Source organism: Amia ocellicauda, chromosome 10 (assembly GCF_036373705.1).
Source record: "Amia ocellicauda isolate fAmiCal2 chromosome 10, fAmiCal2.hap1, whole genome shotgun sequence".
Lineage (NCBI taxonomy): Eukaryota > Metazoa > Chordata > Actinopteri > Amiiformes > Amiidae > Amia > Amia ocellicauda.
Window position 1 is genome coordinate 10,501,199 of NC_089859.1, and position 131,414 is coordinate 10,632,612.

At 37.4% G+C, this 131,414-nt stretch overlaps 6 protein-coding genes across 11 annotated transcripts in view; 3 read left to right on the plus strand and 3 right to left on the minus strand.

Annotated features, from left to right (window-relative positions):
- Nucleotides 1-10,119, plus strand: part of fgf16 (fibroblast growth factor 16) — a 12,409-nt gene extending 2,290 nt beyond the window's left edge. Inside the window, exons 2-3 of the mRNA XM_066714958.1 lie at nucleotides 5,019-5,122; nucleotides 9,790-10,119. Coding sequence (XP_066571055.1) covers nucleotides 5,019-5,122; nucleotides 9,790-10,035 — 350 coding nt within the window. The 3' untranslated portion in view covers nucleotides 10,036-10,119. The remainder of the gene's footprint in view (nucleotides 1-5,018; nucleotides 5,123-9,789) is intronic.
- Nucleotides 10,120-13,896: 3,777 nt separating this feature from the next.
- On the minus strand, nucleotides 13,897-67,365 carry atrx (ATRX chromatin remodeler). Of its 2 annotated transcripts, none has more exons than XM_066714960.1 (35): nucleotides 67,188-67,365; nucleotides 61,516-61,622; nucleotides 61,211-61,263; nucleotides 60,381-60,433; nucleotides 60,146-60,276; nucleotides 59,770-59,886; nucleotides 59,358-59,467; nucleotides 58,979-59,046; nucleotides 56,694-58,855; nucleotides 54,278-54,344; nucleotides 46,393-46,532; nucleotides 44,450-44,620; nucleotides 43,898-43,994; nucleotides 43,209-43,311; nucleotides 42,843-43,067; nucleotides 42,431-42,572; nucleotides 39,827-39,936; nucleotides 39,555-39,701; nucleotides 39,183-39,360; nucleotides 38,764-38,901; nucleotides 37,006-37,181; nucleotides 36,500-36,617; nucleotides 34,952-35,082; nucleotides 34,299-34,393; nucleotides 33,714-33,868; nucleotides 33,078-33,234; nucleotides 32,730-32,830; nucleotides 30,333-30,441; nucleotides 30,026-30,203; nucleotides 29,591-29,785; nucleotides 23,489-23,638; nucleotides 20,454-20,579; nucleotides 16,948-17,043; nucleotides 15,935-16,063; nucleotides 13,897-15,507 (listed from the first exon to the last, which is right to left on the minus strand). In XM_066714960.1, exons 1-35 carry the CDS (start codon nucleotides 67,205-67,207, stop codon nucleotides 15,250-15,252), a joined length of 6,513 nt encoding a protein of 2,170 aa, XP_066571057.1. In that variant the 5' UTR covers nucleotides 67,208-67,365; the 3' UTR covers nucleotides 13,897-15,249. The 2 variants fall into 2 exon arrangements, with proteins under 2 accessions (XP_066571057.1, XP_066571056.1); XM_066714959.1 differs by having other exon boundaries at nucleotides 33,078-33,237.
- Nucleotides 67,366-68,822: 1,457 nt separating this feature from the next.
- On the plus strand, nucleotides 68,823-77,840 carry magt1 (magnesium transporter 1). Its single transcript, XM_066714965.1, has 10 exons — nucleotides 68,823-68,972; nucleotides 69,878-70,047; nucleotides 70,970-71,087; nucleotides 71,589-71,729; nucleotides 72,007-72,147; nucleotides 72,435-72,524; nucleotides 73,200-73,263; nucleotides 73,522-73,596; nucleotides 73,835-73,925; nucleotides 76,409-77,840. Exons 1-10 carry the CDS (start codon nucleotides 68,889-68,891, stop codon nucleotides 76,422-76,424), a joined length of 990 nt encoding a protein of 329 aa, XP_066571062.1. The 5' UTR covers nucleotides 68,823-68,888; the 3' UTR covers nucleotides 76,425-77,840.
- Nucleotides 77,841-79,416: 1,576 nt separating this feature from the next.
- On the minus strand, nucleotides 79,417-112,721 carry LOC136759864 (CRACD-like protein). Of its 4 annotated transcripts, none has more exons than XM_066714961.1 (12): nucleotides 112,543-112,721; nucleotides 94,619-94,698; nucleotides 91,672-91,840; nucleotides 91,054-91,180; nucleotides 89,750-89,908; nucleotides 89,093-89,158; nucleotides 85,894-86,085; nucleotides 85,290-85,401; nucleotides 83,450-85,063; nucleotides 82,269-82,402; nucleotides 81,772-81,859; nucleotides 79,417-81,307 (listed from the first exon to the last, which is right to left on the minus strand). In XM_066714961.1, exons 1-12 carry the CDS (start codon nucleotides 112,704-112,706, stop codon nucleotides 81,138-81,140), a joined length of 3,075 nt encoding a protein of 1,024 aa, XP_066571058.1. In that variant the 5' UTR covers nucleotides 112,707-112,721; the 3' UTR covers nucleotides 79,417-81,137. The 4 variants fall into 4 exon arrangements, with proteins under 4 accessions (XP_066571058.1, XP_066571061.1, XP_066571060.1 ...); XM_066714964.1 differs by lacking the exon at nucleotides 112,543-112,721 and adding an exon at nucleotides 107,785-108,015; XM_066714963.1 differs by lacking the exon at nucleotides 112,543-112,721 and adding an exon at nucleotides 106,493-106,705.
- A 769-nt stretch (nucleotides 112,722-113,490) lies between these two features.
- lygl1 (lysozyme g-like 1) lies at nucleotides 113,491-118,836 on the minus strand. Of its 2 annotated transcripts, XM_066714967.1 has the most exons (6): nucleotides 118,729-118,836; nucleotides 117,556-117,629; nucleotides 116,997-117,080; nucleotides 116,520-116,716; nucleotides 115,915-116,053; nucleotides 113,491-113,914 (listed from the first exon to the last, which is right to left on the minus strand). In XM_066714967.1, exons 2-6 carry the CDS (start codon nucleotides 117,557-117,559, stop codon nucleotides 113,781-113,783), a joined length of 558 nt encoding a protein of 185 aa, XP_066571064.1. In that variant the 5' UTR covers nucleotides 117,560-117,629; nucleotides 118,729-118,836; the 3' UTR covers nucleotides 113,491-113,780. The 2 variants fall into 2 exon arrangements, with proteins under 2 accessions (XP_066571064.1, XP_066571063.1); XM_066714966.1 differs by lacking the exons at nucleotides 117,556-117,629; nucleotides 118,729-118,836 and having other exon boundaries at nucleotides 116,997-117,123.
- A 5,704-nt stretch (nucleotides 118,837-124,540) lies between these two features.
- ids (iduronate 2-sulfatase) overlaps nucleotides 124,541-131,414 on the plus strand; it is a 7,810-nt gene continuing 936 nt past the window's right edge. Inside the window, exons 1-9 of the mRNA XM_066714968.1 lie at nucleotides 124,541-124,839; nucleotides 124,992-125,128; nucleotides 125,373-125,550; nucleotides 126,595-126,683; nucleotides 126,962-127,162; nucleotides 127,674-127,844; nucleotides 128,362-128,488; nucleotides 129,547-129,720; nucleotides 130,593-131,414. The exon at nucleotides 130,593-131,414 is cut by the window's right edge and continues 936 nt beyond it. Coding sequence (XP_066571065.1) covers nucleotides 124,725-124,839; nucleotides 124,992-125,128; nucleotides 125,373-125,550; nucleotides 126,595-126,683; nucleotides 126,962-127,162; nucleotides 127,674-127,844; nucleotides 128,362-128,488; nucleotides 129,547-129,720; nucleotides 130,593-131,062 — 1,662 coding nt within the window. The 5' untranslated portion in view covers nucleotides 124,541-124,724 and the 3' untranslated portion in view covers nucleotides 131,063-131,414. The remainder of the gene's footprint in view (nucleotides 124,840-124,991; nucleotides 125,129-125,372; nucleotides 125,551-126,594; nucleotides 126,684-126,961; nucleotides 127,163-127,673; nucleotides 127,845-128,361; nucleotides 128,489-129,546; nucleotides 129,721-130,592) is intronic.

Below are 131,414 nucleotides of genomic sequence, written 5' to 3' on the forward strand. Positions count from 1 at the left end.
AGGGGGGTAACCCCTGGCACACCCCTCAGTTGTGCCCTTTGACACACCACCCAAAAGAATGATTAAAGCATAAAAACTTGCCTAGCTTTTCTGATTTCTGTGACATGATGTGTCCTTATTCACTTTTTTTGGAAGTTCAGGGTTGTAAGCAATAATAATAAACTATGGAACATGTATTTTTCCCCATAATTGTTCTTCTGGAAGGGTTTAAAGTGCACAGTAAAGGACATGTGAAAATATATTTTTGAAATGTAATGAGATATTATTTATGTTTTTACTGAAAAAACGTCAGCTTGAAGATAAGTATGTTTTATTTTATATTTTTAACAGCTGTGGCAACATGTTAGGTACATTTTTAATAACAAGAAAGTTACATCAGTTTTTTTTTTCTTTTCTACATTAAGGACCAAACAAAATTCTAGATACACAAAACCTTTCCTAAATATGACGAGACTGCTGTCAGCTCAAACTAAGTTGTGCAGTTCATTGTGCATTCCTCATACTTAACTTTAATATATTTTTCTGTGCAGGGCTTCTATAAACTGTGGTAGTGGGTCCTCTGCACACTTTCCTTGTACAGTTATGTTTGATTTGCAGTTTTTATGTCACACATTTTAAAACAGTTCACCACGTTTCCAACTCGGGAAAGCTTCACCAATAGCAAATGTAAAATAAAACAAATACAGTATCAGATGTGAGATTTAAATTGAGGTATCAAATCCCATCTGGTATAATCAGCATAGCACCCTCAACAATATACTGTATACACGATATTAGTCATTTCATCACATAGTTAAGAGTAAGGTTATGTGCTGAAGAAGGGCATGGATTCTCAGTGTAATCTCATTTTATCCCTTGAACCAGTTGGTCCTCTCCATGCGGGGCGAAGGGGCATTGGCTGTGTAGTGCTGCAGCTGTCCACGCTGCGATTGCTAAGTAGATGCATACTGGAGGTATAGTAGTAAGTGTCCAATACCTTTCATGTACAATAAAAAATAGACTCCTTGTAGGTGGAAAAGGATATTGTCCTCCTTTGTTGACTCACTGCATCCAATGTCATCGACAACTTTCTCGTGTGCAGAAGACCATACCAGTTGTCCTCTACATACTTTTTTTTTTGGTTCGGAAATAAGGTATTTTAGAAAATAATCATACAGACCATAAAATATATGTGTAGGACTAGTATTAACATGTCTATGAACAATGCAAAAAACGGATTTATACATGTTGTATGTACATGTAGAACATGAAGCTGATTAAACATCTTGAACTGTAGGGTCGCACAATTATATTATAAGTATGTATATATGTATACTGTATATTGGAAAAAAAACTAAACCCTTGAGAGGGTGTTATTGGGAAAAGACCTGTCCATGGTCCTGTTTTTATCTTGTTCCATGTCATTTGTATTGAGGAGACATACACACCCATTGCACTAATTACAACTTTTTTGTAAATAAACAATTATAGCCATTGATCTCTATATTACCATTGTCTTTGTACTCTAGTACCAATTGGAAATGGTCTTGATTTCAATCAATCGATTAATAATTCTATATCTTGACTTGAATTGACTTTCATGTTAGCAAGTGGACAGGCTGAGGTTAGGGACTATGGATAGGCTTAATTAACCTGATGTTTTATAGTCAGCATTTCAATGGATTGTAACTCAGCAATTCTGAAATGTGGTAATGTTTCCATAAGACATTGTACCTTTAAACTCATCCAAAACTATTTGTTTGTTGTGGTGTCTGCCACAAGACATATATACTTTCCGTCAGGATGTTATAGACTGGATGTTCAAATGTGTCTGTTATTTGAAGAACAAATACCATTGAAATAATGAACTTTCAGGGAGATTTCATTAGTTAAAATGAAAGCATGGCAACACTAATAAACTTTCTGTATTGACTGTTATTCTGTTTTAATCTTTTTGTTTAAGGCAACAGATGAATACCACCAAAAATACCAAAAAGCTAGTTCTGTAATAAAATGGTAATAGAGAGGACTGGCCAAAAATATAACAGTTGTCACTATATTTTAAGTACTAGGTTATACATTTGAGAATATCTTAATAACTCTACTTACTACTATGTAACTGAAAGTGTTGTTAAATTGACCAAGTCAACATTTTTACTCTTGATAACCTGTTATAAATCTGTGTTTTTCCTAACATAGGATTGATCAGATGCATGTACAGAATATGAAAGGTGATATGAACAGCTACTTTAAAATGACTCTGTGTATAGCACCTCTCTTAGACTCTACTTATTCTACACAGTGGACGGCAGGAGGGGTGGTCTTGTTTTAATATCTGCCTACAACTGCACTCAAAGAAATCTATTTACAGATGTATGTGATTACTACACATACCAATGCAAATCTTTACATTTATATCTTATATTTTGTCTCAGCTTAGCTGTATATCAGCACTGGCCTGAGCTACAGACAGGCTTTTAAGGTCTTTCCACACTGAATATTGTTTGATAAATTAAGTTATTAAATTAAAATTCCATATTGATGACATTCAAAGTGAATGGCCCTCAACTTTGCCCTCTCACTGTGAGTCTCGAAATTCCTCACCTTCAAAAAACATTGAAAATATCAGAGCAACTTGAACCTAACTAAACAATAACTCGTTTTCAGAGACACCACTGAATTCATCACTGAACATGATAAAGGCTTAGCTATCTCGTGTGTATATGTACAAATGCTAAATAATACGACCGTTTTCACCATGTTGGGCTGACTGAAATTATTTTTCTAGACTAAGAAGGGGTCATATTTGGATTACAATTTAATATACTTACATTATTAATAGCAGCCCAGCATGCATCATTTTCTGGTAAGTTACAATGGGGTGATTTTCCGCTCTGATGCAGTAATCAGGAAATTCATCTGGCTTCTCTTCACCTAGTAAATTAAATCCAGCAATTAAACTGATATACACAGGATATGAATGATCCTACTTTAAAGCTGTTAACTTTAACTACTCCTATTCTGCAAGAATTTTGGACAAAACCCTTTCACACACTCACTGAAACAAGAACGAATCGATGCAATTGCTGCACTCTGACTTTGGCTGTTATCCCTTCAGCTGTGCCACTGCTTAAATCTTTCCAATGGCTAGTTACAAAAAAGTTCCATTTGCAAGGCATGCCAAAGACATAACTGTGTTGACAGAGTTTCAGGTAGTTATATCAGTTATTATATTGAACTCCACAACCATCAGGGACATAACAGACATGGAGAGACATCCAATTTTCTCATAATGAAGCAGTTTCGGAAGATCCAGTTAGAAGGACAGCGATTTGTGAGCACGTTTTCACGCAGGAAATGTTAATGTGAATTACAACTGTAACAGCCATATACAACAACACTATAAAGAAGGTTTAGGAATAACATTGTTATCGTAGTTATTTCATTGTGTTGCCCTTTTTTGAGAATCTGCAGAAACCCTTTGAAATGGACCCAGGTTATCACATTGCCAGGGTTAGCTTCAGTCTCAAAGCTGATGCTCATGTACAGCAGTATAAAGTTTAATGTCGAGATTGGAAGCCTTGAGGAAAATCAGGGAGATTGGATGATTACCTAATCAGATTCGTGCACGCAACTGTAACAACATCCCAGTATCACTGGCCAGAGAATGATACATGCTGGGTTCCTTCTAATAATTTTTGTCTGTGAGATTCAAATACGCCATATGATCTCACCCTCTCCAAGGAAAGATTATATCAGTCAAGCCACCCTGTAGACTTCAGTGAGATTATTCCACATGCATAAAGCACCTTTTTAATTTTCTTCTAAATAAATCAAGAAAACGTTGTCCCTGTGACCCGTTATTCTTCACATAATAACATCAGCTTTAATTTTGAGATACTCAACTGAAACAATCTGGACTTGAAACCCGATATGGAAATATCTCTTAAATTGTTACATTGAGGTGATTATGCATGTTCCTGCATGAAAACTCAAACTCTGTTAACTTCTGACCTACTGATCAGGGTCCAATTTAAAATTTGGAGCTTCCTCATTATAAACAAAATACCAAATGTGCTACAATTTATTACTTTTTGAGATGGTGCTGTGTTAAAACTAAACTGAAATACACCAGTTTTGATACAGAATTAACCCACTTTGAAGTACAAATTTCAACTATATGAATACATGTGTTTCCCATTTCTCTTAAATCCTTTCATCAGCAAGGTTCCTTACACATTACAACAATGCCTAGCCAAACTCAGGAACTAGCTTTAATGTTAACTCCTTGCCTTGTAATAATGAGAGGGCAGTGGGTTTGCTTAGATCGATTAGCATGTACTTGTTATCATTCATTATAGAGAGCTATGTATTTCTGACAGGGCATGGCTTTACTGGGATGTAATATCCATGTTTCTCACTTTATTACTCTGTAATATGGTATTTTATTGTTTCTCGCCAGGGGAAAATTACATTTACCTGGCTTGTCTCTGCTCTACCGTTGAGCTTTCATGTCAACTCAACAAGATATATCTTAGAACGCATTAAATAATGGTCCTATCGAGTAATTCTCAAATGAATGCCACTTAAGCAAAATAATTGGAAAATGGAAACAGCTACACAGGAGTACTTTCCAATCTGTCAGTCTGGTTCTTCGGGAATGTAGACTGACTTACTGACAGACAGCTTGAAGGAAAGTAAAGTCAAACCGCTATATGTCTCTCAGGCAGGGGATGATTGACACAAGAAAATCAACAAAGTTTGCAAAGGTTCATTAAATATTTTCTGTTGGAAATAACAACCTCAGCAGCCCAGAATAGGGAGAGATTCAAGTAGCTTATCTTAGCCTTCGTAGCGTATATAAACATCTGAATCCAGTCATCAAAAATTGAAGCTGATATAATTTTATAAATAATAAAATCGAAACGTTTTAGATAGGCTGTGAGCTGTAAAATGTTAAGGGACTTAACACTTTATTTCCAGGAACAATTTAAAGTCTTTATGAGCTGAATGTGAATATTGCTCTTGTTTTCTCTTAGGGATTCTGGAGTTCATCAGCCTGGCTGTGGGACTGGTCAGTATCCGTGGTGTTGATGCTGGACTCTACCTGGGAATGAATGAAAGGGGCGAGCTCTATGGGTCGGTAAGTTTCACATGTAGCATGAACTATACCTAGATGTGGAATATAGGTTACGCCTGACAGCACGATCTACTGATTGTGAGGTTTAATTGCTTTAATTGCAAGGCTGCCTCTCTAATGCAGTCCTCTCTATACAGACCTAAACATCTTGTTTTTGTATAAATCTGTCCTTCTATTGGCAAAAATGTGTACTGGTTCAAATTAAAAGTGCAACCTTGTTATATTTGTAAAATGAAAGGAAACTTCAGCACATATGGTACTTAAAAGGCAACAGTCTTTTCAGTCTGCTAACACTATTACATTTCCTAACCTGATTAGGCATCTTTGGGCTCAGTATCTTCTGACACAGAAACTACAATGGTAGAATATTTTCCCATGGTATTTGTATTACAGACATCCCCCTTCAATCTAACTCAACATCTCACCTGCTGAACCTGGCGGTGATTGCATATATTGTCCCCAAAAATCCAGAGGGTTCAGAGTTGCACAAAGCTTTCAGAGCTCATTTTGATGGTCTCTGAGTTGCCATTGACTGCGTCACAGGGGAAACCACATCATAATGCAGATGGAGAGGTTAATATGGTGAGGAGTGATTTCATGTATCAATTGAAAGGCTGCGGTAATTACTTTTCCTTTTTATCATGATGTTCTCATGAAAGCTGCCAGACAGCGCACAAATTCTTTCCATTTATTCTTTCCAGTGATAGTGCAACAGCTATCAGGGAAAGTGTAATTCCCTGTATTTCACGGGTAGGCGATCACTTTGAAACTCTGGAGGGCTGGTGGACATACAATAAGAGAGGAACACACTTTGAATGTGCCAGGAACTGGATGGATGTAGTTGAGATGCAAGTAGACCTGGACTTTGGCAATGATTTGATAGACCTTGAATTACTCATGGAAATGCTTAATTCTCAAAGTCTACATTTCCTAGATTTACACCTTCATATTTGCTGAAGTTTGCTGAAGCTAATGCAGTTACTTGTGTAAGGAATGGATTTCAATATCATACATAGTTATTTTCATACGTAATTAAACAGGTTTGTTCTTATTGTAAATATGTAAAAGCAGTTACTGTACATGGTAGTTAGTACATAGCAGTGAACACAGGGGCACTATATTAAGGACTATGGTTTTGTAGTATTGAATTATCATAGCCATGAAAAAATAGTTTGGTATCATATAAATATCGTAGTCCATGGTTACTTTTTAAGACATGATCATGAATCTATAAAAATAATAATAATAATAATAATAATAGTTAATAGTTATAAGGGGTCCTCTTTCCAGCTACCTCTTTAATAAAAGTATACTGTTAGTACTATGCACTTTTTGAGCTTTGTATGATTAGTATCCTTAGCACCTGAGTTTGTTTTGTGAGGCTGGGACCTGAGTCTTTCCTGTTAATAGCTTAAAGCCAAGCTGAAAGCCAAAGTTTTCAAATTTGTTTAATATGATGAGGAAATTTCTCCATCTGTAATGCATCATAATCAAATCAACACATTCAATCCGCAGTTTGCAAAAATACAAAGTAAAGTAACTCATTCTTTCACTTATATTAAGTGAAACAATATTTTATTTTTCTGTTGTTTTAATCATCTTCAGTGGTGTTATGGCCTGGATTAAATCAAAACTTTGACCCAGCAGCCAATTATTAACAGCAAATGCGTCACTTGACAGCAGCTTTCTGTTGGCTGTAGACTTCTAGTGTCTACCCACTGGTAACCTGCCAACAAATATTGGATTGGGAGGTTGCGATTGACGGGTGCGTCAAAGTTTTAATTTATTCCAGGCGTGTCAGGAACCAGGGATCAAAAAGGGACTTTATCTTGAATAGAAATACATAACTAACCCAAGATAATTTTCAAAATGCATTCATTAGGGATGTAATTGTTTCATCCAAACACATACACACACATGTGTTGTCTGCTTACACACCAGAATACAAACAGGTGATTGCAGGATTGTAAACCCTGTGCCGTTTTAAGATTTAACATATTGTGGAATCTATGGAGCACATTTGGTTAGTAATGTATTCAGTTCACTGATTCAGAATTGACTTAAGGCAAAATTTACATTTTAACACCTTAATACAGAGATAACAAACTTTCTAAGGAAATATCTGGAATTTCCTGAGCCTTAAAGTAGTTACCAAGACAAGTTTACTGTTCATGGAGGGCCGAGTGAACCAGAGAATAATATGACAGCATAAGAAGGGTTTGGTTGCTAGTAGCTAAGCAGACACAGACTGGCCACCTGGCATTGCCGGCAAAAATCAGAGCAGCCGGCATCCCCGGGGTTTGATGGGTGGGTGCCGGTTCACTGTATTAGTTCTAAGCGTGACATTCTTTACCACCTAACATTATTAAGATGCATTAGGATAAAAAAAGGTTCCCCTAGTATTCAGTTAAAAAAAGAAAAGAAAAAAAGAATTGTATATGTAACAGGACTCATTGTGTATATGAGCCTGTTCTACTGACATCACTCCCCTGGGTTCTCAGTATTGGCCTCCGTTTTAACTCCTTTCAAATTGGGGTTTGTTTTCCTCAGATTTTTTTTTCTTTTCCCTTTGAAATTGGTTTGAGAAGTTCCATGAGTCAGCAGTCAGAACTAGTTAACTTCTTAAATTGCATTTGTACTTGTTTCTTGCGAACCTGAATGTCTTTTATGAATACTGTTCCCAGGGTGGTAGTACACACTATGCAAACTTGTTTTTGTTGTTCTTGTTCTGAAAATGTGATCTGTAAAATCCTTACACTTAATTTACATTTATTTGTATTTAAGTTTTCTGATTTTCAAGTCACTCGATAATATTTTTAACTGGTCCATATGGAAAACAACTCATTCAATGCTAAATCAAGTACCTTGTTTTAGATACACAGGAAAATAAACACATATGTGGAGAGAGCATGCTAAAAGCTGATATTCTTTTTAGATGGCTAAAAAATAACTGGTCTGCCTGAACAGAGCGCTTAACCACTAGTGATGAAAGTAACTGGAAACAAAAGAGTCTTCCCTGCAATGAACACGGTAAATCATGACTTCCATCTCTGGAACTGAAATATAGCACTGATTGAAAAGTACAAAAAACTGATTCATAAACCTTTTCCTTCCGGAACAAGATCTGGAAATTAAGGTTCCCACTGAAATGACTGAGTCTGACTGTGAAAATCCTTTCACACCTAATAAAAAAAACAAAATTTCCTACCTTCTGTGTGCTGTATTTGGACCTTGCAAAATACTAAAGTTAAGGTTAAAATAGAGCTGTGCACAGTATGCTATTTTTGGATTACTTTATTATTTACAGCTTGGTTTTAGACTATTCAGTTTTACAGATGGTTTTGTTTTTAAATGCCTGATCATGAACACTTAATCCAGGGATTGTGTAAGGAAGGTACTGTATATTCAATTCTAACAAATACTTGTATAAACAAATGGTGTACTGCTTTCTGTTGTTTATTAGTGGAAAGGTAACTATGCTAGAAGTATATAGTGTTCTATCGAGTTTTGAACTTGTATATGAATTGTAGCAATGAGAGTATATATAGCAGTATCTCTACTAAATATTGAAATGTTTGTTTTAATCCAAGTTCTGTCTTAAATACTGAATATTAGTATGTGTGTTTTAAAATGTTAGACCAATCCCAAGGATTTCATAATTACTCATAGGACTCTCATCTGTACTGTTTGACAGTATGAGAGAGAATCAATCAAGTCAAGTGGCTATGTATGCTTCAGACCTGACATGCTCATTTGAAAAATAATTGTCTTTTAGAAATCAATTGAAAAACCATAGCAAGGTTTTTGACTGCATGCACACACAAGTGGAGATATTTGGTAGATTGTTGGCTTCTCTGATGAGGGTAGTTATCCGTTTTATATATAAACACTATGGAGAGTTTGTCCCGTGTCTACCATGAAGTCATGAATGACTTGTGGACGGCAGAAAAATCCACATACAAGGCTGAAACTGGGAAAGTCTTTACCATAATCATAGATACTAATAGTTTCTCAGATCAACTGTATGATAACCCCATGCTTGTATGTGTTTATAGAGTCATTCTTTGCTTTGTATTGCCTCAACTTGGGAAAATAAATGAATGCACCCTACTATCAGGGCAGTCGTAGTTTTGTACTCTTTTATAGACGTCCTGCCTCAATGAGAAGTTGAAAATGCAGAGTAGCATACTGAACATAGTACAGATGTTTCTCTCACTTTGTTGCTTGCAAATACGGAAAATCCTTTTGAAACTGGTTGTAAAAGCAACATTTACTCTTCTTTGACAGCGCCATTTCACTTGTTATTACCGGCCCGGCTTTTCTTGGCAGATATGTGCAACCTCGTTTGTAGTTACCACACTCATACAGGCATGAGTATTATGGAAAAAATGATGTTTGCATGAAGGTTAAACGTTAAAATATTATATAAACAAATGTCTTTGGTCTTATAAATATTTAAAATGCAATATATATTTTCTTTTAAAGAGTTTATTCATGGAAACGCATAAAGGTAAAGTAAAGGGTGTTACAAAGTACAGCTGATTAGACAGATAACGCCCCATAAAATGGAGTAGTCCAATTTTTCTTGTAGTGAATTGTTTTTGAAGTCATTAATACCCACTGGATGTCTGACACTTTCTAATGCTCTTATGCTCTTATGTCTCTTACAGAAGAAGCTGACGGCAGAATGTGTGTTCAGGGAGCAGTTTGAAGAGAACTGGTACAACACCTATGCATCAACTCTCTATAAGCATTCAGATACAGATAGGTATTACTACGTTGCCCTTAACAAAGATGGCTCCCCAAGGGAGGGAGGCAGGACTAAAAAGCACCAGAAGCTGACTCATTTTTTACCGAGGCCAGTGGAAATTGAGAAGATCCCACTAGCATACAGGGACCTATTTCAGCACAGGTGACAGGATGTGTCTCTAAACTGTGTGGAAAGGCATATTGTGGGACAACCACAGCAAAGAAAGATGTTAAAGTCTGTTTTGGTCTTCTTCCAGTTGTGTGTTTGTATCTGTGTCTCCATTTCATAACACATTGTCATTAGTTTGCACTACAGTGTTTATGCATATTAACATAAGAGTGTTTCTGGATTTATGCATTTCATTTTCCTGTTACAATCTACACTTCAAAGTTGCGTTTTATTTATTTCATGCCAGTAGTTGTCATAGGTTCATATGCCAGTTCATGTTATTATTTTTTTTATTGTTGCTGGACTATCAGATGTAATTTGGTTTCTCTTAAATATATTTCCAGAACAGCTGCTCAAAAGAAAATGGAAACTATCAGCCACATTAAATCAAAACTTCGATCCACCTGCCAGTCCCTAAGTGCAAACACAATTATTTTATATATCAAGGGCTGCTGCCTGGCATCCCCCCAAAAATCTTCCACCAAACTCTGGGTTTGTAATTTCCAGGTGGTTCATGGTTTTCATTTAGTCTAGGGCTAAAATATTTTGGGGCAATTTATCAGATGACCCAGCTCTCAGTTACCAAACAAATCTGCTCAAATGGCTTAGTAGGATATTGTACCACAGGAACTAGATTCATTTACTCACTTTTCAAGCCTGGGCTTAAATCCACCTGAATTAGTTTACCTCTGTAGCACCAAGGAGCATCATTACCATTTTCTTTCAAAGGACCATGTTTGTTCCATCGTTCCCAAGCGCCTCGTCTGTCAGCTAACAAAAGACGGCAACCGAGTCAACAGGGCAGTGCAGTAGGATAAATTGCTACCAAGAAGAAATGTAACACCCCTCCAAAGAAATAACAATGCAGATTTGCACTGAAAAGTCATAGCTGGCAAGTGTTTAGTGTTCTCAGCCTAGTCCCCCTGTGAATATTTTTCTTGTACACACAAACAATTCTGCTGCTTTTCAGGCAGAACTGAAACAACAGGCCTTGGTCTACTAGGAATGGAAAGTGCTTCTATCATTCCTTAAGGCCAAGGATGGGCACTAGTGGATTTTAAAACCCTTCTAATATAGGATTTTATTGTTAATTAAGACGATAACTGTCTGCAAATCAGAACCAGTTCAGTAGTGAAGACAATACCAGTACGAAGTGCTGACAATTAAGTACATGGACAAGAGCCAGTGAAGTGAATCGGAAAAAAACAGTGAGCTTGCTATATATACAATCATTGATAATCAGTACCTAAGCCATATTTCTAGAAATTGATAATTTAGGACCAAAAGAACCTAAATGCAAAACAGAAGTAAAAGTAATCCCTAAAATCCATGACAGGTTTCCATAAAAGTGGCTCTCCTAATTTGTATATTAGAGGACAACTTAATTAACTGGTAAATACACTTATTTTACATTTATCTAAGTTCCCTTAGATACACTGAGAACAGCAATCATGACAAAAAAAGCTGCTGCAAATAAGCTTTCAGCTATGTTACTTCCTGTTTTGAAGAGAAAGAGTTTGTGTTTTCACTGCTCAGAGCAGTAAATTAGGATGTTACATTTGCTCTTGAACTGAGAATGACTTGTAATGTTCCAGGTGTGGGGAACATTATTAAATTGTAAGCAATGGTGGTGTATATATGGATGAACCTATTTATGAGATGTACTTTATATTTATTTTATATTTATATATATATAAACATATATATTTATATTTATATAAACATATATCTTTATATATATATATAAACATATATATATTTATTTATTGAAAAGAATTTATTTTGTAATGAACTTGAAAATTCAAAAGAAACTGTAGATTCTACTGAAATGACAAGATCTAATATATATATATATATATATATATATATATATATATATATAAAGAATGAATATGACAATAAAATTGTCCTGTCATATAAACTCTGTTGTGTGATTTTTTTTTCTTTTTTTTTTTTTCTTTTAGAGTCATCTGTAACAATTACTTTATTTTGGAAAGAAAGAAGCAAAAACAAAAATGTGTTGGACAGTTATACAAAACACTCAGAACATTGTGCTAACCTGCTTATCATCACACTTTTGCATGATATACACCTTTGAAGAATAAGGTTTAATCCAAGTCAAAAGAGAAACAGGATATGGGATGCTTCCAAAACATTAATTATAAATCATGGTAGCGAGATTAAATATGTTTCAGAACAAAATCATAAATCTGATGAACAATTTTCCATGGAATTCCAGTTTTGCACCGAGAAACATTTCCCTGGATTCCATTCACAGGCTGTAATCTTGAAAACAGGGGTAATTTATGTAGAGGCACAAAATGTACAAGAGACAGGATTTTGACTGGTTCACCTAAAATGGCTAATTATTGCTTCATTGCCACTAAAGATTATGTTTTCTGTTAATGTTTTGTTATAGCCTACATTGGCTAATCAAAATGATTAAACATTTTAGTTTAAAGCACCCAAACAGCACTTGAGTCGTTAACATCGGTGGAACTTCATTTTATTTTGATCTTGAGAAGAGACATTGTTGAAACCAAAGTTCATCAGCTTCTTGGCATGCTGAGGCACTGTCCCTGATCTTGTTTTCTAATCCGAGATGTTTTTCTACTTTTGGAAGTTTGTTTTTTCAAGCTCAACCTTTATAAATTTTAATTGTACCTTTGAGAACTACAACAAAAAATGTTGTATATTCATAAAGCATGCATATCCCAGCAGCATCACTGGAGGCCATGGCAGTTATTGGCATGGTAACACATTGTGAATTTGGCCTACCAGTGGTAATCTCAGGACTGTGAAGGGATGGGATCAACATTTCAACATCTGCAATAGTTGTAATGTTTCTTTTCTGGCACATTTGTGTGAGCTGCAAAGGCAAACTCCCCTGGGAGGGAAATGGAAAAGCAAAAGAAGAAAAAAAAGCAAACTGGCAGTCTGAGAAATGAAAACAGTTCTGAAAAGAGAAAAAAAATGCAGATGAAAGATGGAGAGGAGGGGGGATTGAGATAGAAACAAATGGTGTGAAAATTGAAGCGGTTCCAGGAGGAATACATCTGGTCATTGCACACTTCTGGTTGTTCAGAGAAAAGGAACCCATTTCAGTTTTACTCACACACCCCTGACCCAGTAGAACTGAACAAATTGTAGACTATATTTGTGCATTCACTAACATTTAATACAACATAGGAAGCACATGAAGTCCATTGGGAATGCTACTTTAAGGGCCAAGGGAAGCATTTAAAGACCATGTCATTTAATACCACGTGTGTGGCACAAAATCATAACCCAGCTCTACTGATCTTAGTTACTGCTGCAACTAAGCTATATGAAACAGACTCAAAGTATTAACAGCTGCCACAATGCTTATCACCCCATTAACTCAATCACCCTGGCATCGCCGACTACTGGACATCAGTGATGACATCAGACTGTCCTTGTCTGATTTAAAACTGTAAAAGCGACCCATGATAACGGATTGTGAAGGGCGCTATATCAAACAAAAATGGACCAACTGACTAACCAGTCACATTCAGATACTTCTGGTAGTATGGTTTCAGATCAGGAGTCACTACACATCATGAGCTGGACACCAGAGTGGTTTGATTTCTACTTTAAATAATGAATGGATCATGGATACTGATAGAATGACTGAGAACAGTATTTTTGTCAGGTCTATTTTTTGTATGTAGATAGGTATGCGTAAATCTCCTGAAGTGTGCACATCACATGTTTTGTCCCAGTGATTATCTGGGTGCTCCTGATGTGATGGCGTAGAGCTGACCCTGCAGTTAAGTCTGTGTTCTCTTCAAGTTAACAAAAATATGATTCAGACATGATTAATAATGATCTCGGTTCATTCAATTTCATTTTTAGTTTTTATTTTAAGGTGTTTCTGTCTCCATTCAAACTGAGCATGCTTAACAAGTTATTGCTGCCAACACAAGGTTAAACAGGTAACCCTGTCCAGAAAAATAAAATAAAAATAAAGGAAAACAAAGAAAAAATTATTTTACCACCTTGCGGCAACAAAGTTGAAGTCTGGCAAGTGCAATAACCACAGTATAAATACAAGAAAAACACCCTTTTGGTCACTTTATTAATTGTGATATTAAATACTTATCTAGTAAATAGCAGATTAATGGCAAACACAATGAGGTGTATTTCTAGCATGAAAACATTCTTGGGAAAGAAAAAAAGTCCCTGTACATTTCTAAAATACACCTTGTGCAATTGAAGGAGCTTATGTCTCCATTAAGAATGACATTTCCAAGAAATCTTATTGTCATCACAGCTACGCAGTTTCAGCATTTGAAGCTAGATGTGTCAAAATATAACTACACAAGTGGGACGAAAACATGACCAGTACCACAGTACTATGCTAAATAACACTTTACAACAACTCAGAGGTTACAAAAGTTCAGAGATTTAGCAAGCAGTTGAAACACAACACAGACAGTTATTTGTTTTGATTAGCAACAACTAGTATAACCACCTCTACGCAATTTACAAAAAAAATCTCAGTCAACAATTATTCATAATTTTGTATTATTTTATGTATACGAACTAGATATAAGGCCGTAACTTTTTCTGGTATATATTTCTTCTCCTTTTTTGGTGTTGATACAATTGCCTCCTGGAGACTTTGTTTTTAAAAATGCATCAGTCACCGTAAAACACAAATTAAAAATTGGGAATAAGGAATCTATTCGGGAAAGAAGACTTTTGCCAGCCACAACTTTTCAAGGCAGCAGGTGCTTTATTCCATAAAAAATTGTAACAAGCAAAACTATGGTCCCAGTAATATGTTCCGCAGTAAGATACGAGTTATACTTACACTTTTCAAAACATACTTTTTGGTGGGGAAATTTAAACATAGAATTAAATTAACCAAATTGGGACCAGGGGAACAAAAATAAAAAATCTATCAAACCATATACTCTTTAAAAGCACTTTTCCCCCCCATAATGTATTGAAAAGAACTGAAAATGGGATAACTTGAATGACATTATTAAGGCTATATATACAGTTGCGAACAGAATTGCAAGATCCCTTCAGTCATTGCATACATCTCTCAGGGGAGCCGTTCTTTAGATGGAGTGGTGCATCAATCTGATGAAGAAAGCAGCCTATTGGTGATCCACTAAGCACTGTGGACTTCCATGTAACCGATGATTTGTAGTTCTGCCAACTCTGCAAATGCCTGCATTCTCTAATTTCCTTGTGATGGTCCTGGGTTTTTGTTCCTCATCTGGGATGTTGGGGAAGGGACCCTCTGCAGAGTTTGAGGCTGCAGGGCGCTGTTAAGCTGCTGGTATAAGTTGAGCAGGTCCAGCTGGCTGAAGGCATGGGTGTTCAAGACTCCTTTCTGCATGGCCATTTGGTTTAAAAGGTTGGCCCTGTTTGCCAATGCCATTTGCTGCTCGTGAGCTTTTCGGTTGGTCAGCACCTTCTGGACATACATGATCAGCTGTGGAAAAAGCAGAGCGATGTCACTGGCATGGACATTGGTAGAAATCCAAAGTAGCACATGCTGTTGGAATAATGGGATAACCTAGAATTATCACTGAAATCCAACTGAGAAAGGACAACTACTTATTAAACAATGGCTTATGTAAAAATGTACTTTGTAAAAATTTAAATGAAAAAGGGATTGTCTCTTAGATGCATCCCAATACAATTGTCCATGTGGCTCCATCATTTTGGACACCACTGAACATAACATGATGGGGTAATTTTTTTTTTAATGCAACAAACCTAGAAAGAATTGCTTAAAACTATAGCGAATCAACACATGAGAAAGTAGAAGAATGTAACTTTCTGCTGCTTTGAAAAGTCAGACGCAACTTGCAATTCAACAGATTCAATGTACAACTCCACTCCCCATGAACCCTTACCGTCTGCTGCTTGGTCAGCACATCCCGATACATCGCCTCCCTGCGCTTCAGCTCCAGTTCCAAGCTGGCCTGTCTGCCCAAAGCCATGGACTGGACCTGTGCCTCGTTCAGGTTGGGGTTCTCCTTCCACTGAAACATAAAATGCAGACACTTTCCAGCAAAGCACAGTAACAACCCATTATTAAGTTTTTCCATTTACCATTGACAATTTCCCCACTTTTTATGTCCACGATTTAGAAAAGCCAATTATCATTCAACCTAACTTACTGCTTTAAGCTTGTGCCATGAATGTGAACAGGAGAGCTATTGTCTCATACAAAAGATGCCAACACAGCTCCTGCGCTCAGTTGTTTTATACCCTGCATCAAAGCAATTGATTCAAACAGAATTATGTGCAATTCCCTCATGGTTACCATTAGCAGAAACGTGGAAGCAACATAAGTCACTAATGCGCAGTAATCTGAAGATCCACTGGCTTACTGCACCCTCCCACAAATAGGCAGCACCCAACCTTGATGCTCAAAAAATGGGAAATCCCTGGCACAGGCAAACTGAACTTGGTCCTTCAGACAATACATCTCATACAAAGAAATATATAATGCAGGGGTGTAATTAAAATGTGACCAGTTCATCTTGGAATATGGGAATTGATCCAGGATGTTTATCAACTTTTTCAACTGAAATATATTGCTTAATGCCAAGTAAGAGTAATTTTGGAACCATTTCTTGCATTGTTGGGATGGTAAGCAGACTTATGAAGTATTTTGTTTGATACACTGCAAAATCTAACAAATTACGTGTAGCTGCAATTCAAGTATAGCAGAAGCAAACAAGTGAAAGCCTTGTATACGATTAAAAAAGTTAATGGACATCTTCCATTATCAGCACTTATCTTGATCAATAACAGTCTAGTGCAGTAAATAATGCACTCATCTTGGCCTCAAAGAGAGCAGGCATTATTTCCTTGCATCTATAGCATATAGGATAGGGCACTGATTCTCAGAGTTACTCACCACTATCCCTATGATATCTTCCAGAGTCTCCTTTGGCATTGCTTTGATTGCATTGCTGGCCTCAACCACTTTCTCTCGTCCTTGGTTTATAAGGTCCTTTAAAAATAAATTGAACATTGGTAAATCAGAAATGACTGAAAACAGTGACGTTAGCATTCTGGAAATACACTCTTTAACAAAACACAATAAAAGTTGCACAGCAAATATACAGAAGCACAGAGAAAAAAAATCCCACCCTGAGAAGCCAAGAAGAAAAATAAATCTCATTCAATATCAATACATATACATATATACACACACACACACACACACACACATACATACATACATTATATATATATATATATATATATATATATATATATATATATATATATATATATATATATAAATTGAGAGATCACTGCAAATTTTTCTTAAATCTGCATCTCTACATGTATGGCAGCCATTCCATTCCAGTGTCTGTTGAATTCCAACACAGGCACGCCTCATTCTACTGAATGAGCTACTGATTAGGTGATCACCTGAACCAAATCTTATTTAATGAGGAAAAGTATAAAAACCACTGCTGTGGTCATCACTATCCTCTTGCAATAGGACCAGCTGGATGGCAAAAACAGTGCTAGTAGTACCTCAAAAGTAATTGGAATAAAAAAAATAACTATTGACCATGCCAAAAGAGCTGAAAAGGAAAGTTTTGAGTGAGGAAAAGAAGGGTTAAATTCTGGCTTTACTGGTAGAGGGATACAGTGAGTGTCGGCTTCCATCCTTAAAATTTCAAAGATGGTGGTTTATAAGAACGGGGTCAAGCAGCAGACATTAGGGACAACAGAGCTACAGACCGGCAGAGGGTGAAAACGACTCTCCACTGACCGGGATGACCGCCAACTCATTCGAATGTCACTCAACAACCATAGGATGACATCAATTGACCTACAAAAAGAATGGCAAACGGCAGCTGGGGCGAAGTGCACGGCGAGGACGGTTCGAAACAGGCTTCTAGGGGCAGGGCTGAAGTTGTGCAAAGCTAGAAAAAAGCCCTTCATCAATGAGAAGCAAAGAAGAGCCAGGCTGAGGTTTGCAAAAGACCATAAGGATTGGACCGTAGAGGACTGGAGTAAAGTCATCTTCTCTGATGAGTCCAATTTTCAGCTGTGCCCAACACCTGGTCGTCTAATAGTTAGATGGAGACCTGGAGAGGCCTACAAGCCACAGTGTCTCACACCTACTGTGAAATTTGGTGGAGGATCGGTGATGATCTAGGGTGCTTCAGCAAGGCTGGAATCAGGCAGATTTTAATTTGTGAAGGATGCATGAATCAAGCCACGTACAAGGTTGTCCTGGAAGATAACTTGCTTCCTTCTGCTCTAGCAATGTTCCCCCAACTCTGAGGATTGGTTTTTCCAGCAGGACAATGCTCCATGCCACACAGCCAGGTCAATCAAGGTGTAGATGGAGGACCACCAGATCAAGACCCTGTCATGGCCAGCCAATCTCCAGACCTGAACCCCATTGAAAACCTCTGGAATGTGATCAAGAGGAAGACGGATGGTCACAAGCCATCAAACAAAGCTGAGCTGCTTGAATTTTTGCACCAGGAGTGGCATAATGTCACCCAACATCAATCTGAAAGACTGGTGGAGAGCATGCCAAGACACATGAAAGCTGTGATTGAACATCAGGGTAATTCCACCAAATACTGATTTCTGAACTATTCCTAAGTTAAAACATTAGTATCATGTTGTTTAAGAATGAATATGAACTTATTTTCTTTGCATTATTCGAGGTCTGACAACACTGCATCTTTTTTGTAATTCTGACCAGTTGTCATTTTCTGTAAATAAATGCTCTAAATGACAATATTTGTATTTGGAATTTGGGAGAAATTTGGTCAGTAGTTTATAGAATAAAATAAAAATGTTCATTTTACCCAAACAAATACCTATAAATAGTAAAACCAGAGAAACTGATAATTTTGCAGTGGTCTCTTAATTTTTTCCAGAGCTGTATATACACATAATCGGGTCTATTAATCAGCTCAAATGAATTGATTGACGATCAATATTTTCTCAATTTAATCAAGCAGATTTTTATTTTCCTTCATTATAATGACTGGCGATGATAAGTTAACACTAGAATATACACTCACCTAAAGGATTATTAGGAACACCATACTAATACTGTGTTTGACCCCCTTTCGCCTTCAGAACTGCCTTAATTCTACGTGGCATTGATTCAACAAGGTGCTGAAAGCATTCTTTAGAAATGTTTGCCCATATTGATAGGATAGCATCTTGCAGTTGATGGAGATTTGTGGGATGCACATCCAGGGCACGAAGCTCCCGTTCCACCACATCCCAAAGATGCTCTATTGGGTTGAGATCTGGTGACTGTGGGGGCCAGTTTAGTACAGTGAACTCATTGTCATGTTCAAGAAACCAATTTGAAATTATTCGACCTTTGTGACATGGTGCATTATCCTGCTGGAAGTAGCCATCAGAGGATGGGTACATGGTGGTCATAAAGGGATGGACATGGTCAGAAACAATGCTCAGGTAGGCCGTGGCATTTAAACGATGCCCAATTGGCACTAAGGGGCCTAAAGTGTGCCAAGAAAACATCCCCCACACCATTACACCACCACCACCAGCCTGCACAGTGGTAACAAGGCATGATGGATCCATGTTCTCATTCTGTTTACGCCAAATTCTGGCTCTACCATCTGAATGTGTCAACAGAAATCGAGACTCATCAGACCAGGCAACATTTTTCCAGTCTTCAACTGTCCAATTTTGGTGAGCTTGTGCAAATTGTAGCCTCTTTTTCCTATTTGTAGTGGAGATGAGTGGTACCCGGTGGGGTCTTCTGCTGTTGTAGCCCATCCGCCTCAAGGTTGTACGTGTTGTGGCTTCACAAATGCTTTGCTGCATACCTCGGTTGTAACGAGTTGTTATTTCAGTCAAAGTTGCTCTTCTATCACCTTGAATCAGTCGGCCCATTCTCCTCTGACCTCTAGCATCAACAAGGCATTTTCGCCCACAGGACTGCCGCATACTGGATGTTTTTCCCTTTTCACACCATTCTTTGTAAACCCTAGAAATGGTTGTGCGTGAAAATCCCAGTAACTGAGCAGATTGTGAAATACTCAGACCGGCCCGTCTGGCACCAACAACCATGCCACGCTCAAAATTGCTTAAATCACCTTTCTTTCCCATTCAGACATTCAGTTTGGAGTTCAGGAGATTGTCTTGACCAGGACCACACCCCTAAATTCATTGAAGCAACTGCCATGTGATTGGTTGGTTAGATAATTGCATTAATGAGAAATTGAACAGGTGTTCCTAATAATCCTTTAGGTGAGTGTATATATATATATATATATATATATATATATATATATATATATAAAATGTACACACACACAGTTCAAACCAATTTCTACACGTGAATACATGTCACAATTAGCTCACAAAAAATGCAGAGTCCATTTGGATCTCATTACTTACCTCCAGCTGTTGGTTACTCATTGAGGCCAGTGCAGCTACATTGAAGGGGAAATATGCATTTGGAGCGCCCATGTTAAGATGTGAATAATGGGACCCAGATGGCATATTGACGCGCATGGACAGACCCTAGAAAAGGAAGTAGTAAGAAAGAAAAGAAAAAGAAAATACATTTAGATTTAACCCTTTATTTCTGGAATGCTTCAGAGTGACACGGTATTGCGAGATGCATGACAAAGTATTCAATTTCCTTGGGACAGAAGGTGGGCTAAAATAAAGAAACAAATACTCTGTTTTGCAGTTATCGTATCAATGTCAATAGGACCGTTAGAAACAAACCACACAGAGACCACACTGGGCACATTTTGAGATGCACTGCAGAGAAAATGTAAATGTAGCACAGCTCTCAATTACAAACTCTCTGCAGCAAACACGTTTGGATGGCTCGCCCAGCCTTCGGGTGCTGCTTCTCTGGGGCCCTTAGACCCTTTTAAGATTCAAATTGTATGCAATTTATAAAAACTTACACTATTTAGAAATATGGTCTTGATGGAAGCGTCTCAGAAATACATTTTGATGTTACCAAAAAAGTATTACAGAAGAGAGAAGCATTAATACTTTAAACAAGAGACTTTTTAAAATAAATATTATTCTACATCCTTCAGGTCACAGATTATAGCCAAGACAACCAAGAATAGCAACAGCTGCAAAAAAAGGTGAGTTATAAGGAATGGTTTGTGCAAAACATAACAGAGGCATAGATATTGTGGATCACTCGATTCTATTGGAAAAGCTACATAGCATTGGCTTCGATGGCTACTCTTCTGCCTGGATTCAGAAATACCTATTCAACAGAATCCAATGTGTAAAATGAAATAGTTTTACATCACAACCTCACCAGGTTTCTAAGGGTGTGCCACAAGGTTCGATACAACCCTACTATCTCTTCAGTACAATCTGATTTGCAAAAAAAGTAGAGATATACAAGTATCTCGGTATATGGTTAGACAGCGCATTAACATTTAAACCCCATATCCCCAAACTACAGTCGAAAGCTCGGGCTAGGTTTGGCTGTCTTTACCGTAATAAATCTTGCTTTACACACTCAGCTAAGTATTTACTGGTCAAGATGTCTGTACTACCCATTTTTGATTATGGGGATTTTATTTAGAAAACTGCTTCTGATGGATGTTGTATATCACTCTGCTATACAATGTGACACTGGTGCTACTTACCGCACTCATCACAGTGATCTTTACACACTGGCTAAATGGCCCTCACTTCAAACACGTTGACTATGTCATCTCATCTATAAAACATTAAATCGGAAAATCACCACACTACCTACGGAAACTATTAACAATATCTGTCTCCTCTTACAATCTTCATTCAAGCAACCTGATTACTTCAACTTTCCCTCTGGTGTCTACTGTTGTTGGGCACAACTCTTTCCAATATGCAACTGCACTTGAGTGGAATGAGTTAAAAAATAATATATATATTATTTTATTTATTTACTTTTGTGATGTACTTAATTGTCTCTGTGTTGTTTGCTGCATCTATGCTGCCTCTTGGGCAAGTAGGCATTTTAAATGAGAACTTGTTCTCAATGCCCTCACCTGGTTAAATAAAGGTTTGAAATGAACTGAATTAAAATATAAGGACAAAAAAGCGTGGCCTCTAAAACAAGACTGTATTCAAGATTTGGGTTGAGTTTCATCTTACATTAGAGTAGTAGTGTTTTTATATCCCCTTAGGTTGGCAATAATAAAAATATACACATTGAATATAATAAATAATAGAGAAAAGGTCACCGGCAGATGGACCATAAAATGTCTTCTATTCTCACAAGGCTAATCTGAAAATCCAGATTTGTTTAAATCGCTCTACAGAGCATTAAGCACCAAGAATGATGGTAGAGCAGGTCCTGGAATATACCAAGGGAATTTATGGCTAGTTGCTACAACAAAAGAAAGATCTAGGTTTCTGGTTATGCTATGTTTAGCATAATTGATTTTGCTTTGGTAAAACGCTGCCCATCAAGCTAAAATGTCTTAAGATGTCTTACTCATCACTTGTACAGAGCATTTAACAAAATGAAAATGAATGATCATTGTGGGCTTTGTGAAAACATGTTCTGAATATATCAAATGTGGTAAGTGTGGAAAATAGTCAGTAATTATTTGCAGGATTTATATTTTCTGTAGAAGGTAATGAAATTGAACTGAGCTCCAGAAACAGGATCAGATGGAGCTCAAGAATCACTTAAACATATTATAAACATAAAGCTCTGTATAGAATGGCTTACCCTGCCACTCAAGAACGGCAAACGTCCCATGCTGAAAAGAGTTATTCCTTTCAAAATAAACTCTATTAACCAGCTGATGAAATGTTCTAAAAGAGCTGGCCTGTAGACCACTCTCATGCTAGTCTTAAGATAATAAGAGACATTTTAGTGGGGTTCACAAAGGTTACGCAACACATCACTGTGGCGGTGAAACTTAACCAGGGTGAATACCGACTGCCGAAAAAAAAATGGCATTTTCAAAACATTTATAAACCAGATGCTGACAGAAAGATCACATTTTTATAACTATTAAAATTCCACTGGGATGTGATTTCATGAGCTGAAAAGTACAGTTTTTACACTTCGTTCCATAAAGAGTAGTGTTTTAAGAAGCTTTTGACAAAGAGTTGGCTCAGAAAGGAAAAAAAAAAGAAAAAAGAAAGAAGCAGAATGTCAAAGTCACACTGGGGGGGGAAAGGAGGGTAGTCCAAATTATCTCTCCTGATCACTCTTACTCAAATTAATTTTATAGGCAGATTGTAGACAGTCATCCTTTATTAATATTAGGGTCCCTCCCTGTACAGATTTTCCTGGTTTAGGTCTGGCTGCTGTGGGTCAAATGCAAACTCATTCAAGACAGCTGCGCACACTTGGCCAATGGGAGGACATGGTGGTGGACAGCCTAAGGCCACTACACTGCTTTGGAACACAGGATTACTATTTTGCCAGAAGAAGTCAGGTAATCTCTTACTTTCTTTTCCGCTTCGTACTCGGCCCACGCAGCTTTGCGGTCCTCCTCGCTCAGAGCCTCTTCCTCTTTGTGGTCCAGCAGGGAGTCGTGCTCATGGTACCCAACAATCTGATCCTTGTTGTTATGGAGCATTTCTGCCAGGAATAGATCCTGAAGTGATTACAAAAACAATACTTTTATATATTACATGGTACCTTATTTATTTTTCTATATTAATTTCCAACATTAAGATGGTTGTTTTTAAAGATTAAGAGATTCGTTTTACAATGCAGTGACTATAATATCGAACTTGATCTAAAAATATTGTAGTGTTGAAAACAATCTGGAGGAAAGCAAAAAAAAATGACTATGAACAAAATGGAAACCCAAATGAGACTAATCCAGTGACAGTAATCATTTGGTTGAGTTTATTGGAGATGCTACATGGACTCAACACGGAATAATTTCTGCTACAGATTTCCACAGTTCTGAATATTAACTGCTAATTGATAATTACATCTGTTAAGAAATTGTTCTGCTTAAATTTAAAAAAAATCTGCCAGTAACTTCTCGTATAACGTTATATGAAGAACATCTCAATTTAATTAAAAAAATATTATAGCATAAGAACTGGATTGTCATTTCAGTTTTTAATTAACAAAATGTATCATGGTATATGACAATTAAAAATGAGGGGGAAAAAATAATGTGCTAAATAAAACCATGAAATGGCCAAGGTTTAGAGAATATTAGGTGAAAAAAACACCAAGTTATGTTTAACAATGACACTATAAAAGTTGAGTTTTAAATTATGTCTAGCAAAAGGCAAACATATTAAGTTGTCAGTGAAGAGGTCATTGCATGTAACTGTTTTAGTACTACATCTGCAGCTTATACAATGTGGCATATCAAACTTCAAGTACATTTTTATGTTTTGTATTTGTTATAACCAAAACAATGAAAATAAAGGAAGATTCATGTATTTATAACACTCAGCAGGTTTACCTCTTTTAAAAAAAGAAATCAGTCTCCAGCTTTAAATCCCAGAAATCAGATTTCAGAAAACTTAAAGGCCAGCCACTAAACTTGCTTTGTCTTACTCTGTAACATGTCGACATGCCCCCTCCAAGATAAATGGTTATCAGCACAAATGGAAGACAAAACAAATATTAGTCTGCTAAAAATGTTTTTTCACATGTGTCAGTCATCAGAATACTTGTCTATGGTTATTTTATTATTATGAAAGATTGTATGATTGGCATGTTACACTTGTGGGTAAAATAAAAAATCTGGCTAAGGGTTCAGACTTGCATCGCTTTAGAGCAGATCCAGCAACAATGTATATGGGCAAAGGAAAGCCACTGACAATGTTTTTTCACAAAGTCTTTTTTCTTTTCTAATAATGTACAACAGCATTTAATAAATTAAAACTGAACACACTTCGACTTGCAAAGAGAGGCCACATTTTAGTCTGCTTCACATGACAGTGCAAGAGCTCCATAGACACCAACATCGCACAAGAACACTTTACATTTCAAGTGTTCTCAAATATTCACTTGATTTCCTTTGGTCTATTAAAGAACATAGTAAACCAAATAGAAGTCTGAAACATGAATAGTGAACAAAGGGGGTAAAATGCCTTAAAACAGCAGTAACCGCAGAGTCATTTCACTTAATCAACAATTGTCATTATAGCTGAAATCCTTTTGGAAGTGCTACAAGAAAGCAGTCACTTTGTACACTTTGAAGTGGGCATGTTTTAAAGGGGTTCGTAAATCTTCATGCGACTTCGGTTTCCACGACAACACTGTTATTGAAAACAATACCTGAACATAATACAGTCTCAGCCCAAACGTGGTTTAAATTACATTCAACTGTTTGCTTTTCTTTGTCTTAACTTTATTTTGCATTAAATAGACTCTCTGAAACCTGGACATTTCAGCTGAATGCAAGGCACTATTTTACATAGGGCTATATGAACATGTACAGGGTTTAACTGCAATTATTTCATGCAGACTTAGCAGTGACAATGATTTCACCACTACAAACACAATTAATCACACGACTGAAAAATGGTAAAGCTAAAAGACTGGGATTGATTGCCACCTTGCTTTGCATTTGCCTTTTATAAACCAGATAAATACATGGGCCAGCTTTGGGGAAACTAGATTGGATGTTTTTTTTTGTTCAGTGTACAAAGGAAAAGGAATTAAGAAAGCAAAAACAGATAACCCAGTTGAGACCATTAACTAAAAAATGTTATCTGAATTACATTCCACAGAGCACAATGAATTACATTATATGCTATATGTTCTGCAATGTATATTTAAGTTTGCAGTAATTAAGAAGGTTTGATGGCTGAAAAATAAAAACACATGCAAAGTACCTATGGAGAATATACAGGAAAGTATGCAGAATACTACACAGACTATATCAAAATCAGATTCCATTGTCTGGCAATTAAACCTCATAAATACTTAAAAGCATTTCCAAAGGTAATATTTCAAGGGAGAAGTATAGTTAGGTCTGAAGGTTCTGTAAATGTATCTCTTTGGAAAATCATTCAAACACCAAAAATATATGAATTATGTTTAAATTATTTTTAAACCCTTTTTTCCAGGAAAGAAATAAGCAAGGAAGATGATTGAAGCCATTGCTTATGTTTCATGAAAACAGATCTCAAACAAATGGTAACGTTCTTTCACAAGGCCATTTCGAAATGAATACCTCGAACGTGAACTTGGGCTTATCTGAATGCTTTAGAAAGTCTGATACCAAGCTGTAAAGGTTTAATAAAGCCCTGGGGTCACATGACGGCACTGCAGTCAGAGTAAGAATGATATACATTTCTAATTAATCTACCTGCCAAATCTCAGTAGGTGGTCCAATCAGTCTTCATTTTGTGCAGAACTGGGCCATGCATTGACTAATGACTTTAACAAGAGGTTGAATGTTGTTAAAGCTACAGAAACCTTAGTCGACCAAAAAAAAAAAAAGACTTAATTGTCCCTGGAAATTCTTTTTTTTTTTTTTTTTTAAGAACATCTAATGAAGGGTAAGCTGTATGAAAAGAGATGTCAGAAAAGTGCATGGTCATTGAAAAGACGAGTTAGTTCTTGAGAGGTGAAAGAAAAACCTTTGGAATTAGAAAAGCAAAGTTTTTTTTTTGGGTCTCACTGAGGGAGGGGGGAGGGTGGGTGGTCATTTTAAATCTTCACCAGAGAAAAGCTGCAATTATAAAGTCCCAGCAGACCTCCTTTCTGGAAAATTAACTAGTGTGTCATTTTAAATTGGAGAGTCTGTGTGTAACTTGGCAGGTACTTAATTGAAATCCCTTGATATGTGAAAGATTCAATGACAGACAATAACTTTCTGAACACCAAATACTTTTCTTAACCCTCTACATCAGGGGTGGCTAACCCTTGTCCTGGAGAGCCACAGGGTCTACAGGTTTTTGTTCGATCCAGATTGTTATCTGCTTAATTGAACCAATTGTGGGTCTTAATTAGGCAAAATGTTCCTGTGTTCAAGGTATCCATTGATTGGTAAATCTGCAGGATTATGGCTCTCAAGGACCAGGGTTAGCCACGCCTGCTCTACATGAACAACAAAAATAATTAACACCTGAATACTGGGTCTATATTATTTACCATACAGCCCAGAATATCACTTCTAGATCATAATTCTGGATATAACAATTACATTTTCACATGACATGTGCAGATTATATTACTGTAGAAATTGGTTATTTATGGGTTAACTGAGTTTATTTACAACCAGGCTTAATTTCGCCTCATTAACCACATTAGCAATCATTATAAAATAACCAAGTACAGCCCTCTTTGTAAAGTCACATTCTACGTGAATTACAAAAACATCCCAGGAAATATTTCTCTTATGTTCTCACATCATGAAAAAAGTAACTTCTGAAGGAACAAAAAAAAGAGGCAAAACATCTGCCCACTGTGAAAAAATTACAAAGACTATTAAGTATCTTTGAGAGCCTAATAAGGTACACATTTACTCTTATTTTACTGCTGATTACAGACAACCTTTTGGCATTACTTCTCAGAAAGAATGTAAAACATGTTGTTAAAGTACAGAAAATTAGAACAGAAGAACAGAAGAAAGGTTATGAGCAAGAGGAGGTTTTTCAGCCCATCTCCCTCCCTGCTTTGGTTGCTAGTAGCTAATCAATCCCAGAATTTCATACAGCCCTTTATTGAAGGAACACAGTGAGTTTCCACCACATGGCTGGACTGGTTATTGCAAATTCCCACCACTATTTCAGGTAACAGCACCAGATTAAAGGACATCTAAGGATCTGATTGTGCTACAATTTCAGAATAGATATAGCTTTATTTATTGAGATATGAATGGAAAGTTATTACAGGGTACTGCATTTGTCTGTGGTTTGTGAATGAAGAACATTAACAAGATTAATTAAAAACATTACATGAGGAACATATTGGTCGGATTGGACAACACAAGGACGCCCACTTGAAATCTCAAAGGGTGTTTAAAATCAATTCCAAAGGGGTCAGGTGCAATAAAGCAAAATAATAGCTATAATGAATATTAACACCAGGACCACTTAACTGCATAATTAAGGTCAATTTCTTTGTGCTACCCTAACAAGCTGCAGAGTACTTTAGGTTTCCAGTTCTTGGTATTGTTTTTTATTTTATGTTTCTTGTCCATTAAGATCATTGTTTCTGGGATATGAAAGTGAAGTGGTTTTGCTTCACCTTACTACTGTACCTCATGGCATAGTGAGGTTTTATGTCTCACAAAAGACCAATTTTAAGAAACATCTGGAGAGCTTGTTAAGAGCCGATTCCTGTATCTAATTATTAATATGGAAGTCTCTTCCTTCTGAAAATGAGTCACAGCAGGAAGCAAACGGAAACAGTAGCAAATTGCTCCTTTCCCACCAATCACCTGCTGAGCAGACAGATCAGCTCCACCCCTTCCAGAATACATCACAGCAAACAGGCACCAAACACAGGCCACTTCCATCCCTCCGGCACACTCCTAAACCTAGACTTCATTTCAAGTCCATAAACGATCAGGCACCATACTGTGATGCCCCTGTGAATACGGGACAATCCTTTATCATTATAAGAAAGAAAAAAAAAAGTATATTTCCTTTGTCTCCCATTAGTTTCAGGCCTTTCTCGTAAGAGTACAAAGATTATGTCAAATTACTTTTTAGTTAAAATTAATTTTTTCCAGAGTTCCTTTAAAGAAGTGCAGCGGTTAAAAATGCTTCAGCAATAGTACTGTGTGCCAGATCCACTCACACACCAGTGGTGGCAAAGCAGACTAAAACAATCTTCATTTGCACAATTATCCCCTGAGATTACTATTGTACTTTATGAGAATTTAAAATTCATATGAATAATAGCAGCATCTTGGCAAAGGAATATAATTATTATAGTAGTACATGAAAATCAAGAATCACACACTTCAAGTGCCGTGGTATTAGGAGAACACGGTCTTCAGTGGCCTCATTATCAGTGTTGTAATGTGCATTCTGTTTAGTAAATAAAAGTAAATAGGATCAGTACATTCCCAGCTGGTGATGTTGGACTCACTATCTGAGACCTTTGTCTGCTTGTAAACTGCAGGGGATATGTCTAACAACTGCACACCTGCACTCCCTGAGCTGCACGTCTAAAATAAGATCAAGAATTCAGCTGCTGTGCCAGCAATGAACCCCCTGACTCTCAAGGCCAGGATAGTTCTGGAATAAAATAAAAATCAAACATCTGAATGTGTGGCAAGCAGCACCAAATAAACAAATAAGACAACATGGTCTATCGGACACAAGGCACAATACAAGTTCAAACACAAGTAACAGCTATATACACAAAGTGGAGAGATTAACCTCTGAGAACTGGCATTCAGAAAATAAAAGACATTCCACGAGAGATTGGAAGGGTAATGTTGATCTGTATGTTTGCATTTATTTTTTATGGTCTCAAATGTTTGGCACACTGACTCAGTCTTCTCTTGCCAGCAAGGTTAAATATCATGCTCTTATACAAGATAAAGTATGAACTTCAACCAGGTGACAGAGCTTTCATCTGTTTAACACAAGAGGTCTGGGTATTAGCTCACCTTGGGCAGCATAGGGGTTGCCCTCTTACTCTTCTTCTCCGAATTAGGGTCATCAAGCTGGTCCGGCTCGAAGGTGTACAACTCTGTGAGCTCATTCATGGTGAAATGTCGCTCTATCTGTTGCTGGTCCACCACACGGAATGAAAGGGACTGCTTTGCGACTTGTCTGTCATAGATTTTCTCCTCCATGGTCCCCTAAAGAAAAACATTCTCGTGTTATTTTTCTACAATTTATTTTTTCTTTAAGCTCGTAGTTTGCAAATCAGTATCTCTGCACTATTATCTCAGTTCCAATTTAAATATAAAATATACTACAGTCCTCATTTAGACAGGCACAACCTCTCCAATTAATCCTGCAGAAAATGAACTAGTAAACAAATAAACTCACAGGTGTGTTTCCTGTAACATTGTACTAAAACGACATATCTGAATTACCTGAGCCAAAAACCTGTACACGAACACAGTTTTCAGCTGGCCAAAGCGATACACTCGGAAGATACTCTGCACATCGTAAGACGGGTTCCAAGAGGCATCAAAAATGATGACTCGGTTGGCAGCCACCAAATTAATCCCAAGAGATCCAGCTCTTGTAGAGATGAGGAACAAGCGACCCCTAAAAATAAATATACAAACAATGCAGTAGGTAACTGAAGAGGCTGACTTATGAAGAATATTCTAATATTTGGTTTCTGGCCAAAGCAAATTGACTGGCATCTTCAATGAGAGATTTGGAGCAGTGTACCTGACATTGCTTATGTCATTGAAATCTTCAGCCCATTTCTTCCTTGTCACTGCGTTAGTGGAGCCATCGAGACGGTAATAATCAATATTTCTGAACCACTTCCCATCACCTGACATTCAAGGTACAGAAAAATCGAGGTTAGTATGAAGCTCAGGTGAAGAACTTAAAGCATAATATATTAGAATTGCTTCATTTCTATTACTCCATATTTCCTCTAGACCTGCTAATTCTGCATGTCTGGATGTTTAATGCACAGTAGAAGTGTTTGATTAAATTGCAACAGGACTGAATGTTTTCTTTATTTTTTTATATATACTACCAGTCAAAAGTTTTAGAACACACTCATTTTTCAAGTTTTTATAGAAATTTAAGCAGTCTAGTGAATAGCCTGAAATGGTACAAAGGTAAGTGGTAAAATGCCAGAGGTTTAAAAAAAAAAGTTTAGGTTACTAAAAACTGAAAAAGAATGTACATTTCAGAGTTATACTACACACTTAAGCATTATTTAGCATAGTTACGCACAGCTCCTGTGCATTTCTTTGCAAATAGGCTTGTTTTGTATATATTATTTGATGTCCTATCAAACACAGAGAAGTTCAGATCCAATTATGTAAAATCGTTGTGTATTAGTACACTGTAAACAGAGTTTTCCATCTTGACATTTTGAGCTCTCTATGGGTGCGTGTTGCTTCTACCAAAACGTGGATGGTCTTGTTTTGATCACAAGACTGTCTGGTTCCAGAATATGTAAATTGTCAATATTTTATTAGATTGTGTATTCCTACTCAGACCAGGTATCCCCCCCACCCCCACCCCCATTTCAGAATGCGTAAATGTGGGGGGGAGGTGTATAAAGACCAAATTGATCACATCAGAGAATGCTTCACATTGTTAGAAAGCTGAGAATATCAGCTTTCATGGGATACCAAACACTTGGCAAACAACACAACAGTGAAGAGTACACATGGGATTAAAAAAGAAGCACATGGATTTGGTGCCCTTTTAAGGGTACCAGAGGGGTTTGTCAGCGTAAGGGGTTACATTTTGTTAAACAAAACGATTCCATGACTTATTTTTTTATCTCCAATTGTTTACTTGGTCTATGCTTTAATTTCAGAGTACATTGAGACATTAAACTGTGCAAATTTCAATAAAAACTGGAAAAATCGAGGTGTTCTAAAACATTTGACTGGTAGTGTATATATTTTGTTATCGCTTTAAGTAGTGCCACATTAAACATAATGGAGACCGGATAAAGCTGAAAGAATTCTTGTACACTCCTATATATTCCACCTTAAATAGAAAAATAAATAAAGCAAATTCAGCTGGTTCATTTCATACTTCAAAAGGTACATTCAGTTCAAAAGTTCAAAAAATTACGTCGCTATCATTTACAAAAAGCTGTAACTGCTTCAGAATAAGACGTGTTATATATGTCCCCAAACAAACACTAGACTGAGGCTGAAGTTCAATAAACCACTTATTAATTTTTGGCCTAAACAAAAGTTAAGTTTTCTTGTACAGAAGACTACTATGTTAAGCCATTAATATCACTGAACTAACCCTGGATTGTGTTCTTGCTTTGTGTTTCAGCATGTTTCCAATTACTGGACTGTGATCTTTTCATTACAAATTGCAAACCCTTAAGCAAACATTTTTAGGGGAATTAAAAAAAAAAAGTCAAGGTCTAATCATTTTGGAAATGAAAGCAAAAACAGCTGGTGCAGTTTAATTAGGATGTGAAAACACAACCTCATGCCAGATGCTCAGGGTGAAATAAAATTAAATTAAAAAAATAAAATGTATAAATGTATATATTTTAAGACAAACTGTGGCTAAGGTCAAAGTTTGTTTACACAGCCTATTCCCTGAAGTGATTTGTTTTTACTTTTGCAGTGGTGTGTAGGAGCCGAAGAGCCGAGTGATATATAATCAAGCAAGTTAGAAGCAGACCAGAAGAGATGAGCTCACGTTCAGCTAAGGTGGAAAAGTACATACAGCAGCTATAAGGTATCTGTTAAACTCCAGAGCGTCTTACTGTAGGCATGCAATCACATTTGCAAACCATCAAAAAGGTAATTTAACTTGGTTTTCCTCTGTTTGTAGTCTCTAGTCTAAATAAAATGTAATGTAAGTATACTTCAAGAAAACTTTGCTGAACATTTCGTCAGATCATTTGAAATCATTTGAATTAGCAAATATGGAATCAGCCTTTTGTATAATCATCTCACTGCGTAATTCTATAAATGCAATAAAAGGAGCCGGTAATTGTTCAAAATGCAAGTACTGCGGACCAGCATTTCCCCAACTCAATGTCAATGAAAATAAAAGTTTGTGCTTGGATCCGAAAACCACACTGTGACCCCCAAAAATAGTACAACACTATTGGAGATTTACCTTTATAGATCTCAGGTTTCCCTTCCTCTTTTGCTCTGCCAGCTAACTCCAGAAAGTCTTCAATCAAATCTAAAGAGATCAGGGACTGGCTGAAAACAAGCCTGGAATCAAAAAACAAAGAAACACACCAAAGATTAAGTTCCTTCAGTAAAATGATTTTACACCCTGGGATAAATTGGCAAATGGAAAAAAAAAATCTGAAAGATTGATGAAACCATTAACGCCAACACTTCACCCAACAATCAATCACCCCAAGCTTCTGAAGAAAGTCTGAACATTAATAGAAAACAATATTAGTTCCAAAAATACCCAATACTAATACTCGTCAATATTATTATGAATACTTACACTTTATCTCCAACTTCCTCTGCCATCCTGAGGATTTCAAAGAGCAGCGTTATCTTTCCAGAATGCTCCAAAATTTCAGAGTCTGCTTCAGTAACAAATTCTTTGTACCAATCTGGTGATGGACTTCCAGGACCTGAACTTGAGGTAGGTTTACTAACTACTAAAACAAAAAGGGAAAAATACTTGTATGGAAATCTGTATATTTCAGTTCTCTTTATTAAATTAATGCAGGCTATTACAGTGTACACACACATTTTGCAACCTAGAAACTTAGTATGACAGAATTCTCCTTACCCATTACTCATCTGGTGTGAAAAGAATTATGTTATATTTTGCACTAGAATTATTTTATCTACTGCAGAAAACAGCTTTAAAATGTGGATATTCTTTCATTTGCCTCTCACTGAAGAACATTGGCAAGAGACATTTTAGAAAATTTAGACAGACAAATCGAAAGACAATCAGTCTCCCTAACTATCTAAAAATAAAACAAAATACTGTGACGTGAAAATAAAACTACATTTTGCAGTTAATGTTGATGCGCTTCTCTATAGATAGGCCACCATTCCAGAAAAGGGAATTCTGCTTGTTTTAAAAGCACAGACGTGCAGCTGCCTTGACAATAAGGTAACCCACCTTCTTCAACCGGCTCTGGCCTGATCCTGCCGCCCTCGGGGTTGTCTCCTCCCCGAGATCGCGAGTTCCACTCCTTGATCACCTCCAGGTCATCGCTGTCCGAATCCTCCGAGTTGCTGCCCCCTCTTGCCCCCTTACCCTTTTTATTTTTTTTACTGAGAAAAATGGAAATAAAGGAGAATTACTACTCTTAGAAAATCGAACATCAAACTAGGTACAGATGAGAGAAGGTTGTCCAGAAAATTTTACTTTTTTAATAACCCAAGCACTCCATTTACTCCATTTATTTACTATGGACATTACAAGGCTACAACAGCAATGGTCTCTGCGTTCTCCTGATACGTAACTCTTAGTGCAGTGAGGGAACAAGCTGGCGCACACTTTCTTTCCGTCAATTATTTTATGAAGTTTCTTGACTGTTATGTGTGGTATGGAATGTTATTTGAAGATTCGTATTTAACGTGTCAAGGATATGTGCAGTTTTTTTCCCCAAAGAGTGCACTTTGAAAGATAACAGAAACTACCAAGACCTGACGCGCACCTGTCCGATGTTGGCAATTATGTGGCACACATGAGAACACTTACCTTTTTGGTTTCTCTTCTTCAGAGGTTAAACTCATGGAGGACTCTTCAGTATCTGATGCAATAAATTCCTCCATGCTGTCCTCATCAAAGTATCCCTGGAGAAAAGAGTAACCAAAGTATAACAAAACATTTATTTTGCAACCTAACTAAAACTTTCTCATATGGATTGTGGTATTACAGCGGCTGCATTCTGTTGATATATATATAGGAACACTACTGTTTTGCCTAGCACATTTATTTTCAGTTGTCAAACAGGTAGGTAATAAGACAATGAAGTACTCCTTTTTAATTATCTCAGCAGTTCCTATTGTATAAACAATAATTATCTCTTATTAATCTGGGATGTCTTGGGGCAAAGATTTGTTGCCCATTTTTTCAATGCAGAAAGAAGAAATACAGGCCACATATCTTTTGAAGTAAGCACACAAGTTCTGTAACAGCTATCATATTCAGTTCCATTCATTACTGTATTAAATTGTTATATCCATGGGTAATCAATCTACACTCCTCCTTTTACTGTTCGCAATGTGCATGCCTGCAATTCAAATGCAGTGTTTTGAAAAGTAAAGAATGACTTCATGGAAAATCCCCAGCCCTCAGTTTGTTTTAGTGAACGGTGGTTTAAAAAGGAGACAGGCTGTGGCTTTAAATACCTTGTTTTCTTTGCTGATATAGTCCAGCTGAAGACACCAAGGATGGGTCCAGATTCTGCTGAGCATCTGGAAATCCTGGAAGAGTTTGGTCCCGGCTCTGCCTCTTCCGCCCTCCACACTGCTGCCCACACCTAACCAAAGAGTCATTTTAACATCCGGGTCGAAGTTCACAGAAGGTTAAACAAATAAAATAAAAAGCCGATGACAAGACCCCCTGCAATTATGTTTTGGGAGTGAACTAGTTCAATGTCTAGAAGATAAAAGGTCCTTCCAATTTCCTTTGAGCTACAAGTCCACATTTTTGCCTTCCATGCCAAGACAGTGCCATGCTAGTATGAAGAAAAAGTCGTGATGCAATCATTCGCAATTTTGTAGTCCACTGAAGTGAAAGCAGCTTGGACTTTTTTTTTTTGGACAGTTTAAATGAGAGTTTAAAACCAGCTGAAGCACTATCATTTTCAGAATATATGGGAATGTGTACATATATATTAATCTCTTGGAATTTTGTAACAAATCCTACTGAAAAATATCTGTGCAACATTTTCAAGCTAAGTCCACCTCCCCTGTCACATTGGCTGTCCAGGCCTCCCCTATGGCCAATGCATTGCAAAAATAAAATATGCCCCAAACAAAGTAAATACATTTTGAAGTCCATAATAACATTAAGACAAATACAAATAATAATAAAAACACAAATAAGTTGTAAAATTAAATAAAATGCAAATAAATCTTTAAAAAAAAATAAAAAATGGAAAAGCTTTAATTAAAAACAAAACTTGTCAAAGTGTGTGTTAAATTCATGCATTAAAGATGCTATTGAGCACCATTTCCATTGAAAATCGTTCGGCAGTACAATAATAACAAAAATAATTTACAATAATAAGTATCTGAATTAAGTGAAAGAATGTAAGCATTGTTCAATTGTCATATACATATGCATCAAAATAAACTGCTTTCAACAAATTGTGGATAAATAATCCAAGACTGGAATCAGGAAAAAAAACATACTGCAGTTAAACAACAAAGCAAACCTGTTTTATATAAAGACAATCTTCCTAATATACCAAACATGTGTTTCATAACATAACAATCTTGTATACGTTTTAATAAAGAGTTTAGAAAAAAGGTGAAGCATTAATTTAGTCACATTTTTCATTAGAAGTGTAAAAGCTGGACAAGATAAAAGTACAATATGCTCCAAATTATTGCATTCTCCGCAGTGCCTTAAACCACAAGAACAATTGCTTGCGTTAGTGATTGAGGACTATTAGCATTTTAGAATTACAAAATTATTATTTATTTTTTTAATATAAAAAGTATTAGTACCCACTACCAAATGAAGAAACACAAACTGTTATAGATGAAAGGAGGCTACGTAGGCCATCATTGCTTGTTTTCAAATTTCTGACTGGGTGGAGATTAATATGCCAAAATGAAAAGGCAAACATCAAATAGCAATAATCCAATAGCCTCCAAGCCATGACAGCATGTCTGAATCATTGTATATGCTTGGAAGCAGTTGTTATCTGAAACCGGCATGGTTCTTACCTGTGAAATGCTCCAGGTAGTAACGATAGAGCTTACACTGAATTGGTGTAATTCTTACTGCAAGAACATACTCATGTTTTGGAGGCAAGAACTTCGTCAAAGCTGTATAATCCCGCCTCTGTAAAATAAAATTACATCTCGTATTAATGGCCTTTGTGTAACCTTATCATAGGAGGAGTTTTGTGGTTGTCATTACCAGTTTTCTCAAAGAAACGGAGTGGGAGGGTAGGCTTTTCATATAAAAGCCAAAAATGCATTTAAGACTGAAGGAATTCTATATTTTTCCAGTTGGCTTTAAGAATTTTCAGTTGCTAATCATCACAGAAAAGATGACGATAACAGAGCAATTCAAATTAAGTAACTTTTTACAGGTCATACAGCATAAACAACACAAAGCAGGAGGGGATGTTAACTGATCCAGTAACTCCACACAAATAATTGGTGATTCCTTCCACTTATAAAATATTCTGACAGAGCTCCCAATAGCTCCATACATAGTCACCCACCTGCACACAACCTGCCAGCATCTCGTACAGGATGTGGGCCCTTTTCTTCATCACTCGGACGTCACTGAGCGTGGAGTCTGCACACTGGCCATTCTGGATGGGGTTGATGAAGCGGTTCCTGAACTCTTTCACCGAGCCAAGGAGGTTCTCTTTGATGAAATTCACCATGCAGTGGTCTACAAAGATCAGAGAGACGCACCAAGATGGGTTCTTCAAATTTATCAGAAATACATAATGAACAAAATTATAATTAGGACGTTTGTGTGTTTGGATCATCTTTTGTCCAAAGAAACTTGTGTGCAAAATCAATTAAGTACATTTAACATTGAGACATTGAGCATAGAGCAGTGAGAGACAAAACATTCATCAACCCTGGAAACTGCAGTTTCAGCTACAACAGCCAAAGCAAAATGTCCATGTACTCCTGCATTTTGAAACACTTGTGTATGTTCAGATTTCACAAAGTGTACATGTATGAGTGTTAATCATGTTTTAAGAACCATCTGTAATAAGCGTCAGTCTATGCATCATGGTACTGGCCTCTAAACTAATTACAAGTTTTGGGAAATGTGTAGAACAAGGGGCTGGTTATGTGGGCACCCTGAGGCTACACCGATATTTTGATATGCCTATGCTGAATTAATTTTGATTTATAAAGCCAAGCATAGCTAATTGGAAATTAAATTGCGTTTGAATTTCTGGTTAGCCAAAGCACCTTGAAACATAGCCCTTAACTTGATCATCTAAAATGACAACTTGGAAAGTTTTCACCAGAGCCAAAAGTGGTACAGAAACACTTAGGCATCTCAAAGCAAGTGCTAAGACATCCAAGAAGAAATTTTAAGTCTTTCTGCAGAAAAGTGACAACAAAACGGAGCTTTACGAGTTGCTAATAAATGAGGATGTTTGTTCTTCAAAAGGAAGTGGTTGTCACCCGTGGGCATAATGGGTCGTGGGCTCCCAATAGTGATAAGAGCAGTCTTGCACCTTATTCCCATGAAGAAGCTGACAAGCATGTCATTCTACATGCTAGGGATGCAGCTGACAGAGGGTGCCAAAAGGTTCTGGTGTGAACAGGTTCCTGATGCTGTCGCCCTATGCACTGAAAATATAAACAAAGTGAGGCTAGAGGAGGTGTCAGTGGCTCACGGATTAGGAAAAGACTTCTGCTTGTTTTCAAGTTCATGATCTGGCAACAGTTCCAAGGTATCCTGTTGCAAATGCTGCCCCACATCTTTTAATGCTTTTACCATCTGTGATACCAAACAGACTTTGGTCCGGAGATCTACTGTATGGAACACCACGACATCCCCAAATGACTTGTAGTGTAAAGCCATGTTATGACATATATATGAATATATGACAAGAAGCACAAAGGGTGGGCTGTCAAAAATGTCGTCCTCAAGCACTGAAAAAAATATACATCTCCGGAAGGCTACTCATGAGGCTCTGTGCTGCTAGCAAATCCAAACTGGCCAAGTCCCAGTGACTTGGTGTGGAGAAAAACAAGGTCTCTGTGGACCTCACTTCCTGAAGCATTCATGGTCTCCTGAATGCCAATTCATTGTGGATGTACAAAAATTAATTCTACAGTGTGATCCTATTGTGCTGGAGATTGTTCAAAGAATATGCTTGTCACACAAATTATAAAGCATTAATATTGTATATGAATCTGGCAATACAATTACCGGTACAGTGAACCTGACATGACATCATTAATCTTATAAGGAATGCTCTCGTGCCTTAGGTGATACTTACACTCAATCAAATTGTTCTGCAGTGGGGTTCCGGTCAGAACAACCCGTCGCCTTGTTCTAATGGAGTTCATAGCCTTAGATATAGCAGAAGCTTCATTCTTCAAGATATGTCCCTCATCACAAATGACAAAATCTGGACCTAGAAGGCCAAGAAAAGGGCATTAAAAATTGGAAAAAAAAGAGGAAAAAAAAAAGCTTGGATTTATTTGGACTGTCCAAAATTACTTTACAATGAAAGGCGCTGATACTGCTTGTATACTCAAAGCATTTCTAATATTAAACATACATGTGGTCAACCCCTATTCATCAGACTGCTTGGGAACAAATATTTATTCTCAATCCATTTCCATGGATTTTCCACTGCTTACTGTGACTTAGATAGGAGGCACCATCTCTTTAGTAACACTTGGCGAGCTTTACCTGGGTCAACCAATGTCTTCTGGAAAATTTCTTTGAGCTTCTTGCTTTTAATATTCCTGCCCTGAGTAAGATTGCGATACATTTCATAGCCCATGATCATGATGCCTCCATCCTCCTGCCAGCGTTGCAGCATGTACGACCTTTCTTGTGGCCTCTTCACTGTGGCCAGCTCGTTCACCTGCAAAACAGTAGCAAACTGCAATGAAAATAACATCCAATAACACATGCACAGATGTGTCTGTTTCTATAATACAACACTGTTTTCCAATTAAGGGAAACAAAGTCAGAAATGGGTGGATTTAGTCTGTAATTACATTTCTCTGTGTAGCAATCCAATTTGAAGTGGAAAAAGCAGCAGCAACATAGAAATACCTCTAAACTCTCCTCATCTGCCATGCCCTCTTGCCACTTTGAAAACTCATTGAGCCAGTTGAGGACAGTATTGAGGGGACACACCACCAGGGCTGTGCTGAAATTCAGCTTCTCACAGAGCAGCAATGTGTGCAGGAATGTAACCACCTGGAGCACCACGAAAAAACAACAGATCAGCACCACCATCTTTCACATGCAAATAAATCCAATAAAATTATATGCTGCTTGGTTTGTGATTGCATATAGATCGAAAACCACTTGTATGACCTTACTTGCAAGGTTTTCCCAAGGCCCATGCAATGAGCAAGGATGCAGCCAGATCCCGGTGAATGTTTAGCTTTCTTCACTGATTCACAGCAACAGTCCCACATGAACTGCACTCCTGTGGAGATAAGAGTAAAATGAAAGATTGAGTGGGAATTGATGAATCCTTAAAGACTTTACAGACAAGTTTTCAAATATAAAGGAAAAAAACAAGAGATGAACTCTCCATCTAATTATTTGCTGATAAAAGAAAACTTGGGCTAGATTGGATTTACTAATTCGATCAAATTATTGGGTCTAATTAGGGACACAGGTAAATGAAGGCATGGTCTTATGGTTACATTTAGTTTTTTTTTTTTTTTTTTTAATATTATGCTGCTTGCAGCGGAATTAAAAATGTGGGTTCATTTCATTCATATATACATCGATCAGTCATAACATTATGACCACATAATGACCACTGACAGGTGAAGTGAATAACACTGATAATCTCGTTATCATGGCACCTGTCATGGGCGGCCAAGTCTCATTGATGCACGTGGGGAGTGAAGGCTGGCCCGTGTGGTCCGATCCAACAGACGAGCTACTGTAGCTCAAATTGCTGAAAATGTTAATGCTGGTTCTGATAGAAAGGTGTCAGAACACACAGTGCATCGCAGTTTGTTGCGTATGGGGCTGCGTAGCCGCAGACCAGTCAGGGTGCCCACGCTGACCCCTGTCCACAGCCGAAAGCGCCTACAATGGGCACGTGAGCATCAGAACTGGACCACGGAGCAATGGAAGAAGGTGGCCTGGTCTGATGAATCACGAGTTCAAGGTGTTGACTTGGCCTCCAAATTCCCAACTTACAGGACTTAAAGGATCTGCTGCTAACGTCTTGGTGCCAGATACCACAGCACACCTTCAGAGGTCTAGTGGAGTCCATGCCTCGACGGGTCAGGCGGCAAAACGGGGACCTACACAATATTAGGCAGGTGGTCATAATGTTATCAGTATATATATATATACAGTGAGGGAAAAAAGTATTTGATCCCCTGCTGATTTTGTACGTTTGCCCACTGACAAAGAAATGTTCAGTCTATAATGTTAATGGTAGGTGTATTTTAACAGTGAGAGACAGAATAACAACAAAAAAATCCAGAAAAACACATTTCAAAAAAGTTATAAATTGATTTGCATGTTAATGAGGGAAATAAGTATTTGACCCCTTCGACTTAGTACTTGGTGGTAAAACCCTTGTTGGCAATCACAGAAGTCAGACGTTTCTTGTAGTTGGCCACCAGGTTTGCACACATCTCAGGAGGGATTTTGTCCCACTCCTCTTTGCAGATCCTCTCCAAGTCATTAAGGTTTCGAGGCTGACGTTTGGCAACTCGAACCTTCAGCTCCCTCCACAGATTTTCTATGTGATTAAGGTCTGGAGACTGGCTAGGCCACTCCAGGACCTTAATGTGCTTCTTCTTGAGCCACTCCTTTGTTGCCTTGGCTGTGTGTTTTGGGTCATTGTCATGCTGGAATACCCATCCACGACCCATTTTCAATGCCCTGGCTGAGGGAAGGAGGTTCTCACCCAAGATTTGACGGTACATGGCCCCGTCCATCGTCCATTTGATGCGGTGCAGTTGTCCTGTCACCTTAGGAGAAAGACACCCCCAAAGCATAATGTTTCCACCTCCATGTTTGACGGTGGGGATGGTGTTCTTGGGGTCATTCCTCCTCCTCCAAACATGGCGAGTTGAGTTGATGCCAAAGAGCTCGATTTTGATCTCATCTGACCACAACACTTTCACCCAGTTCTCCTCTGAATCATTCAGATGTTCATTGGCAAACTTCAGACGGGCCTGTACATGTGCCTTCTTGAGCAAGGGGACCTTGCGGGCGCTGCAGGATTTCAGTCCTTCATGGCGTAGTGTGTTAACAATTGTTTTCTTGGTGACTATGGTCCCAGCTGCGTTGAGATCATTAACAAGATCCTCCCGTGTAGTTCTGGGCTGATTCCTCACTGTTTTCATGATCATTGAAACTCCACGGGGTGAGATCTTGCATGGAGCCCCAGACCGAGGGAGACTGACAGTTATTTTGTGTTTCTTCCATTTGCGAATAATCGCACCAACTGTTGTCACCTTCTAACCAAGCTGCTTGGCGATGGTCTTGTAGCCCATTCCAGCCTTGTGTAGGTCTACAATCTTGTCCCTGACATCCTTGGACAGCTCTTTGGTCTTGGCCATGGTGGAGAGTTTGGAATCTGATTGATTGATTGCTTCTGTGGAAAGGTGTCTTTTATACAGGTAACGAGCTGAGATTAGGAGCACTCCCTTTAAGAGAGTGCTCCTAATCTCAGCTCGTTACCTGTATAAAAGACACCTGGGAGCCAGAAATCTTGCTGATTGATAGGGGATCAAATACTTACTTCACTCATTAACATGCAAATCATTTTATAACTTTTTTGAAATGTGTTTTTCTGGACTTTTTTGTTGTTATTCTGTCTCTCACTGTTAAAATACACCTACCATTAAAATTATAGACTGACCATTACTTTGTCAGTGGCAAACGTACAAAATCAGCAGGGGATCAAATACTTTTTTCCCCTCACTGTATATTTATAAGCTTACCATCAACCTGGTGAGGTTTCAGTTTGGTGACCAGGTTTCTGTGGACTTGTACAAGGGGCTCTTTTGTCTCCTCATCTTCATCCAGCACTAGCTTGGTTGTAATTGGACAGGTAACTTGGGAAGCTTCTTCTACAACAATGACCTACAAAGCAATAACCACAGCAGTTTTCAATAACAATATACTACAGGAATACATCAAGGTGCATTCTGGGGTTTAAAATAAAAGCAACAAGACAATCATGTGAGAAAAGTAGAAAAATGTATTGGCGATTATGAAAAATCTCAAAACTGAAACTCCCCTTTAAAACCATATAGCAATTGACAGATGGCTTATGTTATTCTTTGTGATTCACAAGCAGGTCCTTTACTGGCATACCGGATAAGAATAAGTAATTGTGACTTTCCAGCTTACCTCTCTGAGCTTTTCACGGAGTTGCTCTCGCTCCGCTATGCGTTTCCTTCTCTCCTCCTCCTCTTTCAATGCATTCTGCGTCTCCGATCTTAGACTGTCATCTTTGATGATCTTGCGGATTTTCTTGCGGCCCTTCCCAGGTGACTTGGAGTCGTCATCATCATCATCATCCTTGTCATCGTCATCGTCGTCATCGTCATCAACTTCCTCTTCCTCTGAGCCACTCTGCAGAGAAAACACAGCGTACACTTCAAGCCCCTGCTGTCCAAACACAGTGTGACATGAGGACAGTACTCTCATTGGCCCTGTTCTTTAATGGCAGTTGAAAGTCTGACATGAAGGACGGGGAGTGTCTGTCTGTGGTACCTTATCGTTGCTGGAGGAGTCCTCCTGCACCTTAATACGACGTCTTTTCTTCTTCTGCTTGTAGCTCCGCTGATTGTCTTCAGCCCCAGCTTTCTTTGAAGATCTAGTTCACAGTGAAAGATGATATGCATGTTAAAAAAAAAAAAAAACTCCTGTACAGCCATTCTTTGCTTAAATGAAAAGCAACACTCAACACAGAAAAATAGAATACCTTCATTAGGTTCAAACAATCAATTTTAAGAAGGCCTTCATCAGTACTAATAAAGCATTAATTACTTACCACCTTTTTACTTTTAATTGACTGGACAATAATAGCAGACATTCACTGGACAATACTGGCATCTAGTGGCTGTAATGAGTAATGCATTTACCAATATTTACTAGCAGATAATTCAAATATTAAAACAAAAAGTGAATGATAAAAAATGATTTAGAATAAAAACAATCCTTGCTCAAAATGCAGTGCCTTTCGTATACCTAATTAAACTAGAATTTCATAATCCTACTTTTGTAATAAATTAGCATAACTTTCAGTTCCTCTAGTTTTGTATTTTAGTTTCGTAATATTTAGCAAAATGATCTCTGGGTATAAACGTTTGTAGGATTTTTTTAGCAAATAGGAGGGCACACTTTCCAGGAAGCAGTGTTTATGAAGGGAACGAATACTGAAAATAAAATTATACCATTACCTTGTTCTGGGCCGATGATCCTCCTCGTCTGAGTCACTGACCTCCTCACTGACACCAGACTCCTCAAAATCTGAATCTGCCGAGTCATCGCTGCTTACTGAGAGAGAGAGAGAGAGAGAGAGAGAGAGAGAGAGAGAGAGAGAGAGGGGGGGGGGGGGGGGGGAAGAGAGGTGAAGCAGCAGATAAGTTGCTTCCATAACAAAAAGATCATCCAAGCACTGAACTGGGACAAATGTAAATATAAATTACAAGTAATGCTTTCATCTCGTCAAGGTGGCTTACGGGGTTTTACAAACAGTAACATGCAATGTACAAAACACTGCAAAATAATACAAAAAGACTACAGCTGTAGCTCAGTTTGTAGGAAGCCTGTGTTCTGTACACTGGAAAATGTATTACAGATATTTCAAGCAAATGGCTGTATATCTACAAGAAAGCGTAGCACGACGATGCCAAACACCACAACGCATTCCAGTAGCTTCTGCAGAAGCAGTCTTAGCACAACTAGATCACAAAATGTAAGGGTGTTGTGTAAACAACCGAGAGACTGACCTTTCCTTCTCATCTTCCTCTTTACTTCCTTCTTCTCCTCCTTGGCTGGCTTCTCATCTTCAGAATCCTTATCACTCAGGGACAGCTTGTGACGGAGGAGATGGTGGCGATAGCGTGTCTTTTTCGTCATCTCAAAATCAGAGTCTGAGCCTGAACCAGAAGCCTCTTCCTCTGGAGACATCAAACCGGGGAATGTATGTAAAAAATTCTATACTTCACCTATTCAGTTTAGAAACATCGACAAGCTCAAAATCCTAAAATGTCCAGGACCAGTATCTGTCTACATACAGTGAGGGAAAAAAGTATTTGTTCCCCTGCTGATTTTGTACGTTTGCCCACTGACAAAGAAATGTTCAGTCTATAATGTTAATGGTAGGTGTATTTTAACAGTGAGAGACAGAATAACAACAAAAAAAATCCAGAAAAACGCATTTCAAAAAAGTTATAAATTGATTTGCATGTTAATGAGGGAAATAAGTATTTGACCCCTTCGACTTAGTACTTGGTGGCAAAACCCTTGTTGGCAAAGGTCAGACGTTTCTTGTAGTTGGCCACCAGGTTTGCACACATCTCAGGAGGGATTTTGTCCCACTCCTCTTTGCAGATCCTCTCCAAGTCATTAAGGTTTTGAGGCTGACGTTTGGCAACTCGAACCTTCAGCTCCCTCCACAGATTTTCTATGGGATTAAGATCTGGAGACTGGCTAGGCCACTCCAGGACCTTAATGTGCTTCTTCTTGAGCCACTCCTTTGTTTCCTTGGCTGTGTGTTTTGGGTCATTGTCATGCTGGAATACCCATCCACGACCCATTTTCAATGCCCTGGCTGAGGGAAGGAGGTTCTCACCCAAGATACATGGTACATGGCCCCGTCCATCGTCCCTTTGATGTGGTGCAGTTGTCCTGTCCCTTTAGCAGAAAAACACCCCCAAAGCATAATGTTTCCACCTCCATGTTTGACGGTGGGGATGGTGTTCTTGGGGTCATTCCTCCTCCTCCAAACATGGCGAGTTGAGTTGATGCCAAAGAGCTCGATTTTGGTCTCATCTGACCACAACACTTTCACCCAGTTCTCCTTCTGAATCATTCAGATGTTCATTGGCAAACTTCAGACGGGCCTGTACATGCGCTTTCTTGAGCAGGGGGACCTTGCGGGCGCTGCAGGATTTCAGTCCTTCATGGCGTAGTGTGTTAACAATTGTTTTCTTGGTGACTATGGTCCCAGCTGCCTTGAGATCATTAACAAGATCCTCCCGTGTAGTTCTGGGCTGATTCCTCACCGTTCTCATGATCATTGAAACTCCACGAGGTGAGATCTTGCATGGAGCCCCAGACCGAGGGAGACTGACTGTTATTTTGTGTTTCTGCCATTTGCGAATAATCGCACCAACTGTTGTCACCTTCTCACCAAGCTGCTTGGCGATGGTCTTGTAGCCCATTCCAGCCTTGTGTAGGTCTACAATCTTGTCCCTGACATCCTTGGACAGCTCTTTGGTCTTGGCCATGGTGGAGAGTTTGGAATCTGATTGATTGATTGCTTCTGTGGACAGGTGTCTTTTATACAGGTAACGAGCTGAGATTAGAAGAGTCCCTTTAAGAGAGTGCTCCTAATCTCAGCTCGTTACCTGTATAAAAGACACCTGGGAGCCAGAAATCTTGCTGATTGATAGGGGATCAAATACTTATTTCCCTCATTAACATGCAAATCAATTAATAACTTGTTGTTATTCTGTCTCTCACTGTTAAAATACACCTACCATTAAAATTATAGACTGATAATTTCTTTGTCAGTGGGCAAACGTACAAAATCAGCAGGGGATCAAATACTTTTTTCCCTCACTGTATATTAATTTAATATGCAATTATGAATATGCAAAAAAACTTGTGCTCTTTATACCTGGCCTTAAACCTTTACTCTATTCCTGGCTCAAAACGTCTAACTCACCATTCTCCTCTCCCTCCTCATCTGCTTTCTTCTCTGATTTCTTCTTTTCATCTTTTTCAGATTCTTCTTCGCCTGAAGAGCCGTCCTCTCCAGATGAGTAACTGGCTTTAATTTGGGCCAAGAGCATTTTCTTTGCGATTCTTTCATGAATGAAGGAAAGAGAGAAAAGGGTTTTTGTAAAATACACTCTCTAACAGTCCACCCGCTTACCACCTTGTAAACAGTGGTCAGGGAATGGAGTAATGTGCAGTCTAGTGAATATGGTTTTCTTAAGATTATTTAGTTTTATAAAAAATAAATTTGTGTATCATTGGTAGGATCTATACACTAACTAGAACAACATGTTCCCTGTTATAACAATCCTTTAAATAGGCCATATAAGGTTACACCATACGGACAGGTAAATAGCAACTGCATGGTCAGGGGCAGTGGCATTGCTAGTAAAAGACAGGAATGTAGGGCACTCGTGTGATTCTTGACCGACCAGGGCAACTCTGATAATCATGCAGACAAACCAGTGTTGACCTTTTGCAAAACATATGATTAAACCAACTATCATTTAAATCTGAATTACATGATTATGGCAAAGCAAGCTCCCACATGGAGAAACTTTGATTAAATAATGAGCAAAAAAAGTAGGGGAGCGAGAGAGACAGGTTTAAAATTACAGGCACTGTATTTTTGACAGTAGGTGGTTTAATTTTCAGTTCCAAATGTATGCACAATATGCTGCCCTTATGGGCTCGAGCATTAGGCACCAGCTCTGTGCTGTTTTGGTTCTTCTGGTTCCTACTGTACTAAGACACTTCAGACGTTTAATGCTCCTGCTTTGCTCATAGTCGGATTTGGTGGTAGACTCGGGTAACAAACAGAGGTTCCACAGTAAGTCCACAGTCTTATTCATGGCTGACAATGTTTGCATTGTCATTGACAGTGTTGGTATGCTGGGATAACATACATTGATAGTAGGTCTGCATAATTCTCTAGCAGCTATATAAAGGACAAGTATAAGAAACCTCTTGTTTTGGAGTGTTGGGCATGTTTCCAAGCCATTCCAAGAGCAATAAGAAAGGTGTTAAACAACTTTGATCATTTTGATAATTTCTTTGCATTTTCTCCATTACATTTTTGATGGATTTATTCGACAAGTATGGTATACTATTGCAAATGTGCATAGAAATTAAGAAAGTGATTGTCAAGACCAAACCTCTCAACCGCAATGCTCCCAAATACAAAGACAGATGGGACTGTCTTCCCCAATTAGCCACCTGAGTAAGCCAGTCAGGAAAATGAGGTAACTCATATCATATCCACCATAAATATTCATTACCTAATGTAGCCGATTTTCTCATCAAGATTTAGAAAGTGCTTGTTTAACAAGTGACTCAAAATGTAAAAAATGCAATGGGCAATTAGAACTGACAAAACAATCATTTACAGAAAACGTAGGGGGAAAAAAAAAAGGTTTGAAGACTAAAATAAAATACAACATGGAACCCATGTCACACATGATCACTGTCCTTGTCTCAGTCTTAATCATTTTATATTAATATAAAATGTCAACCTTTCTTAAAAAAAAAAAAAAAAAAAAGCACTTACTACAGAAATGGTATGGTATGTGAGTTCATGCAATACATTGAATATCTTAACATCACCCTGAGAGGAACATACTTTAAAGGCCAGTGTTGCAAAGGTCATCATGTCCAGCACATTGTAAATTGAAGCTAAACTGATGCTGTGAGGACACTTTACAATATATTATACAAATAAGTGGGCCAACATCACAACAATCAAGTAGCTAATTTGGGAAGGCATGACATTCAGAATACCTATGCATAACATGATAAAGTGATAAAAACACTTCAAGTTGATTTACAGAACTGAAAACACCATTTACCACCTTTTGAGGATGTGCCACAAACTAAAATACATGCAGCAAAAAATTAATTAAAAATAAATAAATTAAAATATCAGTTTGCACTACTGCAGGATACAGGAAGCGTGATTTCATTTGAGGACTCATGGGAATTCAATTCATCCATCTCTCCACACAACTTTTTGATGCAAAGCATACACTGGTACCAAAAATAGTAATTTATATTTGTTTATATGGTCTTAAACAGTGTAATTAGGTCTAAAAGGTTTTTATTTAAAAAATGCATTGTCATTTCAATCCATTTTTTTTTTATGTTCTGCTCGTAATGCAGTATACCTGTATCTTAAATAAACTGTAAAGAATTATTCTGTTTTAGCGTTATAATGATTAATGACAACTGTGGTGGTGGGGGGTATTAAAAACATCTGTTACATCAAGACTTGAAAACTGTGAAATACTGATTGTTATGTGGTCTCAGCAGGAGAAGAAAATTACTTGTTTTGTTGAAACAGAAGGATGGGCATTAGTAATTCAGCACTCATTAAAGACTAAGTGGTCAAACATTATTTTACTTTTTAATAAAGCATTACAGGTCTTTCAGTCATCCAAAAATAGACAGGAAGTAGTAAGAACACTGTTTTGTCATTTTGTATGTAAAATCGTGTAGATCTGAAATGCATTCTGTCCTTTCTAAGTTTAATTTCTTTATTTAGCTGTCTTCATTAAATTCTGCACACATTGGTAGTTTATGGGTAAATACTGCAATGTCCTCAATGCAAAAGAGTGTACCTGTGCTCTACCTAGTGCAAACAGACAACACAAAAAAACAAAACTTTTAACTCTAGGTCAGGATTATGAGCTTTTGTTTTAATTTTGCCTTTTAAACTTCAAGAAATGTAGACCTATATGGACTGCATTTTGTGTTTTGGATTTTAACACTTGGTCTAGGGTTGTTGTTTTTTTCATCTTAATAGCCAATACACAAATCAACTAAAATTGTATTGGGTTCTTTTAGTAGATTTGTAACAACAATTTACACTAACAAACACGTGCTTCTCCAAGAAAGAAGTGAGACAAAAGTGACACAAAGTCTACTTAGAGTATTAATTTATTACAATGGTGCCTTTTCACAATTCAGCTCTTACAGGTTGTGAACAACAGGTTTTGCTCATAAATCAGATAAAATGCATGCTTAAAGCCTGCCATTACCAGTCACAAATATAATTTATAAAAAGAAAACAAAATTATTACAGTTTTGGACATTGTTTCAATACAAAATGCTTAATTCACACTGATGTTACCAGCATTTAGAAAACATGGATGTGCAAGTACTATATATGAAAATTATTATAGACTATTCCCTCCCAACACTTAATGGTATAACAACTGTAAGAAAAAATACATTAAGAGCAGTAAGAGGAGAGAGTTGACTTTTATAAAATCAATAAAATCATCCTCCTCATAATATCAAACAAAAGGGTTTACAGTAGTCTTTAGGATAACTAGAACTATTAGGTAGCATTATAATTTTCATATATAGTAGAACTATTAGATAGCAAATAATTTTCATATATAGTACACATTTATCCAAATTTAGCAAACAGTAATATTAGCATGAATTAAAATTTTGCATTGATGACACACAGGAGGGGTTGCAAACGTTTGTTCAGCACGATGTGATTTAACTCCAGTCCTACTGAAACCAAACCAATAATAAACTAATAATTTTTAAATAGTTTCTCTTGATAATTTCATTTTTTACATTTGTGTAAACGGAAAACAAGCAACAACTCGCATATCTATTTTAAATGTTGCATTACTTAAACACAATTTTATGAGTAATCTTCAACATAAGGGTTGCATTATTGCCAAATTGTTTCAATTTACCATGAAGCTCCTGATAAAATAATCTATGGGTTATCATGTATGTTTCTGTACTAGAGTCAGAGTGGCACAGCCCACATGCATTAGAAGAATGGGAGAAGAAGCAGAATTTCAAAATGCTAAAAAATAAATAAAAAAAATACCTGGTCTTCCGTGTTCAGTAAAATAATAAAAACTCCATATATATGACACATATTAGACTCGTGTAGATTAAAGGGAGTTTTATTTGGAATGAACAACCTTTAGGACTCAACATTTAAACAAAGAGAAACGTTGCCAGTGGCCATGTGTAAATCACATTGTGTATATTAAAAATAAAAATCAGTTATAAGAATATGATGCAGAGCCTCCTCATTAAAATAAAAGTAAACTATTAAAAAAAGAGATAGCTTTTTTGGGGGGGGGAATAACGATAGTTATTTGCACAGATCCTTTACTGAACTCCCAAACTAACATAACTGCACCATGTTCTTTCTGTAACCTTTATGAAAATAAATAACCCTCCCAAACAATTTGCTCCCATGTTACTTTATAATATACTTTACTTTGTTCTAGCAGCTTCGACTCCAAAACATACCCCTTGGTAAATAAAACAGATTCACACAGCAACGCTATATATGGATACAAATCACAAAGGATGTCAGTACATAGTAAGCAAAAAATGTTTACTTTCATAAATGTAATAAACCTGTTTACTTTTGTTAACAAATACTACACTGATCATTTTCTTAGCAGAGAAAGCATTCAAGTAGTTTAAACTATTTACTACTTATCAATTTACCCCCCTGTGTATAGTTTAAAGTGACAACACTGTTCTGTAATAATACTTTGTCCGGTAACACTTTTGGAAAATTAGCTGAAATGTATTTGGCTTTAGTAATTCAGAAACCTTTGAAAGCCATCGTACTACTTATTTCACAGCTATGCATTTTTTGTGATATCCCACAAGTCCCCCGCACCTCCCAAAATGTAATTTTACTGATGAACACAAATTCATATTTACACACATGTGCAAAAGACTTCAAGCATCCTCTAAACTAGCAGCCAACGGTTTCGGTTATATAATAAATACTTTTTTTGGTTTCACGAATTCAACTGACTGAGCTTTCATGACTTTCATAAATCTTTGGTCTAGAATTTAGATACATACAGCTTATGTAGGTTTCTCTTACTTTCAGATACAGTAAAAGATGTTTTCTTCTAAAAGGAGATGGATTTAAATGGAGTTAAACTGAAGTTGAAAAAATGACGTTCTAATCTAGAAGTCTGTCTTCTAAATCATTGTGATGCGTTTTAGAAAAACTAAGTACAGATAGAAAGCAGCACATTTCAAAACTCTAGACTCTCAAACACACACACACACACATCAAACACAGCCTCGGTCACCTTTAGAAGCATCTGACAAAGACAATATTTTCAAGTAAAGGAATTTGCATTTAGGACTATCAAACAAAATGTAACAAAACATGTCTGTAAAATAAAACGTGCAATCGGAAGTGATAGTAGTTTTCAAAATGTCAGACTCATGACATCATGAATCCTTGGAACTTCACAAATGTGTGCAGGTATCAAATACGCCAATCTATATTCAACCGTACATTTTGGTTCCTACCACGTTTCCATACACAATCACCAAGCTAAGGTAAATGTTTTCAGGATGTCCTGTAATCTGAATTCTTGTGTACAGAAGTTTGGAGCTGCACAAATGTATACAATATTTGTCCTTAAGATAATACAATAAGAATTGCCAAACTGTCAGGAAATATTAAATAGGGTAGTGTTAAACTACTACCTAAACTACCTAACCTTCATTAGGACAGTTGAGTTTTTTTGTATTTTTTTTAGACTACACTGTGTATCCATCTATGGCTGAGGAATGGGTTCATCTTGTGTCAAGGACCACTTAAATGCTGATCACATCAAGAGGACAAACAGCAGGTAACAATCCAAAATCTTTATGACAATGTCAGATAGCACATCTTTCTATAGAACTCCATTTGCCAGCATTACTCATTACTTCGAGGACGGCATTCTTGCATATAAAGACATTACTTTACAGAAGGGGCTAAAACTAAATTACTTAAATCAATGACAACAGACTGATTGAATGGTCTTTTGAGTTTTTTTCTCTTAACTCCACTGAAACCATGTAGGTTCAGCAGGATGCAAGTTGTAGCAGAAACTACAAGCAGCTGAAACATACTCTAGGTGACTATTAGAAGGAAATGGACGATCAACATTAACAGACTGCTAAATGTGAGTGACAGAATACCTACAGTATGCACAGCTGAGTGGAGAAGTTGACCACTAACTCCTAACAAGGTGAAGGGGTTTCATGAGCAAGTCTCACAGCAAACCACTCTGTCGTTTAGATGACCATTACTGCATATTTATATTAGAAGATTGGCACACGCACAATAAGGCGGATTTTACTTGACTGAATAGGTGTAACATGAACTCTAATATTCCAGCTAGGAGCTCTTTATTTGAACTCACAAATCCACAGTACACACCTGTCTTCTGGGGATGCAAAGGCACCACAATGCCTTCTTCACACAATGTAAAGATGGCAGAACTTTAAATTGGAAGACACAAACTAGCAAATATATAGCAAGTGAAAGGAGTTGATGTGGCATAGAAGCCACATGTTCTACCTGTTTTGGCAGGGCTTGGTTACTGTTACCAAGGCCTTCAGGCCATAGTCGGCAAATGTTATGAACAAAAATCAAAGCTGTAACCTACAGGACATCCTACACTTAGGAACTACATTAGCAGCAGATTTTCTCAGGAGATCTTCACATCAAACCACTACAATAGCAACTACATCAAAAATAAGGAGTATTTCACTTCCCTAAACATCCCTTACCTTGATCCACAAAAACCACTGACATTTGTTGAAGGTGTGAATACACTACCCTTTCACAATACTGATAGTATAATCATAAATATTAAATTAAAATTAAAAAAAAAAAAAAAAAATCTAGGTTTTGAATCACTATTGTTAAATACAGAAATACCTCAAAGCTGTGGATCTCTACGTAAATGAATACAAACATGAAACAAAAATGACTAATTTCAACTACAGCAGTAGGTGTAATATAGTGTGCTCTCCTGTAGGATAGTACTGTATGAGTCGACGTTCCCCCCACCCCCCCAAACAATGATAAAGACATTTTCACAGATCCAGTCTTTGCAACAAGTTATCTTTCTTGGCTGAAAATAAAATCTACACTGTAGGTTCTCTTATGATGTATAATCAAATTCCCAACATAAGGAATCATTACATTCATTGCAGAGTTCTGTTGTAATGTTTGTTCTAAACAGTTTTTCTGTGTTTCTTTATCTGCTATTCCGTCAAAAGCCGTGTTAAAACAGGTTTAATTCAAAAGCAGTTACATGTGAATGCTTAACTTAGATTCCACTTTATAATTCTGAACTTGATATATTGTAAGACATGAGAAATGAAAGAAAAAATTAAATAAATGTGGCATTTATTATTTATTCCCCCTTAATTCATAACTGTTCAGCTAAGTTGTGCTCATGAACACTGACAAATGTACCAATAAGATGGGTAAGTCAGCCTTAAAACACAGACTGTTTGGCGAACAACAAACTCAAATATAAGCATCACTTTCAAAACTGAAGGTATTATTTTCTTTTTTTAGCATTAAAAGTTTTAAAAATGATCCTGTTTTCAGTAGCTAATCTGACACAGAACGAGAGGAACAGATCAGTTTAAGAATGACCTGTTGCACATGTGTATGGAACAAGATACCACAGTACCAAAGAGATGATTTTTTTTATTATGGTCCAGTTTTCTTTGTGCACTAAACAATTCCAAAGGAAAAGAACACAAAAAATATTCCAAAGAAACAAAGTGCTAGGACACTTCTATAACATTTATAACACACCCTAAGCAAGGTGTGTGAAAAGGTTTATCTCATACTCTGTCTTTGCCGCAATAGAGGTCTTTGTTTGGTGGCTGCTTGTGGAGCAGTTTGTGACCGAGTCTTGACAAAGCAGGTAGTCCCAGTTTTTGCACCCCGCTTGGAGTTCCGTTGCTTTGCCTTGCTCCCACGCCTAGGGTGTGTTATAATCGTTATGTCCGCTTTCTTGGAATCATACCTATTCTCCGGATCATCGTCGTCATCAGCAGCCAACGGAGGGCCAGATTTCACCTCTGCTTCATCCTCTAGGAGGCAGAATGAAAAAAATAAATAGTCACTTCAGAATTACTAAGATCTGTTAGAATACATTACCTCCAGATGTTTTACCATAGACATCCCATTCAAGTAAATAATAAAATGCAAAGAAATCTAAGAGAAGCCTGTGTTTAAAAGCCCAGGATTAAATTAATAACAAAATATTACTGGGAGATTCAGTGTGGAGTAACAGATTTGGAAATTAATAATATGGGATGATAACCAGGACAAATGATGATATGGTCAGAAATCTAAAAGTCACACTCTTGTGCAGCTAGTTTAAACCAAAATGTAAGTACCAAACTGAAGAACAAACTATGTAACAGAAGTGAAAATATGGGGAGTTTCGGGTTTTCATGCAAAAAACAACAACAACAACAACAACAGGCTCCATGGCAGCCTACAGCCATTTAATTTATGCTGGAGAAATTGTACTCGCTGGCTAACCTTCCAACGTTACTTCTGAACAGTTTGTTGATCAGGTTTCTATGGTATTGTAGCCCTCTGAACCCCCTTCTGGGGTAAAGTGGATTAATTTGATTAAAGGCAGTATATTGAAATGGACACAAAAGGAATGCAGGTATTCAATAAATACTTTAAAAATGCAACAGATATAGCAAAAATTAACATGATGTATTCCATTATAAACAATCTTGAAGGTGAGTGCGTATGAAAGGTAGCAGTATTTTTTTGTTCTTTATTATTCAGAGTTAAGCGGTGAAGAGAGCATGTTTTCTGTTCCCTTAATGTGTACAATTAGGTTTTAAAACAAAAAAGTGGTTTGAAACATTAGAAAGTACACTTAGGCATCCAAGGCAGCAATCAACATGTCCTTGTCAATTGTTTCATCCTACTTTGGTAGATTTAAGAAGTTAATATATTTACATTGCACATCTGCCAAGTGTCCATGTATTCGCACAACTAGGCCTCACCACATCTAATTTACCTTCCTTTCCATTTTAGAACTACCCCCACCTACTGCACTCACATCATGGCAATAATTGTTCATTTTGTGATTGCCTATTGCCTGTAAAATACTGTAAGCTGTCAGTTGACTGTTATTTTAAAGTTTCAGGTTTCAAAATGAGAGATCTACAGTGGGGAAATACAGCAGCCTCACAAGATTAACCAAATGGGGTGGAATTTTTAACATTTAAAAAAAAACTAAAACGAATATGCATTCTAGGTTTAAAAGTTTATAGCACCGTTTATACAGCAGCAGTACTGTGTTTCACAAATAATTAACAATTCAATAGTACAAAACATTCAGAATGAAACCATAACATAAATGGGGTCATCTGGCAATCTGAGCCTACTAAGAAAAGATAAATGTTTGTAAACCTTTTGCTCATGTAAACATCAAATTCAAAGGGCATTTAAAAGTGCAGTAATATTTTACTTAGGTCTCTGAAAATTGTAAGGGAAACTGCAATTGGGATCTTCAGCACCAAGAAGAGGAAATACAAGTAGAAACCCAGACACAAGAGCATAACAATTCTCTGTTGTGTCTATGGGCAATCGTGGGAGTAGTAACATGAAGGCAGAGAAGGTAAGAGTAAATATAGAAAGAACAATTTAATTACAATCTCCAGTGGCATGGATCTGATGTTTGATGCCAAACAGCAGTCTGAGTACATAAAATTGACAGAATAAAGAACAAAGGAGTTTGAAATGTGTGTCCTCCCCAGGATTTATGCTGAGCAATATTCAATGTATTTCAGTTGAATTATAAACTTACACAGATGTTAATATGAGAGTTTGTGAATGCAAGGGAAAAGGTTGTTCATGGACTCTTGACTGATACAAGTGGACAAATATACAAAAATAGCTTTTCCAGAAGGAGCTAAAACTCAGAAACAGTAGAAATGTTCATTATAAAAGCTGTCCATATAGTTCACACTGTAGCCCATGCTTACTAATCATGGAGTTTGTTTGCAAACAAGTTTACAGAAGTAAAAGACAAACTAACAAATTTTGTGATTCTGCGAATACTGCAAACATTACATATTAAGAGCATACATTAACCCACACATACACAACATGCCTGCAGTTGGATGAAAGTCAATGATTTAGAATTTAGTATAGTTATGCCATTTTTAAATGTATACAGTTACCCAGAAACAAGAGCTTTAAGTTTTCTGGATTTTGTAAAGAATAATACTTAATGTAAAATGTAGCTTTTACAGAAATGTTGAATTGATTATTGAAGGTGGATGCACAAGTTCTACTTATTACTAAATTGTAACACATACAAGTCTAAAATCCTTTTAAACAATGTTTAAATGTGGTTTGGCCATTAACATTAATTGACATTAATACAAGAAAATACTTAAGCTTACCTGATGACTGGCAAAATACTTTAAGCATGGGCCCGGTAACCTCTTCTGTAATGTGTTTAATCTTCTGCTCATCACTGCTGTCCTCTCCTGATGCCGCATCTTGAAACTCCTCTTCCTCAACTGAAGAGGAAGAGGTGGACGAGGACTCTTCGGCCTTCTTTGTTTTCTGTGCCTTGGTTTTCGGTTTGGATGCCTTTGTCTTTTCTTTAGATGCATCTGCTGATACACTTGAGGAACCCGATGGCATTTCCTTCTTTTCTTTCTTTAGTTTAGAGCGTCGACTTCCCTTCTTGGCAGCTTCCAACTTGCTCAGGCTCTTGATTTCTTTCTCCAGGTCAGAGTCATAATTAGAAGAGTCTGAACAGTTCTGCCTTTTCTTCTTGGCAGAAACAGTGGCTTTCTTAACTAGCTCTTTCTTTGGCTCGTGGTCCGACTCCGAGGAGGATCCTTTCAGTTTACGCTTCGTGGCTTTCTTGTCCTGGGCCTGTGGCGTAGTCTTCTTCAGGCTGAACAGGCACTTTCTCTTGACGCTTTGGGGAGAGTCATCGTTGCTCTCTCCTTCTGGGGAGGTGGGGGTCATCGCGGCTGTCTGAAGGAGGATTGCAGGAACTTCATCTGAATCGGAGTCGTCCATCTTGTCTCCGGTAGAGGCGGGCCTTGCTACAGTTTTTCTGTTCCCCTTGACTGGTGATACCTTTTGTTTCTTCAAATGCTTGGTTTTAACCTTCGATTCGGGAGTGTCATGATCCGTGTCGCTCTCACTATTGTCTTGTGGAAGAGATGACACATTGTTACTATCAGCTGGTCTCCTCAAGGGGGTAGTCTTGACTCGAGGTGAACGCCTGATCTCAAGTCCTTCCTCGAGGGGCACGGACCCTTCAGTTTCCTCCAGGGAGGCCTCCTTAGTCATCACCTCTTCTTCACATTCTTCACTCTCTTCATCATCTTTCTTTTGGGAGGAGGAACCTGGGGACCCATCTAGTGGTACAGGGGTCAACTTCACCACAAGTTCTTTAGTTACCTTGATGGGGGACTTTTCCAAAACAGGGGACTTACCCAAAGTGCTGTTTGAGATCTTTGGGCTTTTCCTTGCTTGTGCAGGACTGCGTCCACTGTCGTCTGCTATATCAGAAGTGTCTACAGAGGAGTCTGCCATCTCAAAAAGTTCATCAGGGACAGAAGAAGGCACTGTGACGATATCCTTATCGAGAGAGGTTTCACAGGCCGGGGCAGAATCTGCCTCACCCTCACTGCTCCTTTCAGAGTCCCTCAAGCTCTTTTCTTTGGGTTCACTTTCTCCTTCCATGGGCTCTTCAACTTCTCCAGGTGAAAGCACAGGACTTTCCCTTGATCCAATATCATCTGGGATAGCATCTTCAGTGCTTTTGTGTTCAGTTTCATCAACTGCACTTACGAATGATTGATCAACAATTCCTTCCACTTCAGAGTCATCTTTTTTTTCAAGACTGTTATCTGCACTCTCAGGAACAAAAACTTCATCACCTTCTTCTGTCTGTGGTTTAACGCCCCCGTTATTAACTTCACATTCACCCTCATTTCCATTTAGCTGCTCTAATTCCTTGAATTCCTGCTCCAAGGACTCTTCTAGTGCAGAATGGGCCTTCTTTAAATCTGTTAATACTGATTTAAATGCTTTTAAATGTCTTACCTTAATCAAACTGGTTCCTTGCTCTTCCAAGCCCTGTTGTATGAACTTGACAAAAGTTGCATTTAAGCCAGTTGTGGTTTCAACCAGCTTTTTAGTCTTTTTAAGTAGTTCTTTTGGTACCTTCAGTGCCTTGTATGAAAATGTAATAGTTCCTGAACTTAGGTTGTCCGAGCCATTTTCCTTCCCATTGAAAGCACTTTTGTCTTTTTGCATATGCTTGCGCACAGTATCTTCCCGACTTGATTTGTCATTATCGGCCTTTGTTCTTTTTCGGTGCTGATTCCACAGTTGTTCAAGGTTCTCCAGGACACTGTCACAGGCTGTGATCAAGTCCAGAAGAGGCTCTGGACTGCATACATAGCAATACCACTTGCTTTCTTCATCCATGATGCTCGAGAGTTCCTTCCTTCCCAGATTCCGCAAAATGCATTTTTTGCAAAATGCATTGTGACAAAAGTCACAGCAGATTAAGTTTCCACCCTCTGCACACCACCTGCAAAAGCAACGACAACAAAAAATGTAAATTAAAAAGTAAATATATATATATATATATATATATATATATTTTACTCCTTGGTGTATGAACAGGTGGTCAGAACTGAAAAGCACATCCTACCTGCACTGTTCATCCATGCCATCGCCATCTTTGCTGATGTCATCACTCATATAATACTTGTAGCAGGTCTACAAAAAAAATGTAGTTTTAGATTCAAAGGACAATAGTTAGAAATTAAGTCAGTCAAACTTGTGTATTCATTCAAAAATGTACCGTGAACTGGTAAAATATTCAACATTTTTTAAATGTAAATAGTACAAAACACCCAAAAAATATTAAATAACCCAATGCAGTAAAACCATATTCATTCCATGGTCTTTCACAAAAGGTGTTCTGTATGCAGACTGGCATTCTTCATCCCAAAGGGTATTAATGTAGCAATACATTCATGTGATGTACTATTTTTGAAACCCATCAAATATCCATCACAAGAACTTGCCTTGCAAATAAGAACTTTCAGCACCGGATGCTGGAAAAAGGAGTCCTTTTGGAAATGGTTGACTTGTTGCCCACAAGCAGTACAGCTGACAATTCCATGTAAACGTTCATCTGTTAAACAAATAACAAAAGGAAATGCATGACAGCAGAAAGGTAGAAGGAATAAAAAATAAAAAAAAGGAAATACACCTGTGAATAACCACCTGAGGTTTATCTATCTGGTTTCATATTTTGACTTCTTCGTGTTACCAGGAATGTTTCTACTCAAAAAGCTTTTAAATCTGCAGACAATGGAAAGCTGAGATGTACCGGAACAGCTGACCCGTTGCCAGGACTCAATGGAAGAAACAGCATCCGTCAACCCTATTCTTACATTTGTAGAATGTAAATCGATTTTATAGAGCTTTACTCACCTCCACGCTTCTTGGCAAGTTCCGGTTTAGGTTTACCAGTTCTGCTTCTGAACTCTGGGCCTCTAAAGTCATCTTTTGCTTCATTTGATACAGGCTCTGGTTGAACCACGACCGTTCCTGAGGGAAAAGGGGGGCGGATCAGGGAGGGACAGTATTAATAAAAGAAACCGGATATTTCACATTGCAGTTTTTCTTTGTAGATTTCCAGTAAGAGGTAGAATACTTAAAATCTCTGCTTTTTTTAAGTTGAAATGTATGACTGAAGGCGGGAGGAAAATCACATTGTACATTTCCATTGAGACTTTACTGAACCATCACCGTTACTGTATTTGAATTTTTATTTATTTTAAAGGTTCTTTAGGGAAAAAAAACATACCTTTTGGTAATCTGTTCACATCCAAATTACTCCCTGAAGCATTTTCACTGGACACAGCATCTTCATTCCCACTTTCATGTGAAGCATCTGTATCACCTAATCCAGTGTACTTGGTTACAACAGAAGGTTTCCTTTATAAGACAGAAGAGGTTTTCAGTATTCTGATATCCACCTCACTAATACCAAATAATTGCAGTCATGCCATTTGCGATAATACATGGCTAGCAAAACTAACCTCTTTGACCGGGAGGATGGTGTAGATTTAGGACTATCCAAGGAGCTGCCAGGCTGTAGAAACACAAATACCATGGACATGGTTTAAATTTTGGACAACACCACTACAATAGATACTGCAGTCTTAAGACCACTGCACACTGGATCTGATGTATTGCTGCAATTGTGCAACTTGTTGTATTTTTCCTTGTGGTCTGCATCTTTGAGTCGATACTGCTGTATTGCCCATTTTATCTTTTCACTGTGTTTGTTTTGACTCTTGCTTGACTTGTAGCACTCTGGGTATGAGAAGAGAGCATTATACATAAAACGTATTGTAGTTGAGGAGGTTAAGAAAGTGTCATAGCTTGCGAGACGCACAGCAGTGCAAGAAACGGGAAAGGCTGTGTACTTTGTGCGATTTTAACGGATCCAATGTGCAATGTCTTTGACGGACAACTTTTCGGATGACAGACTACAAATGACGTGTTGGATCCAGTGGGCAATGGCCTTTAATATGACTAATAAAATTGATAAAATTTTGTAGTTAATTTTTAGCCTCACCCTTGCTATACTGAATTTACTATTTAATGGCTACTTGAGAGCTAGGACCAAACTGAAAATTATGCTCACCAGATTGCCCTCAGCAATATTCAATATAAATGAAGTCTCCCCTGAAACAGTTTCACACCCAGCTATTAAGTGTCTCCCTTGCCGCACTCAATAATAGTTAATTAGTAAATCAATTTCATTAGAGTGCCATGAACAGCGGTTTGAGGTTTTATATCTATAACACCCCATACATAATCTTGTTATTTGTAGTGGTTATTTCATAATAAAATTAAAACAAACCTCTTCCATGACTTGGTTCGTTCTGTGTGATTTGGTGAAACTCTTAAGCTTATCTGTGGAAATGGGGGGAAATAAATGAATTACTTTGGAGTAAAAAATTGTTTCCTCATGATAATACAAAGGCAAGTTCAGAGCTCCACCAGTAGTCTTCAAAGACAATGGCACCCAGGGCTGAACAATTACAATCAATGAACACATAACCATCCAAGTTAAACATACATAGGCAACTCATTGTTTATGAACAATGTACTATGATGACTAGCACAATCCTCTTTGCTAACAAACAGTTTACAGTTTACACTTACCTGCTGATCGGTCAGGAACTGGGGATGAAGTGGTTTCTTCAGATTCCTCTGATGAATGAGCCAAATACTCATGAAGTTTTGTAACCAATGTATTTAACTTGCTCTTACTGAGGAGAAATAAATTAGATTTCAATTAGTTATGAGAAGTGTATTCCTAGGTGCAAGATTCAATAATAGTACAACTAAAGTTACTGTAAAAAATTATTTTACTAAAATCTCTTTTACAATCAAGACAAGCAGTTTTAAAAATGTTCTATAGCAAACATTTAACATACTGTCCATCTGTTGTTGTTGTTATAATTATTATAATAATAATTATAATTATTATAATAATAATTATTATTATTATAATAATAATTATTATTATTATTATTATTATTAATAACATCCAGGGCGACTTACAACATAAGTGCACTACAAAGTGCAAGAATACAGTTAAGTACAAGGAATTACAAATTCAAATTTACATTAAACATAGCAATTCAAAATATAATACATTTTACAACTTCCAATTTACACAGGTAAGTACAGTAAGTGAGGTCATACATCCTGAAAAGTAAAAGCGTTATGTTATAACAGACCGTACTCTCAGCACTACAGGCTGAACAAACCAATACACCTTTATCTCACGTTACATTCATGTGATTTGCTTTCATTTTTATATGGCACCAGAGCTCAGGACAAAAAATATGCATTAACAATATAAGTATGTATCTTCCATTGCATTATTAAAATGTTATGGTGTAAGAATGTAATTTTAACTGGTTAGAAATTAGCAACTACATCTAGCGGCACTGGAAAACCATCAGCTCTGCACTTTTCATTAACTTCACTGTTAAGCTGTTCGTCTTGTGCAACATCTGGCAAACTTAGAAGGTCTAGCTATACCGATTTGTATCCATTTACAATACAAAAATAATGGCATGCTGGAATGGGATACGTCTAGTGTTGTATTAGTAATACAGGACATGGCATGAATGTCTATTGTTAGGAACAAGCAAGTTCATTATGCACTGATTAATTATGTCCTCATATAAAATAACTAATTTACCCATCATACAGAAAAGCACATCATGTTTGACTGTAATTTCTTATAAAGCCTAATCATAATTTACCCCTTTGCCCTAAGCTAAGTGTTGGAACACCACGAAAACAGTGCAGATTAAATGGTTTTATTAATTATATATATGTTCTAAGGGAGAAACTGAAATGATCATAGTGTTAAAATGAACCTAACTGCTTGAAAATCTGTTTTTTTTTTTTACAATTTTAAAATCACAAATCAGTCACCCAAGCTGTTTCAAAGCACTTTAAGGGTCTGTATAAATGATGGTTGCCATGGTAATCACTCAGACATAAGAAACTGAGTACAGCATAAAAATAAATAAATCTGGAATCGGTTTTATATTAATCTGTAGTGTTCCCTGATTTCCATACACAGGTGAATCAAATCCTTAAAAGGGTGAGCCTGTTCTATTAGTTTCCATATGTGTTGTGATGAGAGAGAGAAAAACATCTAAAATGCTTCTTTAAAATATACCATCTAAACTCTGAATTTTTAATATTCTTCATTGTTTTCTTCTAACTCATATCTCAATTACTGTAGTATGTGCTTATAAATGCAGTTTTCAGTGAAATATTGTCCAGTAAACCTACTACATATTTCAGCAAGTGTAATAACCAAATTAATACAATATTTTGAATCGACTTACAAGCTAAACTAAATGGAATTAATGCTGCATAACTATGTAGGGTTTACATCACATAGCGCACATTCAAACATTGCATTGCACTCTGTATTACATTAATAACAGTCTGTGATATGCCAGAGAAGTTTGAGGTTAACTTAGTTTACAAACTGTGTGTTATAATGTAAGCACTTTTGGAAAGCTGGAATTGACACAAAAGTGAACAATACATCTATTCTCTGTGATGACATGCCAAATAGCTAAGCTCTAGCATAACTTTTCAAGCTATGATAATTGTGAGGCTGTTTTAACTCGTGTACATTGTCTATCTAAAATGTCATAGCAGTCACAAGATGTGAGAAATTATATAAAAAGCATGCACTACAAATACAGGCATTTAAAAGAATATGAATACAGTTATTGCGTTTCAATATGAAAATCAGCAGCCAAACCTCCAATTGAAATTCTATGAAAGAATTGTAAGTTTAGAAAATGTAGCTTATCATGACAAAAGGTTTAGAGCCAAACAAAACCACAAAAATGGGAGAAAGAAACTAAGTTCTCAATCCCTGGCAAAAAGCACTTGATTCACACCTGTGTATAATTTTCCTTGTACCATTTTCCAAAGCGCATTGCAAATCAAATGTTTCTTAATACATTTTTGGCCATACAACTGTCTAGCAGGCCAACAGGATATGTAACCAGAAATAATTCAGCTTTGTGACAGCAAATTTAGGTCAGATTGAAATGTGGTCTTTAAAGGGCATTCTGTTTTTTTTACAATTACACAGAAGGCTCAGTGTAGGAGCTTCACATAAAAGAATGCACAACATAAAAAAAAAAACATTTGAAAGTCAATTTGGGCCATGAACATGATGGATAAATACCTAAAAATTCAGAAAAGTCTGCCAAATCGTACACTACCAGCAGAACTGCTTTTTTTGGTTAATGTCTTTCCCACTTCATTGTAATTATCTAAACATTAATAACACAGAACAAGTGATCTTATGCCTGCATGACTTTGTTGCTACGCATCAAGGCAACTCCCACAAGCTAAATTCACTAAAGTTCTTTATTTGTTATTATTATTCAATTTTACACATCTTATTGCATTAGCTACATTTTAAATTCTACTTATGCTGTGACTAAAGATTCATTTAATTTTTTATACTTATTGTTACATCTAAGCAAATTGAATATTACACAAGAACTAGGCCTAACTATTGCAGAAAGATGATGGTAGCATAATAACTTGCTCCTCTGAATTGAACCACAGGGAGAAAAGAAAATATATCTCAGTGTCTTTAATGAATGCTTAGGCTTAGATGAAAAAACAACTATCAAGATTGTCTGGAACATAAAAGGTTTGAAGCGCCCAAGATTAATTCACTTGCCAAGGATTCAAGGATTCAAGGTAGTTAACTTTCGGAAGTTCATTAGTGGTGGATACATTCCACATCAAATTATACTGGACTTAAAATCCATGACCTTTCACTGACTTTCAATAACAATGCATATATAAGAAAAGAAGTAATATCACAATATCAGTATGGAACAAACACAAATCTATATAATGTAATATTATACACAGTTAATTTATTTTTTCTTTAATGCAAGTTTGGTTTTCTGAGTACCGATGACAAAGAAAGGTATTTTATTTAATAAACACAAGTAAAACAAGTTTTCACTGAGATTGTGAGAAAATGTCTACTGTATCAAAGTAAATTAAAATCAAATGGCTCTTAGGGAGGTTATAAACAGGTAGGAGTGGGTTTCAAAAGGTTGAGAAAAAAAAATAAAAAGGTGTTTGTAACACTAGACTTGCCACACATGCATAGAAAAGCTTTTGAAATGTAATTATATACATCATAAAGTTATTGAGCATCTCCAAACCACACCCCTACTAAACCTGGAATTTTATTTAGTACAGCAAACACTCCCACCTACCTCATATAAGCTAAACAACAAATGTCAACATAATTGTTCCACTTCTCTTAATGATGAGTGTTTCAATGTAAATCAGGAACTTATTTAATTTAAACAAAGCAGAGAAAAACAAATCTCATGCCAGATATTTCCAAAACTCCTTGGCACAGCAATGCACCAGGGCACAATGGTTGAGAAACAGAAACCATTTTATCATGGAAACTAAACACAGGCATCCTGTGGAGATTCAGAAGTGATGAGCTTTTGGTCTCAAAATGCTGCTTTTGTTTATGGGTGTGAGATTACATGTGCCAGCAGGAAAGATTATAAGAGTATTTTATCACTTATTATAACTTAAAGGTAATGTTTACTATAGAGTTGCTGGCTCACTGCCCACAGAATCAAGGTGTACAAAATCATAAATACTTTTCTACATGGACCAATTAAATATGCAGCCTACATTGATCAATGCAGTGCACATGTAGAAAAAGGAAAATGTGAATTCAGTTCTTGTGCTTTTTGGGGGGGGGGGGGGGGGGGGGGGTGTTTGTGTACATGTTGCAGTTGTTATTTGGGGACCAATGATCATGCTTTTTCACATGCAGCTGAATTCCCTAGTATGCCCCTTAAATAATGCACATTTCTATTTCTTGTTTGTGGCTTGGTTCTACAATATTTCTGATGCTTCAAAGGTCAAAATGTACCCTTACTCATAAACTACATAAAGGCAACAATGTTGTCCAACTTTCAACTCCTGTGGTTAATGTGTGCTTTCTTTACAAAGTATGAAAACAGGTGGGTGGAGGTCGTTCATAGTGATGCATTGATATTTCACACTGAGGCCATCAGGGGCTGAAACATCAGATCAAGCATTCAAGTAAACCACATTATATAGTGTATTCAATAAATGTTCTTCTCTTAGCTGCAGGATTTTCTTAAATCATAATTTATTGTGCTCAATTATTCTAACATTCTGGTTTATTGGGTCATAAATTAGAAATCAACAGGATTGACAGTTTGATGATGATAATGATGATGATGATGATGATGATGATGATGATAATAATCGATACTGACCTAAAACATGAATTACAACACCTAAAGAACTAATAAAGACAAAAATCAGATATTTGGTTGATGAAAATATATGAACTGATTAAAAAAAAATCAAAAACAGCTTTCACATGACTATCTGTTTGTTTCTCATTGAACAGCCACTTCACACACTAGCCAGAGGCTGTTGAAAACAGCAGCACCACTTGACCTGCAGCAGCAGAAAAGGAAAACCATACCTGTGTTTGTTTCACTTTAACGTCACTTAACATATTATAATATCTGCCAATCTGGCAACACCGCCTATTGTCCAAAATGTAACATCCAAAATGTACAAATAGACAGCCTTTATTGCAAACCCGGTACCTGTAGTATATACGTGTATGAAGAACGGGCATATAGTTTGAGTGGCACTTAAAATTGTTACATGCATAATTATATACTGCTACATTGTTACAAGAATAAATCCCTTGCATATCAAAGCACCCTACCCAGGAGTAATGCACACCGCTAAGCAAACAGGGGTGAGTACAAAAATCACAAATTACAGATCCACCACTTGATGCCGGTTTCTAGTGGGTAGTAGAAGGAAGAATCCTCTGGCAACACAAAGCTGCCATCATGTACCGGTTTGCATTTTGCTATTGGCTGCTGGGTCCAACTTTTGATTTTATCTATGCCACTCTGGAGACCCAAACTGAAGCCAGATGCCAGCGAGTACCCAGAGTTTGGAAAATATGCATGACATATTCATTTATATATTAATACATATTAACCCGAGTCCCCCTTACTCACAAAAGAAAACATCAATGACGATCATTTTAGCAGACATTTACAGTCCTTACAAGTATATTCTTGCGCATCAATACATCTGAAGTCGGCACGAATAACAGACCCGGTGCGATACCACACGGGTCAATGCACTGAAAATGCAAGGTTTGCACAGAAGAAAAAAGGCCCACATAAAAAAAATAATAAACCTCATTGTGTTTGTTTCACTCGTACCTCCTGATCTCTACGGTCATCTCTCGCTGATCGAAAACACGAGGGGCGCGCTTCGCCTCTCAGTGGAGTTGATGTCTCCTATATCCTCGACAGTATCTATTAAAAAAATGAATATTGAATTAACCCGATCCGAGTAGACAAAGCAGGGCCGCCATCTTGCCGGATGGACAGAGACGCACTAAAATGGCGCATTCTGCTCGGATCTCGCCTGGCACCTCATTGGCTGCTGGCCGGAGGAATGCGTTTTTCTCATTGGTCACAGTCAATGTGCTTAGCGATTGGTCGAGTCCCGCAGCGCAGCTTTCCGTGTGGAAATGCGCCGATCGACCAATGGGAGAGGTGGGATTCTGCAGATCTGTGCAGAACTGCGAACATCTGCCTACAACAAGGCGACCATTGGATAGTAGATGCGCCCAGCAGTGTGCCTGCGCTGGCCATCATTGGTTACCTGCTTACAGTACAAGTTCCCCGTGGTTGGCCAGCCTTTATTTTTGTTTCATTCATGTAGGTATTAATGAAGTGTGCTGCACATTGTCTGTCCAAGTGCTCATCTAATAACGTGCATCGGTGTGAGGGGGCGGCGGGGATTGTGCGCAGCACTTCACCATGTTTTCGAGGACCCGTTACAGCATACTGGACAAAATACATTTACAGTCTAATTTTAAAAATGACATTTTAAACATTGTGTGTAAAAAGGCCATAGAAATATAGCAACATTTACCTAATTGCATCCGTTTTTTTAACTCATTTGAATCATGGGACAGCCTAAATTACAAAGAAATATACAGATTGTGGGTTTCTTACTGGAACAGTGATACATCATTCTTGTTTGAATTATTGTTTTACACAAATGTGCTTAATATAAGCCTAAATGACTAAATGAGCTATGAAGTAAATATATTTAAGTTGAAGAGTCAGAAAGGAGTGCATGTACACATGATACTGTACAGTTTTCATAAATCAATCAAACAGACAGCTGTAGTGTGTGTGTGGTGGAGCTCCAAAATGGGCTATACTATTTTAACTGAAATGTTATTTCCATTCCCCTGACTTCTGAGTTATTCCAAACAGCTGTTAAAATAGTAACTGCAATGTCAGTAACTGAAAATATTATTTTTATTCCCCTGACTTTGGAGTTATTCCAATAGTTATACATGTTTATAAGCATGTTATTAACTCAAATCAGCTAACTAAACCACAATTCCCTACAACACTACCCAGTACCCCTTCAATATGACTAGTTTGGTTCCTTGAACTTACAATGTACCAGGTTTGGACCAAATATTCAAAAACTAATGTACAAATGTGAACACAAACATAGGTCACTATGTACAGCCCCGCACCACCACCACTCTATCTATCCATCCATCCATCCATCCATCCATCCATCCATTTGTCAAAATCAATATTGAAACACAGCCTACCTTCATTAGCTCAGTAAGCCCCACCTTAATACTTTCTAACAAATGACAATGCAACAGCTTGCTTGTAGGTGATTCGCTAGCAAAGCATCTCACTTTGGACCAATCAAAAAAAAACTTGAGTCCTATTCGCGTCACGCAGCCTAACAACGATCACCGATAGGTCCGCAGTGACAGGGATTGGCCAATAGCAAAATTTCAAAACAGAACTGCGGTTGTGGGCTCCTACGTCACGGATACGATCAAGACGCTGCGTGGGGCTTACTTGAAAAGTGGAGCAATGTCTTTGTGCAAAGTTGTGTGTATCACTGTAATACTTCTAGTAGTTTACGCATCAAATTCAAATGGACAGAAGAAAAAAGAGGTAAGACGTGTTGTGACCGTGCACACTGTCAGTGTCACATTTCTGATCCAATAAACTTGTAATGCATGCACATGGTGTTGAATAATTAGCTGATCAGGAAGTGACAGATTACGGAGTTCAGCGATCGAGTCCCACAAAATGGTTCAAATTCAGTCTTTCTGTAACCTATTTTTTTTTGCATGATCCCACGTTGTTGAAATACATTTTCTTTAGCATGGTAATCGTTATTGCGTTTCATTTTAGTGTTCTACGTTTTCGCTGAATAACTCCCTACTATTCATTAAGCGTCAAGGATGTGTGCGTTGTATTATTAGAAACAACATTTTTTTAATCCTACAGTGTTGGGTGTATGAAAAGTTAATGATCAGTTCGTATTGCATACGTTAGCTTCTGCACCAAAAGAACAGTGGATGTTTGTTTCACCTTGTAGATGCGGGAACTTGTATGTTGTCATCTGCTGAAATAACAAAACAGACCTATAGATCTGTGTCAAAATGCATTATAAACTTGCACACTCAAGTCACACTCAGTCATGTAGGTCTGAATTATTTTTATTCACAATTAAGCAGTTTTTTTTTAATTTGATATGATTTGTTATAGTGTCAGTTTAACAGTTGAATTATATAATCTTATAACAGTGATCACTCCATATCTTAATTGCACATTTAAGTTGTACATTAGGTTACCCAAAGTAATACTTACTTTGAAGAATAGGAAGAAGGGTAAATGACAGTGACATTGTGGTGGATGATACAATGTGTTCAGTGTAACCTTCATTCCAAAACATCCTGTCACCATTTTGAATGGACACCCCAGACTTACAATTAATTTGTTGTACCATCTGTTGAAGGTTTGAGAATTTATGATATAGAAATATTCATAGTTATTTTTTTCTTCTTCAACAGACGATGTTGTCCGAAAAAGTGGGGCAGCTGATGGACTGGGCCAGTAAAAGAGCAGTGATCCGCATGAATGGGGAGAAGTTTCGTCGGTTTGTGAAAGCACCACCAAGAAATTACTCTGTGGTGGTCATGTTTACAGCTCTGCAGCCCCAGAGGCAGTGTGGTGTGTGCAAGTAAGGAACTTTATCATTTATATTCCAAAGACTAGAACACAAAATATTTGAAAATACCACATGAAAATAAATAGATGTGTCCCGAAGTTTTATTTCTAAGGTCATGCAGGTACGTCTGGAAACACTGTTTACCAGCAGACGAATCATGCAAGTGGAATATAATGTGTCCAAAATATATTGGAATTCATTTATAGTAGGCTACATGTTGTTTTTAAAGGTGGATCAATCTTTTTCACATTAGTCTAGAAATAGAATTAAAGCACTATTGCCATCAATATTTGAATATCCCAAGATGCAAACTTAGAGGGAGTGGCTTGAGTGCCGGTTGTTCAGATTCAGAGTTTGTATTAAATAAAGGCTCAAGATGAAAAAGAAGAGGATGTGGTCATACAGCTTAGCCAGTGCTGTGAAATATTTGTCAGAAATTGAAAACTTACTCCATGAAATTAAGTTCCGAGCTGTGTTTAAAATGCAGCAATACTGCCTTGTGCGATGACAGCAGAGCTTGTGTTTTTACATTTCAGAGGTTATCCACAGAAGTGCAAAACATTCTGTCTTTATTTGTGTTGTTTTCAGTAGCTTCTGCTGTTAATTATAATTAACTTACATTTTGCTTGTCTAATAAAAAAAGTTCCAGTAACTGAGTTTAAGATAAATAAAGTAGTACTGGGGACACTATAATATACCTGGATACAGAGAAGTGGTACTAAAACCAGCTCCTAATACCCTTTTTGAGCTTTTTGAAGCATTTAAAAAACAGTGTAGCAGCTGTCTTTGTAGTCGATTTAACTAGTTGTTTTGTTAAGACTGGTACATCATGTTATAGCATAAATCTAATCGTTAAGAAAATGTATGCATATCGGCGTGCTGTTTTATGAGGATTACCCTTACCGTTTGTGTGTTCCTGTCCTCTTCTGTGCAGACAGGCAGATGAAGAATATCAGATTTTGGCCAATTCCTGGCGTTATTCCAATGCCTTCACCAACAAGATCTTCTTTGCAACAGTTGATTTTGACGAAGGTTCAGATGTGTTTCATATGGTACACCTTCCTTCCTGTTTTTAATTGTAATGTAGTTTAATTTGTCCAATATTTTCCTGCCCCACTTTGTCTCAGTCTAGATTTCCTCTCGAAGCTGAAATCCCACAATTAAAATATCTGTTCTCTGGAGGTCATATGAAATGATTTGTAGACTAAATGTTTTGGCTACAAGATCAAAATAAAATTACAACAAAGTACCAGCTACTGCTGTTGGAATCCAGGGATTAAATCAAATGAACAGCTCCTGTTATGATTCCTAGTCAAAGAACTGAAAATGGTAACTTTGTATAGTACGGTAACAGTTTTATTTATTTATAGCTGATTTTTTGGAACTCTGCATCATTTATAATACTCTTTTTTGTCTGTGTTTTTAACATTATTGCATTAAACTATCTAGTTATTTCAAATTCCCTTTATGCATTACAGAGATAGTCATGAATTAGACATTGAGAGTAAGTTCATGTGTTAAATCTGAATGTGTTTTTGAATTTGTTTTTCCAGCTGAACATGAATTCTGCTCCCACCTTCATGCACTTCCCCCCAAAGGGAAAGCCCAAAAGAGCTGACACCTACGAGCTGCAGGTGCGAGGCTTTGCGGCTGAGCAGATTTCCCGATGGATTGCCGACAGGACCGATATCAACGTAAGCGCAGGATAATATTCTCCACATGCTGCCCCATCAAAACAGCAGACGGATACAGTTAACTAGTAGTAATGGATAGGGTCTCGGTGCGTTTCGTGATGAAATAATGCATCTTTAAAGACAGTATATGTGTTTGTGTGAAGGTGTGTCATGGTGGTTTTTGGCGTTAATGGCTTTATAATGAAGCAAAAGGAATAAACTCGGGAAAATATAGGCAAAAGCACTGAGAAAATGCTTATTTTGTTATAAATAATAAAACCAACCATTATCTCTACAGATTAGGGTGATCAGACCTCCAAACTATGCTGGACCCCTGATGTTAGGCTTTTTGCTGGCTGTAATTGGAGGGCTTGTATATCTCAGAAGGAATAACCTGGAGTTTCTCTACAATACCAATGCCTGGGCATTTGCTGCTTTGGTAAGTAGTAAAAAGTATTCGAATGCAAGGTACGGTTCTCTGTATATAGGGGTGATTAACCTTTTATTTATTTTTACAACACATTATGAATATTAAAAGGCTTTTAGTACTGTTAAGCCCACACACCACGTAATAATGTTTTAAGCTATTTATCTTTAGTAAAACGGATCATCCACACATTATTGTGAGTAACATTTAAGGTATAATAACATCTGGTGTAATCTAAACAGATGGATATATGTGCATAAATATTGAATGTGCCTTTTCTCTATTTTTTTTTCCACCAGTGCTTTGTCCTGATCATGACTTCGGGGCAGATGTGGAACCATATCCGAGGCCCGCCCTACGCCCATAAGAATCCAAACACTGGTCAAGTGGTAGGAAAGCCCTTTATGAATGCTGCACAGCATGATCGACCCAATGACCAGGATTAATTAAGGTTTCTTTTAGCACATTCAGACTTATCATGAAGGCATATCTATAGTGACTTGCTGACGTATTGAGAGGAGATGATTTATCATTAAATTAAACCTTGAAAGATTTAGGATTCCCAGGTAACGTCTACCTACCTTAAGCAGCTGGCAAAGAACTAGGAAAACAAGGGACGGTCCATTTAACTTCTCAAATCTGTAAATGGTTTACATTTCAGATTTTCATTATCTTTTGTTAGTTCCCAGTGCTATATCCCTGTGACACTAATTTTATTGCTGGCAAGTGTTTGTTTAGATAACTGTTTACATTTAGAACAGCTGGTAAGCTATAATTGACCAGGTCTCAGACATCGGTAGGAAACGTATTGTGTTGATGCATCTACTTTCAGTGTTCACCACTTTAAAACAATTAACAATTAACAAATTTAAGGGTTTCATTTTGAAGGCAGTCCAAATGGTAAAGCACTTTTCTTTAACCTTGCATTACAAATGAGAACGCAAAACCAAGCAAGCAGTGTCTGGTTTTAAGATTAGTTATTATCTCAGCATGGATTATTATTATTTATATGGCTACTGAATTGTGTTGCCTAAATGTTTGTTGTTTCTTCATTTATCTTCCAGAGTTACATCCATGGAAGCAGCCAGGCCCAATTTGTTGCGGAAACTCATATTGTTCTTTTGTTCAGTATCCTTTCAACAGAGAACCGAAAGTAAATCTAGAAATAAAATAATATATAAAAAATTGCTTTTACTTAAATTAATTTTATCACAGTGAGAAGTAATACATATATGTACTACCCACTTAAAAATGATCAGTAAAAAGCAGAAAAAGACCATAAATCTAGCTGGTCCTGATTCTTGGTAAATCTGCTCTACATTATGCATATTATGTTAACTTTTTATTTTTTTTATTTTACAAAAATATCCCTTAATGATTTATCAGATTCTGCTGTCACCTTGGGAATGGTACTTTTGCATGAAGCTGCAACTTCTGATATGGATGTTGGGAAAAGGAAAAGTAAGTCTGCTCTGTCAGTGAATAAAGCATAATCTTTTATACAGTCCTCTGATAGCCTGTATACCCTTCCATAGATGTGGCGAATGTATTTTGTTTCCCAGAAGTCAATTTCTTTGTGTGGAGTGGCAATAAACCTAGTGCTTTAGTTTGATAGTACTCTATGACTGAAATTATGGTGAAGTTTAGAGTTTGAAATCTGCCTTGAATAAACCATGTTTTCTGCTCTGTTTCCCTGCAGTCATGTGTGTTGCTGGGATTGGCTTGGTAGTGTTTTTCTTTAGCTGGTTATTGTCGATCTTCAGAGCCAAATACCATGGATACCCTTATAGGTGAGTTGCTTTATAATGGCCCCCAGGGTGCATTGGTGTTAAGATCGCCAAATTGTCCAGATACTGCAACACATGTAATAGTATTTCATTATGTCTGAATGGGGGAAGAATTTAAATCCCAAATACTAAAGTAAATGACGAAAATGCAGGAAAAAACACTTCCATGTGTAAACCCGCATTTCACGTGTAAATGATACTGAGATGATCGTATCTATACTTGAATGACCGCATTATACAAATGGAAGATAACTGGTCAGATTATTGTGGGATTCAAGGTAAGGTTTTTCCCCATTATCATTATGCTCTCTATATTGTTGTGGGTCTGTTGTGCCCTGTTCAGTACTGTATATCTTGTTGTAATCCTGACTTCATAAAACACTTACAGTGGGGGAAAAAAGTATTTGATCCCCTGCTGATTTTGTACGTTTGTACGTAGGTGTATTTTAACAGTGAGAGACAGAATAACAACAAAAAAATCCAGAAAAACGAATTTCAAAAAAGTTATAAATTGATTTGCATGTTAATGAGGGAAATAAGTATTTGACCCCTTAGTACTTGGTGGCAAAACCCTTGTTGGCAATCACAGAGGTCAGACGTTTCTTGTAGTTGGCCACCAGGTTTGCACACATCTCAGGAGGGATTTTGTCCCACTCCTCTTTGCAGATCCTCTCCAAGTCATTAAGGTTTCGAGGCTGACGTTTGGCAACTCGAACCTTCAGCTCCCTCCACAGATTTTCTATGGGATTAAGGTCTGGAGTCTGGCTAGGCCACTCCAGGACCTTAATGTGCTTCTTCTTGAGCCACTCCTTTGTTGCCTTGGCTGTGTGTTTTGGGTCATTGTCATGCTGGAATACCCATCCACGACCCATTTTCAATGCCCTGGCTGAGGGAAGGAGGTTCTCACCCAAGATTTGACGGTACATGGCCCCGTCCATCGTCCCTTTGATGCGGTGCAGTTGTCCTGTCCCCTTAGCAGAAAAACACCCCAAAGCATAATGTTTCCACCTCCATGTTTGACGGTGGGGATGGTGTTCTTGGGGTCATTCCTCCTCCTCCAAACACGGCGAGTTGAGTTGATGCCAAAGAGCTCGATTTTGATCTCATCTGACCACAACACTTTCACCCAGTTCTCCTCTGAATCATTCAGATGTTGGCAAACTTCAGACGGGCCTGTACATGTGCTTTCTTGAGCAGGGGGACCTTGCGGGCGCTGCAGGATTTCAGTCCTTCATGGCGTAGTGTGTTACCAATTGTTTTCTTGGTGACTATGGTCCCAGCTGCCTTGAGATCATTAACAAGATCCTTCCGTGTAGTTCTGGGCTGATTCCTCACCGTTCTCATGATCATTGAAACTCCACGAGGTGAGATCTTGCATGGAGCCCCAGACCGAGGGAGACTGACAGTTATTTTGTGTTTCTTCCATTTGCGAATAATCGCACCAACTGTTGTCACCTTCTCACCAAGCTGCTTGGCGATGGTCTTGTAGCCCATTCCAGCCTTGTGTAGGTCTACAATCTTGTCCCTGACATCCTTGGACAGCTCTTTGGTCTTGGCCATGGTGGAGAGTTTGGAATCTGATTGATTGATTGCTTCTGTGGACAGGTGTCTTTTATACAGGTAACGAGCTGAGATTAGGAGCACTCCCTTTAAGAGAGTGCTCCTAATCTCAGCTCGTTACCTGTATAAAAGACACCTGGGAGCCAGAAATCTTGCTGATTGATAGGGGATCAAATACTTATTTTCTCATTAACATGCTAATCAATGTATAACTTTTTTGAAATGCGTATTTCTGGATTTTTTTGTTGTTATTCTCTCTCTCACTGTTAAAATACACCTACCATTAAAATTATAGACTGATCATTTCTTTGTCAGTGGGCAAATGTACAAAATCAGCAGGGGAACAAATACGTTTTTCCCCCACTGTATATTCACGGCTTGCTAGCTCCATCAGTGCCATGAAAAGCCACTTGGGTAAGAGCAGTAAAACAAAGTATTAAACAACTACACACCAGGCACAAACCACAGCTGTACACGGTTTCATTTTGACAAGTTGTCACATGACAGCCATGGTTTCTGTGAAGTAAACATCTTAAGTATTGTTCTTGTGCATGTAAACCACCCTGGGATTTTACTGTAAAAACAGCACAGAGAGCTGTATGTAGAGCTAATTTACATATTAATTCACTCCTTTGCCCTTAGTTTTCATGACTTTGGGTAAACAGCAGCTCCCGAGTGCAATAAACTAAAGCCATGTAAACCCGAAAAGAGAGAGGGGCATTTCATCTTTGATTCGAGCTTATTGTCTCCAGTAAGGTCCAGACACATACGGAAACTGCTTTTGATAAATCATTGTAACGGGACAGCTTGTACCTGGCTATATCATTGTTGGGGGGGTACCTTAAAAATAAAGAAGAAACAGAATTCATCTTGCATACTTTATTTCACCAATTCAGTAAGTGTATTCTTTTTTTTTTTTTTTTCAGTTTCCTTATGAGTTAAGAGGGAACCACCAGCAAACAAGATGACAAGGACCTGGATCTGTGTGAAACGCTGCAATAGAGGCTCTCGACTGGTCTTTCATGTCTTTAATGTGTATGACGATTAAGCATTGGAACACTTGAACCAAATACTGAGATGTGCCTTAAAGTTTAAATGCGTGGCTGTGCATTTAAGTTTTTTTTTTTATCTGTATTTTTTTTTATTTCCTGTTTTTTGGATCCACGTGAGTTTTACGTCACGTTCTCAAACCATAGACTCTTGCCAGGCAGCTGTCCTTCAACAGTATACATATTCCCCAGAGCTCTCTGCAATAGCTGTCTGCCTTTTAAGATGTACTGTATTTATGTTACTGTTCCAAAGCTTTTGACTCCTGGAGGCTGGCTGTCAGTTGATGCTGAGGTCTCTAGTGGAATGGGTTTGTTGTTTGTGCCTAGTGTCTTCTGCACATGGTACATCAAATCATGTGATACAGTTTACAGAAAAAGAACAAGATTGAAACCAACCTCACATTCTAGGACAAGGCCCAGTCAGACCTTTGCTGCAGTATGAGTAAGATCAAACTGGCCGACCGGCCCATATGAATAACATCACTTTGCACTGCCCTCTTTATAAAAACTGTTTGGTCTACATCTTTGTTTTGCTTTATAATAGATAGGAAAGTTGTTTTGATTTAAGTATTTTGAGTACCTTTATGGCCAGCGTTTTAGGTTTTGTATGCAAGTCCCCCTACTCTTGCAAAAACGAAGAAACTTTACAGCATCAAAGCCAACTGACGCTTATTTTAGACTCTCAATTCTTGTAATTAGTTAAATAGTTTAACAACTTAATTAAATATTGAAGCTCATGATGGACTTTTTCATTTGAGATAAAATAGAAGCTATGAAGTAGAAGTGATAGTTATGGATTATAATGTAAAGTTTGCAGAATTTAAATTAATTGATTAAACGCTGTCTCCCAGAAATCCTGTTTTTCTATTCTAAGACTTCCAGAGCTTAATTTCTAAATACATCACTTGTATTTCATTCTGTTCAAGCACAGCAGCATTTTTACACAGATTTAGGAGAATAAACATTAGTTCAGAATGAACTATTCAGAGTTTTAAAGCATGGGCTTTAGGAAACTGCTGGTGCAGGCAGAAAAGTATCAAGTGAATTTGGTGAAGGGAGTTGTGTGTAAAGATTGCATTTCCCAGTTGTACCAGAAAATACTATCTTGCATATGTATCTATGCTTAAACAAAAACAAAAGAATAGTGTATATTAATACTACAACATCAAAAGTTTTTATTTCAATTGAACTCCTAATGGTGAATAATACAGTTCTAATGCCGTACCAGGTACTGATTTTGTTCAATTTGTAATATGTTAGCTGTAAAAGTTATTTTGGTAGGAATAAAAAACCAACACTTCATGACTTATTAATCCTGTGATTCAAATTATTATTTTTTAGAATGTTTTGATTGGGTGTTTAATATTTCAACATTTTAAAGTAGTAGCTCTTCAGTCTTAAGCGTTAGATACTTGCAAGTTGTAAATGCTGAAAATGCACTATTTGAATTGAAGACCAGAATTAATTTATTTAATGTAAAATAACCCCCTGCTATGAACAGTAGCTTTAATTTTCTCATGATTACATCCGATGGCCTTTTCCCACATTCAGTATCCATCACTTGTATAACTCGGCTGCTGTTCTCTGAGAGTTTCTGTTGTCCTTGAATTGGTCATGTCATTGAAACTCTTTCCACCCTCGGTGCAGTAGTGTGTTTTTTCTCCCGTGTGAGTGCTTGGGTGTTGTTTCAGGTTGGAAGACTCACAAAGCTCTTCTCTTGAGCCACTTAAATGGCTTTTCTCCAGTGTGAATTCGCTAAGGTGATAACCAAGAGTAGTGAAACTGCTGGCACATTCGGTGCAATGATAGTGTTTTTGTCCTGTGTGAATCCTGGGGTGATCCTTTAGATGGGCTAATTTTAAAAAATCCTTTCCACACTCACTGCACAGGTAAATTGTGTTCTGGGTGCGACTTTTCTGGTGCTGCTTTAAGTTTAAGATACTGAAGCCTTTGCCACATTTGACAGAACCATGCAATTTTTCCGAATTAGTGTTTCAGGTCAGCTCAGTTTATGATGTGATTTTTCCATTTGTGTTTTCTTTAAAATGTGACAAGTAGTTAAACTTCTTCCCACAGCTTGTGTTCCTTTAGTATGGATGACGTTTAATTTTCTCACTCACAGCAGCCGAAAGACTTTCTTTCCTGTGCGAATATGCAGATGTTGTTCGAGGTTCCCACATATGCAGAAAGACCTGCCACCTTCACTGCAATTATACAGCTTTTCTCCAGTATGAATGCGCTACTGTACTTTATACTGTGTGACAGGTACTTAGCACTCTTCCTACATTTGCTGTTATAGTACAGTCAAGCTAACACAAAACATCATTTATTGATGACTGTTTCACAGGAACAGATTTAAGTGCATCATATTCCTCTTTACACTCTTTAGTTCATCTTCATTTTTAAATTAGACGAGCAATTCCTGTGGGTTTATATTTAATGCAGTCGCACTGAAAGAATAATGTAATGCTAGGATTCCTTCCTTGTGTTCAGTCTGCAGGCAATTTTGTTTGCCTTTATTAATAGAGCCATTGATGGACTAGATCAGAGCAGACCGGATTCGGAGTATGGGATGAAACCTCACAGCTGCAGCAAGGCTGAACAGTCAACAGCAGAACAGAATCCACAGACACTGACTGACAAACCGAGAAATTAACAGACACACAGACCTGTGAGTAATGCAGAAAAATAATGGTAAAGGCTACCGACTTTTCTTGTCCCTGAGACTTTTTTGTTTTTTTTCTAGCCCCTACAACACTAAACCCTTATGACTGTCCATAGTATGATCTGCTCTGATGATCAGTAAAATAATTTGAAGTTCTTGATAATTAAGCTCACTATTAAAAATGTGACCACTTTCAAAAAATGCTTACAAGTACACTTGAAAAGGTCTACAAAACAACTTTACTGGAGGATGTAACAGAAGCAAAGAATGCATCTATACGCATTACATGTGAAAATATAAGTACAGATAATATATATATATATATATATATATATATATATATATATATATATATCCAATAAGACTAGACAGAAAGCACACCAGTTGTAAACAAAATAATGAGTCTACAATGTATTCTAGCAGTACATGACAGGTTTCTAACATTTGTTTTCTTGCATAAGGGACCTTATAACACCAGTTTAGCATTGTGAAGATATCAAATATGGTTTACTTTTTGTGTAAAACAATAAATTTAGGAATAAAGTGCTTAGTCCCCTCAGGTATTAATAGACTATGTATACCACATTAATGTCAGCCTGAATGATGCTTCAGTCTTTGAAAATCATTAGCATGCAGAGGGGTTCTCAGTAAGGTTTGATTGCCACTAGTTTGCTTCCTGAACAAATCTTCCTTGTTTATCATCCAGCGTCATTGAACAAGTCCAATGTTAGCTCTAACTAATAAGGCTTAATACTAGCAACCTTATTCTATAGACATAAAGCAAGGAAATCATATTTTCCTTTGTATTTTCGAGTGGATTTAGGGAAATTAAGATATCCCACTCATAAATACCAGTAAATGACCAATTATAATATGAAAATGACATTACTTGAGTTTGATCAACAGTTGTTTTTTTGGAAATAAACACAGCTCTAATACATTACAGTAACCCAATGGAGTCCATTGGATTGCTGAATAACATGTGATTTTTAACATCTTTTGAAATTACTGGATTTCACACAATGTCATTTAATCAACTGACATTTGATTCAAGCTATCAATAGTAAGACTTAAAACAATGGGTTTTACTATTTATTAAAAAAAAGAATAAAAAATAAGCACGTTAAAAAAAAAAAATTACATAGCTGACAGCGTAACAGTAACAATAATGAAGACACTCAATAATGTACATTACATCCTCTTGTTATCCAAGGCACGTCTATGTGTTGTAAAAATGTAACTACTTTCTTAATGTATGAAATTTGGACCAACAAAATGCATAATTAAAGCCACGTTTTAGGTTTTAGAGAGAAAATAGGTGCTTTCAGTATATATTACAATGTACTTAGGGATAACAAGAGGATTAAAAAGCAAAATACGGTTGATGTTTTTAATGCAATTTTTATATTTACAAAGTAATTTTCATGTCACAAAACATCAGCAATCTTCTCACCCTTTGTACATTTTTTAGATGCAACAAACACATACCACACATTTTGTGCATAAAATCACACAAAAAGGATGAGAAATATAAATAAATATAAGGGGCATTTTCTATAAAGCTGTTAAATATTGCAAAATTCTTCATTCTTGACATGTCTTAGTATGTGAATAATAAAGACTTCATACATACATTGTAACACTTACAGTTTTCCAAACACATCTGTGCTCTCTTTCCCAGCTCATCGCCACACATACATCTTCTAGCAGACGTGTGAAAGGTTATACTTTTATGCTTGTTCTTTTAAATAGATCTCTTTCACCCCTACAATGTGCACTAAACAAGAATATTAATCCTTAAGAATGAGCCTGGCAGTTAGTCTAAACATTGCTTCCTATGAAAAATATAAATAAAAACGCAAACAAAATGCCGTTGGCAGACTCTTTCAGATGCATCAGCAATACGTGGACTGTTAAGAAAAGTTCTCCGTTTGCCTTTCTTCACTGCACGATCTGGGGCATCTCACTCCAGGCCTTGGCTTTCTTCTTGGCAAGTGCCAACCAGGGAGGCTCCTCCTGGCTGAGGGGGGCTGTGGGTATGTGTGCCAATGGCCTCTTCCCTTCCTTCTCCACTGCTGGAGCCTTGGATATCTCTTGAGAACAGGACACAACTGGAAAGGTAAAAGGAGGGGGTAAAAATACAGTATCGTAAAACCCAGTTATGTCTACCACTCCATGTAGTTTTTTTTTTTTTAAATGTACAATATAATATGTTGTGCTTATGTATGCATCTATATAGTAATGGTCAAGTTAGAAAAATACAAATTGGGAACTTTAAGACAGATGTCTATGCATTATCTTATTACAACTGGACAAATGCTAATACATTATATACAAAAAGCAATGAAGCAAAGATTTATAAATGTGTTCATAGAAAGTATTTTGGAAAAAATAAATAATCATGAGGGCCAATTCTATGAATAGTCCTGAAAAAGTGTGTGGAATTAGTATACATTAAATTACCCACTAGGAGGCAGCATTATACAACTGTAAGAACCATATGCACAGTCATGGGATACTTTGCATTAAAAAATACGAGAACAGATTTTTCTTATGAGGAAACAAAGAAAATTACCTGTCACAGGTGAACTTGACATCTTTACTTGTTCTTTTGTATCTTTGCAGGTAGATAAAGGCAGCGAACTTTTCCTCAGTAAATCATCCTGCAAAAACAATAGGAAAGAAAAAATCAAGTTTCTACTACTAGTATATTTACATTAACCAAAATACTTCTAAAAAGCTATAAACTCGCCAAGAGTTCAGGAATGTTAGGTAGTAAAAACAAAATGACCTGTAGACGTATTTATTGAAGTCCATACATGCAAAATAACTGAGCAGATGTGGGTTTGAGGCCAGCTCAATCATTAAGGTCTATAATTCTCACATGTTAACTCAGGAGATTAGAGGATTATAGCTGTAGGCAAGTCCTATGGAAAACAAATCTAAAGGATTGTTACATCATTGTGTTTCCAGTTGCTTGTCTTAAGCAAGTAATCAATGACCCAGTTACATTTAGGATGTAGCAAGCATGGTTACACTATTTCCACAATCAGGCAAGTAGACAAGTCTTACCTTCTCTAAAGTGTATGTTCTCTCTGAGGTCTCATCCAGCGAGTTATCTTTGAAGATTTTCTGTTTTTGTTTGGCCACTGTGATCCAACTAGGAGACTCCAAACCTCCTCTAGATGTCCTATGGGCAGTTATTTCTGAAATAGTAGTAAAAACAGAAGAGCTTTTGTTTAAGTTTTCAAAGAACAAACCTTACAATATGCTTTATTTGGTATGATGTAGTAATCATAATCTAATATCAGCCAAATCCATATGTGAAATCCATATGCATCCTAGCTTCTTACTCAATGTAAGAGTACAGAAGAGATGAGGTTTAAATTTGTAGAGGGCATGTGAAAATGTAAAAAGACAACTTTCTAGTTATTACGTTACAGTAATAGAAATACTCTGCGAAAAAATGTCAATACAACAGAGTTCATTAGTAAGAATTCTGACTCAGTTTAGAATGATACATTCCTTGTTTGAGGAAATAATAACAGCATGATTTAAACAAATTTAATCTAGTTTCTTTCCCGAGGGAAAGGCAGAGCCTCAATCTTTTTATAGCTTAAGCTAAAGAGCAACTGAACTTTCAAAATTGAACATGACCCTGCAATTGGAAGAAAAAATGTCAGGACTCAGGTTTTTGATGTACTAAGTAAAGGAACAACATTTCAAATATGTTCATTACACGCTAACCAGAGGACGTTTGATTCAATCTCGGAAGTACTGCTGAAGCTGCTTAATTATGAGCTCTCAGATGAAGTCCGAGGATCTACTGATAGCCATTGAAACGCATGACTATAGTGTTTCCTTGCCATCTGGAGAATATTAATACTTACAGCATGGTAAGCCCAAACCTGCTCCCCAGGACACCAGTGTCTTCTGGTTTTCATTCCTGCTGAGCATTTAACTATTGAATTGAACTGTGGATTTAACTAATTGGTTTAGTCCATTTTAATAGTTGGAGGCACTTAAACAGCAGGAGGTTTCACAAGTTATCTAGGCCATAACCTTTAATAAGTCATTTTAAAATCTGAAGTGGGAAAAGGTTGAATTAAACAATCTTTAGTTTAACCATGGGTCAAAACGAATTAACTAAAGAGCTCAGGCTGAACCAGAAGATGCTGGCTGAGTGCTACATACTGTGAAGAAATCTCACATTTATACTTTAGGAGGAAACATCGACAGTTAAAATTTCAAACCTGGTGTTCTCTTGAACTTGACAGAACTGTCTTCATGAAGATCTGGCTTTGTAGGCAAAGCGGGCTTGCTGCCAGTAAAGTCAGAATGTGATGCCTTGGGTGGTTCATTGCTACAGACTGGTGGCTCTGACTGAGCTGGGTTCATAGTGGCCTCTGCCAGGCTCTCACAGCTGTATTTCAATAAAGCTGAAGTTTTCCTTAGTTTGATGCCAAAGGGGGTTTCAGTGCCCTGAAGGTCACAGGCAGGCTGATCTGTTGAGAGGGAGTGGGAGGGTGTCTGGATTCTGTCTGGTCCTTGTGCAAGGTCTGGCTTCAAAGCACTTGCACTTACAGTTTCAGTTTTTAAGTCTGTACATTTGTTTTCAGAGTCTTTGTCTTCACTCGGGAACTCCTCAAATAACTCAGGCACAATGGGTGACATGAATTGCAGATCTCTCTGAGAGCCTCCTGATAGAGATCTTTGCCATGCCGGCGCTATGGTGAACTTAACTTTGCCCCCAGAACTTATTGGCCTTTTACAAGACTCCTCTTGACCTTGCGAGGAACCGCTAGGTTCGTTTCCACTGCCAGCTTCTCTGCAGACATTGGAGAAAGGCTCATCTTCATTAATAGAGGGTCCCCCAGAGACTATTTTGAATGTATCTGATTGATCAGAGGTAGCCATTTGTAAGCTTTGGTTGACTAGCTGGGATGGAGGACAGTTATCTATAACTGACTGAACTGATAGTTCTGCAATACATTTTAAGCTCTTAACAGGGTGGTATTCTGAATCTGATTCTTCCATCTCCTTGTCTTCTTCTCCTCCTAGACTGCATTTTACCTCCTCACAGCCTTCAAGCTCTACATCAATTATCTTGGTCTCATTTATCAGTGACAAGTCTTCAACCAGGCCTTCTTCTTCTGGTATAGCCATCTCCTGTATATCGTGATCTTCTGTAGGACAGGCTTCTTCAGAATCCTGATCAGCTTCTTCTAGTTCTTTTCTTATCTCACCTTTTTCTTCCTCAAGGATATCTGGTGCTTCATAGCCAACTTGCACAGATTGGCAGGCCTCTGATGGACTGGTGCATGGAAGCTCTTGGCTCAAGTCATCTTGCACCAAATCCTCAACATTTTCTGGGCTCTTGCTCTCCTCACTGAAGTCAATTTCTACAACAACAGTTTCAGGTTCAAGGACATACTCGGATGTTAAAGGGCATTCTAAAGAATTTAATACTTCTTCAAGGAATGAAGTTGGTTTTTCGTCATCTGGCTCATGACTTGCATCTAACACTTCATTTTCATACGCGTCAAAGTCCAGGTCTTGAGAAGAGAGTGATTCTTCAGACATGGATTGTAAGATTTCACTTTGGGGAGAATGTCGTTCTAGAGACACCTGCTCTGATGGAGAAATTGTCTCTGTGTCTGGGCTGCTCTCTGAAGGAGATGGAAGCTGTGGAGTGTCTTTACAGTCAGGAGCCAGGTCAGCAAGAACCTGCCTAGCACTCTGTGGCTCACTGTCAACATCGGCAGAGTCTTCCCCTTCTGTTGAAATAGACTGGACAGTAGCCTTATCGGTTGTGTTTATATCCTTGTCACTACTCTCTTCACCATCTACCTGTTTGAAATCCAAATCTGCAAGAAAACAATTCACACTTAGTCCTTAAAGTATAACTTGTTCAGCAATGGGTTTACCACTGATTACATATTTAGATTTTCTCAAACTAAGTATTTGGTTGATGAGTCAATATGAGTTTGTCTCACATGAAAACAATAGTACAATGCAATATATTATCTGGAATGTATGACCCATCAAATATACAATAAGGAATAATATATAATTCAGTGTACAAAACCATACCTGCATTTTCCTTGTTCTCCTCCACAGACTGTTCGGTTTTAATTGCATTTTTTCTGTCTTTTTCTTTATCTGCATTCAAAACCTTCAGTGTATCACATCCCAAAACCTCCTTCTGAAAAGGACGTACAGTGTGTTCAGTCATATATTTATTAGACCACAAGATTATTGCAAATGCTATGTCAAATATCACAATCTTACCACTTCCTCAAATCACTAAAAACTAAAATAAGGCGAGAAAATGTTACTTTCAGTGGAATCCTTTCTTCCCTTAACAGCAATACATCATTATGTCAAAAACTTTCCAATTAAATATAAATATATATTTCTAATCCCTTAAATGACCCACATAAAAATAAACTCATGAAATGTCTTAAAATACATTGATAAGTCATACATCAAAAGACCTAACTAAATGCATTCTGCTTTGAGATAACTACAGTATTAAATAATTTTTAGGCTTCAATTGACATATGCTTTCCACATATGTTGTAAACATTTACTGAGATTTCTATTCAAATTATCAGTAGTAGTTCAATGTGGTTCAATAGATGTGGGAAAGCCCGGTCCTGCTGGGTGCCTTATTGATTTAACATTGCATTCTTACGCTGGCAGGCTTTCTCTTGGCACAGGCCTTGTGTTTGACGGCGATCCTGTGTTTGGCTGCAGAGTTATCCAGGCAGGCCAAGGGGCTGGCAGGGATGCTGAAGTCAGTGGGAAGGGCAGTGTTGCTACGAGACGGTGTCATGAGAAGAGAGGAAGAGAGAGGACTGACTGGTCTGGAGGCCTCAAAAGACATCTATATTGGCAAAAGAACAAGAAAGACCTTGACTGTACAACTTAAATCACAGTTTAATGACAGTGACAGTGGTGTACAAAAGCAAGGTCAAGACAGGTTGTAACTAGATTGACATTTAAACTATGATGTCAAGTTCTGTCGAAGCAATATTATTATTGGGTGATGCCGATAAAGTCACATGGAAACTTATCATTGAAAAATCTTCACTTTATTTCTCAAACTTCGGTCTGTAACAAAGGAAAAAAACACCCACACAGAACAGCAGGACAATTGTGCCTTTTAAGGAAAGCTATATTTTGACCTCTCACCAATTAGATTTCTTAAATAAACCCCTTTGATGTCTTTGTGCAACATCCTTCCACTTTTCACTCTGACGCAACAAACTGTAGCTGTATAAATAGCATCTCCAACCCCCTGTTGTCTGCTAGACACAAACAGACATGGCCCTGTTGCCATTTAAGAAAAGGAAATGCTATAGAAGGGGGAGGACTTTGGCAACGTGAATATTAATAATTCCTTTCTTACACAAGAAAGTAGGAGAATTTCACATTGATGTTTTTCACTGTATCAATTACTTCCGTCTTTGTACGGAAATTTGGCAGGAGGCTTGACCAACAGTGGGAAATATCCCGATTCCCTGCCAGACTGCTTTACGGACCATAAGAAGTTTGTAGGAACACACTGCTCATTACATATCAGATTGAAGACTCAGCAGAATACAGTCTGTGTTTAAAATGAACTCTCCCTTGATGACAAAAACGTAATATATATTTTAGCATCTTCAGCTTGAACTGTAAAGGAGCTGTTCAGGAAAACAGTCCACACTTGACGGAAACTACATGCTGGAAGTAAGATTAAACAGCATGATACTTTTTTCTGTTGTGTGCAAAACCATTTAAATCTAGTTAAAGCAGGTTTAGCCAAAAGCAGAATGCATTTTAAATGGAAGAAAAACAGACGATGCCTATTTTAAGCATTTAAACAAAACAAATATTTTCCACTCTTCTCATGCAGGGATGAATGGGGGAGGTCACGGTTAGCCAGTGCTATTGCTAAACACTGTCATGAAAGGAAAATGGTTTTGACTATTGATGGGAATTCTCAGTTTTTTGTTTTTTTTAAGTTAGTCTCCCAGGAGACAACAGCTGGGACATTTTACAATAATCCAGTGGGGTATTTTTTTCCCCATCATTGCTCCTCCCGTTCAAGGAGCCATCAGACCTTGCAAAAACATTAGACTCCAACTGCCTCAGAAAACTAAATTATAGATGTGTATCCCAGTTATTGGGGCTGTTAGGCTATAAAAAGTAATCTGTCTCACTAAAACCCTCTCAGTATTTAATAGGGCTTGTGGAGGTTGTTTCTCCCCCTCCTTCCTACAAAATGTATTATTTATTAAGAACAGACCTCTTTTTATACCTGTAATTGTATAAGGATTAAGCGATGTTGTCCTCTTTTTATATTTAAATAGAAGGAATGTGATGTAATTGGTAGCTACTGCTCAGTATTTTTTCCCACTTGCATCACGATTTAAAGTGCATCTAAACTGGGTAGCCATTTATAGATGGATGCACAATGAAAATCAGAACTAAGTGAATTGGAAATAGCACATGAAAAACTATTTTTCTGCTGCTCCATAAATAAATTGACCATGCTATAAAACAAATAGAATTACATTCTGTTCATGCTCCTCTTTCTGCAGAATAATCTTTTGAATATCAAGAGCTGTATGATTAACACCTTCCCAGATTTTCTGTAAAAATGCTTGGATAAAAAGCAAAAAGTCTGGCCTTGCTTCTCAAAGAAACAGAGAATGTGTGTGCCACCTTCCCATATGAAATCAAACTAATCCATCTCATGCGCTGAACAACATATTAAAAGAACAAGTTTTCTGCAGTTTACCATTTAATTCAAGTGTATATTACCCATAAAATGTTTCCAGATGTACAAAACACATTTAAAATGTTTGTTTTTTTATAATTCATCTTAACACTGATACTAAATGATCTATGATTGGGGTTTCCTCATCATAAACAAATAAAACAACTGATGAACTAAAGCAAAGGCAGAAGAGACAAAATAAAGGCTCAATGCTTGCAAAGGGTCTTCTTGTCTGGTACTAATAAACTTGTCAGAAAGTTCTGGTTAACGGAGTCAACAGCTCTGCATATTGAAAGTTAATATGCTAACTTGCAGACTGAGTCTATCTGCATTTCTCTTTGAGGCACAAAGAAAATTACAGACATCTCTGACATGTGTTTGCATAATACATGGCTAAAGTGTTTCACTGACATAAATCAATTCAAAAAGTCTACTTGTGGTTTCATGCATCATGTCTGAAATCCATATTTGAGTGCATTAAGCATGGTATATTTTTCATTATAATTAAAAGAACATCTGTATTACACATGTGCAACCAAATATTATTGCAGTTTGATTTTTTTATTGTATTACCTCACTTTTCTGCTATTGTACTTTCTGAATCCATTTCAGACCCCTGGGTATGTTTGAAATCCAGCTTAGTTTGAAATGGCCTTCAATTGCACTTCAAACTTATTCTGAATACTATGTGAAGGAAATGTGATCAAGAGAAAATGAGAAAAGAAACTCCACAAGCGAGAGGAGGCCATCTGACCGATCATGCTTATTTGGTAAATAGTAAAGTAATGATCCAAGAAATCACATCCAATCTATTTTTGAATGATCCAAAGGAGTCAGCTTAAACAATCTGACTTGGGAGTTTCTTCCAGATCACCATAATGGATCATAAAGGACATTCTACTAGTTTTCATACATTCCACATGGGAACTTCAGGGTAAAAATATTACTGATCAGTTATTTCCAAGCTACAGGGAAAGTTAGAGAGAAGACTTTTTTTGAAGCTTTGTTTCTTTATATTAAGTTGCATCCAATCGTGTGTTCATATCTACAGTGCACGTCTTACACAGATCCCTTCTACAGAAAGGCACGATTAAGCATCTAAGGATGTAGATTTTCTTTTCTTTACCTGTTCATCTTCACTGTCTGTTCCCTCTAAGCTCAGTGAACTATTTCTTTGGACAGGGTGGGAGGACTGTGGGATAGAACGAGAGGAAAAAAAAAAAAAAAAAAAAAACAGGTGAAGGATCTGCTACGATGGTGAGGGCTAACAACCACACAACTAGAGGATCCTGATTCACACAGGAGATGTCAGGGAGAACACTATCAATTTAACTGAGTGTGCAGAGCAGAGTGAGTATCTTAAATATCAGCCTGTTGAAATTCAATACTCTCTAAACTGTGTGCTAGACCATATCAAAACTTTGACCCATCCCCTAATTGCAAATTATGAAGTTGTATTGTATCGCAGGTTCTAACCATGAATTAAACCCTTATAAGGTCGAGTTTCATACTTTTCGTGGGTAAGTCAACGTTTTGATTTGGTCTAGAACGATCTCTAAAGGCATTCAACCCATGTTTGCATTTATGAAGCTGCGTTAAAATCCATCCATATCTAGCATGCATTGCCTGATAAAGACTTGCTTGTGAATTTAGGAAAATACACATCTCTCTAGTGATAGTGATAAAAAAGTAAGCTTTAGGTAAAATAGAGAAAATTAGAGAATTAGAGAAATTAGAATTAGAGAAAATATTTAATGGACTGCAGTGGGATCACATGACCTACCCTTTGAGCAGGTCCTGTGAGAACGTTGTGCAGTGTGGAGAGCTCAGGGGGGCTTCGGGGAAGTCCATCATCCTCAGACAGAGCCCCCGTGTCGTCACACTTCTTAGCATTGATGAGCGCTGGAGGGGAGCCCAGCCTAATCGCCCCCTTCAGCTGAAGCTGTGAGGAAATGCAAGACAAAACACTGGGATCCAACTCCATTCAATAATCATTTCTCACTGCAATACATCCTGGACAGATGTCTGGAAACACAATAAAAACAAATGTTCGGAATAAGGAGGAACATCTGTTTGGTAGCCGTGTAATGTCCACAATCCACAGCAAAAACAGGAAAAGGCAAAAAGAAAATATCGGACGCACCCAGATTACCAATAAATTAGTAGATTGTTTCATTAGTTTATATTTGATGTATAGTGAAGCTAAGCAGAGATTCGATCTGGAGCTTGACCAGAACCACACTAGAATGCAACAGCCTCTATCTTCACTAACAGAAGTCAAAGCATACAGTTTAATCACATATCTTAAGTTACAAAATCACTACTGTATGTGGTATTCATACATTCCCTGAAGACATTGCATACATATTTATAATGGAAAGAAATATTTAATACATCACAGGATTTTTAAATTGATGCTTGAACATGGCTGTCAGATCTGTGTAAAAGTTAAAAAAAAAAAAAGCTGTACGATCGATCCCTATCATCGCACTCCAGAACAATGAGAATATAAATCAAATTAAAGCCAACAACAATAAAACTCCATCAACCGTGCCTTTTTCTACCATTTCCCTTATTACTGGCGTCACAAAAACGTGTCTTCATGCACCATGTGTCAAGTCACAGCAAAATGCTTGCATTTTATGAGGCCTTCTTGTGCTTCTTATTAACATCATATTCTCTGTGATCTATATACATGACCAAACACCTTCCTTAAATCAAACCGTGCAGCAGATAGACTCCAGCTGCTTAAGGTGGAAAAGGTTCAAACATGGGACTCAATGTGCTGCAGTTTATTACCGTGCTGAACATTTTATACTGTGGAGTGTGAGGACGCCCACGTCTTGCTATGTTGTGAAGTTATGCCGATTCATTCATTTAAATTGCCATGCAACCTTAAATTTGAACTATACCTTCATATTGTAGAAGGTTATTGTTGAAGTGTACTGGATTCCTCATACAGTATATAGACATTTAAAGAGATTGACAGGCCAATCCACACCTGATTATTATTTCTTTCTTTCTCCTGTGTGCAATGAAAATTAAATGCTAAGGCAAATAGCTTTCCATCTCCATGATGATAGTTACCTGCAATGATTTAACTTTCCCGTGGATACTTTCTTGGGAAGACATTTCCTTAGCATCTGATGAAGGAGAATCTGAAATGAATACGCTGTCGTGTGACATAGCCTTATTTCCCATGTTAACCTTGGCTCTATAAAAGAAATAAAAGGCACAAATTAGAAGAAGTGTTTTTATTTATGCTACAGTGAAAAGTACTTACTTACTGAAGACATCCTTAACGATGCAACCCACATTTGACTTTAATCTCCTCAGTGAAAACGGAGAAACAATAATCCTAATGTTCTGTGGCCCCATTTCCAAAGAAGCTAATTGGAATAACAAGTCACACATCATCAGGTAGGAATCAACTCAACCTAACAGGAAAACATTCTTTTAAATTCAAGATGTAAAAGAACTAGTCTGTTTCAAATGTGTTAATTCCCTGCAGCACATTTTAAATAAAATATTTCTCATAAAGGGCCTCATCACCTTAGATGTAAACAGTTTTTTTTTGTTAAACTAAAAATAGTTAAGAAGCTGCCTAGAGCTATGGCTGTTTTTAAATACACACAAATGTTACACCAAATTGTGAATTGTTACTATAAGGAAATATGAAGATCCCGTCATTCTACCATTTCTTACCCACTCTCGAATTCTTCCTCTGCGATATCTTCGGCTTTCTCTGGGGTGTTGACATTGTCACTAGACTGACTTGATTTTAATAGATTTTCTCCAACAGGAGTGGTGGGCTCTTTTCTTTTCTTCTTCACAAAAAAGTTCTTAAAAGTCTGGAACTTGGATTTCTTCTTTCCTAAAACACACACAAAAAATACTAAACCTTCAGTAAACCAGTTCCTGTTATAACATCTCAGCACTATTTAGTTTTGCCCAGAACATAAAATGAAAATATAGTACATATTCATTTCACAGAATGTACTTTTTTTTTTTAAGTTTGAAAAATGATAAATTCTAAAAACATTATTTTATATTAATGACAGCCTTAATAAGAATAAGATTTTGGGTTCCAAAGGATATGTCTACCTTTTAGCTCAGCTGAATAGTTAAACATCGTGTTTAATACTGACACCCAACCCCCAAGCATTGTAAGTATGTTTGCTCTCTTTAAATTAAAAACAGCTGTTCACTGTGTGTTTATTTGAAATTAGTAACTTTCTATTAAGGTGACCATTTGAAAGGGACCCCCTATGAGGCATCAAAGGCCATTTAACAGCAACTCTGCTGTGATTAGTCAACAGTTTATATAAAACACCCAGACCCAAAACGGGATGTTATTGGGAAGGATATATTTATCGGGTTTTTTTTTTTTTGACATACATCACCCGAATTCCTGCTTTGCAGCTGTTACACAATTCTTCAATATGTTTTCTAGATTTGGTTTATTCAGATTGTTTGTGTGATCATATTTTGTTGTTTGTGGTCAGTGTAATAAAACACTGGTTGCACTGATTTTAAATACTGAACACTCCTTTAAAATACATTCCAAAGTACTAATCAATATTGATAGATATGAAAGGCCAATTCTATCTACATTAAAGGAAGATTTTCAATATTCTTCAAAGCATGACAATAACATGTAGCACCCAATGAAATACAGAAACACAAATGAAATCCACACCTTTCATTAATGATATATAGCAAGTTTGGTAGGATTACCACATAAAATATCTGTCCAAGACTGGAATCATGCTTGGGACCAGCACTGTTAAAAGGTCTTAACTGAATAGTGGTTCAAACATAAGATATTACATTACTTTCCATCAACTTTTACATTGATTAAACTAATTGAAGAATAACGGTGCTTTCTGACTTAAGAAGAATTAACGGTTGCTAGAAATAAACTGCTGAGGTCTTCCACCCTTCCAGGAAACTTGTCATTTGCTTATATGATGCAAGAGCAATGAGACATGCCTTGATTTGATGGTAATGCCCCACTTTTTATAAAACTATTCTCGGACTTGCAAATTAGCTAATAAGGCATCTGACAACAAACACACAGGACTATGCGTGCTGGGAGTATTATTGATGCACTGGCCTTGACACAGGAGTGAAAGACCTTTAATGAGTTATGGACAATATACATCATGTAGTGGCTTGTATAGTATGGAAGGTCTCTAGATCCAATTACCAGTGAGGTAGCCAGTGGAGATAAGATTTGAAATTGGGGTAGATTGGCTACAGGAACTGCCATTCCAACACAGTAAAATGGAAGAACTGTAGCTGGTACCCCCAGAATAAAAAAACATTTTGTCTGATGCCAGGTCTCATGTGCCGGAGCTGTAGTTCCACAGGGTGTAAGTCTGTATGAACCAGTGCCAGGACACAGCTGTGACGGCAAGCCACGTAGGAATAAACACCACAGAGACAGCCAGCAGCTATCTCTGTCCTCAGTCAGTGAAGGGATTAGATTAAAAGAAAAAATATTGAAAGCTATTTATAAGAAACAATTTCAGAGAGGCACACGTCTTGTGGTGGCACAAGTTCCAATAGTTGTATCTCACAAAACACAGCCCATGTAAACTTTGGGACTCTGTGTGCTGTTGTAGATTGATTTACTTTCAAAGCAGGTTTGCTTCATTAAACCATCAAAAAAGCCTGTTCTTTGTTTGCCTCCTGTTGTGCAGGGATGACTTCAGTCGGTTTATGGAGGATTAAAGACTGGAATTCAGACAAATGTCTTTCTGCCATTGACAAATCATTTATTTTAAATTGACTTCACCCTACCCCTTATACCTTAAATCCTATACAGGAGATTATCCGCCACCGGTAGACAAGAACTATTCTTGAAGGAAGTGGTTAATCCAGTCTCAAGCTTCCTCCCAAATGATCTGGCTGCTCTTGACCTAATAGGCTATGACTTTCCCATTCTTAAAAAAAAACAACAACAACCACCACCACCAAACAAAAAGCACAAGAGCCACTGGCAACTGGATACAGGAAAGACACAAGCTACTTGTATTATTTTCATTTCTTTTTTGTTTTGTTTTATTCCTTATTGAATACTACAGACAAATAAACCCATCACTGTTGACCACGTCTTTTTTCAATGCAACTCAAGCATATCATTATATTAACCACAGTCTCAATTCCTCTTGAACGGAAGACAAAAGGATCACTTCAACATGCACTGGTTCCGTATTTCCACACCCTTCATGCACATTGTTTTCTTTCTTAATTTGAAAGCTGAGACCTAAATACATACATCTTTTGGAAGGGAATTCTTAAATGTTCTTAAAATAAAATCCATTTAATTACAGATTACAGAGTTCAAAAATGCACCAGGCGACGTCAGTTACTCAGCTTTAAGTAGTGTTACAGACACTACACACATTATAAGCCAATACTTTAATTACTTTAACAAAAGAGCTTTGATTTGCATTTGAGAAGGCAGCCTCCCTGCAAAGAGCACCACCTCCAAGTGTTTGACAAACTAATAGTGAATGCAATCTGAACTGTGAACAAACACTGTGGCAAAGCACAGAATAATAGAAAGTACAGTAGGAGAATTCTCTATTCATAAGAAGTGAAGGCTATAGAATGGCTTCATCAAGAAAAACATTTGAAAGTTTACCTGGGCATTCCTCTGTGGTCTCCGTTTGCTCCAGGTTGGCCTTTACATCTGGAAGTCCGGAAGCCATGATACTGAAATCCCTGCCAGAGACAGAAAGGGCATTATTTACTTTGGTTCAGTGAGAAGAATATGACCTCAGTTAAAATGAAATTCCTTTCACTGGTTAGTACGGAGAAACAGCTTGACTTGGATTGCTAGTCAAATTGGGCTTTACTTTCATTTGTGTTTTTTTATTTTAGTTCAAGAGGATTTTCTCATCTTCATCCCTATTGCCTAGTGAAACTGCTTTAGTGTCTCTTAAGTGTAATACCCAAGTAAATCTCATTTAATGCTTCATAAGACTATAGAGTGTAAGGTTTATAGTAATAACAGAATATTGCCGTTATATAAAAGGTGCCTCAAAAGAAGCTTACCAACAGTACAACAAACCTGTTTACATATTAGGGCCCAATAACTAAGCTGATTTTCAGAAATACCTGGTCTTTCTGAAGCTAGGGAAAGGATAAGACATATCCAACTTCTGTGCTATGAAAGAACAAAATAAATATACATACATACACCAGATGTTTTCTATTCATACAAAGATAGTTTCATACATTATACGTTTGCTAAGTAACCGTGTCTTGACACGCCACATCACTGTACTTAAGCTCTAAATCTTGAGGGTAATAAAGGATTATGATTCATCAATGATTAAACCTCTAATGTTTTGCAACCTCAGCCCAATCGAAAAGCACGTTTAAGATGATTTTATGTCCTTTTAATTCTCAACAGTACAATAATAATATAATCTGCACAATTTGATGCAAACCCAGTAGGACTGAAAACAATATATGTGTAGAGCGTTTATGGTGTTAATTTTGGGGAGTTTCAACAATGCCTTATTTTTTTAATCATAGTAGGGAGAGTTCCGTTTATTTTCACCCAAACTAAAAGCAGACAATTAAACCGCACAATTTACAAAAAACAAGGAAACCGTATTGATAAGGGGATTCTGCCTGCAACAGATAACGGGAAAGAAGGAGTTCTTAAAGTGTATATACTGAACACAATACTCCGCCATAAGGAAACTGTCAGCAGTATCTCTGACAGAGTGATTCAGCTGGATTTTCAGGAATGGAAAAACAGGATGTGGGAATTCACTCACAATGCATGGGAGAATTCATCATTGCTGTGGTAGAAGGAATTTAGAACACAACTGTCTATGTTAAATTAATTACTTTTTAGGTAACGATGAGGCAAATACAATTAAAAACCAAATGCCATTTCCCGTTGAGTTTATATTCAGAGCTTGGTGGGACTGCTGTAGTCAATTTGCCTGGATTAAATTGGATTATGCTTCAGGGTGTTTCTAATCCGGTTTGTGAATTTCTAATAGATATGTTTGGGAGTATATGTCCATTCATGATACAAACATTGCATGGATACAATTTTAAAATTTGGTAACAAATATTTATTTGTATTGCCTTACCCTTTTTTTTTTTTTGGTGATGTTACTGATGCTTTCTAAACTCTCACTGTGAAAGAAAGAATTCTCACACACAGCATTTGAGCAGTGTTTTCTCAACAAATAGGCTTATAGCAAATAAGCAATTATAACATTACATAGAACCCAATGCAAAAACTAATTTGTATGTGTGATTTGTCAGTCTGGCATCAAATGTAAGGGATTAAAAGAAAGTTTACCAGGTTTAGGTCAGTAAATTGAAATTACTCTCTATTGGGTATCTATATGCCCTCTATTAGCAATCACAGATGTTCCATAGCATTTTGGGTTAATGGTTCCTCAAAGTGCCATGCATTAGCATTCCTAAAAGGAAAAAAGACCCAAGCCACAAAAAGGGAGAATCAGCTCTTACTCTTCAGATTTGGTTCTGGAGGACACTACTGGGCCCAGCTCCATCCCTGCCCCCACCCCCTCAGACAGACGCCTGGCTGCCCTCCCATTGAAGGCCCGGCTCCCCCTCTCAAGAGTCACGAGTTACAAGGCTCCAGGGAGTGAAATGCTTGCTACAGCCACCGTAAAGATTTTGCATAAGAAGATCCACAGTATTTTAACCTGGCACTTGTCTCCTAGAAATAGTAAAGCCTATTTCTCACTCGCTGCCACGTGTTTTCCCTTTCCTGAGCTCCAGGCATTATTTTCCTCATTAAACACTCGTCTGTACAGGAACATTTTGAACAGAATCCATTTGTACAAAACGAGGTCTCTTTCATCTCTGAAGGTACACTTAAGTATTCTCTGAAATCTGAATCACTCATTTTAAGGGGATGAAAAAACAAAACTAATATTGTGTGTTCAAAACTCTGTTGCTTATAAAAATTTATGAAAAGCCACTGAAAAGTACAGCTAATCAGAAAGGCCTGATTGTAAACAGAACATTTATGGAGAGCGCTTTCATTAAACAACAGGTGAATGAAAGGCATAATTTAGTTCAGATTTATACAAATCACAGATACACCAACCATTCTGCTTCAATACAATCTAAATCAACAACAACAAGAAAATAGAAGTTAAAATGTGTAAAATAACTCTGTACAGAATTTGCCAATATCACAAATATACTGAACATAAAATAAAGACAAACAAATAAGAGAAAGCTAGAAGGCAGCATTAGAAATAGCCCAGCTTCGTTGCATTACAAATATTTCACAAATCATTGGAGTAAAAGACCTATTCACTTGAGGTTTATGGTTCCTGGCAACTGGTAAAACTGATACACTGCCAATAGACAAACAAAATAACAAAGGTGCATAAAAGGGACCGTTTGTTCTTTTGCTAGACCATGAACAGCCAGTTGACATTAGTCATGTATTTAGGGCAGTGAAGCCGACAACTGACACTTGATATTAGTGTATGAAGCAGTACATAGGTGAAAAATAAGAGCATGTTAAAAAAACTAACAAAAACAACATGCTTAAATGTGTTTTAAAGTATATATAGCTTTTCTATCTTGAGAAATTGGTCTATAATTTAATTCCACTCATGTTGAGCATTAATGTTTATACCATGAGCCTTTAATCTGATCATATTTAGATATTCAAGCAGTAATATCATCGTAATACCCTGCACAATCTGGAGTGTACCTCCTATTGCTGCCTATTACTTACTGTGCTGTGCTCTTGCACTTGGAAATTACATTTCTTTCAAGGAATGAAAAACTTTAAATTAGAAGGAAGCACTTGGCCCGGACGTCATTTGGAATGTCCTTCAAAAGCCGACCAAAGCCACGACAACAGTGCTGTTTTCTTATAGTTCGAAACCAGCAATGGTCTGTTTTTTTGATTATTAATCTTAATTGAATCTGGAGTAAGGGACTGCTCCAGTAAAAATCGAATCATCTGTAGGAAGCAGTAGCAAGTCATAATGACAGGACCAGAGGAAGAACATCTTATATTAGGATAGTCCACTTCCCCTTTGTTGTACCATATAACGTAGGCTATTTAATCAGAACAGACAGTGGGCCTGTATCATCTGCAAGAAGTTAATTAGAATAATAGTTTTACACTGGAAAAACATCACCTCATACACCAAAAGGCACCTATCTTTAGCAGAGAGCTCGAATTATTATTATTATTTCTTTTAATATAAAAAGCAATGGCTGCAAGCACCATCTTGTGTGCACTTTATATGGCTTTGCAGAAGGCCCAATCTGGTTTGTGAATTTGAACTGTGATGAAATGACTCCACAATATGCTCTGGTATAATACTGAAAATGTCAAATCCATTATAAGTACCTTAATGCCAGGATCATCAGTTCACTTGTATTTATATTAAATAACAGCTAGACCCAATTTTGGTACGACTCTGCTCACACAGTAATAAATACAATAGACAGAGTGCAGGGTTCTTGTCACTATTCATATAAAGCCCAATGTTGAGCCATGACGTGAAGCCAAATACATAGCTTCACTCTTATAAATACTGATGTGCAATAGAGACAACCAATTAACCACATAAGCACTTAATGGAAAATTAGGTCTTGTATGATACCTTTGTTCTTTAGTATAGAGATGTATAGAGAGGTATAGCAAAGTGTACATTCGGAAAAGTGTACAGCCCAACACAGTGAAATGGAAAGCCTGTGATTGTTTCTTTTTAATTAGCACTAGAATATACTGGAATTAATTTCAAGCATCCTAAATGGATACATAAAACACCAATACTCTTAAGTAGAAAGTAAGGTTTGTACACACATCACAAAATTACAGAGAGGTTAACTGTATCCAAAATCCAGAAGCATTTCCATTAGGACTCCAGCAATAGTCAGCATTTACATGAAGCACCGAAGAGCACACATTTCCCATTAGTCTTTGGATATGAACACCATGTGAGAATCAGATGTTAGCATGTTTTGAACTTAGACAAAAAACGAACTTTATTTCTCTGCTGAAACCCAGTCAAGCATGTAAGGATTTGACAGAATCACATGGCAAAGATGATAATAATGACAGACATTTCATTTCCTGTGTCTTATTGTAATGTAAACAGTCAACATTCAAAGTTAACATATCTCGGCATGCTAAATCGATGAATAAGTCACTGCTGACAGTTTACAGAAAGCTTCTCACCCCCAAACAATGGCTGTAAAACTGCTCGACAGCCCTGTACCTCTCAAGTGCATTCCTCGTGAATCTGACACTAATTGACTGCAGCTGGGTCGCTGGCTGCTCTCTAAGATGCAACGAGAAAGGAAATGCCTTCATTACACTCGGACTGGGTCATTCAGTAATTATATCAGGTCCGAGCACCAGAGAACAAAAGTCATATTCTTTGCGTCAAATGAATACATGCTGAAACTGTTAGGGCCCTCGCAATGTGGATTAAAGTTTACAATTGAAATCCATTACGTCTGACACAAGAAACTTGAGTTGCAAATACTAAAATCTGCAAACGGTCACAAAGCCCTGAGGTGATATCACTTGATCAGAGTCATACAATTTACTTTATCAGTAGATCTCTGGATTTGTTAGGTGATGGGTGTGTCTTTGTCTTGTTTTAGGTTTAGGGTTTCTTGCAGATTAGAAAGTAACTATGTTCTGTCTGTGAAACAACTGACAATTAAAGTAAGGAAAGTTAGCAGAAGGATTTACTGAAATCCTACCATATTGTGACTGAAAAAGCAGCAGCTTGAAATACACAAGTATCTTGAACTTTCTTGATGCTAAAAAAGTAAAATTAGAATCAAACTGAATTTGGATTTTATTTGTCTCAGAAGTTGAGTGTCATTTACTTCATTGATCGAATTACCTGATTAACAGACAGAATTTGAATGTTTTTTTAGGTACTATGCATCCAATAAAAGGCCTCTTTAAATCTTCAGCTGCAAAATCTTAAATGTGAAATCTCTCAAATATTTTCAATAAGATGATTCAAGAATGATCATCTGAGAAACATTTTGGGAAGTGAGTTAAACACCATGTTTAAACATTTTAATATATGCAGAAATTCTGTGATCAAATGAATGGATGTGAAGGTTCTGCAAAAGACATTATTAAAAGTGTCAACATCACTCAAGACTGGGAAAGACTGAAGTAATCATACCAACAGCTTACACAGTGTAAACAAACCAAAAGATTAAACAGCAATTTAGTAAAGCCTGTCTGAGGTATGACAGTCCATAAAAATGCCCTGTACATAAACCTGTTAACCTTGCAGTTCAGAGATGCGTCTATTAGTTTAATGTCTTGCACATGCAACTCAAACATCGACATATACCATTTAAAAGCAAAGCAGAAATTTGGGAAACCTCTTACAAACTCAAATACCCATTCTGCAGAGGCCAGCATAGTGGGAAAAGGGCAAAATGAAGATCACCAGGTTTCCACTGGCGAGTCATTACTTTCTTCTTCAGATGTGCGTCTTGATCTGTTTCAGTACAGTTTCCTATGGGAATTTCACAAAGCAACACAACACCGACAGGACACAGAGCACTGCGGTCACTTCTCTCAATCCCGGGAGCCCACAGATCCAGTAAAATACTAGATGCTCCCCAATTGTACTCAATTGTCAGGAATTAATCAAACTCACAGATATCTGCATATGGGGAAAAGGGGTTTTCATTTATGTTTAGGTGTCCGTTTACCAGTCTTCTATGCCAAAACACAAATGCATGATTCTGTCCTGCCAAGAACAATTGCAATTTCAACTGGAATGTGTGGATCATGACTTAAATCAAACCTTGACATTGTTTCTTTCACCAACATTTCTTTCCAAGGCTACAACAGCATAATATATACTTTACCAAAGACTATTAGCTGAGAGAAGAACATAGTTCAGCATGAGGGAGTATAACCTTGGAGCAAATAACTACTTCAATTAAAATACATGAGGCACTTCCCATACAATCAAATAAGTTAGCGAGTTCCCCATAGGTATACAACAACGTTAATATCTGCTAAATAAAGACCATTTTGCCTTTTAAAAATGTATTTCTGAAACAAACCACGTAGTCATGGGATCTACACCAGCTATCCAGCACTTATCTGCGGATCGATGACTCAGAGAAGAGACTGTCTGCTCAGCCATACCCACCAAGGGGGATAGAAAGTAGTAGCATGCTCGCTTTCCAGTAAGGTGTTGAGCTGTGCCTTGAATTGTTAGTATGAAATCATTGCTTTTCCTCAAACACAGTATATTTATAGTTCAACAACCAAAGAGGGGGTAAAATCACTTTAGGTGCAATAGGGAATGCAAACCCTTCTTAAAACCAAGCCCCAGATTCTTCCTGGGCTGTACTTTGGGACGTTTGTGTATGTAACTCCCCTCATTGTGATGCAAAAGCATGTTTGTATACATTTCACACACACCACAGTTAGTATATTTAAAAGGTATAGCCTCTAGCAAGGTACTGTAAAACAATGGGTGAGAATGGTGCAGATGTGCTCATGATGAATTAATGAAGCCCCATCTGGGTCTGTTAATCTGCACAGCTGCTTTGTCTCTGCCCCTTCGAACAGGGATACTTGATCCACACTGCCCTTTCACTCTCCCACCGATTCACATTGCCGTTTTCACAAGAGAAAATCCCAGTGAACTTTACTCTTTACACAATGAATAAATAAATCTCTATATAGTAAACAGGGGCTAATTGACTAACCTTGGATGGCTTCCAATATTAGTGCTGTTTGATGAGGTCCTTCGTTTCATTTCTTAACTTTTGGGGTTTGAGTGAAGTGGGTTGGGGGAACGGGCATTAAAAAAGAAAAAAATATTATACAGACTGTAAATGAAAACACTTCAATCATGCACTAAAGTCTTAAGCTAATGGTTTTACATTCAACTATAGTTTGTAAGTTATAGACAACTCTTTAACATTCTTACCACTATTTATAACCGAATTAGCTTAACTGAGGAGAGAGAAAAATATATTTCTGAGTTTCTGCGACATGATGACCCTACACTCAGACACTAAAAATACCAACCACAATTACAATACGAAACTGGTTTCAAGTCAATCTTGAACAATACTTATGGAGCAATTGTTTTGCATTGGTTTCGGCTGACACAAAGACCTGTCATGAAACAAACAATATAACAATGTCAATCCATTTCTCCAGACCGCTGCGGTCATCTGGTGCCAAAAGACTAACTCTGCCTCCTCTCCACTGCCCTTCCTCCAGAGCCTGCTGCTTTTCATCCCTGGCCCCTAAGTGGTGGAACGACCTTCCCATCAAAGTCAAAACAGCAGAGTCTCTGACCTCCTTCCGGTGCTTACTCAAGACGCATCTTTTCAGACAGTACTTAAATTGAGTCCTTTACTCTCCTGTAATATAGCACTTATACAACGTTCTGTCATACTTCTTGCTTTGCTTTACTAGTACCTGTATTGTTTATCTTGATTTCCCCTAGGCTCCCATTCCCTCTGCACTTTAATGTGATCTAACATCTTGTCTGAACTTATCAGCTTTTACAATCTAGGATGTAAGACCTTATATATTGTTTACTGTAGATCTCATATACACTTGTGCAAAATGGAATTTGTAAAATGTATTATGCCTTGAATTGCACTGTATTATTGCACTTCGTATTACTCTTTTATTTTGTAAGTAGCCCTGGACAAGGATGTCTGCTAAGAAATAAATAATTTCAAGAAATAAACAGAGGATGGTGTGAGGAATGATTACATTGAGTCTAATCTGGCATAATTCTACTGGAGCTTATGTAATCAAAACCACTGGTACAATTCCTTATCATTTAAATCCAGGTATGTAATTATTGAATGACATAAATGGGGCTTGCGTGTGTGGAGTTCCGTTCCATAATCCTCAATCATCTTGCACTGCAGTATTCAGCATCTTAACAGAAAACACACCCTTGCGAAGGACATTACTAGACTGACACAAAAATTTAGCCACTACACGCAGAAACGTCAATTGTGAATATATGAAAATCAGAATTTGTTTAAACAAAACTAAATAGTACTATAAGTCTGATGTGTTTGAAAGGTGGTTACATTGTGTGTTCCAGGTACACAGGAATGCATTACGGTGAAGGAACTTTAGATAAAGACAAAAGCAAATTTACAGAAGAGTAACCAGGGATAACGTTACCCAAAATAAATATTGCACAGATCACGTCTCTCTCGTCGTCACAGGAAGACACTTCCAGCGATTACACTTTTAAACACAACTGCAAAAATAAAACTTTGCCACAGTGATAGGACTGCTGAGAGATTACAGCTTAGAACAATACTTTTTTTGGAAGGGCTGACATGTCTTCAGTTAGAATTGGAAACAGTCCACACACTGGCAGTTTAAATGATTATATATAACACAGAGCGTATACTTTACAGGGCACAAATATAGAAACCGTGCCATTAAGCACTCTCGCTCACATAGAAACGTCTGGATGTGAAAAACATAAATGATACTGTGGTGTGATAGCTCCACTACACCACCATTGTTCTTCTATCAAAATGGTTAATACAAAAAAACAACCAAAAAAAAAACATACAAATGCTGGAAAGTATTGAAACGGCAAATCATTTTTTAAACAAGGAATCAATAATGTAGCAACAAAGGGAGATCCCTAAAAAGGTATTTGTGATCATGGTCAAATATGAAAAAATATTTTCAATAAATCATTGCTGTGACCTGAATGTTCCATTTCAGGTTAAATCCTCCCACAAACATTTCATCAAAAGATGTTTATCTTCCAGTCCATACTGTCTGAAGAGAGTTGAGTAGACTCCATTTGGCAGTTCAGTTTATTTTCCAGTTCATACTTTCTAAAGATAGTTTAGCAGAGTCTATATTGTAGTTAAATTTAATAAAGAATGATGTAGGCAGTAACAGAACAAATCTCTATGGCAGCCTTTTTAAAACATAGAACTATCTTCCATTCCAATCTCTGTAAGGCCAGACAGCTGAAACTGATGATGCTACTCCTAGTTTATTTCTTTAGCAATTTGTTGCAAAATTGGAATTTCAGATTAAAGAAAATAGAACATAAATTACTGAAAAGTTATGTCAATACTGAAATTGAATGAAGCAGTTATTATACTGCTTACAATAATGTTAGAGAGCTGTACTGAGCACAGATGAAAGTTGGCAAAAGGTTACCTCTATGCTCATATGATTAAAAATGAATCACAACAGTACAAAAATGACCTGTACTCATCCAAGAAGAGACGCACGTTTCTATTGTCTGTTAAAAAGACTGAACTTTAATTATGCATTACAAAAAAGCTTCAAAACAGGTTTATGCTATGTATTTATTGTCTGGAAAATGTGAGATGTTGATATTACTTTTATTAGGGACATTATTTAATCACATGATAAACCAATGCATTAGAACTCACATTGATTGGTGGTGGACCCTTTGTTTTTGTCAATTTTGAACAAGGTGCAGGATGTCAAGATAGACCAGAGGCCTGAGAAAGCACTAGAGAATTGGTGAGTCAACAGATGTGGGGAGAAGAATATTCCATCATTGTTGGCAATAGATTGGTAATTCTGGGGATGGTAAATGCTGTGGCCAGCTAAGAGTTACTGAAGAGTTACTGAAGTCCAAAATGTAGGCTACTTTAAAAGAAGCACAAGCAGCTGCCAGGATGCAGGGCTAATGTGGACCAATTATTATCGACACCATTAAATTTAGCCTTCTCTGATGCACACAACAGTTTTCAACATGATAATGCTGTGTTTATATTACTTGTAGCACTAGAACATACCAATGTTTCCAAGGCACCCTTGTCACTGTGCATGGCACCAATTAGAAATCTGCTTTATTCTTTGCTGCAAATGGCTGTTTTTGGCCAGGAGCAAAACAGGTTAACCCAGTAATTGATGCGCACAATTATCAGATAATTGCAGAAAGAGCGAGAGGCCGTATGGTCAATGTTGCAATAATGAGGGACAATGGCACCCTCTACTTTTCAGACAACCTTGAGTAAAAATGATTTACAAAGTTGCAATCATTCATTTTCACACTTTATATAATTAGACTTCTTTATGCTCCTGCTTACTTATGCATTGTTAAAACTCCTGTTGTTTTACTGTGATTTGTCCTATACCCCCTCCCTTTAGCACATACCTAGGACTTCAATGCATCATGTCTACACTTGTTACCTCTTTAAACTAGGATGTAGGCTTTGTATTTTATATTACATTTTACTACTGCACTTTCGTCATTCTTAAATTTAATTTTGTATTGATTTTTATTACTGTACTTTTGTAATGCTTGTGTAAACCGTCAGTTGCCCTGGATAAGGGCGTCTACCAAAAAATAAATAAAATATTACATACAACTAATAATTTTCAAAATGAACTTAATTACAGCAAGCCAAGAAATGTAATCTAATTCAGTGCAGTATTAAACCTGGTCAGCAAATACAGGCATTGAGTAAGACCATAACTGAGTAAGTTGCGAAACTAGTGCTGTCATTTGAAACTGCACAGATGCCTACTAGATATTTGCCAGCTCTGTTGCAATCTCCTGCAATTCCAGAGAAAACAAAAGTATTTCTGGGAGCATGACATCAGACAAAGCTGTAAGAGAAGGGTTTAATATTTGAATACCCTGGAGTTGTAGCAACTATTCTTATTTCCCCTTCATTTGTTTACATCTGGCCTCTCTATACCTATATATATAGACCACTATTACCAACACTGAAGGAACCAGGAGGATTCAGGAACTGTTAAGATTTAAAGACTGTAGGATCTAAATCTAGGTAAATTAATTAAAATGAGCTTTTAACAAAGGAAGTAAGTTACCTGAATTCCAATAAATACGACCGTTTGCTTTGATGAAGGCAGAGCAGCTATTTTCAGAAATGTCTGTATCTGCCAAATGCCAAAGGGTCACTTTACAAGGACATGCACTCTTGACTAAAAGCAGAAACATCAAAATGTGTCATCAGTTCTAATGCAAAAGGGAAAGGTTTCAAAGCAAAAACTACTTCTACTTCAATTCAAACAAATGCATCACTGAGCTTTATTAGAGGCTTCTCTGGCAAACACGTAGGTACAGTATCATAACATGGTGTCAAAATATTTGACAAACTTGTCCAGATAAATATATGATTCCTTTGATATTTAAAAAAACATTCAGCACAACAAATTGACTTGCTTCAATTTGGTTAAAGCATAAATACAGGAGTTCATTATAAAATATCCTAAAAAGGTACAGAATGCCTTTGAAGATTGATAGGAAAACTTTTTTTTTTCCTGCAAATTTAGTCTGCTTTAGTTATATAAATTATATAAGTATTTGTAAATCACTGTAAAAACTGTTAACTTTGAAAATACAACTTATAAACCAAAAAGTTAAGCGTATGTCCAAAATAAAAATATCTAATGCTTTACTATCAGTTTGTTGATGTAATAACCTGAAAACAAAACCAACTGACACAAAATAAAACATTTACTTACGTATTGCCTCGCAGACAGCTATAAAATCCAGCCATGGTTTTTGGAGGTATAAACAGAGACAGAGACCTGCTACTCTACTTTATATCATCATTTTACCAGAGGTTGCTGTGCACTAGCAGTACAGAGAGTCAGTCATCAGTCTGCTAAGTGCCCACACACACACACAAAGCCAGCATGCCGATACAATTACTAGCCAGATAATGTCGCTGCTAAATTTCAACAAGGCCCTCCTTACTACTGGCCTACTACAGAAGGGGAAGGGTTTGACTAGGAAGCCCGCCCTGTACTGCACTTTCCAACCCCCCTCTTCTCAGTCACATAATCCACTGGGGAGAGGGGTTATTGTCTCACACCGTATGTTTTACAGCAGGGTCAGTGAGAGTCTCCATGATAATTAGGCAGGGGGTGCCCCGAGGAAATGGTAGGCTCTTTTGGCACATGGAGTGGGCTGTGTCCTGTGAAAAATAACATTAGGCCACTCAAGCTGCCAACTCTATGGCCTGTATCAACAAAGAAAACTTTTTTTTTTTCTAGATTCTCAAAACAATTTCATTTTAACCTTTAAAAAAAAACAATGCTTTGAAAATAGTAAGAAGCAACAACCGCAAAAAAAATGTCATGCATTATAAATGTGTCAACAGCAATTACTTTAAAGAAGTCAACATTTTCTGGATGCCCCAAACAGAGTAAAATACCTTGGCGTCTACTTGTTTTCTCAATGTTTAATTTGGGATATGGATGTGAAATCTTTCAATTGTTTTAACAGATATTCAAATTATTAATATCCTAATCTTAGTACCTTTTCCCCCCCAAGAGTTGAATAGAACATGACAAGTCTGATTCACTTCCAAGCCTGTAAAGGATTTGGCTACATTTCCATCAAAACAAAACTGAAAAGGCAAGATTTATAAAGTATTAACCAAGGCTTTGTCTCCAGAAAGAAACAAGTCCAAAGTCTGTATTATAAAATACAGATATTTTCTTACTTGAATTTTGTTTTAAAACAAATGGATATTAGACAACATAATAAAACTACTATCAACTAGCCTAACTGTCAGATGTTTTTGTGTTGTTGGACGTTTTTTAAATGTATTTGATATATTGACCTGAACACCGTAATATTTAAAATAGATTACTAGCTAATTTGGAAGAAAAAAAAAAAAAACAGCTAACCCATAAAAAATAAAATAAATGAACCACACCCAAATTGTATGGGAGGAATGCATAGGCTACCTCGTTTGTGTTGACCTAGATTTTAACAAAACCACGTTTTAAAAATAGTAAGTACTCACCCAGCATCAGATTCCCCAAAATAATATTTAGACTCAAATCCTACTTCAGCAATACTCAAATCACAGTTATATGCTACAAAGTCATTCCATTTCAGCTTTCTTTAAATTGACACCATATTTATGTGGGAACATAATTCCCACCACAACAAGCTATGATTTCCAAACATTACTGTCATTTTTCTCCAAACTATGATACCCAGACATCTGAATATAAGAACACAAATGATGCAGAACAGTAAAAAGCCAGTCAACAACTTCAAAAATTAAAGCATCTGGCATGTAGAATTGTAGTGATGCTACTGGGAAGCTGCATGATCTGAATTCATAAAGAATCACAACAGATGAAGCAGCTTAGCCTTGACTCACAGGTCTGGGACACTTTTAAAGAAAGCCTTACATTGCACAATCCAGTTTTTTGGGAGGTTAACAGGAATGTTGGTCATACTTTTCCCTTGGAAGAAAGACTGGTATTTCCTGAAAGAAAAAAAAAAAAAAAACTCCAGCCAAGCTACAAGGACTGAAAAGAAACCATGGACCTTTTAATAAAGTTCCTGACACTGGCTACTGACACAGCTGAAACAATCTTGAGAGACCCCCAGAAGTATTACTTACAAAGCTAAAGCACCAGAAGACTTTTCTTTTCTTACACACTATAGTATATCCCTTACCAAAACTAACATCTCCAGTTTATGCCTATACCAGATAGGACCAATATATTGTAACAAACAAACAACATATTTCACTGTTACTTATTTGTGCAATAGTGTTCGTGAAAAGCTTGTCTTGCAGGAAAGCCACAATAAAATGTTAACTGAAGACCCAAAGGTTAAGACCTTTGGTTGCTGATGCAATAGACAACCGACTTGTTCAATAACCAAAAGAAATATAACCAACACCTTACAAAGCTTGAATACTTTATCTAAAATATTCTGTTTCGTTACCATTGATTCATTACATTTCTCTCTAAATGTGCAAGTAGCCTTTTTTAAAAGTTGTTCTAGAATATCTTGTTCCTGTCCAAGCTCTAACACTCTTTTTCTGCATAAGAAGAATGTTTCTTTTCTTTACGAAGGCCACAAAATTCCTCTTTCACATCTGGAACGCATCTTACAAGCCAGTTTTCTTCCCAAGCCTTAATTAAGGCCATAGTTTCAGAACTGTAAATAACTACAAAAATGATACCCCTAGTGCACAGACAACCACTATGCAACTACAGGGTGCTGTGACAGTCAAAAGAAACGGATATCTTGTCTCTTGGGAAAACACAACTCTGAGATATTGTTTTCAATTTGTTACTGGAAAATGATCAAAAAATGTACGAAGATCCCACAAACGGTGTTAAAATATCTTCACATTATGGTGCCACATTAATAAAAGATTTCTGTAGAAACACAACCACAGAACCAAAGAATGTTCTTTTAGGTTAAAATAGAAAGCATTAATAATAACAGAAAACACCTAGGCTAATATAGACAAATATAGGTCTCTTCTACTTCCTTTCCTTTAAACACAATTCACAATTTGACCAAGAAGACAGCACAAAAACAGAAATTAATCTAAAAGTTTAGGTATAACTGTATTACAATATTTCTGCTGCACAGTCTACCATGTTTGCTTATCATGGCTCCAACTGGCTGCTACTTAGCCAAGTTAATTTAGTTTCATCCAGATACATTTTATGAACCAAGACAATGCAGCAGTCCTGTTTTTCAAATATTTTAACTGTAAAAGCTGGAGCAAAAGGTTCTGTCAAGTCCTAAAAAAGGTCTCTCCAAAGTGATAAGAAAAATACCTTGTGACAGATTGGGAATCATTTCACAGGCTTAACAGCATAGGAATTGTCACCCATGTAAATACACGGGAGGGCAAACGCATGTCCCCAAATCAGAAATGTCCCCAAACACTCACATGGATAATTGAGATGAAGGGATTTGCTGCTTAACTAATTATATAGTATAAATGGCTGCACACAGTTCACAAGAAGCCACTCAGCATTGAGGGCCAATCAGAGACTAGCTCCACATCAGCAGAGCCACTTAAGGATTTAGCTTTTGATTAGAATGTAAGTTTCATCATTTGCGTTTTGAAAAGGCTGCAGTCCTCTTGCTATGAATATTAAGGTCAATGGAAAAGTAATTCAAAGTTTGTTTTGGTTTTTCTTCTCTCCAGTTTACAAAGGTTTAATATGAGGTTTGTGGGAAACAATACATTTTTGAACTAGTAGATTATTTTAATTAATCTATTATTGATTTTATCTTTTATTTTGTATCTGATATCCTGACTCAACTTCCTGCATCCTTCAGCCTGCCTGCTCTGTTAACTTTCAAAAACAGTTTTCCTTCTCTTCCCCATGAATGCATAAAACCAAAGCATAAGAGGATCCAATCAAGAAGGGCAGCATCTGAACACAGGACTCGTGTCATGGGGTTTTCCGATCACATGCACCACACTGCTATCTAAACAGTTTGCCTTAAATGGAAAATTCCCTTACTGAGGAGAACCCTGCTGATGTCCAAATTGGAGGGAGTTACTTAAACAACAGCTTAAAGTTCAAACACACAAAGTTATGGATGATGTTGACACATTTGAGACACAAATAAAGTCTTTTGGTGACGTACATTTCGCAAAAAGCTTTTGTAAGTGCTGGCCAGAACGCCACAGTCTCAGCAACACTTACAGTAAAGAGGCTTTAAAAGATCCTTAACATTCACACACGGAGTAGGAAAGCTGACAACTGCCCCCGCATCAGTTGGAAGACTTCCTAGTTTTCATGGCTTGTTGCCACCACTCTTAATTAAGCCACTACAGCGTCTTCTCATAAAGAAAAACGTCAATAACAGTCGGCACTAGTAAAAAGAAAACAAAAACAGAAATAGATTTTAAGTCACACTGAGGAAAACGGGGAGAAATGCTCAGGTAAACCACAGCCAATTGTCGGTCACATTTTCTGATAAGCTTTTCAGGACCGTAAAATAAGTCAAGCAATGGCTTCATTATCCTTAACGATTAACTACCAATTCATGTTGTGAATTGTCTGGAAAAACAATTCACACCATACAAACACAAAGCACATCAAATGCTGTCCAGATTGAAACAGCAGAGGTGCCATATATACCCCTGACAGCTGGGGTTGATCATCTCTGTCATTCCCCCCACCAGCTACACGGCTATAAGAACGTACTCTTCTATTTCCTTGATATTTATAGGTGCAATTGAAGTCACAACCAGGCCTTCTACTCAACAAGCACTCCATGAAAGGGGAGGATTGAGCACTGAAAGTCAGAGATGCAGAGTCAGAGAGCCAGGCCGCTGTCTGCCAGAACATCTGCAGCCGTGCTGGTGCAGGCTTTGAGCTTTTCCTTTGTTTTCATTCCACTGAATTGGGCCATGTCAGCCTGCGAGGCGTTGTACAGAACCTCCTTCACTCCGAGTTAGATCAGAGTTGGCTGGGAATCCAGTTCAAATAAACCACCAAAAACACGAGTTATAATGAGCAGCTTGTGTAAGGGAGGAAAGTTTTGTCATATTTGCCTCCCAATGAGAAGAAAGTTAGGCAGGTTGGAGGCACTTCAAAACCATGGGTTCCAAATTACCAGAACAGTGCCTTACACATGGAGATGCAATACTTGACGCTTATTTTACAAACCCTGGCTTAGAGTCCAGATCACGGAGTTCTCACTGTTAAAGCTGTTAAATAATCAATAAGGGTTCGTGTGAAGGAAACATCCCTGAACACATTAGTCTGTCCTCTCCATGCACTATTGATTTATTTTTCCATTTCCATTTTGATTGACCTCGTCTACAACCTTATTCTCGGGACATTACTAACCAAATGCAACGGTTTGAACTTGTAAACAATAGTGTACAAAGACCTCAAGGGATAGCCAATATAGATATAGATATTACACAGGACTCATTTACATAAATTGAATGGGATGCCCTTGGAACAAAACTCAATTCATTCAGCATTACCACGGTAAGTCGTTCATAGCAGGCATCCTGGTTTGGGAGAAGTTAGATAAAATTGCTTTCAGTGATTATTCTTCACTGGAAGGAGTTCACATGGGTAGTGTACAGTTTGACAGAGACCATTTACTTGCACACACACTAACAGAAAGAAAATATATACAAGTTATTGTTTCTGGAAAATTGCAACAATGTACTACTGAGGGGGGGTTAGCATAGACCTCAAAATGCAATGTTTCACCTAGCTGTAGTAAGTAACCTTTTTCTAAAATACTCAACATCTAAAACACCAAATCCTTGCAGTTATGGTTTCTCTTATTCGTTTCCATCAATAGAAGAATTGTAAAGAGCCCTCCTCTCCCCACTTGTGTTCAGTGTGTCGTTATTATAGCCCCCGAGTGCACATCCACACGCAACACTGACTCCTTCAAAGCGATGCATGTGGAAAAGACTAAATGCAAAAACACAACCAAATAAGCCAACAGACCTGCGGGCGGGACTCAAACCTGTTTTAAACCACATTTCACAAAAACACCCACCACTTATCTCCCAATAAACTCCTGCACCCAGACAGTATCAACCCCCCTGAGTTTGGGTCGTATATCTAGCCCAGTACGTTTGTAATCCTCCAGCTATCCGATTCTGGGTGCCCCCCACCACCACCACCACCACCACCACCAACCCCCTTCGTTTTCAACAAGTCCGAAACCTCTTTCCAAGCCCTGCCCGATGAGTGGAAAATACTCTAATGAGTCTGTTTGCAATTAAAACAACACCACCGAGGTTACTTACGGGTGAAGCGGTGTGGCAGCGCATCCATCAATCAGCCTTCCCTCCAGTGAGCGGCTCCAGTCTCTCCGGTTGAGTCTCGTCTTGGACCAGGCATGGGTGCCGCCCTCTGCACGGAGGAGGAAGTAAGTGAGACTGGGAGATGCACTTATCCCACATAAGCACATCAGGGTGAACCCTATCGTGTGTCAAAATCAGCTCAATGGATAAATACATATTGCGGCTAAACGAACTGCTTTCAGTGCATCTTACTACTCCCGTAATTGGGACTGCGCTAATTGGAGTCGGAGCTTAATCTGCATCATCAAACAGACTATGCGTACCTGCTGACTGCAAAACACACCTTCCCCGTGAAATGTACATGTAAATTAAGATTGTTCCGTTTTCCATATTTGTTTGAAACGTCTGCAGATGTTTTGTTACAAACAAAGCCCAGACCTAAAGTAAAAGCAGATCCCTTTCAAGCTAGCAAATGTATTTTGTGGTCGGACAGGAGCTCACCGATAGTTGTAGGTTTAGCTCTATCTGCTGGTGTCAATGCGGTATTGCCTGCTACTTGATATTAACAGATAGAGAGTCCAATTGGTTGTAAATACATGGACCGAGTTTTTATTTGTAAACTGTATGCTTGTATGGTGTGGGAAATGCAAGATGAATTAAGGTAACTGCCAATTACAGGGTATTGCCTAATTAGTGAAGTATTCATTCCCTGTCATAAAACTGATTTTGCGATGGCCTGTCCTCTATGAAAGACCCTTAAATCTGGAAAGCATGAACTCAAATTGTGATAAATTAGTGTGGATGTGACTTCATTTGAGAAGGCCGGGTTAACCAAGGTGACACGTTTCATTCCTTTCCATAACAGCTGTGTACCTTGTTTCATAGTAGAGTCGGAATGATTGGATCTTATTTATAGTCTTTTATACTTAGAAAAAAAGTTTCAGAAATGTATTTCTTTATCAAATATTTTTTTTATTGATGACAAAACATTTAGATCCAAAAGTTATCAGTTTAGTTATGCAGAAGATTCCACCCCGCCCCCAACCCAACCCCCAGACCCATGGCTATGGATAGGCCTATCTACACCCCACAAAGAAGAAATGTATTTTAATAGCCCCCAATATTAGTTTAATAGTCCCCAATACCATTTTAACAAAAAGGTTGTATCTAATGAAACGTAAATGCATTCACTTTTTAGAATTGCTTTTTTATTTTCCAGAGGCCTGAGATTCACCATTATTTCAAAATCCATTCTTCTTGAACCACTGGGCTCTGGCAACAACATCGTTGGCATAGTCCCCTCCAGTGGTGCCAACATCCATCCTTTCATACGTCTGCACATTTTTATCTCCAGCGTTGTAGGCTGAAATTCCCCCTGAAACACATTCACTTATTCAATTCAGGTTTCTTCCATATCTTCCTCTTTCTATGCTGTAATTAAAACTTGCAATTTACCTTGGCAAATATATCAAAAACATGTATTATTGTAAAGCACTAAGATCTGTTTAGTTTATTTTGGTCAGTTTGAGCATCCGTGAGAAGCACGTTTAGCATATCCGTTGGTTTAATTTGCAGCTGTTAAGGTACTACAGTGAGGGAAAAAAGAATCTGATCCCCTGGTGATTTTGTACGTTTGCCCACTGACAAAGAAATGATCAGTCTATAATTTTAATGGTAGGTGTATTTTAACTGTGAGAGACAGAATAACAACAAAAAAATCCAGAAAAACGCATTTCAAAAAACTTATAAATTGATTTGCATGTTAATGAGGGAAATAAGTATTTGACCCCTTCGACTTAGTACTTGGTGGCAAAACCCTTGTTGGCAATCACAGAGGTCAGACGTTTCTTGTAGTTGGCCACCAGGTTTGCACACATCTCAGGAGGGATTTTGTCCCACTCCTCTTTGCAGATCCTCTCCAAGTCATTAAGGTTTTGAGGCTGACGTTTGGCAACTCGAACCTTCAGCTCCCTCCACAGATTTTCTATGGGATTAAGGTCTGGAGACTGGCTAGGCCACTCCAGGACCTTAATGTGCTTCTTCTTGAGCCACTCCTTTGTTGCCTTGGCTGTGTGTTTTGGGTCATTGTCATGCTGGAATACCCATCCACGACCCATTTTCAATGCCCTGGCTGAGGGAAGGAGGTTCTCACCCAAGATACATGGTACATGGCCCTGTCCATCATCCCTTTGATGCGGTGTAGTTGTCCTGTCCCCTTAGCAGAAAAACACCCCAAAGCATAATGTTTCCACCTCCATGTTTGACGGTGGGGATGGTGTTCTTGGGGTCATTCCTCCTCCTCCAAACACGGCGAGTTGAGTTGATTCCAAAGAGCTCGATTTTGGTCTCATCTGACCACAACACTTTCACCCAGTTCTCCTCTGAATCATTCAGATGTTCATTGGCAAACTTCAGACGGGCCTGTACATGTGCTTTCTTGAGCAGGAGGACCTTGCGGGCGCTGCAGGATTTCAGTCCTTCATGGCGTAGTGTGTTAACAATTGTTTTCTTGGTGACTATGGTCCCAGCTGCCTTGAGATCATTAACAAGATCCTCCCGTGTAGTTCTGGGCTGATTCCTCACCGTTCTCATGATCATTGAAACTCCACGAGGTGAGATCTTGCATGGAGCCCCAGACCGAGGGAGACTGACAGTTATTTTGTGTTTCTTCCATTTGCGAATAATCGCACCAACTGTTGTCACCTTCTCACCAAGCTGCTTGGCGATGGTCGTGTAGCCCATTCCAGCCTTGTGTAGGTCTACAATCGTGTCCCTGACATCCTTGGACAGCTCTTTGGTCTTGGCCATGGTGGAGAGTTTGGAATCTGATTGATTGATTGCTTCTGTGGACAGGTGTCTTTTATACAGGTAACGAGCTGAGATTAGGAGCAGTCCCTTTAAGAGAATGCTCCTAATCTCAGCTCGTTACCTGTATAAAAGACACCTGGGAGCCAGAAATCTTGCCGATTGATAGGGGATCAAATACTTATTTCACTCATTAACATGCAAATCAATTTATAACTTTTTTGAAATGCATTTTTCTGGATTTTTGTGTTGTTATTCTGTCTCTCACTGTTAAAATACACCTACCATTAAAATTATAGACTGATCATTTCTTTGTCAGTGGGCAAATGTACAAAATCAGCAGGGGATCAAATACTTTTTTTCCTCACTGTATGTTAACTGGGTGCATTTGTATGGAAACATGTGAAGTAAGCCCAACATTAACTGTTACAAACAGAACTTCCTTTTCTGTAGGATGCAAGAAACAGTTTTTATTAGCAACACATTATGTTCCTTTGCATGTAGGATCTCATTTTGAAATCAGGATTAACTGTATTTCCTGTTGTTCAATTTGCAATGTGAGGCAGCTACCTTTAAACCAATGCTCCTTGGGCCAGTTTGGGAACTTTGTCTTAATCTTGTTGATGAAGTCAATCAGGATCTGGGTGCCTTGAGCAACATGTGCCTCACTGTCCCACAGGCCTACTGTTGTATGGTAGCGCTTATCAACCTGAAATTAAAAAAAAAAAAGTATTTCAGTAACTGTGATAGAATTGTTATTTCATTTGTGCATTGAATTCTGATTTGTTCATTTTCACACAACTTCTTTTAAGCATGACACTACAAGGCAAATTCTAAATTTTCTAAAAGCTTCATTCATCAATAGGTTTCACTGTCTATGCAAAAATACATCTCCTGTAATGAAAAATGTAAACTCTTGCACAGCTGTTCATAGACTTTTATTCTCCAACAATGGTTTATCATGTCACTCTGCCATATGAGAGTGAAAAAATCACATTGGAACCTTTTGGGATTTTCCTTGTATGCTATGTAGAAATAACTGGTGATTTAAAGTAAGGCTTGGCATCTATTGGCTTCTCTTACTTTTCCGAGAATCCAATAAGAATTGTAGCATGTTCAGTTGGTCTTACACACATGTTTATATTAAATATAAATGATTGCCAATTTCCTCCCACCTGCATGAGTCCAAATCCATTTCCATGGTCTCCCAAGCCATCCTTCAGCGCTGCTCCAGCCCGAGACTCGCGGGAAATGATGGCACTAATGACAGCAGGGTCCATTTGCTTACTTTTGCCCACATTGATTATGATTTGCTTGTATTTGTTCATTCTGGCCAGGTCATTCTCTGCCAGCTTATAAGAAGCATCAAGCCCTGTTGAGGATACACATTCGATAACATGCCAAACAAAATATTTCTACGTCATTGTAAAGGAGTCTTATTTTTGTTCATTATGTAACTTTTTGCACCTTAGTTGTATCTAATACCTGTAACAAAGAACAAACATATATACTGCCAACTCACTTAAGCAGACACACCCAAACTCAGCAATTACCAGTTGACATAGCTATTAAAAATACAACAACAAAACTATCTGAGTAAGAGAGGGTGAGGATTAAAACCTAACCCAAATTCAAAGCTGTTGTTGTCATACCTTTCACAGTTAACTTATCCTGTGCGGCTGTTTTTTCTGATGCACCAGTGGTGTCAATCTTCATGACATCGCCATAAATACAGGCTAAAAAGGCATACAAAAAAACAATCATTATGTACCCTTTTAGCAAACATTATATTGTAATTGTCATACTGCATCCACCCAGACTAGAAAGTTTTAAATGATTCCACTTACAATACCAGAGACAAAATACACAGAAACCAATATATAATAGCTGTACTACAGATCATTAATACCACATTAAACAGCCAAAGGGTGCAAAGTAATGATTTTGTTGTTTTAGGTTCTGAAAACAAACAATGAAAAATAAAATCACACTATAGAACCTCTGATGGTTTCAAAAGCTTTTATGCTGTATTTATTTAAAAATGTAATGCATCAAAGGATTGAGGAGAGGAACTGTTAATTTCCTTTATGAAGAAGAATGTGGCTGAAAATGCAAATAGTGTGTTGTCCACAAATTACTCTTATTCTCTATTAATCTTAAAGTGCACAGTAAGAAAAGTCTTCCTTGTGCGATTCATTATATTGGACTCACCCATGTTGATATTCTCTCAGGTTTTCTTTCTATGGCAGGAACTTCTTCAGACTGCAAAGGTCTGCACCCTCTACCTATTTATACAGATGTTGTAATAATGATGATTAATATTGCAAGTGGTTGCTGCAAATGAGGAAGTCAGATTGGACCAGCTCAAGTACAATGGAGTCAGCTGACTGATTCAACTGAATTTGTTCCCCTCCTTTGCTAGTTGCCAATATTGGGGAGGAGCTTGGCACAGGTGTAAATAGTTCAGCATGTGTGGGGCTCCCTAGAATTTTCCAATGTGTTCCATAGGCCCTCTAGCAAAATATCCAGTAAGGCCAGGTCCTGAAACATTTGCTAAATAAAGCAATAATAACAATAGATAATGACACGATCAATGCTGCGGTTTTTGTAGTTCAAACATGGGTTGCCCAGAATTAAAAAGGGTAAAAAGGGGTCTTGCATTTATTTTCCACAAAGGATTTGATAAACAAAATATGCTTTAGCTGGTGAATTTGATGGTACATTGTTTTTTCCGTAGTGCCATCTGGTGAGTAACACATTCACTGCAACCAGCCATCCCAGTTTGGCTGCTTGTTGCATGTTTACATGTTGGTAAATGTCAAGTGACTAGCTTGTGGTTTTTTCTGGCCATTTTTGTATTTGTTGGACTACCTCTGCACTACATTCTCTCTCTACTAATATACGTCCTTTCTGACTCTTTCTTTACGAAAACATACATACATACATACATACATACATACATACGTATATACAGTATATTGGAACAAATATTTCCGGCTTTACTCATGTCCCTTTCACAGCTTCTCCCAAAAGACAGCCTTGTAATTGATCGCCATTGTTCTCCAACGCCATACAGAAGAGCTTTACATGTATTTAAAATAATAATAATAATAATAATAATAATAATAATAATAATAATAATAATAATAATCATAATAATGGATTAACAAGATAACCACTTAAAACTTAAAACACTATCTAGCAAAACCCCAGAGAAAGGATTGGCTTGGCAGACTAATCATAATCATAATTTTATTATTAATATATTATTATTAAAATAGTATAAATAGTGTCCAAGACTTATTAAGCAATCATGTATATGCAAATACTATAAGGACACAATAGACAAAGTGTGATCAAATCAAATAAAGATACAAATATTACCATTCAAATCCCCAGTGAGTGCTGGTGGTGAGACTCGTCTACACGTGATTTTGGGGAAGTGGCAGCACCAGCGCTGGCGGAGGATCTCCATCTTCCACAAGGTGACGCTGCGCTGACGTCACAGAGTGTGCACTTGAGTGAGCAGGGTGTCGGCAGGGACGGCGAACCTGGGGCACCTGGCAACTGATTGGCACTTTAGAAAACCAGTCAGTATGTTTGGCAGTGACGGCACCGGCCCCAAGTCATTGAGCAGCGCTCACGTTATTGTCTGAATATTCATGTTTTAAGGTCCGATTCTTGTGCGCAGATTTTCGCACTTATGCGCAGAACTACAGAATCCTCCGCTCCCATTGGTGGCGCTGCGCAGATCCGCGCAGAACTGCGGACATGTGCACTTCACGGCCGAGGTGTTGAGTGATGAGTGTGGCGGTGCGGCGCTGTGGCAGCGGGAGGAAGAGCACCGAAAGTGTGCTATTGTCAGTCATCGTGTCAGCGAAGGACGTGCGTGCTGATTGTTTGCCGTTGTCTCCTGTATCAAATGGCCACAGTCATTCGTATTTAACACTTTGACAATTTAAAAACTTCATAAAGTGGGAAAAATAAACCTGTACATTCTCAAAAATAAATAATGCCTTTGATTTGTATATTTGTGCACACTCATACTCAGATTGATTGATACCACTGCATACACAATGCATATTAATTACCAGTTTTAGTTATTTTACAAAATGTAAAGGCAATAGATATTAAGTAAATATACGTTGAAAAAAGGTCCATTGATAATAACTGAGTGCAAGTGCAAACAAAACAAAACATTATGGAAGAATTACTAATGCAGCCAAATGAACAAACGTCTACTTCTTGTGTGTGACGGCAGGGCAATGGAGAACCTGTGGGAGTTTGTTTTTTGGGGGTAGATTGTGATTTTAATGTTTTTTTTTAAATGTACTTTAGCACTATAATCCTCAAACTTAATGCGTGATTAAATGTGATTCATGCATTTTACTGCACTGTAGCACGACTGCAACATTTAAATGATGTATTAATTGTATGATGCACTTATTCTTCATTCTTTAATGTGGTGACATGCTTTGGCACAATTAAGATTGATTGATTTAATTTCATTGAGGATTAAAGATTCTCATTGTCCAAAATAAAAAGGGACATATTCCAAAAATGACCAAGCTAGTGAAGTGCTATTACTATAGATTTTTATATTTGTAAATTGACAATAATCTGTGAAAAATGGAACCTGCATATTTATAATATTTTTTGGGAAGAATATGCACCTGGCTTCATTCAGCTTCATACTCTGCAGCAGACTCCCGTTAGCAGACTGGAGCTGCACTTGCTCCCCAGACTACAGAGGGATAAGGGGGTGGGTTCAAGGTGGGGGGAGGTTGGCAGTGGGTGCAGGTGGCGGATGGGTGGGATTGTCCTCTCTGTCCATAGTTTTTAAATCTTTCACTTTTGTTAGCATGTTTGCTTAATAACTTAATTACAAAAAATAAATATAAATATTGGTAAATATAAATATTGTATAAACTTTTATATCCCTAGTTTATTATTGTCACCCTTTGGCACTTGGCAAAGTATACAAACCAGACTTTGGGCACTCCAGCCCAAAAAGGTTCACCATCCCTGGTGTAGGGTGTAGGCTGTAGGGTGAATCTAAAAGCTCTCATGAAAGTAGACAGTTTATATCTCACCATGCTAACTGTCCAGGATGTAGGAAGTCTCTTACTGTACTTGTGTAAATTGTAAATTGAAATTTGTAAAATGTATTTTGAATTGCTGTTTTAGCCAAATTGAATTTGTAATTGATGCACTTATGTTGTAAGTCGCCTGGATAAGGGCATCTGCCAAGAAATAAAAATAATAATAATAAAATAACTGTCCTTAAAGCAGTGTGGAGCTCCTATTGAAATACAGGCAGTTCTACCATTTCCACTCCAGCACCAACACACTTTATATTCATGTGTGACGCAGGACGAGCCTTAGAAGGATGCGACTCTTACTAATTTGATTAAACTGTTAAGGTCGGAGACATGAACCTAATTAGGGAGAGTGTAGGCTAAACTCTTTCAAACCTCCAAAACAGCCTCTGAATGTTCAAAAACAGCCTTTGCTGATGAATGCAAGCATCAGAACAATCAATAAGTCACTCTGCTGGGTCCTTCAGCAAATAAAGACCTGCCTCTGAAACGGTATAATGTGTGTCGTTCAGTGCGGAGTATCAGGCCATGGGTTCGAGTCCATCTTTGACCAGGAAAACAAAGAACGATGAAGGTGCTAATGGACGAGAGAGGGAGTGGATTTGAGCCACGTATCCGGCTCACTGCAGCGCTGCTCATTATGCTACAGTGTGATTGGTCACAAGTATGTAGCAAACCTGAAACATGTTCATTCCACGTAGATGTATGCAATTCCTCTCTCCAATTATAATAACAGTAACGCACTGTCTGTGGGAAATGTAGTGGAGTTAAAAGTACATTATTTTGTTTATAAATGTAGTGGAGATTTGTCATCATTATTATTTCCGTATTCAGAGAGAAACATTAAAGAAAAAATGTGTGCATTCCCTACAACAGAACTTTGTCGCTTGCATTCTGTATTGTTGAATAAAATATCGGAAATATTGAGTGTTTCCATCGCTGATTTCACCTAAAGGTTTATTGTGCATAGAAATATTGTCGCCACACATCAGCCTGTAGCAACTCCTGATGGCTGGCCAGCAAGCCCAAGGGCCACCACATACAATTCAACACACAGCTATTGCACTCGAGTCTTGCCTGCACTATATTGAGAATGTATGTGGAGTTGTTCAACTTGCCAACATGCAATGTATAACATAATTAGTGTTTTTTTATTATTATTTGTAACTATTCCTATGTTAATTACATATTTAAAATGTGCAGATTTAGATGTTAACAGATTTTAACTTATTTTTAAAAGTGGATTATTCCACAGATGTTTAATGTATAAAATGCTATAGATAATGTAAATAAAAGAGATACAACTAATTTTCAGAAAGCATCTTTAGGTTAATTCAAGTTAATTCAAATTATTGCATTTTCAATATACTGTAATTTTGTTGTGTACCTTGTTAATTGGATGAGGACATCTGCTACATGTTTGCAATAGTAATAATTTCTATTAAATGTATATTAAGGTTTCTCTGATTACATTGAACAACTAACTCGTAGCCTAATTTTTCCATTGTTAAATTAATATAAACAACACTTTATTTGTGCTAATATTCCAACACATGTTCTGAGTAACACAAACCCTTAATTGTGTTAACTGAAAGAAAACATTATTTGTTCTAATATTCCTACACACAACCTGTGTAAAGTTTAACACAAAATGTGTTGTCCTTAATCACACTCAATAATGTGTTAACACATCATGTGTTGTTTTTAACACATTTGTTCTAAGAGTGTAACATTCACTTTATCAGGGTTATTTAGGTTGATTAGAAAGTGTTTTTTCTGCATTGTTGTTATGGTTGTTATTACCACTACTACTTCTACTACTTTACATTGCTTTAGAATTCTTATTTTGTATTTGATATAAGATCAAATTTGCTTTCCTATTTTAAAGAAACCAACATACAGGTATAATTAGAAGACAGACAAGCATACTCAACAAGTCTGATATTCAACTGAGTATTTAAAGTTAAAGAATGATTGACTTTTTTTATTCAGTATGAACTTAAGCTTTCAACAGTATGTTCAAGTACATCATTACAATTCCATGATCTCAAGGCATTTATCAAATATACATTAATATGTAATTTGAATATAAGCGGTTTCAAAAATGGATGGATGGATGGATGTAATTTGAATAGAAAGATAAACTGTGGCCCAAACGTTTGGAATAGAGTTTGCATTGCCACACATCAAGTTGTCATTTTTGTGTCTGCCTGGCTACAAAAATATATATACTTTAACATTGTAGAGTTGTTTCATTATAAAATACATTACCAGTCACCCCCATTTTTCCAGTTTTTATAGAAATTTAAGTACAGTTTTTAAGTACAGTTAACTACACCATCAAAAGGAACTTGGAAACTGGAGGAAACTCTGACAGGAAGAGGTCTGGCAGACCCAAAGCCACAACAGAATCAGAAGACAAGTTTCTGAGAGTCAACAGCTTGCATGATAGGCAGCTCACAGGACAGCAGCTTCAAGCACAGCTGAACGCTGGTCGAAGTAAGCAAGTCTCAGTTTCAACTGTGAAGTGAAGACTTCGAGCTGCAGGTTTAACAGGTCAAGTGGCAGTAAGAAAGCTATTGCTAAGATGTCACAATAAGAAAAAGAGGCTTGCCTGGGCCATGAAGCACCACCAGTGGACTACTGAAGACTGGAAGAAGGTCTTATGGACCGATTAATCAACATTTTAAATCTTTGTACGCTGTCGAGTAGGCGAAAAAAACTTCACCATTACTTTAATTTCATGGTAGTTAAGTTACTTATCATGATTATTGAACTTTTTCCCTTAGCATTGCTCACAGATTTAGAAGCTCTTTTTCTTTTGAAGGGCTCTAACTTTCTCCAGGACTTGTCTACCAAGATGGCAGCAGCTCGAAAGTAGGTCACATAATGGGTGGGCTCTATAGCAGGCTTGGGTCTTCACAGCTCACCCAGGTTTGCTTTCTGTTACTGGGTTCTCCCCCTTGAGGACACTTAGGGAGGACTTTTATCCTCTGCAGGTGACGAGGTGTAAAGTCACAGGTGAAAACATTCACTACAGCAATTATTTATTTATTCATTTATTTATTTATTGGCAGACGCCCTTATCCAGGGCGACTTACAATACATAAGAAGTTAGAAGTCAAAGTGAAAACAGCTGAGTCCTTGACCTCCTTCCGGTGGTTACTCAAGACACATCTTATCAGACAGTACTTGTAATATTAGACCTTTCAATCCCCGTTAGATAGCACTTCAGAGTTGTATTATGCTTCTTGGGTTATTGATTTCCTCCTTGCTCCCTTTCCCGTAGCCCTTGACTGTGACCCTACATCTTGACAGCACTTAGCTTTTACTTTCCAGGAGGTTTGACCTCACTTACTGTACTTACCTGTGTAAATTGGAAGTAAAATGTATTATTTTTGAATTGCTATGTTTAATGTAAATTTGAATTTGTAACATTTGATGCCTTGTACTTAACTGTATTCTTGCACTTTGTATTGCACTTATGTTGTAAGGTGCCCTGGATAAGGGCATCTGCCAAGAAATAAAAATAATAAAATTATATATATATATATATATATATATATATACATACATACATACATACATACATACATATACACACATATATACACACACACACACACAGTACTTTGCAAGAGTTTTAGGCAGCTGTGAAATAATGCATAAGAATGCTTTCAAAGACATGTTAATAGATTACATTTAATCAATTAACTAAATTGAGTGAACAGAAGAAAAATCTACATCAAATCAATATTTGGTGTGACCACCCTTTGCCTTCAAAACAGCATCAATTCTTCTAGGTACAATTGATAAATTGATTGATAAATTGATAAATTGATAAATATAATCTATTAACATGTCTATTTGTGAAAGCATTCTTACGTTATAGCATTTTTTCACACCTGCCTAAAAGACAAAAATATTAACATTCAGACGGGAGATTTTGGAGAACTGCTCGGTAACTATCAGTGGTCACGTGATTTCGGAGAAGACGGCCTCAGGCAACAACACACTTCGAATGGGCGGGGCCATGCTCATTAATATTCATGAGGACGAGCTAGTCCAATCCCGGAGTTCAGCACGGCAGAGGTGGGCCGACCAGGAAGAGAGCAGCGCAATAACACTGACAATACAAAGTGATGGCGGAGGCTGGTCAGCTGATTTTGATTTACCACGCAATTGAATTTACGGGACATGCTAAATGAAAAATAAAAACTGTGACGACTTTGATCGTTATAAAGGACTCAGTTGATGTAATTTGAGTTTGCAAGAAAGTCTATGCACACTATGTTGTTCTCCGCTTTGAGCCGGTCGGTCACCCTGTTTACTTTTTTGCAAATCTGCTGTCTGGATGTAGTGTCAGCCAGCAACTGGCAAGGAAAGCACAAAAAAGGTAAAACCAACAAACAATAGTCAAGACATTATTCGTGAATCGTGTAACTACAGATGCACCAAAATCCCCCCTTTCATGTTGGATTCGCCAGATGATGTGATGTATGTTACGAAAACTGACGTACCTAAAACGTGTTGCCTATTTGTTTCCAGGAAAGCTGAATGTCCTGTTCGTCGTAGCGGATGATCTGCGCCCAACACTAGGCAGTTATGGCGACCCGATTGTGAAATCGCTAAACATAGACCAGCTGGCCTCCAAAAGCAGCGTCTTCCACAATGCGTATGCGCAGGTACTGATGCCCAGTTTTATAGAGACTTGGGTCTTATAACTGAAAGCTGTTGATCAGCTAACTTCCCTCATACTAGATATTGAATGACTTCATTTGGTTTATTGTGGTTTGTTTCGGTGCTCGACTGTATTATACATTGTGACCATTAACACTTCACTTGAAATTGGTTGCAGTTCTTTTTGTGTAGTGACACAATGGTAACTTTTTTTTATTTATTTATTTTTATCCCTCTTTATGTGTAAAGCAAGCTGTGTGTGCCCCTAGCAGGACTTCATTTCTGACCAGTCGGAGGCCGGACACTACCAGACTCTATGACTTCTATTCTTACTGGAGGGTCCATGCAGGGAACTACACTACACTGCCCCAGTATTTCAAATCTAATGGCTACACCACCATGTCTGTGGGGAAGGTTTTCCACCCAGGTAGGGTATCTACAGCATTTGTTTCAGTTGGCTATGAGACTGACCGTTGTGGGCAATGAAATAAATGTCTCTGGGGACACCCGGTTTCCTTCGGTTTGCAACCAAGTCCAGTACCATCCCTGCCCACTTTAATTTTCAAGAAAACGCAACCGCACAAAACAAAACCTGTAACTTTACACATTCAAGTAGTGATCATTGTATCACAGAAGGTGACACAAGAAGGTGTGTAATGTATCACACCTTCAGATTGACTAAACATGCATTGTAAATTGATCGTCAAGACTAATTAAGCCATTTTTAAATCATCATAATACATACATACTAGCAGATAAGGACAAGACAAAGTGTTGTGCTGCAATATCAATTTGTATTCAACAAAAACTTTGCACCAATGAAGAGTGCTCTGAACGAACAAAGAATCGTACGATCATACTAATACATTTGCCAAGACAAATATTTTCAAAATGCATATTATTGTGTAGTTTCTGGAGAAAGTAGGAACATGATCTAAAAACAATCTGAGAAGAAATGTCTTTTGTAGACACATTTGAGCAGTTTGCTTTCTTGACTCAGTCTTTTAGCAATAGACAGTACAGGACACGTCCTTGACCACATATGAAATGACATGTGGGACAAATGTTAAAATTTGTAATTTTAATTCCAGTTTGCATCTAAGGTGTTTCTCTTTGTAGTAACTTGAAGATGAAAATACGAAATAATGATTTTATGGAATTGCCCCAGTGCAGAGTAGTCCGCTTCACATGTTTGTGAGGTTTGGGGAATTTGTTAATATGATAATGGCTATGCTTCACTCCTGAAATTGTAATATTTTGGGTATTGACAAAATGTGTTGCTCTTGTCATAACAGGGAGCTTCATTTTTTTTTTTTTCAAATTCTTTCGTTCTCATTCACCCTTCTCCACTGCTTTGTATTTTCCATTCTTTTGAGAAACCACTCGGTTCTCGGTTCAACTGTGAAATGGTAATTTTTCCATTAGCGTGAGTTGTAATTGATTTTTCCCTTGCTTTGTACTTGTTCTGGAGGCATTGCTTCAAATAAATCGGATGATTATCCCTATAGCTGGTCTATTCCTCCTTATCACCCGTCCTCTCTCCGTTATGAGAAACACAAGGTCAGTACTGAGTTATTTCAACTGCAAAGTCTATATGACAATGTGTTCACTTAGCATTGATTTAGTGGTATTCTGTTAAAATAGATAAGTATCCTTTAACACTGAGTACTACAGACATGCCATTCATGGGAGTTGCTGTTTGGTTATTTTGGCGGTTCTAGCCACATTTTCACAGCATTACTCTTTTTTTTTTTTTATAGAAATGCAATGTAGGCTAGCAATATCATCTGATAATTTATGCGTTTCATTTGTGACTCCATATGTTCATGTTTGCTTAGATGTGTAAAGGTAAGGATGGAAAACTACATGCCAACCTGCTTTGCCCAGTCGATGTGCGAGAAATGCCTGAAGGGATCTTGCCAGATATGCAGAACACAGAAGAAGCAGTGAAATTACTAAAATCTGTGAAAGATCAAGGCAATCACTTCTTTCTTGCGGTGGGATATTATAAACCCCATATACCATTCAGATATCCAAAGGTAATTGGGTTTTATTTTGCCCCTTTATTGTCCTAGGTGGAGTTAAGGCCTTAGCATAATTTAGAAATAAATGCATTGTTTCACAGAGGAATACCTTTTAAATGGAACAAATCTGAAATGTAAAATCTGCTCCATTCTGTTTCTTCTAAGCATACACACACACACACACACACACACACACACACAACATAAAGACATTTGATATTTTGTGTGCAGAGTATCCTGTATGGAAAGTCTGATTTTAAACTGAAATAAAGGCTCTTGTTTTAATTTACATTTAAATAATGTTGGTTATTATTAGTACATGAGACAAGTGATGGGATGTCATTATGACACACTTTTTATTTGGTGGGCGGAACATATTGTTCAGGCAAAAATTTGAAAAATCCTGAATAGGCAAGGGGATATCAAAAGTACTAATTTATTATCTGGATTTTGTACTTCAGTGTTCTCGTATTACTGTTGTATTGCTAAGTGCTCCATTAGTAAATGAGTTTCTTATTCATTTCAGCAATTCTTAGAACTATACCCTCTAGAGAATATGACTCTAGCTCCTGACCCATTCATTCCCACTGGATTGCCAAGTGTGGCCTACAATCCGTGGACAGATGTCCGGAAAAGGGAAGATGTTCAAGCTTTGAATATCAGCTTTCCCTATGGGCCAATCCCCAAGGAATTTCAGGTAAATATTTGCCAGTACTGGCTATTAGAGTAGACCTTTACTACTTTGTTCTATCAGGCCTTATGATTTCTCCATACACAAACGAAAATTAGACTTGTTTATATCTGAAACATGTTGGAATGTGATCCTTGTACTAAATAAAACATTGCTTTGAAGAAATTGATTAGCCCTGCAGTTGAATTGAACAAAATTATTGGTACTTTTACTTTAAACTAGCAAAGCACTTTGAACACAGGTTTACATTATGGAAATCCTATTAAACAGTCTATTGTATGTGAGAATTCCTACATACATTTTGATTTGCATCCAGGTCAATTCACTTTTTCAAATATGTAGGCTAATATTTAAAGAGTCAGCTGTACTATGTAAGATGTTGACAAATCCAGTTGTTTCATACATTTGAGGGGAGGCCATTATTGATAAGAATCCTATTGTATTATATGTATGTGTATGATTTTGAAAATTCTTTCTAGTAGTTTGAGTTGCATATCATCTTATGCATCCAATTTGCATTCAGTTACAGATTCGCCAGAACTATTTTGCTGCCGTTTCCTACCTTGACTCTCAGGTGGGGAAGCTTTTAAATGTGCTGGATGAATTAGGCTTGGCCAATGAGACTATTGTGGTTTTTACTTCTGATCATGGTTAGTGCATTATTCCCTTTCTTACATCTAAATGCATACTTTCCTGTTATTTGTAACTGTAAAACTCAAATATTGTATCTGTTGTTCAGATTTAATTTAAGACCACTAATGTGTAGCTTTCTTCTTAACCACAAGATGGGGTTATAATATCAAAATTGATTTTGTTTTTTTCACTGTTCAGTTATCAAGTCCGGTTCATACAACCTACAGCCCTAGGCCCAGCATTAGCATAAATGATGACTGAATCTGGAATTTGTATGCAAAGAATTACATTTTAAATCCAAGCTGAAGGTTTTGCATATTGTCTAAATCTACTTCATGAAGATCAGATTTGGATACTGTTTATTTTTACATTTGAAGGTGCTATCTGATTCACAATTTCTATTTCCCTTGGCCTTATAGCTACCAACAGCATTAGGTTGTTGTTATTAATCTGTACATTACATAAAACCCAACAGACTAATACAAAATGTTTAAATCACTAAATCATTACTCCTTACAGCATTTCTGGGAAACAATTTTTTAAGTTATAATAATGAAGAGGGTCCACACTAAAACAAACCCCAACAATTTTCAAAAATTATGCATTTAATAAATTCAAAAACATTGTGGTCATATTGCTAATGGCCACAATGTTTTTTAATTTATTAAATGCATAATTTTGTGCAAACCCTCTTCCTAATTTGAATATATAATTAGTTTGGTCTATGCTTTATACTATATATTTTCTTAATTTCTTTTCTAAGCATGGGGTGTTTTCTTAAATTATAATGTATACATTTTAAAAATTTTCAGGACCTTTGCATCTGACCACTTAATTACTTGACTGAATTTACTTAATTGCTTAAATTAACCTTCGTTACCAGGTCTTAAGCTCATTTTCATTTTTTTAAAGGTACCCATCAAACCTGTTGGATAATGACACAAAAAAAAAAAAGGTCCAAAATCGTCCATTATCAAAATATTACTGATTTTAAGTGTTATCCACAATATTTTTAGTCTGTGGATACAGCCTTGTTGTAAACCTTTTCCCACTCCTCTGATTTTATTTATTGCAGGCTGGTCTTTGGGTGAGCATGGGGAATGGGCTAAGTACAGTAACTTTGATGTAGCTACTCGGGTACCACTCATGGTTTATGTACCAGGACGCACCGCACCCATCCCAGAGCCTGGGACGAAAACCTTCCCTTATCTTGATCCCTTTCAGTACTCCTCTGAGAGGCACTACAAAGGTAAATGTACAGTACCTATATAAAGCTTTGTAACATTCAATTTTCTTTTGATCACAGAAACTAGAAGTCTGTTTATATGGTGTCTACCATTTTACAGAGCTTTTGTAGCATTTCTTCTCTATCTAAAGTTTTTCAATTAAGTTGACCTGTATTGGTAGGCAAATACAGCTTGTGGAAAGGTTTTGAAAGAACCAGATTGTTTAAGGCAAGCGTTTCATGTTTCATAGTTAACTTCTGAAAGCTAACGGCTTTCCTGCCTAGGATTAAAAATCGAAAAACCTTAACCTATTTCCTTTAAGACAGCCATAATTGCTTTGATACCCTAACATACTGGATGCTCATTCCTAATTGATTTTAAGCTTGCATTGTGGATAAGCTCCTAGCTTGGCATTTCTCACCTGTTGTAATAGGTAATTTGATGTGCTAGTAAGGGTCAGTAGATCAGACCTATAAAGTAGCTTTCTCATTAAAGCATGCGGGTTAATGCACTGCCTTGCTGATGCAAACGGGGAAGCACTGTTGACCAGGGTCGTCTTTAAAATTATGATATACCCTGTGGTGTACAAGGTTAGTTATGAAAGCTGGCCAGTTTATGCTTACCACTTGCATGTCTGATTTACTGGATTTCTTCTACCTAGAAATATTAATTGTAGGTTTTTTTTTTTTTTGGAACTGTCAATTAATGTACAAGAAACAGAACTGTGATCAAAGACCCTGTTGCATGTGTACATTTGCTTATATATTTTAGATCTGATTTTAATTTAATTATCCATCTATGTATTTTTTTTTTTTTTAATCTGTGTAGGGGTGTCCATTAACTTTATCCATTCAGTTTTTGTCCTGGTTACTTTATAATTTCACCTTTTGTACAGGGAAAGTGGTGAAAAATATTGTGGAGATGGTGGACCTGTTCCCCACAATCTCGGAGCTGGCAGGGCTGAAGGTGCCACACCGCTGCCCTCGACCCTCTTTTGATGTGGAGCTCTGTACTGAAGGATCTAGCATTGTGCACTACATGAAAACCTCTGAGAAGGACATGGATCCAGAGGCCATTGCTTACAGTCAATATCCCAGACCTGCAGATCTCCCACAACAGGACTCTGACCTTCCCTTACTCAAGGATATTCGCATCATGGGCTACTCCATCCGTTCCTGTGACTATCGCTACACTGTCTGGGTGGACTTCGACCCAGTCACATTTGTTGCAGACTTTGAACACTTGCACTCCGGAGAGCTTTATCTCGTACACAGCGACCCCAACCAGGATCATAATGTGTTCAACAAAACTGAATATGCCGGCGTCGTACACAAGTTAAGAAACTATTTCAAAGGCTCAATATGAACATTTTGGTGATCATGCCATGACATCTTGGGGCTTCCAGAAAGTTGGTGCTGAACCCAACCCCACCTCAAACTTTTATCTGTGACTTGATAGTGGTGACATGCAATTGAAACAAAAGGTTGCAATGGTAAAATCGGTACAGCTATGAATAAAAATGTATTCTTTGCTTTACCTGTGTTGAATATCTTGACACTACTTTTTCATTTGTTACCTGTGTGTGTCATTCTACTGCTGTAGTCCTCTTACTTATATGTGAGGCTTAAAAATATGAAAACAAAGAAAATATAATGTGTTATTGTTGGTCAGTATTTATTCTCCAGTTAGGCTTATTAGAATGCCAGTGTCAAATGGA

Bases quoted from the DNA above. Each gene is read 5' to 3' on its own strand.
- atrx (XM_066714959.1), bottom strand. From the start codon at position 67,207: ATGACCGTAGAGATCAGGAG. The intron at 59,887-60,145 runs GTATGTTTTTTT...CTTTTCCCTCAG, and splicing joins TGTGAACAGATTACCAAAAG to GAACGGTCGTGGTTCAACCA. The intron at 42,573-42,842 runs GTAAGCTGGAAA...ATTGCTTTGTAG, and splicing joins TCCGTGAAAAGCTCAGAGAG to GTCATTGTTGTAGAAGAAGC.
- magt1 (XM_066714965.1), top strand. From the start codon at position 68,889: ATGTCTTTGTGCAAAGTTGTGTGTATCACTGTAATACTTCTAGTAGTT. The intron at 71,730-72,006 runs GTAAGCGCAGGA...TTATCTCTACAG, and splicing joins CCGACAGGACCGATATCAAC to ATTAGGGTGATCAGACCTCC. The intron at 73,264-73,521 runs GTATCCTTTCAA...ATGATTTATCAG, and splicing joins TCATATTGTTCTTTTGTTCA to ATTCTGCTGTCACCTTGGGA.
- LOC136759864 (XM_066714961.1), bottom strand. From the start codon at position 112,706: ATGTGCTTATGTGGGATAAGTGCATCTCCCAGTCTCACTTACTTCCTC. The intron at 89,159-89,749 runs GTAGGTCATGTG...TCTATCCCACAG, and splicing joins TCACAGGACCTGCTCAAAGG to TCCTCCCACCCTGTCCAAAG. The intron at 81,308-81,771 runs GTAATTTTCTTT...TTACCTTTCCAG, and splicing joins GTCAAGTTCACCTGTGACAG to TTGTGTCCTGTTCTCAAGAG.
- lygl1 (XM_066714966.1), bottom strand. From the start codon at position 117,108: ATGATTGTTTTTTTGTATGCCTTTTTAGCCTGTATTTATGGCGATGTC. The intron at 116,054-116,519 runs GTGGGAGGAAAT...TTTTAATTTCAG, and splicing joins ATGGATTTGGACTCATGCAG to GTTGATAAGCGCTACCATAC. The intron at 113,915-115,914 runs GTAGCTGCCTCA...AATGTGTTTCAG, and splicing joins CAAGGAGCATTGGTTTAAAG to GGGGAATTTCAGCCTACAAC.